The sequence below is a fragment of the Electrophorus electricus genome, chromosome 14 (assembly GCF_041902795.1).
Source record: "Electrophorus electricus isolate QZ-2024a chromosome 14, ASM4190279v1, whole genome shotgun sequence".
Taxonomy (NCBI): domain Eukaryota; kingdom Metazoa; phylum Chordata; class Actinopteri; order Gymnotiformes; family Gymnotidae; genus Electrophorus; species Electrophorus electricus.
The window spans coordinates 6,824,977-6,969,155 of NC_137510.1; the positions used below are offsets into that span (position 1 = coordinate 6,824,977).

Genomic DNA, 144,179 nt, shown 5'->3' on the forward strand with positions numbered 1-144,179 from the left:
ATCAAAACAGAGCAATTGCAGGAAGTCTAACGCATCAATAAAACGAGAACTGTACATCTGAAAGTAAATCTACTTAAATCCATCAAATGTAGTTCATTGTGACATAAAATCGGGCTTGGGATTGTGGCTCTGGAATAAACATCCTTTGAAAAGACATATTTATTCTACAAAAATGCATAAAGTTAATCAGACAGACATGTTTCACTGGCTTCGTCACACCTGTGAAAAGCAAGGAAATTTTAGTTAAAAGGTGAATACAAACTAAATGATCTTTTGGATTATCAAATGCAGAAACCAGTATTTATTTGGTATTGTGTCTGATCTTATGAGATATTCCTTTTTGTTACACTGTGGATTGCTGCAGCAAAACAGCTTTTTAAAATCATTTTGTCACCTTTGTGCATTTTAAGATATTGTGACAGATTCCAATTTAAGGTGTACAGTTTTTCTCCCCTGTGGATTTAGATCCAGATTCACACTGGGTCCCTACACTTAACTATCCAAATATATAGAGTATATATCTCCTCAAAGATTTATAGTCCATCTCAATTTAGTAAATACAACTGGCAGAATATTATCTAACAATTTAAAGCACCCGTGTGAGCCCCAGAAGTAGTGAATTCAGCAAAATACAATATACATTCACACTGCTTGCCCACGATAGCTTGTGTCAAAAGCCTGTGCGAATTTGTGTGCTGTTGTGTTCAGCTGACACATGCTTGCCCTGAAGAAAATCCCCCTATAAGAAAATTCATCCTGGTAACTGAAGACTGGAAGCATCAGCGTCCGCATGCATCCCACTCTCATAACTGACATAACTCTAAACTATGTGCAAGGTACTGAAATTAGGGATAAAGGTAAAACATTTGTAACAATTAAGATGTTATAAGAATCTATAGATGTGATGATAGGTGTAAAAAGGTCTTTGGGGGCTTCAGGGAAATCACAGTTGTGCCCATATTATTTTTCTAACTTTAAGCATGAGTTTGTTTTTGTAGAACACTTACTTATTATCTGCTTTCAGAAATTGGCGCAAAAGATCTTTGATCCTTAATGTGACAACATTTAATTATTATTAGTTATAACATGAATCAAATTTCAGATTTCAGATTATGATGTGTTTTCCTATTAGGACGATGCTGTGTGAAAGAAGTAAGGTGTGGGAAAGCAGCGTGCCATGATGTTGGGAACCATGGAAGATAGCAGAGCACGTATTCACACCATGACAGTTGTTGTGGTCGCCTGAACTCACAAGGAGAAAGGGGCCTTTGTTTTAGGTGACAACCAAATAGGTGCTTTATGCGCTTCCGTTTCAGCACATTTTCAGCCTGTAACCTACGACTTGTCTCTCAGGGAGAAAGTCCTGTCCTTTCTGCATTCTAGGCTAAGGAAGCATGAGTTTAAGCAATCTCGGATCTTCGGTGGCTCTGAGCAGCTTCACTATCTCATACTCTTCACGTCCCCTTAGTAAATCCTAACCTCCCGACAAACATCTGCAAGAGCAATTTAGTAAAATCTTCAAGGGGTTTATACCCCATTAAAAAACGCGCGCCTTTGTATCTTTGAAAATAAATTTAAACCTGAAGGGAAAAAGAAGGAAGATTTTAGAGCAGGCTAACTGGGGAGGGGAACCTTCGTCCTTGAAACATCTGTTTCATTTCCCGTAATATCGTCTTGCTCTGTGACAAGTTATAGATAATCACTCCAAATAGTTGAAAAGTCTGAAAATAGCTCGTGATTCAAAACGGAACCGAAGAGCGCGGCATTTCCCGGCTACGCCGCCTGTGCCGAAGGAATGACACCGGCTTTGATGGGCTCCGCGGCGTTCCGAGATGAGCCTCTTTATGCTGCGTGCAGTTCCATTATGGCTTTGTTGGAAAGCTTGTTTACCTGCTGATAACATACACTGGTGGATTGAGGAGCAGCGATCCAAAACGCGCTGCCAGAGTCACTCGAGTCTCATTGTACGGCAGGAGGAGAAGAATGCTCTGTTTATGCGAGGGGGGTGGGGTGAGGTGGGGGGGGCCGCAGAATGCTAAATGTGAAATCAAACTATGGGACCAATAAGAGATCCGCAGAACTTTTGCCAGTTTTTATTTTTAGACACTTGCTTGTGGAGCCAGTGGAGTAGAAATGGCTCGTGCTTGTGCTCCACACAGTGCCCTCATTTCAGAGCACTTGAGAAGGCCCGCTTTAGGAAATTTCTAGCCTTTCCAACTGTACAACAGGGAGGAACACCAGAAAGCAGCATTTTCACAAAAGGGGTTTGTAAGATTTTTTTTTTATGGGTTTCTTAGTTGTTTTCTGATGCAGCAGTATGATGAAAATCACTGTAGGGCTACCTGACCGTCTGTTTGTTGTGGAAGGGTTAGCATGCAGCCAAAGCATCAAATGTGTGTGTGCAGGCGCGCGCGCGCGTGCTAGCCCTGCCGTGTATGCGTGTGTGTGTGTGTGTGTGAGCGAGAGAGAGAGAGCGCGTGCGCGTGCATGTGTGCGTGTGTGTGTGTGCGCGCGCGCGTGAGAGAGTGTGAGTGTGGGGCTGTTGATGGCAGCTGTCAGTGATTTGGAAGGAGAAGCGGACAGATTGTGCGTTGTGTTGGTACCGCCAGTTCGCCACCTGGCAGACTCTTCCTTGTTAGAACTTCTTGCTGCTTCTGTTCTGATTGGAGAGGCATGGATCTGAACGCTGGTAACTTTCACTCACACGCTGACTTCAAGCCATCATCACAGCTTACACTCGCTACTAAAGACGTTATAATTAATCCAAGATTATTCAGCAACCTTAGACAATGGTTAATCATTTAATTATGCTTCTCGTGAAGATATTGTGCCGAATTTGTATCGCTTAATTTCCTCACCATCTTGTACATCTCAAAATGCCTAAATATGTGACCCCTGGTGGTGGGCAGACCATCCCAGGAGACGAGGCAACCGGCCTGCCTCTATACCATGTGTATTTATTATTCGCCTTGCCTCAGCATGTCATAATGAGTCAAAGAGCTGTGATCTTTGTGAAGACGATAATTGTTGGGACTGCTTTACCCGACTGTGTGATTGACGATGAAGAGTGCTAATACTTCTCCTCTAGCCGACTGGCGTCCTCTTCTTATTACTTAGTCATTCTCTCCTCACACCCGGAATCTGTCATTTCGCAATTTAGCCGTGCGCCGCATATGCACGGTTTACACCACCTCTCCGAGCAGCGCGGCCGTCTAACGTGCTAATACACCAGGCGGCCGTTTAGCCTCGCTCCATGTCTGCGGGCGGTGAAGACGATACGTCGGCGACAATTTTTGTCCCTCACGCTGCTGTGCCCAGCCTTAATGTAGCATCTCTTAGTCCGGGAGCTTTGGCGTGCATGCTTTTACTCCTTCTGCTCGGCTGCGTGCAAGCTGAGACAGCCTGAAGTGTACCGGTGACTCTCTGCAGCGATGGGTACCACTGTAGACTATGGCCGTAGGCACCGTAGGCACACATGAATACCCACTCAGTTCTGTGTTGCCGAAATCTAACACACGGGTGTGCTATACTTAAAAGATGGCTCTACCTAGGTAATGATTCCCATTAGCTTTGTAATTCCACTTAAACATTTTAGCCCGAAATGTCATTATGAATGACTTCCATACAGCAAAATTAAAGCGGATCCCAACTGGCATATTTCCCTATTTTCCCCTGTTTTCCTTTCCACTGAGCTGGCAGTAGGGCCCTGTATCCCTCATTTGCATAGTTCCTCTTGGTTTATTTTCTTTTTGGATGACCAAAAATGCTTCAAGTTTACATTTGCTTCTGATGGCAAGAACGGACATATCTTGCATTACAAGGTCTTCTAAAGTAATATAATAATACAGATTCCAGAGTTCAGGATATAACACAAATTTAGACACTCTGAAGTCTCATATGTGAAATAAAATTATTTGGTCTTCTTTTATCTGGACTATATCACAGCCGTAGGTCTTTACTGACCTGGTCCCTTTGTGCCACCTGCAACACTCTAACAGAACTGAACCTTGGGACACGGCTGTGTACTCCATTCATCCATTCAAGTCAAAAGCCTAACTGTAGAAGTTAAGAACTGTAGCAGGGGGTGGGGCAGAAACTTCTAAAAGATGACTCCCTTGGCACAAGAGTTGTTCTGTTAGGCAGTGTGAGCCCCGTGCCACCCTGTGCCATCGATGCCGTGCCCTCCGCGGCGTTGAACGGTGGGCACTGATGCCGGACACGAACCCCCTCTGTTCCCCACGCTGTCCAGCCTCTTTCTGAATGGACAGCGTTTTCCTTTGTGCTACAATCAAAACACACAGCAAAGTTAGTCAGCAAGTCGCTCAGCTTCCCTGCGGACGGATTCCTCAAGCTTCTTTTTGTTTGACAATGTTTTTCACTGTGCAGAACCTGATGGAGCTGCTGGAGGTACGTACTACAGATGCCTGCCAGGGTTTGGGTTTACTGCACCAAAATGCATGTACAACAGGTCGAGTAGTTTGACCATAGACGGGTGTTTCCAGGCAAAGTAGTTCATGTAGTATCTATCCAGCAACATGCCACATTCAAATAGTAGTCACAATATTGTACAGTATTCATAAACACTACAGTATTCAAATACTCATGCCATCCTGTGGCCAGAAAATTTTAGCAAGTAAATAATAAATGTGGATTTTATCTGATCTGTTTTCTAATGGCAGGAGAAACATTTGCCCATGAATAACGGGCACTTTTGATATTACCTGAAGGCAAATGGTACAGATTTATACAAGTTATTTACAACAGGAGCAGAGCCATAGCTTTGGAAACTAGGCTGGAGATCAAAGGATTGTTTTGATCTCTGCTTAGCATATTTGTTTAACCTAGCCAGTGATTCCACGAAGTGCGCGAGCTTTCTGGTGATACGCAGAGCATCCTTTATCCCTCTCTCTCTTGTGTTTTGCCTGGATTTAAGTACTTTCTGTATTTAGGAGACAACTGGATTTGCCAGCTTTTGAAATTTAGTTGCCCACTGCTCGCAGTCTTGGCACTCAGAAATAGATAACTAGGTGTGTAGCACCACTAATCCTGATCGGCCTTGTAATAGTATTTGTGGACTGCACGGCACCCAATTAGAACATAATGTGTTATTTTTGTTTCAGCTAAGTTGGATTAAAAATGAAAATGTGGTTTTTGCTCTTCTTCCCGAATGTTTACTTTTTAATCTGCATATTCGTTTGTTTTTAAAAAAAAAAAAAAATCTCTCCCCCCTCGCTCTGTTTTTCTCTCTCTCTTTCTTGCTGCCCAAAATTTAGGCAATCTGGATTCGCCTAACACTTAGCAGTGTCTGTCAATTGAGACAACGTGAAGGAGAAAAACTCCGCAAGAATAACCACAGCAATAAAAAGACAATTTTGCTGAGAAAGCCAGGCATGTGTTTGCCTGTCTGTTTGTGCATGTGTGTGTTTCTCTGTCTGTATGTGTGTGTGTGTGTGTGTGTGTGTGTGTGTGTGCATACGCTACCTTGTGCTGGCACGATGAGCGAAGGTTTAGTGGCAGCAGGGAGTGAAGGGGGTAGATGGCTCATGAGAGGGATAAACCTGGAAAGTCATGCTGTAAATGTGTTTTACAGAACACAATGAAAGCAGTGGACAAAGCGATTGTGGCAAAGTCCTTTGGAGAATGGCAAAGCAGCTCGCAGAGGTCCAGCCCAATGGAGAAGCTGGATGAGCCCTCCGATGCCAACTGGGAGGCAAGCCATTCCAACCGCACCTGTGAGTCGCCCGCAAAAGGCAAGAATCTAGCACCTCAGCCACTAGCTCTCATATTACTGCGGTTGCACAAAACTTCAAGGGCATTTTCTTACTCACCGGGCAGCGTTACTAACTGTGCTGGGTTGTTTTTCTTTTTTTGGATGCAATCAGGGGTCTGTGTCCCCATGGTAAATACACAAACAGCATTGTTAGTGGCAAGAATTCCTTTAGAAAGAAAGTGTTTCCCTAATGATAGAGCCCAGCCAAAAAAATAAAGAAAAGGGTAAAAAAAAACAACAGGCAAGAGACAAAGGGAGAAAAAATGAGAAACTAGAAAAAAAAAAACACTCACAGGTGCTTGGGAAAAGAGAGCTAGGAGTGAATGGTCACTGAAGTCCCCAGGAGCCCTTTTAGGTGCAGCCAGTGCAGTGGGGTGGACTTTGTGACAAGGCTGTTTATTTGGAGCCAAGTGGAGCGCTTTACTGAGCATGCTCCTGCTTGCCCTATTCACATGCTAATTCCACTCCAGTGTAACTTTTATTTGTCTCACCCTGGTGCCCAGGGACAACAATTATGGAGCATTTTATTCGGCATTAAGACCAGCAGCATCCACAAATCAACCAAATAATGTGGATAAGGATGTTGTAGCTATCACAGGGATAGAGTGCAGATTTGTTTCATGTTCAAAATATTGCTCAGTTTGTGTAGATATGAGACACTCCTGTACTGTCAGGGTGGCATTTGAAAATGCATGGTGCTTCATCTGATCCTTACTCTAAAATCACTTTGAAAGGAGTAGGTCCATGTTAGGAGTAGGTCCATGTTAGGAGTCGTTCCATGTCTGTGGGTTATATTCATTAATCACTATATGTGCTTTAATTTATAAACTCAGGCATAGCTTTTCACATACAGGATTAATGTATTTGCAGAACACTGTGTATGAGATGATTATCCCTGTATCCCTGGTTTACCACCTGATTTGTAAATTGACCAGATTCTGCTCTGTGTAGGACCTTCACCAACATTGTAGGATCTCAGTAATAGGACCCCATGAAATATGGAAATATTGCAAAAACAATGGAATTGTGAAATTAAAATATTTGTGTGAAACAGGCAGTGGACAACAGTTTTGCTTCATATAACAAAGAGTAATATGTTATGACCATCTCACTAACAATATATCCATATATATAAGCTGTAAAGGAAATCCTGCAAAAATAATGCACATATTCTGGCTCTATCTATGATTCTGTGTTTTCTGTCAGTTCCTTCCAGTTCTTGCTAAGATAAAAAGTCTTAATTGTTTGAAAATTGGGACTTTAAAGGAATATTTCCCGCAATTTTTATAATAATCTTTAACCATTTCTGAGTTGTGTGGTCAATTACCACAAACAATTTCGTTGACCCAGTTTACCCATACTTGAAAAGTTTGCTTATCAGAAACACCTATGGCAGCTAATGGAAACTTCAGTTGTTGAATTCAACCAAGAAATATTTGAAATACATAATGATATAACACAAGCACAAAACTACATCCATAACACTCTGAGGATGTCTTAGGATGAGACAGGCATGAGATATTGCCAAAGCTGCTTTTATGTAGTTAATTTTTGAACACTCAAGAAACACAGTATAAACTAACTCCTAACTACTTTTTTCCCTTAAGGTTTTGTGACATTCTTTGGCGATCATGAGGAACCCATGTTTACTCAACTCATCACTCAACGAACAAACTATACAGATTTACAACGTGATGTATAAATATCTTTGACTAGAAAGTAATTAAAGCATTCAAAAATACGTCTTTTGGTGTATTCCACTGCTCAACAGCTGCCCTTTGGCCTATGTTTTAAGTGTGTCTGAAGTCAATCAACACTATACTACAGAACCAATTGATAGAGATCAAGATTAAAAATACTACAGATGCAGTAGATGGAGATCAGGCTGAGATGCTATAGACACAATAGATAGAGATCAAGCTGTAATGTTACAGATATAGTAGACAGATCAAGTTGAAATACTTCAGACGCAATAGATAGAGATTAAATTGAAATGCTACTGACAGAGTAGATAAAGATCAAGTTGAAATGCTATAGATACAGTGGATTGAGATCAAGTTGAAAAACAATGTAATAGTTTCCGAAGCCTCAAGGGTTACGGAGTGATCCCTTTGTACAGATACACATTCAATACAGTGAGCTTGAACCCGGCCCACACAGTCAGTATGGATTCACCACTTGTGTAGACAAAGACTTAGGCCACCTTAACCTATGCTTGGATAACAGTAATGCTTATAAAGTCATCATAGACAGCATGCATAAAAAGATATCTGCATAACTGCCGGTTTACCATTCATTTTCTAGCACCTTCTTTAAGATGATTCCAACACTTCTTATTCATTTGACATCAGGGTTTTACAGTAGGTCTATGGTGTATTACCAGCATGATTATCTACTATGCTGCAGTGTTATGAGCCAAGCAGAACTCACAGAAGAGTAGGCGCTAGTCAGTTAGTTCTGCCCAATGTAAAGACTAAGCACAGAGATTGCAGTGTTTAGCTATTATGCTGTTTTTAAATGGAGCCAGTTCTCAACACAGTATTAAAAAAGTCCTGACATGGTTTTAACCTTCTTATTTGACCAGGCTTTCATCTTAGTTTAAGCAATTTCCTTAGCTCCTGTAGCACTGAACTTTTAACTTTTAATGTTCACTACTACAGTGCACTATTTCCCATTTAATTCTTAATTTATTCTCTTTATCTTTTATTTTAACACTTTACATGTTTAATTTGAACTCTTAACATTTAAATTTTTAACATTTCTTTTATTTACTAGTATATTTAGATCTATATTTGAAATTTGTTCTGTTTAAATCAGTTGATTTGAATTTTTAATAGTTTTATTTATCTATGTAGCAACTCTTTTATGTGAAACGCTTTGAATTGCCACTGTGTATGAAACGTGCTGTATAAATAAACCTGCTTTGCCTATTATATATTATAGCACTGTCCTCTCCTCTGTATCAGGATTAGTACAGGATTATTAACAGCATTACACTCCACCACTTAAGACATTCAAACCATTGTACACTTTTCCACTTCTAGTTTAACCTTTGTTGATGGTTTAAGAGTTTTCCTTGCTTAAGCGTTTGTCTTCCCCCCCACCTTCATGTGGGTCACTGCTTTGGCCTCGTTTCCCAAGTTACAGCAGTGTGTTCCATTGTAAACCCTCCCAGCCCCAGGCTTGTCCATTTCTCAGAGGTCACCGGAGCTCCGGAGGGGCTGCCTCCATGCCTGGCTATCTGCTCTGCATAAATAGCATCAAAGCCATTGTCATCTGCACCTTTTGGATTGCCTTTCCCAGCCTATTGAAATTGCCTGTCCCCAGGAGACAATGCTGCAGCGTGTGCCATAGGCCAGTATTACCCGCCGTTCACTACAGTCAGGACTGGGAGGGGTAGCCTGGCAGAGTAGAGGGAAGCTGAGAGCTGGGCAAAGCCTAGTTCCGCCTGTAAAGGACCGTTTCACCTATTCCTCTCAGAGGTTTGCAGCTGCTTTCTGAGAGTGTTTTGCCAGGCATGAGGAGCAGGTCATGTTGCCACCACCCTGGAGAAGCACAGTAGGCCAAGATGCAGCCTTATATTTAAGAGCATGTCCAGTGAACCTAAACGTCCAGTAATGGAGCATGTCCAGTAAACCTAAACCTAAACCTAAATGATTTATGAAGGCTGCAATGATCATCTAACAAAGTGGACTTCTATGTCTAAATATATATTTTATCTATCTATCTATCTATCTATCTATCTATCTATCTATCTATCTATCTATCTATCTATCTATCTATCTATCTATCTATCTATCTATCTATCTATCTATCTATCTATCTATCTATCTATCTATCTATCTATCTATCAGTGGTATTGATGAGGTGTTATGAGTAATTTCTACTTGAATCACATGTCAGAACATTGTCCAAGGAGCAGGTTGAATGCTGTTCTAATGAAGCCAGTGGAAACTTTCATTTCTCTCTCATCTCCCAGAGTTGAGTTTGTGCGCAGCAGGAGTTTATGTGCAGCCCTGCTCGTGTTACGGCAGCCCTGAGCCTGTTTGGGAGCTCCGATTGAGCCATCCGTCAGTGTGAAATCGTATCGGCTCCTGGCTCTTTGAGACTCTTGTTAAATGGTTTACTTGGCACTTTTGCCAGCATGTGCTGCGATAGCGAAGGCATAAAGAGTGCCCTTGATCGGATTAACTGTGCAACAGCATGATGTAACTCTTTGTCTTTGTTTGTGAGAAATGTGTTCTTTGGAATGGCACAAGTGCTGCTTAACTCCAAATTTAGGATACTTGTGACCAATGAGGAAAAAGGGTAAAAAAAAAACTCAGAAAAAGTTTCTAAAGTAACACAAAGTGTGGGTTGTCAGGTATGTGACTCTATGGTATTTGTTTCAATTTTTCCCCTTTTTTTGCCAAAGGATTACTGCCTTGTTCAAGAATACTAAGTTGTCACAGACAGTTAGTTGCCTGTGCCCACATACTCAGTGTCAACAGTTCCAACCCCAGAGAAACCAAAGGATAAAGCTCATTTAAAACACACACACACACACACACCAACACCAACTGCTGCAGTGGCGTTCTGAATACCTTTGAAGATGACTTTACAGAGAGTGGGAAGCACATCTTTCTGTTCCATAATTGATTTAAAATCCTGATGTATATAATCCATGCACTCTTGATTAGGCACACAACTAGTGCAAATGACTTCAAATTTCTTAACCTGTTTACTCCATCCAGCAGAGAATTATTGTGACGCCCTCTCAGAGGCTTCCACAGAAAACTGGGGCTTTGTAACCAAAATTGAACACAACTGTATTAATGTTCCAGATGTTATCATCTGTCCCACAATATTTAAGTCAATGTCGCTGTTCCTCTCCAGATGTGGCCATAGCAAACCCCCTTCCTCCTGTATGCTCAGAAGCAGAAAAAATGGCTGCGGTTTACTGGAGGTTTAGATGCTTGTTTATCACTTTTAAATACCATCATCTTTGCTGAAATCCTCTCTCAAAAGAACCTTTCACTTTCTGGAATAAATTCAAATTAAAATTTAAATCCTTCTTTGCATTCCCTCAGCCTCTTTTAAAATAGCTGGCTCCTTTTAGAAAGCTGTTTATGTAGTGATCTGCTCATAATCCAGTTTGTTTCTCAACAGCAAAAAAAAAAACAAACAAAAAAAACAAAACAAAAAAACTGAAATCGTATTATCACTATCTTGACGAGAGGAGTCAGAAAGAGTCAGGATCTGGGAGAACTTTTCAAAATGTAAAATCTGAGGAATGATGCAAATGCACTTTGATGAAACACTTTGACGGAACACAGGCATTTTACTTGCAAATACTAATAGAACACTGTAGTGCCACAACTATGATGTTGCTGATGCCTCGTCTTATGTTCTAGCAAAAACGAGACAATGGTCAGTCTAAGCGTGAGGATCTGAGTATCAGAGCACTTCTCTTTTCATACCGAGAGGGGAGAGGAAGGAGACTTTGACAGGTTATGTCAGATAGATGGCTCACATTTCTGAAGCATAGAAATCAGAACTTACTCCTTGTTAATTCCACGTGCGTGATCTGCAGTAACAGTGGCGACTTCAGAAGCGCGCTCATCTTGTCACTTTCTCAGTCCTGTATGCATAACACATCCTGTTGTGTTGTGCTGTGTTGTGGCAGCGACTTTGAAATAATCAAATCAACACTGGTTAGCGACTCACCTTTTTTTCCCTGTTTTCGTTTGTTTTTTTCCAGCAAATTCGGTTTGCTGTTCAAAGGACAAATCATACAGAAGACCTTATTAAGGTTTTTGTTCGAGTGCCCTAGATTGGAGTTATTGTTAGAGAACAAATTATAATTGTATCTCCTGAAAAGTTAGCAAAGATCTAAACAAAAGGAAATCAATGGCGGAGGGCCATTAATCACTCCAAGCGGGCTACTTGTGTCGAAGAAACTTACCTCATAATCAATGTCTTTGTTTTGCTGAAAGGGCATTTGCATGCTGATTCAGTGTGGTGTATTGGATGCAATCAAAACATTGTCATCCACATTAATAAGTGGGTTATTTGTACTCTCAAGAGTGCTGTGAATAGTACTGACAGACTGAAGCATTGAGGCGTCCTGGTTTTAAAGACCAGTCGCGATGCTGAAGACAGAGAATTGTCATAAGATTTTTTGAGATGTCCATGTTTTGTGATATGCTCTAGCACACACCTTTATGGTGAAGAGGCTTCTATATAAATGGGAATTCGTGACACCTCAGATACTTGTGGCACAAGCTTGTGTGCTGGATATGTTTTAACTATGTATTATGCTTGGACTTTAAAAGGAAATAACTTTTTCTTCCTAAATGGCAGATTAACCATATGATGTTAAAGTTCTATAATTCTCTTATCTTTTTTCCCTTTTTGGAAATCTTATTATATGAGATCAATAAAAATTAGGGTATCATTTTACATTTACCAATGACTTTGCACCAAGGCAAATGGAAGTGGCCATGTTAGGTGTCAGGTGACAGCTGTACATTTTACCTACAGCTATTTTCCATCACAAGCCTAATATTGGCACAAATCTTTATTTCTGACATCAGGTGAGGTCTGATGATTCTAATGTTTGAATAAATTAAAACATGGATTTGCATTGTCATTTTCTTTTCCACAAAGGGATACTGCCTATGAAAATGGAGTGCCTTTTGTATTGCTCAGCATCAAGTCATTTGCTTGAGGCTGGTTCAGTTTCATAGCTGTGCGTATCTGATATGTCATAGCCTGAGGTAAGTCGTGTTTCTGAGCACAACAGGAATGACTAGTTGCACTGTTTCTGTGTTTGAGGGTCTCCTTAGCATGATTCTAGGGAAATTTTGTTAGGGAAAAAACTGGACTTTGAAATTCTGAGATTCACAAAAATGTCAGATATTGAGAAATCATACATCTAGATGTAAGGAGTCTTTCAGAGGAATTGCATTGTTCATTCACCTCTTCCTTTCCCTGGGTTTAATGAAGCTGTTCATTAATGATGCTAGGCCATTTACCACTAAGAACTAATAAGCAAGCATCAGAAGTCAATCTTCATTAGCTGCCAACCTCTCCGGCAACCAACTTCTACCAAAAGATATTATGTTGAAATTATGTCTGAATTCATACATGATATGGAGAGAAAGATCACAGCAAACCTATAACTTTCTAGAGGGATCTTTTTATGAGTGACAGTTTGTTTTCGTTATCATGCCTGAGGTATTTTTGTTGTCTTAGTGTACGTTCCGTCAGCTCACTCCCTAAAGACTGTTCACACAGGTGTGTTCAAACCATTTGAAACACTATTAGTGGACACAGATGGAGGCCATCCTGCTTATTTTGTGGCTTGTTAAGGCAATTTGTTGCACTGGAGCTAACTGAGGTTTGCTATAGCTCAGCCACGACCATGACATTGTTATCGCAATTTTGGGTCCATTTCTTTTGAACTCAGTTGTACTTGCTTTATGTTGGTGGTGTGAAAAGATATAGATATAGCCTTGAAAGTGGTAATTTAGTTTGGCTGGGTAAAAAGGGTGTTTCTTATTGTCTTCACAAGACAAAGAAAGACATGTCTTCAGCACATGCTGGGTCAGCAAGCTAGAATTGAGCATTCAAAATGGCTGAGACAGTCTTTAATCAACTACAGAAAATACTGTGCAAGCACTTACCTTTAAAGTATAGAGTTGGGATTATTTGATATAATATATGTAGGTTTGAGAAAGGCACATAAACAATAGGGTGCAGAGACATTTAACTTTGCTTACATAATTGGCAGACTAATGCAAAAAGCTTTTAGACATTATGTGTGACCCACCGTGATACTTTTATAAATGCAATCAAACATTTTTTTTTTTGCAAACATGCCGTATACTTTGGAAAATGTGAACCTTTGTTTGACATGTCATTTTATCTCGCCCACTTTTGCTTCCATTTTACCTCTAATATGCACTATTGTTGGATTGTTTTTTCTTCATAAAACCCCAAATCAAACATGCAGAGACAGCTGCAGCTCTTCCCGCTGTAATGGACTCTGTTTTATGGATGGCAGCTTGAATGTGACCCAAAGATAACGCTGTGAATGTTAGAATATTGAAGTAGGAAAGATGGCTTTTGTTAGACATCTAATTTAATTTTACATTTGATCAAGATTGTTTTTCTGAAGTTGATCCCTTTGAGGGTTTTTATTTATTTCTTGTCTCCTCTTCACTTGATGATTATCTTACAATAGCTCATTTCATAAACTCACTAATGCCTTGAGTTTAACATATGTAAAACAAAAATGACAGCACTGAGGAGACATTTTCTGTTTGATAGGAAGATAGTTCCTTACTTGAGTAGTCAGGATTAAAGAGGGAAAAAAAACAAGCATGTAGTTTTATTTTGTAAGAACACTCAGCAGCCAACAAATCTGTCGCCTCTCACATATATACTTTATAAGTGACAAACCTCCAGAAAGCTGTTGTGAAATTAGACTTTCAAATGAAATCTCAAATGAGATCAACGGCCAAACCTTAAGCAAAGGCTCGGCCTTCTGTTACTGTTCCTGAAAAGCCAGGCGAGGCTGATGAAACCCCCCCACTCCGCGTTATGCTTTACATGTTATCCTCAGGAGAAAAGGAACAAAACACGAAAGAGATATGAGCCTTCTTTAGATGGAGAAGGGGAGGTGGCATTCACATACACACACATGCACACATCAGCTGGGAGTGTCTTCTAGTTCGGCACTCCCCCTCCCCCCATATATCTTTACTCATTTTGTAGACTTGGCCACAGTCACCTCCTGCCCTGTTAAAACCCCACCCACTCCTGGCCCCTCCCCCTGCTCTCTGTTCAGCTCCTCCCAGAAGTGTGGCACTCTTTGTCATTCTAATCTGGCCTCTATTTGTTAAACGCTCACACACTGTTTGCTCTTGTTAAAGGCTCTGCGTACATTTATGCATGTGTGTGTGTGTGTGTGTGTGTGTGTGTGTGTGTGTGTGTGTGTGTGTGTGTGTGTGTGTGTGTGTTTACAAAAGTCAGCAGGCTTCAGGGCTTCAGTGACGTCAGTACGATTAGGCCCTTTGTCACACATTGCATGCGTGATGCCCTAACCCCCCATGACTCACTCACACACACACACAAACACACACAATGCACACACACTCACTCTATTCCATATATGGATCCATCTACATGGCCTGTGATGCAGGAGAGGCTGTGTAGAGGTCTACTGGGAGGAATTACACCTAATTACTCTAATAATTACTGGGGCAGCAGTCTGTCTTAGTCACCAAACCACACCGCAGCCACGGCTCCCTGTACTTTAGTCAGATTTTTACCTAAGGTTGGCTTCCATACACCATCGAAATAAACCTGTAAATACACAAAGATGTAAATAAAATGTATTATGATTTGCTAAAAGTGAGATAGACAGTACATAGAGAGCAGAGAGGTTAAATAAGAAAGCTCGTGTGTGGCAGTGCTTTCATTACGTACACTTGTGCTTGTTGTTTCCGTGGCAATAAAGTGGCAGACATTGAAACTGGTCTGTTGAGCCATTGTTATCATCCCTGGCCATCTGCTGCAGAGGAGTGACATTCCGTCTCATTTGCATCCTGACTGATATGGGGAGGCGGGGTGAAAATGGGGGTGGGGGGTTGGAAGGGGCATATGCCCAAACACCCATGACAACAATGCAAGTGAAAGTTTTTTGAGACACACACACACATGCGCAAGGAGGAAAAAACAAGTTAAATCAGTGTACGTGTGGAGAGGGAGAGAGATCGAGGGAGCAAAAACCCCGTGCCTGTGTTCCTCCCCTCGGTGGGCCAGTTTGTATGTTTTTGCGGATGTGGGAGTGGTGTAAGGAGTGTGTGTGTGTGTGTGTGTGTGTGTGTGTGCGTGTGTGTGTGTGTGTGTGTGTGCGCAGCAGTAGCGATGGAGGACTGCTGCTGTTGATGTGTAAATGTGCATCATATTGAAGGCGCGTGAATAGGGAGGTGTGACGTGGAGGGGAGCAGAGCGCAGGTGCTTATCGGCGAGCTGTCACAGACACACTGTGTCATATTCCCGGGGACTACCTTTCAAAAGGCTACAGCCTGCACTGATCAGCGCATCAAGCAGCCTGGGACCACAGATGCGCTCCAACTTCCAACAGCACTGAAGTAGGTGTGTGTTATGGATTCTTTAGAAATAGCACGGCGAGACATGGTCACTTTCTGTCTGTGTGATGTGTCTGGGACCCTTCCTACAATTCACGATTTGTTTTGCTTTGTTTTTTGGGGAGGTTTTTTTCATACTAACAATCTGTAAAGTTTTCACTCAGTTGTAATATCAGTGGTGATCCATTCAAAAGTTGATGCCTGTAGTCCTCCATGATTTTTCAAAGTGCTTTTTGCAGTTGTCTTTACACTGTGTCTAAACTAATGTAGAAAGCGCATTATGCAAAAACAATGAAGTTTGACGGTCAGTCTTTCAAATGCTTCGATGTGGAGATACATTGCCCTGCTGCATGTTATAGCTTTTCCTGATTGTATGGCTAGAGAGTTGGTTATGGTTTTTGGCGTAAGACACTTTTGCTGGAGAGTCCATTGCCTGCGCTCTCTCTCCCGGTTTCAGATAAAAAGATGAAAAGATTAAAGGGCTCAAACTGTCATTTTTCTTTTCCTTCTTTCCCTATTTTTTCTTTTTTAAGAAGCATGACCTATTTTTGATCACGTGGATAACACTGGTTGTCGTCTTCCTAAATTAAACTTAAAGCTTTAGTGGTGGGGGTCTAAGCCCATCTTAGCCTTGCACACGTTAGCATTGTGTGTTAGCGTGGAGCTCGGACAGGCGGGGGGTTGGTGGGGGTGGGGGGATCAGTAAGGCAGCTGTACACACACAGCCGTAGATGTCTAACTTTCCCCACTCAATGGCAGCACTTTGATTACACACTTTTTCCAATTTTCATCCTTGGTTTGTTTACCTTTAAATGCAGGGTGATGTTTTATTCTATGTCTTTTTTTTCTGTCATTTTTTTTTTATTCTGTGTCATTTTTTTTGTCTGTATAAGCTAAACAGAAACAAAATTACATTATTTGTTTTGTTTTGTTTTTTGATCATTAAAAGAAACATAACAGTTACATATGGCATTTCCAGACCTGTTGGAGATTTTTTAATTGTTGGAAGTTTACTCACAAAAATGTCTCTCACTTGCAGATTAGATTGTAGATTCGATTGTAACCTGAATCCTGTGCAGGTGACAGCGAAACAAGCACTTTGTCCTGTTGTCATCAAACCTGCTGTATCCAGCTGGAGTACTGAAATAACTTCCAGTTTTATGAAGCTATAATGATACTATAATTGACACTGAGGTCCATTAACTTAATTTAAGGCTTAAATTGAATTAACAATTTTTCTCTCACTTCAACTGACCTATTTAATATTTATCCTCAAAACAATGTTTTTACAGTATTTGGTGCTTTGTAATATTAAGTAGACTGAAGCCTGACTTCAGATAAGTTCCTTAAAGGACTAAATAAACAAGTGAAATTGAAAAGATTTAAATTGGCATTCTGTGTATTTCTATGTGTATTGAGTTATTTTGCAATAAATTATTGCATAAAATTTTATCACTATATAAGGCAAGCGCTGTAACTGCTAGCTTCTCTAGAAATGCATTGACATGAATTTGTAGATACAGTGGAAAAACAGTAACTAGTATTTGTAGATACACTGAAATACAGTGAGCAGTATTGGTAGATACAGTGAAATACACTGATTAGTATTTTTATTGATATTTGACTAGTATATTTTGACTGAAATGGGCCTAGTCTTAGTACAGGTTGCAAAAGCCTGTTAAAAGATTTTGAACATGAGTCTTCCTTATGTCTCACTATATTTAGCAAGCGCAGCAGATGTAAAGAAGATATATGATGTGATTTTGGTGAGCCTCGATCTCTTATTCCTGTTTCTATAACAGTGAACTAATCAGACATGTGTGCTAATTCCGCAGTAAACCTGCAGAACACAACCCTGTGGGTCCTGTGGGTCCTGTGGGCTCTACCCACAGGAACTGTCCATGGTGCTGTTTGAATACATTTTAACTGAGTGTGGAACAATCCCCAGCCTAACAGTGGCAGTTTGGCACAGACTTGTAGCAGTATTCACAGTGTTGTCCACCTATTGAGTCTGTTTCAATTTAACGGCAGACAATGTTAGTTTTTGTCTGTCAAGACCTATTGACCTAATGTGACTGGCAGACACACTTTTGAGAACTCACCCAGAAGGGCACTTAAATGAATTTCTTTATCGCACTTATTTACCTGCAGATTCCCCACTGACTCTTTGTTACAAATTTCATATGCTACCTTTTCCAACCAAGTTATCATTTAAACGACGCACACTGACGTACTCTGTAATGATGTTCCAGTACATATCACTACTGAAGACAAAAACCACAGAACCATGAAAATATTGTCTGCTTAATTGTGTATCTGTGTAGCCATGTATCTTGTTACCTGTTTTTCCCCCCTCACTCATGCACAAACTTCACTTAGTTAATCCAGGAAAATGAATTATGTGGATTTAATTCAACAAGGTTTCAGAAATGTTCCATCTGTTGCAGAGCAGCTGCTGAAAGGATAAATGTAATTAATTACTTAACTTTTGAACAGTAGTCCAGAGAAACGGGGGCCTGGCAGAGGGGGATTGAGAAATGGAACTGAAATCGGACCACGGCAGAAAGACGGCGGCATCTTCTAAAGAATATTACATGAGCATTTCATTTTTTGTTTGGCCTGTTTGGAGAGGGATTTGATGCACAAGTTCTGGAAATATATTGTATGTACAAAAAAACAAATAAACATGCATACAAAAAAAACATACACACACGCATGCACTCACACACACGCACGCACACATACACACACACATGTACACACACGCCCTCCATGTATGGTTCATGATTGGAATTACCTCACAGACCCTTTTAAAAGCTACAGTGTGTTGTGTAGGACGTTTGTAGGATTTAGATCTACTTTGAAATGGCTTCTACCAAGAATGGGCAAGATACCACTCACCGAGTCGAATATGTTCATGTCGCAGGCTTCTATATCACTAGATTTGGGGGGGATGGAATCAAAATCTGCATTAGTGTGAAACCGCATCAAAGTCGAACCTCGTGAAGTCAATCCTGTGACTAAATCCTGTCTGAACATCAGTTCAGACACCAACCAAACACAAACAGACAGCACTGTAAAAAAAAAAAAGCCGCAACCAATCAAAAAAACAACCTTGAAACATTATAAACTAATGATATGTAAGTTTTCATTTCATGACGTGAAAAGGTGGGAAGCCATGTTTTGTTGCTAAAATTACATGGCTATTTTTCTTCCACTACAACCTCCCCTCTTTTGAATATATCTGTGCCTTTACCTTGATTGCAAATGTTACCTCATTGGCTATGGTTTGTTTGCTGGCCTAACTATAAAGGATCTGTCTGTACCCTTGTGGGCTGGGAAGAATTAGGATTTATGAATTTATTTCCTCTCTTGCATTGTTTAAACAGCTTTGGTTCAGTTTTGATCCCTTCCTCTTGGCTTTGAGGCAGTTCCATGGTGTCAGCTGTTGACTGATAGTAAGAGAACGGCCTCGCAGTAGGAATGAAAGAAAAGTAGCGGTTGGTAAACACTGATAAGGGATAAATAGAAAGCGGTCAGGCAGAGATAGTTCTGTGGGAGCCCAGATTGTGTGCGGTCTGGTAAAATGAGATTCGGAGCCTGTCCTTTTTGTTCATCTGCCTCCCCCTCCTCTGCTCTCCTCCACCCCCTCCTCTGGATTGTGGTTGTCTGGAAAATCTCCAGTGACCTCTCCAGGCAAGTCCCTGGCTTCAGGAGCCTTTTGTGTGCGTGTACGCGCGTTTTGTTTTTCCTAACGAGGGTCAACTTGGCCAATGGACATCTCCTGATGTTTATGCACTGCTGTCATGGCTGCAGGAACTCACAGTAATTTAGTGTGTAACAGGAAGACCAGAAGCCCAACATCAGAGAGCACAGAAGAGAAAGTACCACATTAACAGAAAATGTCCTTATCCTGATGTGTGAGTTTGGACTTATGTGCCACTCAGCTGTCACCATTTACAGCCTGAAGATTCTGATCTTTCGAAGGACTTTCTTGGGTCTTGGAAGATTTATCAGAAGATTTAGAAATATACTTTAGATATTATTTTCCCAAAATACTTGCAAAAGTTTTATCACGCAATTAATAACTTGACAATATCTTGAATTTAAATATAGCAAGCACACTGGCGAACGAACAATCATATTTTGTTCCTTTTTGTAAGTCATGGTTGTCCATAGTGCTAAGAAACTTTATACAGCTTCATAAAAAAAAAAAAAAAGATTATTTATGGTGAAAGTCTCAATTTCCATTTTATTATCAAAAATGCTTCCTCAGTATTCATTAACTAAACAATCAAGTACTACACATTTAATTTCAGTTCTTGAGTGTATATATATATATATATATATATATATATATATATATATATATATATGTTGATGATCAAAAAAGACCTTTAGAGGTCATACCTTTGGGGTTTCCATGTGGTATATTTACCCGGAAAATAATGCAGGCCATTGTGCATGCAGGGCTAATGAGCTTGGCCGTTAAGTGAATGACACAAAGGGCTGGCCCAGTGGGGGAGGGGGACTGGAAAGGGGTGAGAAGCTGGAGCGGCAGGATGGATGGCCGCAGTGTCCGGCACTCGCCTCGCCACGCGACACCACAGCGAGGCGCCGCACTCAGCCGCCCTGTCACCGCTCCCCCAGCACACCGCTGGGGCCCCTTTTATCCTGCAGTGAAAGGCTCGACAGAGGCCCGCACGGACACGGTAAGTCCGGGGCGCTGTGACAGTCTGCATTTGGCCCCTCAACGTTTGGTGGGAGAGAGAGATAGAGAAGGAGAGAGAGAAAAAGGGGACATGGGGAGTCATGATGAGATTTGTGATGTGAGAGAAGCGTATCTTTGGAGAGTAAGAGCGCAGTGACTTTGGTAAGCTGTCAATACAAGGCTTGTCTGGGAGAAGAAGTGAGGTCAGAAAGTGCAGCTAGGAGCTGAAACTGCCTACCTGAAGGTGACACATCACTTCTGCTTCACTAATGTAGGGGTATATCTCTGATATCTTTTTTACTTCACCACAACGTCTTCACTTCTTTTTGGTATTGGCTACAATATGTAACTTGATGGCTGGCTTTTTGCATTTTGAGTAATATATTGTATTTTTTCCTTGAAAATCTTTTGTCATATCTTTATTGAAGGAAACCTTTCTTTAACTGCCTGAAGAGATAAATATGAAGTTGAAAAAATGAGTTTTGTATGAGATATTTATGATTTATTTTGAGATGTACACTCTAAATGGTTTGATATAAGGATATTTCTGTCACCGCTAATATGTAAATCTGGACTTTTTGGTCTTGTTGGTCTAAGGTGGCAGTTTCACTATTGCCTAGCATTTTCTGTCTCACACTTATTGAAGGTGCAATGCAAAAAAGGTCAGTGGTCAATGAAAGAAAAATAGTTTGCAGATCAATTTCATATTATTTTAACTTCTGAAAAGTAAAAATTATACTGACTAATGGTGAAAAAGGTACCATAAATCTTTTGTCGAGACATGCCTCTTGGGGTTTAGGGGATTTAAGAGCAGTAAGACATATGGGTTAAATGAACATATGGATTAAATGTGTGCAGAAGTCCATCTTTTTAAAAATCCTAGTGCTAAGTTAAATTTACATTTTATTAAAGATTATTCATTTGATGCAAATAGTCATAATCACGGCCCATCTGCTGAGCTGGCGTTTGGTTCAAATTCATCGTACAGCCCTGGTAACCTTTTAAGTACAAAATAGTGTAGGCTTAATTCTGTCTGATAATTCTGTCTCAAACATGTCTGTCTGTCTCTCTCTCTCTCTCTCTCTCTCTCTCTCTCTCTCTCTCTCTCTCTCTCTCTCTCTCTCTCTCTGTGTCTGTGTGTGAGAGAGAGAGAGAGAGAGAGAGAGTGTGTGTGTGTGTGTGTGTGTGTGTGTGTGTGTGTGTGTGTGTGTGTGTGTGTGTGTGTGTGTGTGTGTGTGTGTATGTGTGCCTGAATGCAAGCACATGCTGGAGAATATCAGTGACATAGAGATTGTGATATCTGCTGGTTTGCAGTAAAAATATTCGTGTGTATATGCAAAAGAACTGGTCTGTGATTACATTTAAAAAGTGGTGAGATTTTGGTGGTTTAGTCCCATATTCTTCCCCTAGTTTTCAAGACCTCATCCATTTTGCTAGAAGAAAATTTACATTTGGGTGGAGAGAGAAGGCCCCTCAAAGAATTATCTATCTATATATAGTACTTTTCATTATTTAGCAAACAGAATACGTAGAATGTAGAAGCAAAGTAGAATGTAAAGAAGTTACAATGTAAGTTAACAAGTTCATGGTGTATGTATGCCTTTGGTTTATTAGAAGCTTACAGCTTCCAATCAACATCCAAATCCAAAATCCAGCACTATCCTCTCCACCCCCCCACATCAACAAGCCCCCACCCTCCATGATCCCACTTCCAACACCACCACCACCTCTCTCCTGCTGCAGTTTCAGCGAAATTGGGACTCACCATTAGTCCTCTCTTTAACGCGTAAAATACTTATGCGCAACTGATTCCAAACAAAGCTTACTCGGACTGGGACTTCATATGGCAGAGGTAAATCCGAGCTAACATGGATTTAGACTGGCATGAGTTAAAGGACTAGCGTTTGTAATCCAGGTGGCCAGGGGATTTTGCCACACACTGGCGAAAATCACTTCAAACTCCCTGAACGGTTGGCGCCCGACACTTCTTCCTGGGCTGGCGACGGTGTGGCCGCGGACGGTCTCTGTGTGCACTCGCTTGTGCGGGCGCCAAAGAGATTTTGTGGCGCATTAAGGAGCCATTGTTTGAGTTTGTGTAGGCTCTGTTTACCATTCACCTTCATTTGACCCAGAGTGGTGCGTTCTGCATTCGATCGCCACTGAAACGCACTATGTCGTCTGGGAGCTGCAGCAACATCATGCACTCTTTGCCCTACATGTTCCTTGCCCTGCCACAAAATAGCCCTGCTTTGACCACCAATCCAACAAAAACAGAAGTGTAATTAACCTCTGCTTGGATGAACATGCTGATTTAGGGTTAGATGGGGTGGTCAGGGCTCAGCGGTGGCATCGGCCGCCGCCTTCTAAGCATATGCCACAAAGGGGCGAACTTTTCTCTTTTTGCCCTGGTCTCCGTCTCTGGCTGGGAGGTACGGGCAGGAGGGAGGGGTCGGGGCGCCACTGAAGTGGACTTGTTTAATGACAGCGGCAGCTGACTCATTAGGCGAGCGCAGTGAAAGGTAATTAACCCTGGGAAAAGTACAGCTGCCATACGAGCTGTTCATTTCGGCGCAATCTGATTAGGAATCAGGAGTTTAAAGGGTGCACTCCTCGAACCCAGCTCCATGCTTCTTTTTTTTCTCCATCACTTTCTCTCTCTCCCTTCCGCCCTGTCTCTCCCTCTTCCTTTTTTTTCCGCCCAAGGGCACTCGGAGCGCTGGAGACCTGCCTTTTGTGCTCGAGGATTTAGCTCGAGCTGTAGCCAAGGTTCCTGCAAATTGCCGACCACCTGGTAGTACTCAAGCATGTGCTCTATAAAGCCGGCTTCCTCAGGCTGGGACAATGGGTCGGCTCGGTACGAGCTTGTAACGGAGAATGGGCGTGGACACTGCCTCCACTCACACCTGGCCATGATTGTAGCATCTTATTTTCACGTCAGCACCCAATTGTTCACCTGGCACATGGGTGTAAAACAATATGCCTGCTTCCCCCTAAAAGATCAGCTAAGTGTAAGGGTCACTGAGGGTTAGGAGTTTCATATAAGTGTAGATCCTATACCAGCTGGTAAAGTTCGTTTTTGCGAGTCAGTTTGTCGACACTGACAGCACTAATTGTGCATTTTTGATAGCTTTGATGTGTTTTAAACAATAGTTCTTTGACAAGATATTATGCAAGAAAATAATTATTCTATGTATCTAATTATTTTATACAACTGCTGATAATGAAATATATTATTAAAGATATGTTGAATACATTTCACCTCTAGTTTAAAAGGGCAAGGCAAAGGGAAGATTTTAGCATAGAGATTGCTAAAAGCACAATGTTGGGTTTTGGAGTTTGGCGACTATTTTAACACTTCCTTCTGTAATCTGTGAATCAGCTATGCTGCATGCCTGGATTCCAAAATGCTCTTCAGAGGATCCACCATCTCACGCTTTCATTGAGTTTGCCATCATCTCAAACTGTCATTGAGATTGAAATAGTAAGACAATGGCTATGTGTTCACCATTGTCTCAAGCCGTCATTGAGATAGCTATTGTCTAACTATTTCATTGAGTTCGCCATCATTTCAAGTTGTCAATAAGTTCTCAATCGTCTCAAACTGTCACTGAGTTTGCCATCATCTCTGACTGTCATTGAGGTAACAATTGTCTTACTATTTCATTACATTTGCTATCTTCCACAAACATGGAATCCTTCTTCTTGAGTTGGTCCAAAATTTAAACATTTTTCTTGGTGACTTCTGTTGGCCCCATTTTTTCTTAAAAATGATTAAACTATTCCTAACATTCCCTCTCTATATTTACATCTGCAGCAGAACAGGGATTATCTCTCTTGTGCCTTTAATTTAGTTCTATTTGCCTTTATTATCATAGGACTGCAAAACATGAGTTGTTATTATAGTTGTTTGAAATATACTATCCCAGTATTGAAAATTCTGTCATTGATATACATTTAAATCAGCATATTCTAAAAATTTAGCTTTTAACATACTAAGAGTAATGCCATGAGAACCCTTTCTCACTTGGTTAATTGATCAAATAAATTCTGATCAGATAAATTCTTTACATATCCTTAAAACATTCTTAGAAACGACTCCGTGTTTAAAGTTACTCTTACATTATGGACCAGAGGATAGGTGATGTTTTTTAGGGACACTGTGCTAAAACATATTAGAAAAGAAAATGGCTCATCTAGATGGGACTGAAGTTAGCAGCTGATTTTGTAGTTTTAGCTTTCACATATGAGTTGAACTCCTTCTCTCTCTACCTGTCTCTCTCTGCCCTCTCTCTCTCTCTCTCTCTCTCTCTCTCTCTCTCTCTCACACACACACACACACACACACACACACACATACATATGCTCTCTTGCTCAGTATTATACACACACACACACACACACACACACACACACACACACACACACACACACACACACACACACACAAACATACCTGCTCTTTATCTCATACTTTTTTTCTTTATATTTTCTACTGATCTGATTTTTGTGAAGCTGTTGCTTATTCAAAAAAATTCTTAGGTCCGCCCCCCACACACACACAGTTGACTTTTATAATTAAAAAAAATGCTTTTATTTATTTGATATATTTCATTATTTTTCATATTTTAAATGCTGACATTATGTGGTTTTGATTTACACAGAATTCATTTGCATTTCAATAAGCAGCACTAAAAGCACTGGTGGGTTCTATAACCTTGCATTCATGGCATATCCGACGTTCGACACTCGACTCCATTCAGTCTATCAACAGGAGGAGGTAATGTTGTGATAGGGGCACACATATTCTGTTTGTTTTACGCTCATGAGTTTTTAACCAAGCAGACCCCCTCCCCCCAGAAAACCCCTATTGTGTTTCATGTTCCATTATGATCAAGGATTTTTCTCCCTGCCATTACAAGGAGACGTTCATTTCAGGGCAAATATGAAAGTATGGTGCTGCTATCTCTTGCTGCTTTGCACTTTATTATGCCAAAATAGAAAACACTTAACATGTAAAATTAATGTGGAAATTATTCCTGGGGTAAACTACACAGGCTGAAGTTACCCCTGCTCCCTCACCCTTTCGCTTGCTTCCTCCTTCTGGCAGATCAGAGTGTAATTGCCAGTAATCAGGTCTGTTTGCAGCTGATAAAACCTCGGTGAATGCGTGGAACCCTCTTTGTGTGATGACTCAATTATGCCCGAAGAGTGCCTCATCAAACCTGGGCCATCAGACGCCTCAATAAATAAGGAGACACAAACTTGCTGCAGGCACATTGTAATTCCATTCATTCCATAATTACATTCAGGCCTGCCTTAACCCTTTCCCTCCACAAGCTTCTTGCGAGAGAGGACAAAGAGAGTGAGAGAGAGAGAGAGAGTGAGAGAGAGAGAGTGAGAGAGAGAGAGAGAGAGTGAGAGGGGGTAAGAAAAGGAGTGACCTTGCATTGGGCCCTTGGCTCCATAATTCAGAGAGCGATAGAGAATGATACAGCTCAAGGAAGGTTAGAAAGGAGAAGAGAGAGAGAAAGCGAGAGAGGGAGAGGGAGGGAGGAACATTGGTGGAGATAACGTTCAAGGTCTTTATTTATTCACTGCCTGGTAGCTCATGCAGTTTTATTCAGTAATTACACTCAGAGTGCAATCTAATCATAACAGTCATTCAGTACTAGCGTAGGCCAATGAAGCATTTTATACCTTTCTTTAAAAAAACACTTTATTTTTCTTAATCATCACTCTACCTGCTCTTTGTGATTGTACCATATTTAGACCAGTGTATTTCAAGCTTGGCTATTCCAGATTTGAACATTTGTTTTTTTAATTTAGTATAAATTTGCAATTTCTGAGTTGTCTTTAAAACTCTTTGTTCATGTTTTGTTCTGTTTTTGACTTTTTGCAACTGCAGTTTTCAACACTTGTTCTATGAATCAATATCAATGACACATTTGAACCCAGATTTTTCTTGGCTCATTTGGTTTATTTAAACTTCACCTCATGTCTGTCTCCCAGTTTAGCACTACACAGTAGATGACTTGCACATAGATGTTTGTGATATGTGCTTCAGGAGTTGTTCTGTTCACTTCTGCAGTGTAACCAGTGATGATTTGGATAGTTTCATCAAACGGAAATGAACATAAGAAAGTACTTCTTATTCTTATCATTAAGGTTATAATTAAATAACCTGAAATTATATAACACACACAGTGGGGCAATTATATAACACACACAGTTGATGTCATGAAGTCAGTGGCACGTGTATGTATTTGAGATGGGCAGTCAAATCATAGCTCATTCTATGAGCCTGATGATTATGCATTCTATGGTTCTTTTTTATATTTTAAACCAGTTTTAGTTTCCCCCTTACAACAGTAAAACTTCCCAGCCCAATTTTTCAAAACAAATTACATTTTAATTCATGTTTTGCTCACACTTGTTTCAGTCTTCACACACAGACACAGACACAGACACACACAGACACACACACACACACACACGAACACGCAAAACACTTTGAGACAGCTCAAACAAGACTGTGGGAAAAGTAGCAGATGGAATAGGGCAGAGATCACCGGCCACACTCACACACACAGACACACACACACACACACACACACACACGCACACGCACACGCACGCGCACGCTCACGCACACGCACGCACACACACACACACACACACACACACACACACACACACACACACACACACACATACACACACACACAGACACACACACACAGACACAGGGTTCTGGCTCCCTGGAGACCCTGAGGCCTTCCCGATGCCTGGACCATCTCTTTAGCCCTACAGCCATGAAGCCCTCTGAGGGTCTGCACTTGAGAGAAACCCCCAGAATTATGATTCAGCAGATGAGGAGATGCTTCCTAGTGGGTTGCCTTTTTCTTATGTTAATGAGAAGGCCCCTCCTCTTCCACACCCCTACACTCCTTGTTAGGCTTGAGACAAGCACTATCACTTTATAAAACTCTCTCTCTCTCTCTCTCTCTCTCTCTCTCACACACACACACACACACACATACACACTCACCCTAAATGGTAAAAACTTATATACATAAGTACACATAGTGATTATTTTCAATGAGCTAAATTTAATAAAAAGCTGTATGTGTGATATATTGGAGCATTTTAACTTTTAATCTAACTTTTTAAGTCAGTGACTTTCTCTCTCTCTCTCTCTCTCTCTCTCTCTCTCTCTCTCTCTCTCTCTCTCTCTCTCTCACTTTCTTCAATTTGGATTCATTGGCAGGAAATCTGAGGGGGCTTTTGATGTGCAGTACATCAATGTTTAATTTACAGTAGCAAATAAGCAAGTTATTTGATTTATGTTACAAAATTTGCATCTCGTCTAGAGTCACATGAGGTTCTTTGCATTTAAACAGCTCTGCTTTAAGTCCCCAGCCATATGTCAGCATTCATCCATGCTCTCCAGCATCTAATAGCAAAGCTAGTGTTTATAGAATGCATACGTACAGTGTGGAAACTCCATGGAACCAGGTTAAGCTTGCCATTACTATATAAAGAGTGTCCAATGGAGAATACAAATTTAAATTTCATTAGGAATTTGCCACAACACCCAAGCTTTGTAAGGCGGAAAGCAAAGCTTTGGCCCTCAAATGAATGGGTCCCCCAGAGGGACATGCTAACTACCGCTAGCTGCAATACCACACCTCCAAGATCATTTCATGCCAAACATATTATCTCGTCCCCATCTGCCAGGTGTTTCTTTCAGACATTTCACTAACATAAGATGACGTAAGGAGATGAGTTGCTGCTTCTATTAGCCTCAGCATGTTACGGAATCTGAGGGTACCAGTGTCCAGCAAGGTTATTTTCTCACATAGCCTCTTCCCACATGTCCCCAGAGGATGTCCTTCCCACTGAGGCCGTGACGAGCAGAGAGAGACGACAGAGCGGAGGGCAGAGGGGTGACCTAGGGCCTGGCAACACGCAGTCTTCACTGCTGTGCAAAGAGACAAAGGTAAAGATAAGCTTCTTTCCCCTCAAGCTGGGGCTGAGATGCCACTCTGTTTGCTGTGATTTCCCCCACACATCTGGAGGGTTTAGTGCATTCTATTTCACCATATATAATCATGAAGTTAAAAGAACATCACAATCTTATGATGTCAATTGAACCCAAATTTTCATATATAATCACATAAATGACACATGTTCATGTTTATTGTACATATTATACAGAAGATCATATGTAATGTGCCCACTAACCTACGATAGGCTATAAAAATAAACGTTGAAGATTTTTTTCTACCTAAGATAGGGATTTTTATATATGATATAAATAGTTTTATACTGTGCTTTTTCTTGTGTGTATCACATGACCCAGTTCAAGATCGGCTTTCCACATGTTTAAGCAACAAGTTGTCAGTGGTACATGGGAATAAGTCATTCGTCCAGCACAGGAGTCTTTATAGGCCGTGCCCAGCAACACAGGAAAGCGCAGTCGCCCTATGTAAAAACACAGCACTCTGATAGAATCCTGTCTTATTAGAGTTGTGCGAGCGAAAGCTTTTAGTGGGATAATGAAATGGCGAAGGCTGATGACGCTACCTAACCATGCCTACTGCAGTAGACAATAGCGCAACAATCAAACCAATCTAACCAAACATCCCTCACTACTTTTAGCAGTTTCATCTTTCAAGAGGTTTCCGACTCTGTGCCGGGTGGGGAAAGTGCAGAGTGCATGTGTGCATCTCCATAAGTGAATGTGTGTATGTGTGCAAAACAGAGAAGAGTGTAATGAACTAATCAGGTACATTAGTTATTACAGAATGTAATCTATAGTGTTTGGGAGTTGTTTGTCTCGATAGGGACCCCAGTAATCAAAAGTAATGAAGCTATTACGCTGTGGGAGCTCGGAGAGGGCTGGCATGGCATTAAGAGTGGACCACATAAAAGGTTTATTAAAGGAAATTAAGGCCCATCACTGCCACACCTGCTCCCCCTATTATAAATGTATGACAGGTCAGTGCCTTCAATCACAACAGCCAAGCTGAGAGAGGAGAGAGAGATAGAGAGAGAGAGCAGGAGGGGGGAGAGAGAGTGTGTGTGAGAGAGAGAGAGAGAGAGAGAGAGAGAGAGAGAGAGAGAGAGAGAGAGAGTGAGGGGGAGGAGAGGGGAGAGAGAGAGAGAGAGAGAGAGAGAGAGAGAGAGGAGTCATGTTTCCCATTATGCTTGGAGTAACAGTGCAGCCAGTGACTCAGAGAGCTCCCCACAGCTCCGCTGTCCACTATACCCCACCATCAGGCCAGAATAATTACATTTAATAGGTTTTATTTGGGATCGGCAAGGCGACACTGGTGCAAAGAGAGAGAGTCAGAGACAGAGGGTGTGTGTGTGTGTGTGTGTGTGTGTGTGTGTGTGTGTGTATGTGTGTGTATGTGTGTACATGTACAGAGAGAGAGTGGCATTAACAACTCTTTTTGTCTAAAAACACACCACAGTGATACTTTTTGTAGCATTATTTTACATCATTATATTTGGCCACCTCTGTCTCGCCTCTAAAGGAGGCCCCATCTCACTCACTCACCTCTGTCTGTCTGCCTGTTATGGCTTTTTCAGTGTAGTTTGCATCTATGCTGAACCAATTAGGTTTTCACATGGACACAACATTCAAAAGCCATGTGCAGTGGTGTTATTTTAGCAGCCATTCTACTGGTTCACAACGCTACAAAGTAAAAGTCCTGGCCACTCACCAACCCAGCCTTTTATTATGATGATAAATAATAAACACTCCTTTTCACATAATTTCCACATACCTGCATTCATGGTATAACTTTGCCTTTGTTTGGTGAGCTCAGGGGCTAGAGTTTGTGGGGGCTTTGCAACTCTTTATTGTTCTTTATCTTCTTGTGTGTACAGTGTACTTACATGTTCTATGTGCCTTGTGTGAATTCTATATCCTTAGAAACCAGTATTTCTGGACTCTCCCTTAGTAACTAAATATACATGCTGTGCTTTCTTATTCAAGAGTCAGGAGCTTTTTTTTAAAGCTCTATATTTAACTTTGACATTTCATGCTTTGCCAGAAAATACTACCCACTTCATTTTGAAGGAAAAGTCCCCTTTCTCATCTCTGTTTTCTTTAATCCACACAGTTATGTTACATTAGATCTCCAGGGGTTATCCAACCTATTTTGAGCTTAGCAGGGTTGACATTTGTTACCAGCATTGAGTGGACGAGTTAATATTACTTGTATATGTGATGGAGTTTAATATTAGATAGAATTGATTAGAATTAATAAATTACATACATACATACATGATTAGAAAAAAATATTTAGATCTAAATAAGTACATTTTATATATATATATATATATATATATATATATATATATATATATATATATATATATATATATATATATATTATATATATATATATGTGTGTGTGTGTGTGTGTGTGTGTGTGTGTGTGTGTGTGTGTGTAATTCATTAATTACTGTGCAATGCCAATGCAAATAAGTGCGATATATATATATATATATATATATATATATATATATATATATATATATATATATATATATATATATATATATATATATATATGTATATATAGTGTATAGTGCTTAGAATATCAGCATGAAAACGATAGAAATCATTTAACTTGATTTGATTGGAAAACAACATGGTATTATTTATGGCAAACTTTCCACCCCTTTTCACATTTACACATTCTCTTGAGTAACCTTTGGAAGGTTACTTTTATTACTACAAGCTCTGTTACTTGATTGCCTTCTGGACTCAAACACCTTTTAACTCTTTCAGTTAAATACGTGTTTCATTGGCTCTTCACGCTTTTCCCAACTTTGTTCTAGATGGATTCAGAATGTGAGGAGAATCGCGCTGGACTGTGCAACGGCAATGCAAGTAAGTGCGCTTGCGTAACAGCAATGACATGACCACATTTCCACTATAAATTCATTATGTTCTTGCTGCATTTTTAATTTTTTTTCTATCACACCCATTATACATTTAATGTGGCTGCAATTTCAAATTATAGAGCGAACAGGTAAAAAAACAAAAAACAAACGTCACCTCTTCAGCGCCCCCTAGTCTAACACTGCAGTTTCCTTTCCCGTGCTGCGGTGCTTCAACCGTTCTGGTACCACAGCTCCGCTCAGCAAACCCGCGTCACGGCTGTTCATTTTAATATTAATCGTATTCGCTTGGAGAGTAGTGTGCTGAGGGGATGCATTATTCACGGCTATGGCCTTGCTTCCATTGCGATATTGACTCAGGCGAGTTAAGGAGCGTGCCTGAATAGGCTGCTTGACTGGGACGTGCCGGTGAACCGCATTAGTCGGCCATTCCGAGCCCTGTGTTGGACTGCGTGCACTCGAGCAGCGTTTAACGTGACAGGGCACATTCAGAGTGCCTTTACCGAGTCTCCCTGGGACACGCGTGCTGGGAATGGGATTCCCCCATGCAGCTTGTGTATTTCTCTCTCTCCTGCTCTCTCTCTCTTCCTCTATCTGTCTGTCTATCTCCCTCTTTCTGTCTTCCTCTCGATCCTCTGCATGAAGAATTTCTCTCAATCAGTGTTCAAGAGAATCACTTTGTCTAAACTGTAATTATTATGCAGTGTATACAGTTATAAAGAGAACGAAAAAAAGAATTCCTTATTTAATACAGGGAAACACACGTTGTTTTCACCCCAGTGGAAATAAAACTAATATAAATACCCCTTCACTGTGCATTATACAACATAGAAACTAAACTAACTGATAACAAAAATCAATAAAAAATGCTAAAAATAAAAGCCAAAACAAAAAATAACATTTCCAATATAGACTATCTGAGATCTCGTGAGAATCTTTTTTTTTTTTTTTTTTTTTTTTTTTTTTTTTTTTTTTTTTTTTTTTTATTTTTTTTTTTTTTTTTTTTTTTTTTGTTTATTTTTTTGTAGTTTTGTTTTATGTTTTAATATAGATTTATTTTATTTTTATTGGTTTATTTAATTAGGTGGTTTGCACCATGCTGTCTTCTACCAGGAGCAGCCGTGGGGGGCGGGGGGGGGGGGGGGGGTGGATAGTAGGCAAGGGGAGATGTGGCTTTGCACATGCATCAGTGGAGCTCTAGAGCATGCACAGGTGCAGCTCTGAAGCATACACAGATGCAGTTCAAGAGCACAGATGCAGCTCTCGAGTATGCACAGGTGCAGCACAGTAACGTACACTGATGTGGCTGCAGTATGCACCAGCGCAGTTCTAGAGCACATATAAGTCTAGAGAATGCACAGGTACAGTTTAGGAGAATGCACACATGCAGTCCTAGAGCATATAGAGGTCTCCATGTACAGCTCTGGAGGATGCACAGGTCTGAAGTATGCACAGGTGTAGGTCTCCTTTGTGGAAATGCAAACATGTGTATTTACCCACCCCCAACCTCTTACCCTCCCCCTCTCTCTACCCCCCCATCTCTGTCTCTATTTGCAGTTCCAGCTGACTGCATTGCTGACACTCACAGGTAAGCCAGAGTTCATTGCTTCCCTATGAACGCAAACATGGAGCAGAGTGTGTATCCGCTTCCACCATGCAAACTACACTCAGACATGGTGACACTAACATACAAACACCTGCTGTTCTGCAGACACAAAGACCACACACATACTGTGAGGTAAACACAGACCACAAACGATAGACACAAATTGCACACATACACACACTGTGGAGTCAGCACACATGCTTTGCAGTAGAAATAAACCACAGACACACTCACACACACTGTGCGGTAGACACAAGGACACTTACACACACTGTGGGGTACACACACAGATACTCGAACACACTGTGCAGTAGAGAAAAAGGAAGAACAGAATTGATAACCTACTGCTCCTTCACGTTGCCCCTTGCTTTCGTGTGTGTGGGCGCCTGGATTTTTAATTAAACGTGATCTCTCCTGTGATCAGATGGCCCTCTAAGCCTTCCTGGCAATGGACACATCTAATAACAACGGCATAACCTATTGTATAGTGCAAGCAGGAGCACGTCCAGCCAAAAACACATCCTTCAGTGTTTTCTGAACTGTGAAAAGGGCTAGTGTTTCCCCCTCAAGTTGTGAGTTCTGGGGGATATTTATATTTCACCCTATTACATGTATAATAACTGTACTTTTGACTGGCAGGCGCAGGATTTGTGTGCCAGGTCTTAAAGCCTTAGGACATCCAGCTGAGGCCCATATGGGTGTTGGGCATGACTCTCAGCCTCCCTCTTGATAGTGAAGAATAACCAACGTATAAACAGACCTGTAATTTGACCGTACACAGATATGGTTCAAAGCACAAAAGAAGAAGGTCAGGTAAAGGCATGAGGCATTGTGTGCTTATGAGCAGCATTCTGTTCATGGACTTTAGCTTACTGAAATCATGTTCCTAAACACAAAGTAGCTCATTGGTGTATTTACATGTGATGATTGAAGTTTAACGGGAAGACACGTTTACATTTTTGTTGTTATTCGTTTTCTGTTTTCCTTCATGAGCACCGCTTTCTGTAAGCCCTTCGTGGCCATGGGGGAACTGAACTCTATCTGGACTCTAAACAATGTCTGATGAATAAGAGCTGTAGCAAAACCAGAGTTTGTCAGAACACTGATAGGCAGACAAGAGCCTGCTCTCCCCTTTTCATTCGTTTTTAATGAAAGATCCAGGCAACAGATCTTTGTGTTGTAACCACATCTCCTGTGGCCCCAAGCCACTGCTGCCCTCCACACATTTAAGATCCGCAGGCTCTGAATGAACCCTGTCGAAGTGGCCGACAGTATCTGTCGTGGCCGAGTGGGGTAGGTCGGGGCAGCGATTCAACTCCATCTCACCACGATGCCTCTCTTCCTCTCTTGCCCACAGCCCACCTCTCACAGCCGGGAGGAAGAGGAGTGGTGTCGAAGGGGCTCGCGGAGCGCCGGTTAACAAGAGGAAGTCTCTGCTGATGAAACCCCGCCACTACAGCCCCAGTTGCAGCGAGCGGGAGCAGGAGGGAGTGCTGGCAATGGCTCAGGACAGCACCGCGCCCAGGAACACTCACACTCCAGCAGGTAGACAGATGTCCCGTTGTTTTGTCTGTTTTGATGAACAATTGACGCTGAATTTTAAACTACCATCTGTTGCATTCATCCCCCCCTTCCGCCTCCTCCCCTCCCGCTCTCTCCATGCTTCCATCCATCCGTCCATCCAACCCTCCCCCCCCCGCAAACCGACCCAGACCAACCCCCCTCCCCCAACCCCCCAAACCCCATTAATTTTGGCCATGATTGAGGCCGGCAAGCGAAAGACTACACTGCTGGGGCCACTGTGTTTGTCTGTCACATCCTGGGATTGAAGTTTGTGACAGCTGATCTGTCATGAGATTCCTGGCAAGCCACCTTTTTGCTCCAAGCCCAGCCCTGCCCCTACCCCACCCACCGCTGTCCACACTGGTCCCCATCAGTGTCCGGACTGAAGAGCTATGGTTGATAGATAGATAAGACCCGGTCAAACGGGATCTGTGCTCACATATAGCCGGATGCCTTTTTGGAATCTGGATTATAACTAGGCTGTTGCAGCTCTTGCCCATTTGATTATGCAGGCCGGAAAAGTGCTTTTATTTCAGCTGCTTGCATAATTATGCAAATAGAGGACCTGAGAATAGAAGGCACCAAATTATATTGTGCCTCGTTGACAAAAGAAAGTGATCACACACTCAAGCAACAAAAACATTTTTGGCAACAGAAGCACGAAAACATAAAAGTTGATATTACATTTTAAAGCTTTGTCCTTTCTCAAAAACAAAAACATTGCCATTTCCTAATGAAACGAATTATGAACATTTTGGCAACAATGCCCGTACTTTATGTGTGTATCCACACTCCCCTATAATCTGCACTTATTTGGTATATTTTTAACGATGTAACCAAGCAACAAACGTAATTGTCCCTTTCGAAAAGCCTTTGTTAGGCCATCAAACACGGTCCAAATATACATAATTAGGCATAATGTCTACACCTCATTATTGGACACATGTGGGTAGTTAAATGGATAACAGAATAGCTCAATAAATTGAGCAGCATCACTGGAAATGGAATTTATTTGTATCCCCAAGTTCACATTACACCTCAATTATCATAACCTATATTTAATTATTTAATTATTTATTTAAGTATTTATTTAAATTATTTTTGCTCTTCCCAAGCCATGGAGTTATTATTTACTAAGTTTAAAAAAAGAAAGTGTTATGTTTCCCTGCTGTCTTGGGGCAACCTTTGTTTTATGCACAGACTCCAAATAGCAAAAAGCCTGATATCCCGCATGGAAAGGGCATGAAGAGCTCGCGCACGCACATCCTTACAATTAATGACCCTGTGTGTGACAAAGAGTGGAGTATCTGAATTTCATGCTGAAAAAAGGGAGAGGAGGGGTCCAGGGGGGGTGCTAGTCTTCCATTTGGTGGGGGTGTTGTGTGCACGATGGCGTTGCGTGTGTGAGCAACTTCGGCCAAGCTGTAGCTCACACGCTCACAACAGTAATGGCTGTTTTGGAGTACAAACCATTCACCTGTTCCAACACACAAACCACACTCAGCTTCCCAGCCCCTCCTACCCCACTCTACCCCCACCCCCTGCACTCTGTGTGTGTGTGTGTGTGTGTGTGTGTGTGTGTGTGTATACGTGTGCATGTGTGTTTGTGTGTCTGCGTGTGTGTGTGTCTGTGTCTGTCTGTCTGTATGTGAGTGTGTGTGTATTTGAGTGAGAGTGTGTGTGTGCACATGCTTTCCATGAAGGCTACGTGTCCATCTGGATAGCAGAATAGTCCTGGTTGCCCACTCTGCTAATTGTAACTTAGCATAACTGGCTAACTTTTCATCTGTGTTGGACAGGGCTGGATTATCACACCTCTGTCACAATTCAAATGGCCTAAAAGAAAAGAAAAGAGACAAGGGTTGCCAAAGTAGAAATGAGCCTCAGAAAATTGGTGTTGCTCTACAGATATGTATGACCATCTCTGCTGTCCATACTGCATCCCACACGCATGCATATTACACTGAAACACTCAAAACTAACACATATTTGTGGACCATAGTGTTGTATTAAGCAAACAGTACAAAAAAATCTACTGAACACTGACAATATATAACCTTTTATATTACCTTCAATATGGCTCGTTATTGTTAAAGCTCCAATCTTGGACACGCAGAATTTCTGAGGTGCTCCAGATAAATAATAAAGCAGATTGGACTCCTCTGTGCCCTGTGGTTTTTGTTTTTGTTTCTTTTGCTCTTCCGTTTTCTTTTGGCAGGAGAATGATGAAATGCCAACCATTCTGGTCCTGTTCAGTACTGAGCTCGGGGGGAGATTAGGATAGGGGGTTACTGGGCTCCCTCTTAAAGAGTAGGAGCAGTTGCTTTAATCGTTTTAGAAGGCCTCTGTCCAACTAAATGATGGTGTAATATCTAATGAACCTCATTGCATCACACTCATTCCACATCACTCTGTTTGCATCACTGTTTGCATCACTCTGTTCACATAACTCTCTGTTCGCATCACTCTCTATTTTAGTGGTTGGCTTAGTAAGGATGTAAACACTCTAAGAAGATAGATCTGTCATATACAATTTGGACTTAAAATGCAAAATAATTCCTCATGGACAAAAATCTTTTAAACTGCAAGTAAGTTTTGGAAATCAATAATGGATTCTAAATCAATCCAGCTGATAGGTTTTCCTTGTTGACACTGTCTTACTAAAATCAGCAATGTTTTGACTCTGTGACATTTAAAGATTTGTTTGGATTAGAGAAAAAACCCAACTACCGTTTATAAATAGGCCATGTCAACAATCACATCATGTACAGTTTATGGAATTACACACTGCTGTCCACACTGGTGTAACGATGAAGTGCTAAGCCATTCAATGTACATTTAGCATTATACACTTTGTAATATTTTGCATTTGTAGTATAATAAATTATAAATAACTATACTTTTGAGTACACACACACACACACACACACACACATACACACACACACACACACACACACACACACACACACACACATATATATATATATATATATATATATATATATATATATATATATATATATATATATATATATACACATACATATATAAAATACACATACATTTTAGCATGCAAATCTGAGCAATGTGTTTAACAAAGGTTTTACATACATTCATCCATTTTTTCTTGTTTCCTTTTGTTGCCTGGGAATTAATTGTGCATAGGCAAACCACTGCATTCTATTGTTTCATGAAAAATGCAGAAGATCCTCGTGTGTTGGTCAATTGGTTAGTTCTGTCCTAACAGACAGAATTGCAGGGGTGCACATGACAAGGAAACTCTAAATGAGATTGAAAGTGTCTGGCCACTTCTTAATGTTATTGAAGGGTCCAGGGGAGAATCAAAAGATTTATTTGCAGTGTTTGTAATATCAAGGGTGGACTTTTTTCTTCTCTGCAATCTTTCCCTCTTTTTTCTTTCTCTTAAATGGAAATTTGCTTATTTCCAAAAATATTTATTCTCATTTGTATTCTTTTTTTTTTTTTTTTACCCAAGAACATCATTAGTAACAAAACATAAATAATTTCATGTCCTGCATATTTTAAAATGTTTGTTCAGTGTCACTAGCAGTGTTGTCTCACTGATAATCCAAATCTTGATGAAATGGTCAAATTCAGTTTGGGAAATCTACAAAGCAGAAAAAAATACACTTGAGGTCTTGTACTTCTCTTCCAGATTACATATTTACATATTTCCTGTTTATTACAGATTACTGCTGGGGAATTTCAAGAAAATGTTTGAAAGAACTTAAGATGCATGATTGCAAAAAAAAATTAAGATATATATTCTTTGTTTTTTTATTGTCTTTCATTAGCATCTTAGAGAATATGGTTTTAGATTGCATGTCAGTCATGCAGTAAAAATGTACCCAAATTAAATTTAAGAAAGTTGTTTGAGCAGTATTGTTGTTACAGTAATTTTCAGCATATTTGGTTTATTTTGAAAATAAATTTCATCCAACTGTTGTACCAGTTTAACTCAGATTTGCAAATTTCAGCATGAAGTCTCTGGTCATTATCATGGGCTTTTGGTTGTGCATTGGTGTACAAAACATATTAGTAACTTCTGTGTCCGTTGTGCTCTGTTTGTTACCCTGTTGGTCTAATAACTGTTCTGGACTTTTGGTTTTCAGATGAAGAGCTCGACTGTAGCGATTGTGTTGTCAGCAGCTTCCATCCAGACATCAGAGCCATAACTCATAGCTCGTTGTCATGGACCGAGTGCACAAGTGAAGGCTCTCCCGAGTTGCCCACTCTGCTGTCAGAGGCGCACAATGACAGTGATGACAACCAGCTTGACCAAGACTCAGGCGGAAGAAGCCCAGACAGGCCTGTAGACTCCCGTGACCCGTCTCCTATCAGGGGCCCCAAGGTTGGCGGAGAGGATGCTAGGTGGAGCAGCCCACCACTCCTGCCCACACCCGATGGCGTCCGTCATAGCCCGAGCCCACCAGGTGATGCCCAAAGACCCCTGGGTATCCACCCACTGTCAGTGTACTTGGGCCGTGCTAGCGGCGGCCTCCTCGCTGAGGACAATGGCTACGCGCGTGCGCTGAGTGATGGCGAGGACGATCTGCCCACTTTGCGGCTGGGAGAAAGGCTGGACGCGTGGGGTCTGGGGCTGGCAGCCAGACCCCTGGAGCTGGAGCGTGCCCGGCTCAACCTCAGCCTGCTGGAGCAGGCCGCCGTCCTGCAGGCCGAGCGGCGGCAGGCCCTCCATGGCGCCTACAGGCATGTGGACCGCTTCCTCCTCGAGCAAGTCGAGCGTGAGCGCAGACACCACCGGCTGCTGGAGCTGGACACCCGTGCTCCCAGCCACAGCAGCAAAGGTTGGACGAGACACAATATATTCATTATATAATCAGTGTATCTCTTTGTTTTAGTAACTGGGAAGCTTCTTTACATTTTTTACATTCTTATTATTGGAAAAATCCTGTTTTGTTTTTTTGTTACAGTTATAAATATAAAAAGTATTGTGAAATAGTAGAATCAAGTATTTTCCCACAGAATAACTCAAAATGGGTTTTCAACAGAATGCAATACTCAAATACTCAAAGCTGTGTTCATTGGTTTCTGAATTTTTTGAATATGCTGCTGAATTTCAAACACCATGTCCCCAGGTTTACTCCATTTGTAATCTAATTAGGTTTGCTGCCAGTAATTTGCACTTCTAGTGGAAAAGAGGTTTTAACACTGTATCAAATATCCTCTTTGTCTCCCATAGTAATGAAACATGCCCAGACAATCGCAGTGGTACAGTTGTTTAAACTACTATTTTGCCCTATGTGCCAGTATGTTAAACACTAGTAAGTGCAAGAATGACCACTTACAGCTTCAGTACAGAGACAGTCAAGAGGAGCATTCTTACCCCTAAGGGAGAGATAAACAAAATCCTCTTAAATACTAAAACATTTGGCAGCCACCGAAGCAGTAAATAACTAGTGTGGGATCAGAGATGATTCTGGGAAGTCAAGTATTAAAAAAGAAGAAAATACTGAAAATGGAATTTCTGAGGTTTGTAATATTGCATTTTGATAGACAACAATTAGGTCTTTAACCAGGGTGAAGCCCAGGGTATCAGTCTTCCTACATCAGCCCTGGTGATGCTGGTTCTTGAGTGCTGTTTAATGGGTAATCCCTCAGGCTGGAGTTTCTATAACTCTGATCTAGAGGCCCGGCATGACCCCATCTTTTACTAATGTCACATTAATGCTAATTCTCTAACCCAACATACTTTTAGAGCAAATATAGCAGTACATGAGGTAGAAGTCTAGAGTGGGGGATGTTAGCTTGCCATAGATTTCCAAATTAGTCTTTTGCTATCAATTTTATATGTGGACTGTGGGTGGGTGTTTGTATGTGTATGTTTTACTGTGTGTTTATTGTTTTTGTAGACTCCCCACGCACAGATAAGAAAGACATCAAGTGTCCCACCCCAGGGTGTGATGGCACAGGTCATGTGACCGGACTGTACCCTCACCACAGGAGTTTGTCTGGATGTCCCCACAAAGTGCGAGTCCCTCCAGAGAGTAAGTTAGCACAAGGGTCTTCAGGATCACACCACAGCATCTACTTTCAGGACAAATAAAGATTACATGACAAATGAACTTGATCTCTTCAACAATTTGTTGTAATTATGACAAGAATAATAACTACTGTATGAACAAACATTACCACAGTATTATCTCTCATCTAATTTTAGATGCCTTTAGATCAATTCTGTAAAGAGAAATAACGTATTACTGTTTGTTTCCTAATTATTGAAGTATGTACCTGTTGGTATATAGACTTTCTATTGCACTAAATAGACATGTTTGAAATATACCTATACATAGCATCTGGTGTTATGACATACATTTAAGCTACACAAAGTTTATTTAAAGGAAGAGAATGTATGGAAGGCACTAAGTGAAAAAAACACATTCATCATTTCTGAAGTTCCACCTAGAATTTTCCCTATTGTGTTTGATTTACTGTGGTATGCAAATCAGCATCATGGTGTGGAAACATTTTTCCCCTCACTTGCTGGTTTATTTATTTATTTATTTATTTTTGGCCATTTGAAAACAACACAAACATTCACCATTAAACAGGAGTGCAACAAAAGGGAGCAGCAAATGTAATTAAGGGTTTTCTCTATGAAAGCATGCACCAGAACAGCAGCAGCCCAGCACAAATCAAAGCACAAGCGGATGGAGCATTCAGAAATAAACGCTCAGACACATCCTCCAACTAATTGAAAAATACATACAAAAGGGAAAGTTATTAAGGATACTGGATAGGACTTTAACTCCACTGGTGTCCCACCATATAAATTTTTATGCCAGGTCTGTTTTCTTGGTGATATTTGAAAGGGAAATTACACTTTCCAATAGCATAAAGGGAAACCTGTTGCCTGAAGATTGTTTTTGGTTAAGAGAATAACTCTTATTTCTCGGGCTAAAAGAGATAATCGACTATATTTTGCTTTCAGTGGTCTGCCCACATAAAGTAACCTCTAATCTCTAAACCTTGCATGGTAGTTTGAAACAACACAGGCCTCTGCCACCTACATAGAATATTTTATTTTTCAAAATGACAGAGTTAGAGGAGTTATTACCATATTTAAGTAATACTGTAGCTATAAGATATTATAACACTTTATTGATACCAAAGGAAATTCCACCATCACAGTACTGTAAAAATTACTGTAAAAAAGAAAAGACACACACACACACACACACACACACACACACACACACACACACACACACACACACACACACACACATATATATATATATATATATATATATATATATATCAGCCATCCAGTGGGTGGTCATATATTTTTCTGTGTGTATGTGTGTGCATATTTGCACATATAATGTTTACAGTATTTAGTGACATACTATAGCTAGAGTATTATTTAAATATGGTAATAACTAACTCAGGCATTTTGAAAAATAAAATACTTTATGTAGGTGGCAGAGGCCTGTACTGTTTCAATTTGCCATACCAAACTATCAGTAGATATATATTCAAAATTGTAGTGAAGTACAAAAGGTTGTAGTGAAGTACAAAACCTTGACGACATTGTAAATTAAAGTATGTCCTTCACTCCTTAGTCTTAGCCATGCATGAAAACGTACTAAAGTGCCCAACACCAGGCTGCACAGGAAGAGGTCATGTGAACAGTAACCGCAGCACACACAGAAGGTACGTTTGCCAGCTCCCAGCTCCACACAGCAGCACACTACTCTTCACAGCCACATACAGGTCTGGACAGGTCCACACAAGTCCACACCGCTCCACACAGGTCCACATAGCCCCACACAACTGCACACAGCTCCACATAGTTACACACAGCTGCATACAACTCCACACACTGCCACACATCTCCACACAACTCAACATATCTCCACATAGCTGAACACTGCTTCACACAGCTCTACACAGCTCCACACACATCCACACAGATCCACTCATCTCTGTACAGCTCCACAAAGCACACCCTTTCATCCTTGGCCAAATGGGATTTATGGCTATGTTGGAAATACTGTTGTAAACACATTGTATGAGGCGTATATGCATATAAGAAATAAATACATTTACATTTACGTTTTCTAATTATATATATATATTTCCATTCTAATATATAATTATATATACATCATGTGTCAAGTCCTGCTTTAAGATAAAGTTCATACTTTAAAAGTCAAGTCTTGCTTTAAGATAAAGTTCATACTTTAAAATAATGTGCAATTCATACTTTAAAATAATGTGATCTGATGTCTCAGTCTCTCAGGCTGCCCAATAGCTGCAGCAGAAAAAGTGTCAAAACCCCAAGATGATCCATCCAAATGCAGGCAGAATTCAGACAGGATGGCACGGTATGAAATCCCAGCAGGAATTTGCCCCTCAGGCGGGCTTTTGTATGTGGTATTGATGATTTTTTAAAGACTTCCCTCTCTACTGAGAAGCCATTTTGTCTATGGTTGGATAAACAACCAAAGGTTTCAGTGGTTAATCTGGATGCTCTGTAGGCACTGCTGAAAATGTGCTTTAAGGCTGATTAAAGTGGTTCTCTTTCCCTGCTTCGCAGGCCGTTGGTTCAGATGAAGAAGTTTGACTTTGGTCAGCTCTCATACCGCTTCACCCATCCCGTGACAGCCCTGCAGGTGGGCATGGCCAAAGACGTGGACAAGTACAGCAAGGGCCACTTTGACTATGCCAGTTTCGACGCTCAGGTGTTTGGGAAGCAGCATGCCCAAGATCAGGGCCAAGAAACCTTGAACCACCCTGACGGTGAGAGGGCAAAGTTTAAATGTCTGGGACAGATGACGACGGTGTTGATCATGATGATTGACTTTCTTTTCTGTCGATGTCCTCCATTTCCTTTTATTTTCCCAGCCATGTTTCAGTTCTATTTTTATTATTTCCCACTGACATTCACTTTTATTGCAGGCAATTAACTAAAGTACTGGTTAAACGTTATCACAGTTTACATCGAGACTGCAATGTCTGCAGCAGCCAAGAATGCTGAAGTGCTTCAATGTGCTATACATGTGTTTTCCTAAACCTGCTCTAATCTGTAGCCCTGTGTATGTGTGTGTGTGTGTGTGTGTATGTGTGTGTGTGTGTGTGTGTGTGTGTGCACGTGTGTGTGTGTGTATGTGTATTCCCCCAGCCTCCCCCCAGTTCCCGTGCTTCCTGGGTGCGGGTAGCCGCGTGGTCATGCCTGGGGGCCAGAGTCCCGGCAGTGCCATCAACCCCCGGAGCGCCCCACAGCCATGTACGGCCGCCGCCGCCATCCTCAACCTCTCCACACGTTACCGGGACAACAGCGAGGCCCTGCCTGTCACCACCCAGCCCCTGGCACAGTGCACAAAGGTAATCAAATTAGAGCACTCGCAGGGGGGAAAAAAGGTATTTAATGTGGTCATTCTGAGGCAACTGTGATTTGTGTATGAAAAAGGAGGGAGAGAACATCAAAAGACACTTTTTTGGCACCGAGAACTGTGTGTCTCTGGTGGCAGAACAACAAGAGAGTTTTTCTCCCCCTTTTTTGCTCCCCTCCATGGCCCTAAAGCTTTAATGTACACAAAGGAGAATTTGTGTAATCACATCAAAAGGACTAGAGGAGAATACAATCACGCCTTCTTTCTCAATTACAATTAGAAGGCTTTTTGTAAAACATGTGGAGAAGCATTTGATTTATACTTTTATGGTAATGCAGGGGTTCTCCTGGTTGTTGGAAAGTGTGTGTGTGTGTGTATGTGTGTGTGTGTGTGTGTGTGTGTGTGTGTGTGTGTGTGTGTGTGTGTGTGTGTGTGTGTGTGTGCGTGCGTGCGTGCGTGTGTGTGTGTGTGTGTGTGTGTGTGTGTGTGTGTGTGTGTATGCTTTCTCTCAGCTGCAGATGGCAGAAGATATTTTACTAAGTAAAATATTATCCTGGCTAAACCCACTCCGATCTACCCTTAACATCCATCTCCAACACTCCATACACAAAAGTTGGATTAAACCAATCAGATTGGGGATTTATCAACAGTGTTCTTTTATTCAAATTAAATAACGGAGGACTCTGTTTGTGCTATTTCAGTTTGGACTGCATCAGTCTTTGGCCTTGTACATGTGTGCTGTCACAGTCTGTGTATTACAGAAGGATCTTTGCATCTCAGCATTACATTCTTGTACAAGCCAATACATCAGTATATTGAAGCCACCCTGATATATACACATATGCCAAATTTAAAGAATGAACAATAGTGACAGAAGTATACTAAATTGGAAATAGCAGATATATTTAACTTTTCCTGCCGTGTCTGCTTCAGCCATCCATCAAAACTGGGCCTCGGCCTTTGCGAACAAGAGTTCGGCGAGTTGAAGCTTGGCGTTGGGGAGGGTATTAGAGGAAGTGTGGTGTGAAATGATACAGACACCTACACAGCAAGCAGCCCATGTTGGAGCCCCAGCTTTCAGTGGGCAGAGGGAGCAGGTACTGTACGAACTGAGTGCATGAATAAAACAGTGTGAGCGGCTCTGTCATCTGTGGACGTCTGCCTTGAGATGTCTGTATGCATTTTAAGTATCTCGACTGGCAGCGTTGTGTGCCAAGTCATTCGCTTTCTCTGAAGGCAGTACAGTTTCTCTCAAGCCTGTGTTGTTCCACCGAGGTGTTAGGGAGTGATGAGTGTAACTGTTTAAACTCAGGTGAAGCTTCTTGGTCTTTTAAAACATTTCTGCTAAAGATAATAAGTGTGTGGAGGTTTGGTTAGCAAAAAAGAGAAACACTTATAGAATTATTATTAATGATAATCCCCTTGTGTCTTTTTCACAGCAACAACACGATAAAATTCAACAACTCCTGGATAACTGGATTTTCCATTTCACTTTTTTATCAATGAATGTTAATTGACTAATGTTAATTCCTTTTGAATGTGTGAAACTCGAATTCTCCTCTGTTCCAACTCACCACATCAGCACTGACAGAGCTACTGATGAAAAACTTGAGACATTAAGCAACATTAAGCCTTTTAATTTGTATTAATGCCAATGACCTAAAAGCATCATGTGCAGCTGCCATCTTGGTAATGTGTCCTAGAAAACAGACAGTGCAGCTGTCCCTGGATAAAGTCTGGTGGAAAATCTCATTACATTGGTAGTATCAGTCCACTGATGTGGAATTCTGTAGGGAATGTTTTTAATATGATTATTTATATTTTACTTAGTGTGTTATATTTATTTGAAGATTTATATGGGAAATGAAGGTGATATAAGTAATACATTGATACAGACTAGTTTCTTTTTACCTTGCTTATTTGTGTAACTTGTATTCTTAAGTGCAACACACAGATGAATTGCATACAGGCGCACATTTACTATATACCATTGTGTAAATCAGGGTTTATTTTGCACTGTGAATTTAGTCATGTCTACAAGTTCAGCAGTTTGGTCAGTCAATGGTGAAGTGTTTTGTGTGCAAAAAATGACCTTATTGTGGTATTTAATCTTAGGGCTCAGATGAACAATTTAATTCAAATCAACCTAACCCAGCACCTTTATGGCTTAAAGGACTCTCTGATCGAGGTGGATGAGAACGGCACCCTGGACCTCAGCATGAAGAAGAAGAAGGAGAAGACAAGCGAGTCCCCCATCATGCCTGCGCTGGGTGAAGCCGTCTTTACCCCTACTGAGCCCTCCCTGGCAAAGGCAGCCGGCCTCCACCTCTCTCCACCCTTCTGTCGTTCTATCTACGACCACGAAGGCTGGGACACACCGCTTAACTTCAGCAAAGCACCGGTCCTGCAGGACAAAGAGGTACAGAGCTATTTATGAGCCAAGCAGCATGTTAAAATACTGTTTGGAGCAACACTGGAACTCAGAGATGAGTTTAAACTTCCAATTTGAATCTAAATATATATTTAGTCTGAAGATGCCTTAAAATGGGTGTTAGTCTTTAATTTCTAACATGATGGGAAAGTGTCATATTCAACACTATATAGCACAAGATGTGTACGATAATGCTACCTCTGGTTGTTAACTTAAACATTTCCAGATTTTTCTAAGCATTTTTTTTTTGTGGAGTTCTTAAATATGGATCCTAAGGTAAAATATTACTGAACAGGCATATTAACAATTAAACTTTTTTAACTGTATCTTTGCTTGAACCTGTGTGCATTCTGCAAAAGTCATCCAGTTCAAACCCAGACTCTTGTGTGGTGTACCAAATAACATGTCCCCACAATATTAAATCGAATATAAATAAAATTAGAGAAGAATGTTCCTTAAAAGCTGAACCTCTTTGTCATCAACTATTAAAGTCAGACATTGAAGAAACCTATCAATCAGCTGATTACCTGCTCAGATGTCTGATTTCCCTCCTAACGTCTGGTGTTCACGCATTTTCTTAGGAAATCAAACTTCAAACCAAAGCTCTACAGTATGTTACCAATTATACATACTACAAGGGAATAAAAGTGAGGTCAAATTGATAAATAGATGAGTAATAGAAATACTTTATAATCTGTAGTTTAGCAGTAACACTTCAGCAGTATCAGATGTCACTTGTACTGTTGGTCAGTGTGCTTTTTGAAGAGACCTCTGTAATTCTCTTTTGGATAATTGCCAAACATTTTCATCCTTTCCATGTGATGTTCATCATCTTGTAGATGGACCAGCTGGACAGGATGTCCCTCGAGGACAAAGTATTTTCAGGGGATGGAGGCATGACCGGCAAGAACAAGCTACTCATCAGAGAGACTAAGAAAGAACTGATGAGGTACACAGACCCTCCAATGCAGCGGTGGGCTGCTTAAATCTTTCTTAAATCTGCGCTCTGTACAAGGCTGTTCCTGATTCCCCTTTTGTAAGGTACTGTTAAGTTCACATATCTAACACACATTCTCCATGCCAGCTGTCCAACGCCAGGTTGCGACGGGAGTGGCCACGTAACAGGGAATTATGCCTCGCACAGAAGGTGAGGGAAATCTCAGTATGTCAGTATGAGGCGCTTCCATTCACACCTCGCCCCAGTCGATACATTGTAATAAAAAAGGGGGGCCTGCATTTCGTAACATCTAAAACTTTCAGACAAGATCAGTAAAGTTGACTCTGCACATGCAGTGAACCTGATTCATCTTCATGGGACTTCATGTAAAGTGGAGATGAACTGGCTAAACTTTTTTATTTTGTTTTGTTTTGTTTTTTCGATGATCTTCTTTTTATCAATCTTTTTTCTCCAGTCTATAGTCTTACTTGGTGCACTCGCTTTTGGGGAATTTATCCTAAGGCCACACCTCAAAAAAACAGAAGACTATTCATTGTCAAAGAAGCTGAAAGTCCCTGATATGGCCACACCCCTATTTTTACTCTGTCCTAGCAGGTCTCACCTGTGGCCCTACCACAGGTCTCTGTAAAAATGCTGGCTTACTGAAATTCTGTTCCTTACAGAAGTGATCATTCCACATCTCACTCATATTACACAAACAAAAAATGTGTAATTCTGAATCTTGGTGTATAAGATTATGACCAGTATAAGATTTTAACCTCTTAGTCTACCTAAACACATATATGCATCTTAATATTGTCGTTGCATGGTGGTTTTACACAAATATTTTTATGCAAGATTTAAGGCATTATATGAACAAATGGGGTATCGTTATTGTGTCTGATTAAACATTTTAGAAGAACAAGAGATGAGATCATTGCAACGTCATTAATTTTTTTAATTTATGTGTTTTTGTAGTGTGTCAGGATGTCCACTAGCTGACAAAACCCTCAAGTCACTGATGGCTGCCAATGCACAGGAACTAAAGTAAGCCTGATTTAATACTGCTGCACTTGGTAACCAAGTTTAACCAATATTGTATCTTAACCAATATACTAGCCATAGTGTGGTGTGTATGGAATGTGGTGTGCATGATATCCGAAGGCAGTGTCATACAAATCCATTCATTTATCGACTTCATAGTGGTCAGCATTTTTTCTAGCATCTTCCAATTTATCATTTTCTATTGCATAAACAGGTGCCCAACCCCTGGCTGTGATGGCTCTGGTCATGTGACAGGAAACTATGCGTCTCATAGGAGGTAAGTGTGGATAGAGATGCAATACCTGTTGCACTTACATGTTACTTGTTACAATGACTGTGCTCTCCCAATCTCACAATATATCAGCCATTTGTGATTATGTAACTACAGTTTGCCATTTTTAGATTTTCTAAACAATTCCTTAACTGTTTTCTTGAGTGATGAGTAATGTGAAAAAAACAACATCATATCATAATGGCTAATAAATGACATTTGAACAAATGCAAAGTGAAATAAAATACGGTGTGACATTTTTGGACTGACGCGATCACGGCCTCTGTTCGAGGAGACTGCAGCACACCGTAAATGTCTCGGAGTGACCGAGTGGTGGTATCTCCTCCATGCATGCATCTCCGCAGGTGAACTTGTCCAAGGTCTTACACGTTGTTTCCTTGTGCAGTTTGTCAGGATGCCCTCGGGCACGGAAAGGCAGCCTGAAGCTCACTCCTAGCAAAGAGGAGAGGGAGGAGACTGACATGAAGTAAGATGCATATTTAACATCATTTTCAATTTTAAATTACCTTTTAAAAAATGATTTGTGTATGGCTTTTTGCTGTTCATTTTTTTAATTTAGTACATTGCTGTACATTTAAGCAGAGGGTTGGCTCTAATGTTGCTTTAGAAATCGTTCATTAGATCTGAATTTACATGATAAAAACAAACAGTTCTGCAGATTCTTATGTGTGTGGTAAAGGTTTTGCGAGATCTGTCCTGGATCACACACACACACACACACACACACACACACACACACACACACACAAACAAATACACCACCCACTTAATTAGAAACATTTATTCATTAGAAACATCATGTAGGTGTATAGTTACATTATATGTTTTAATAACTAATGAGGTATATTAAAAGGATATACCTGGCAATCATCCCTTTATTAAAATGACATTTCTTAAAGACAGACAATTCAGAAGACTTACACATATTTACATTGCTACAGTTCTCTCTATGTGAAACACAATGCTTTGAAAGATATTATTGCATTTGAGTCCAGCCCCTGTTCCACACAGTCTCAGTACACAACTGACTTTGTACATAAGGATATTTAATTTTTAATTACTAATGCAAAGGCAAGCGCTTAAGACCAAAAGCAGGACTCATACACATTGTGAGACAGAGACAGAGAGGAGGGAGCAGAAAGGAGAGACCCAACACAATGCATCTACAATCTTCCTCAATGATTTTAAAGTGATGGCATGTGGTGTTATTCCCTTTTTCTGCTGTCTGCTGCACAGAAAGTACCTGCACTGTATGGATCTGAGTGTTGGAGTCGAGATGTTAGAGTCCCATTGCTCCATATTACATGGCAGATGGACTGAACAGCCTTTGCCCGGTGCAGCCCTGCGTCTGAGCAGCCGCGCATTCAGTCCCAGATAGCCTTTCACCTATTCCAATATTGGGGAAGGGGCCAGTGACCCCAAATCACAAGCTTTTCCCCTCCCCTGTGCAGGACACACAACAATTATCTGCAATTTATGTCATTCCATTACTGACCTCGGTGGATAGGGTGGGGGTGGAGGTTTGATAGAGACTAAATAAATTGGCCAGCACCTCACCAGTCCAGACCACAACTTGCAAGGGTTATGTGTTCCAATGAATTCTGAGATTATTCATCCAAGTATGTTTTTGACAAACATTTGTCAAATGTTATATATAAACTTAAGTCAGCCTGTTTGTTTTTTTTTTTACTTTGCATACAATTTTAATCACCATTTCACAGGATTAATCTTCTTAATGGCTTTTGAAAAATCTTCCTGCTCAGCAAGTGCAGGGGTATTTATGGATGTGCATGGCACTTACCAAAACAGTGAACACTGGGCCACAGCTCGAAGAGTTGCCTCCCGTCTATTAGCTCTACGCCAGCATGTGTTTGGCGGCATTTCTTCCCACCATGGTGATGAAACAACAGTGTAAGCAAGCTCATACTCTGTTTCAGTTTAGCCCCTACCAGCTCAGCTGCTATAACAAACACGTGCACGGCATGCTTATGCATGGTGGAAGAGAAAAAAGAGTATCGGTTTCCGTTTTGCTAGAGGTTTAATTTAAGTGGGCCAAAGGTCTGGCCACATGTACACACGTTCATGTGGGGTGACCCAGAAATCCATACAGCAATGTTCAGAAGAGGGCAGCTGCATGATCCTAGTGTGCACATGCAACCTGCCACATGACCTTGCTCCACAGAGCCGCTCAGTTACGTGTCTCAGCCTACATGTTTGGTCATGAAACTATTAAACCACAAACATGGTATACCACTAAAAAAATGGTAGCATTTACCTCAGAATATGTGCACATCTCATAGTATTCACAATAACTGTTATTTATGAACAGGCTTATTTATAGTTTTTGTTTATTTTAAAATAAATGGGTATATATGTTAATCACAGAAAATAACACTCAGGTTCACAAGGTTATATATGCGTTTCTCTATAGCTCAACACTGTGACTCACATGATTTACATGATTTACTGCAAGTTGTCAGATTAAAATGTTCTGTCAAAATGTGTCATCGATTTATCACTTCTAAAACATTAGCCTCAATAAAAGGTTAATCTTTTTATAGGAACATTTTATAACATTATTTTCTATCTATCTATCTATCTATCTATCTATCTATCTATCTATCTATCTATCTATCTATCTATCTATCTATCTATCTATCTATCTATCTATCTATCTATCTATCTATCTATCTATCTATCTATCTATCTATCTATCTATCTATCTATCTATCTATCTTTTTACTCAATGCTGTAGCTATTACAGGAGGTGCCATGCTCTGTTTCCTCTGCTGTGCCTCAGGTGCCCTGTAGCTGGCTGTGACGGACAGGGCCACGTGTCAGGGAAGTACACATCCCACCGTAGCGCAGGCAGCTGCCCCATTGCCGCCAAGCGGCAGAAGGAGAGCGCGCTAAATGGGATAGCCTTCCCCTGGAAGAGCTGCAAGCAGGAGCTACCCCACTGCCCCCTGCCCGGCTGCAATGGCCTCGGCCATGCCAACAACGTTTTCGCCACACACAGGAGGTGAGGGCATGCACATCCAGGCCCCTGGCTCCTTGCCCTTAACCCTAATTTATCCTTAAATCTAACCTTAAACCTTAACTTTAATCTTAAAAAGAAAGAAAGATAACAGGCAATATTGAGGATCATAGCCTAATATTTAATTACGAATTAAAGTTTAAACTAAGGGCAATATCATCACAACAAAAACAAGAACTGTTTGGCTAATGCAAGAAATTGTGATAATTCTTTTTAATGGCATATATGTCCCCAGTTTGTCGGGCTGTCCGCTAAATGCACAGAGCATCAAGAGGAAGCTTGCAGGAGAGGAGATGATGACCATCAAGCTCAAAGCCAGCAGTGGTATGGAACAATTCCACGTTTACCGAAGAAAAACAGGCCTTCTGATAGTTTCTTTGTTCTTGAAAAATATAGTCCCATGATTTACCACTGGCTAGCCAATTAATTATCTTAAAATCCCCAAAACTGCTTGTTGTGTGTGACACAGGCATTGAGAGCAGCGAGGATGTACAACATTTGGACCATGAAATAAAGGAGCTCAATGAATCCAATCTGAAAATAGAAGCAGACATGATGCAGCTTCAGACTCAGGTAAACAGTAAACAGGACAAAAGTAAACAAACACATTACAAAAAAATGTAATATGAAAATGCATTATTAACTTACATGGCTCGATCACCTGTTATGTTTTAATTTATGGATATTCATGTTACCCTCATTAACAGAGCATATTGTTTGAAGCGAGATTAATAGGCATGATGTTATTTTGGTGATCACTGATCTCAAGGGTCAGTAAGAAGTAATACATTTGGATGATCGTATTTCAAAAAGATGTAGAGCAAAATTTTTTTTTGTTTAATTAGGTTGAATTAAGTAGATAAAATAAAAACTATTGTCTGCTCCATGTTCAGTGTTCTTTTCCCAAGGTCATTGTTACAATGTCTAACACACTACCCATAATACATTGCAGAATCTGCAGTATCAGTTATAATGACCCTTGTTCTAGGTGTCTGTAACATAAGTGCATTAGCATTACAACGAGTGGGGGGGGGGGTGCAGACTCCTTCTATGACTGACCTTGTGCTCCATGCCCATACAGATCTCGTCCATGGAGTGTAACCTGAAGACCATCGAGGAGGAGAACAAGTTGATTGAGCAGCACAACGACAGCTTGCTGAAAGAGCTGGCACGCCTCACCCAGGCTCTCATCAACAGCCTCACCGACATCCAGCTGCCGCAAATGGTGAACGAGACCTCCTCTTTACGTCTCCCGCTGTGGTGGCAAACGGGCGGGAGAAAACAACACTTTCCGTTTGGCCGGCAGATGCCAGCAGATGTATGCTCTTTGCAACGTGCTGGAAGGAATGCAGCCATTCTTACAAGAGTTGTTATTAATCAAGAGTAAACCATGAGACCATATGTAAAGGGGCATCTAACGAACTCACTGTTGTTTGGATATGCTTATAATCCTTAGTTTATTCAGCAGGTCTGTTAAGCAAGGCACTATTTACTGCATAACAAATTCATTGATTTTCTACACATAGACCATGCTTCATCACAGAATAAAAGACATCAACAATGTACATTGTTGGCTTTGAAAATTTGTGAAAATTGGTCCATAATGGATTTTCAACTCAAGTTCAGGGACTTTGATCAGGTAGCAGTTATGTCATTTAAATTCATACACTCTGCTTGTCTTCCAGGGTCCAATAAACGAGCAGAATTTCGAAGCCTACGTCAAGACTTTGACGGATATGTACAACAGTTCGGAGCATGAGTACTCTCCTGAATGCAAGGCCCTCCTGGACAGCATCAGACAGGCCATCAAAGGGATCCACGTGGAAACCATCTATTCACCTTGAAGTACTGTACATCTACACAAGCAATAGCTCTGGACAGCTCGTCTCTATCCCTTCCCACAGTCTGTAAACTTTTTTTTTTTCATAACACATTTATTTTGGTGACATTTTAACCCCTTTGCACTTATCTATGGTTTGCTTGACTTAACTTTGTATTTGTTCTTCTATGTATTAATTCACTATTATTACTATTTATTGTTTTATTCATCAAAATAAATTAAACAATAATATATTTTACTATTTATTTTCTATTTAACATCAATGTTGGCTGTTTATAACCTTTTGTTCTGCACTTCAGCTCTATGTATTGGAAATTACTTAGGCTACAAGCACATTTGCATTTGCTGTCTTATTTGGTAGGGGTTTTTTTGTTGTTGTTTTTTTTGTCGTTAAAAAAAGAGGAAACGAAATGTTTACTTGCATTTGTGATACACCTTTACCGATGAACGATGTCAAATGTAATGATATTACTATTGCACCACCTAGTGGCGACAAGCTCTTACTGCTCCACAATGGTAGGCTCTTAATGGTCTTTTTGAATGTATTGTGTGCAACAAATGAGTTCCCAAATTAAAACACTGACTCACAAAAACAGTATTCCTAGCTACTGAGCTAAAATCAGTTTTTGGTTAAACCCTCTCTTGATTGTACGTTGCCGTTTTTCCTACCACAGCATCACATCAAGAAGAAAAAGAATCCAGGCATAAAAAAATCGCTACATGAAATAACTGATTTCTGTTTCAATTTATATGAACTGCCTTTCGTGTGCACACCACAGCGTGTGCATATATGTGCCTATATGTAAATGATTACATGGAATATACTATGTTTTGTGGTAGAACAGTATTATGTGAATGGTGATTCATTTTATTATACAGTATATTTATTTTCGGAAAGAAAGCTTCTAACTCGGTTTAGCTACTGTTTATACGCCATTTTAAGCATCTAATGATATTGCTGTAATATGGGGATCAAGTGTTTCACTGTTGCCATGCCTCCTTTTCCTCTAGGCTAAATCATACCGTTCAACCATTTTGAAAAAGCTTTATTTTATTTTTTAAAACTGCATAAATGACTGTAAGCAATTGACAACTGACAACTTCCCAAAAGCCTTTTCGTTTTATTCCGCTGGATAGTATTACTTGACTGAGGAGAATTAGGTCAAACTGAAATCTGAGCTACGAACATTTTCCCACTAAAACAGCTGCACTAAGTAGTAGCGCATCCTTCGTGGTTCAGTGTAGTTTTTCTGCAGCCTCCTCAAATTTCAGTATGGAGCAGGTTTGATGACTAATACAAAAAATAAATAAATAAATAAAAACAGCAGAGAATGATCTTACAAAAATAAATTTAGATTTCAGTGTCAGCCCTTATACTTTTCTAATTATAATTACTTTAATTAATTTATTTAGGAAAAACAAAGTGGCATGGGTCAGAAATACTACTGAACTTAGATGACACTGACATTACGAGTTTTTTCCGGATTTGTATGAGCAAACAGTCATCCTGTAAATCTAATTGTTTTCTGCCAGCAATGACTACAGAAAAAGTACAGCAAATTTACAGGTCAATGGGCTAGTAAAAGTGCTATATTTGACCAAATGACCATACTGAATTGTACTCTTAATCAATTGAATCAAATCTTTTCAAAAGAAATGTAATTTATAATTATGTTAAATGATTTGTAATTCCTTATATTTAATTTATAAACCACATTGTTTGCTCAGGAACTTTTGTGAGAACTATTTATTTTTTCTGTTTGTATTTGATGTTTTGTAATGTGAAATGAATTTTTTGTGTAATGATATTAGTATGGAACACTGTACTGTAAATTATTTTGTTTCTTTTTGATTAAAACAAACTGCTTTTTTTCAGTTAAAGTAGTTTCTATATTGACGTTTCTTTACACTTTTACTATTTCATAAGCAGTAATGCGCTGTGTTGTACAGTTTGTGTATGGTAGAAATAAACAATTTAATGATCTCTTGAATTGTCAGAATACACAATAAGCCCTTAAACTATTTTGATGAAAAACATTTTATATGCTCCAAATGCTGTACATACAGCATATGTTTTTTTTTTCCTACAAAATTGCACTTACCTGTGCTACAGCAGGAAAGACAATAACCATAGCTGTCTGAACAGAGTATTGTCACGGCAACCACCGGATGCTATGACCAGCATGATACTGCCCTTGGTGCACCAGTCTATAAGCACTTTGCCTTGCCCAACTCCAATGCTAATCACATCCATTATAGTGGAACCACATATCTGGTCTGAGGTCAGCAGCAAAAGACCAATTCTGACAATAATCACCACAAATCAGATTTTGAACAAATGGTGTGTTTCTCCTTTGCTTCTTTAAATTATATCTTCAAAAACAGAAAACACATTATGGGTGCCTATGATTTGTTTTGATTCATTCCAAATGAAACTTCATTTTTGGAGCAGTATGTTCATTTGATATTGAGTTTTTTTGTTTTGCTTCAATAGAAGGTACCATGACATTTAAATCCAAGCAACATTAAGTTTCAGATTCTCATCTTGCTGAAAGCATGAGTGAAGTGTAGTGGGTAGATGTGGTATCAGCACTAGAAAGAACCTTAACAGTAAAGCACATGTAAACCCCCCCCACCCCCACCCCCCGTTTACAAAATAGCACATCGATTTTATGGTCAGAGTAAATATCTTTGCAAATTATTAAATTATTCAAAAAGTTTTCTAATGTTTTAGAGGTATTTGACCTAATAGATAGTTGTTGTAGATGATGGTGAGGGTTCATATGGGTTTATTGGATTTTTACAGTTTCTGGTAGGTTAGCAGACTTTGAGGGCTTAAAACATAATGGCTATCCAATTCTGGTTTTAGAGAACTGTCATCCTGTTGATTAATTTTGATCAGGTTTTATAAATTATGAGCAGCATTGGCACGCTTGATTTAAGCAACACAGTATTAGTGAGTAAAGGTATAAAAATATCCATTCTCCATTCCCAGTTTCATGACTACTGTTGTATTTCGAAACAATGAACTGGAACATAATAGAATGTAATCTGAAAATATAAACTTTGTGTCATAGCATTAAAGCTAATGCCATATATATATATATATATATATATATATATATATATATATATATATATATATATATATATATATATATATTACTGTTAAGCAACATAACATTAGTTACTATTCTTTTAATGTACTATTCTGACTGATCACAGCATTAAGCATTAATGTAGTAACTCTTGGGAAGTGCCTCCCATAACCACAGAAAATGCCACACAACTTGTTTTAAGAATCAAGAAATAAAACTTATATGATAACTATGCTTTTGTAAGTACAGGGGCTAAATGTCAGCCGTTGTTATATTGCCATCTTATTTTTTTTTTTTGCACACACACACACACACACACACACAATATATATATATATATATATATATATATATATATATATATATATATATATATATATATATATATATATGTAGTTATTCCTGGAGCCGTGGATGAACAAATTAAAACCCTTTAGAGGATTTCTTCACATTCTTCAGTAAAGATAAGCGGTAGTGTTCGGGGAGTGTTATGGAGAGTTGGAACCCACGCAGAATTCTGGTACTTTGGTCCCGCGAAGACACGTCCACCTAGCGCCGTTTTACCATGTGATCAATGTTTACATCCTCTCAGCTGTTCCTGGAGAAAACACAAGGATAGTCGTTGTATCCACAAAAGTACTCTGGTGTATTTTAGTACTTTACCAAATGCCGACATTTATAACTCTGCTCAAGATTTATCAATGGGGAAAGGTGAGTGAAATGGCTACTTCTGAAGCTCTGATGTTGTTGGCGACATTTTTTTTGTTTTTCAGCTTGTTAGCGTTAGCTTGTCTGTCGTGCTTATCAAGTGTTGTACTTGCAGCTAATTGGTTAGCTTACGTTAGCTTGAAAGCTAGCTAGCTAGCTAGGAAGACACCGTTTGTTTGAGTTTCACAAAAATGTTTAAATTTATTTAAACAGTGAATTGCGTTTTGTTAGTTTCTATTATTGAACGTTTGTGTTCTGAATTGACACGGAGATTGTTGACGTCTAATGGGAACAGTGGCTATCTAGGTTAGCAATGTCGGTTATCCAATTCGGCATTTTAGCGCTGTTGTTTTTTTGTGAAAGTAGCTTGGCTTGGTGGCCAAGTAACGGAGAACTATCGTTACTAGCTGACTAGACAGACTAGCTCGCTAAATGAACCGACGTTAAATGTAGTGTTCGGTGACTTAGTGAAAAAGCAGCCCAGCTAACGTTAACTTGCCATCTTAACCACGATAAACACAGTACAGCTGGTTGTATTGTGTAATGACTAAATTAGCCAACCTAGCTTGCGCACAAAGCTGCCTTTAGTCGCATCACAGCCTTGTTTCGTTGTTATTGTTTCAGCGGATACATTATAAGCACTAGAAAGTTTCCAATGCAATAGCGATTAAATTCACAGGGCTCACCGTTTGAGACTTATTAATTTGACTGTAATGAAACCTGAGTGAGCCTTTATCTAGGTAGCTGGCTAGCTACTTTTCACGCAGTATTGGACGTGGTGGCTAACGAGTAACGCATGCAAGACTCCTGTTTTTGAGTTTATCATGTCAGTGCATAATGGCGGAAAAGCATCCCCAATGCTTACAGCCAGTACTCTTTTCTGCTCAAGTCATTCTGTCTCTATACATGCATTTATTCGGTCTGATGTCGTGTGTCCTCGAAATAGAAACGGTGACGGAACAACTGTACTGCAACGTCAAACTATTTTTCAATCATTAACGCAGTAACTTCAAAGAAACTACGCCGATAATTCTGCATACCAAGCAAAATACGAAAACGCACACTATATATATATATATATATATATATATATATATATATATATATATATATATATATATATATATATATAAAATATTGTGTGTGTGTGTGTATTAGTAGTAGTATAAGTATGGCGCATAAATACACACGCACGTATGTATGTATGTATGCGCCCTTCTTCTACTACAAAGTAGTAGTACTACTACAAAGAAAGTATTTTTATGCGCCCTACCTTTTTCTTAGTAGTTTAGCGTCAGTTGAGTCCTTGCATAGAAACCCGAATAAGACCACAGATTTGATTTAATAAATCATCCTACCTCAACACCGGCAGACCAACATGTAGGGTTTTAATCCATGTTGTCTAACAGTGTTGCCTATGCTGAGGTGTAGAAACTGTTACAAGCAACACTGGCCACTGAGTTCAGGACATTCTTGGTCACACACTAATATGTTCAATATCCTAGTCTACCGTTCCGAATATATCACGCAAACATAAAACTGCAAGATTATGAACGGCATACTTCTGTTTATTTTTTTAAACTGCGCATCAAAGGATAGAGGCAGTTTCTCGGACTAAGTAATCCAAAAGGGAAAATTAACACAAACCTAAACTCTTAACAGTGGTTCAAGGTTTTACTTAATAAACACAAATCAAGGCCACAATAAAAGGTTTTTACCAGTGGCCTACTGAAAATGTATTTTATTTCAGGCCAAAGCAAACATGTATTAATGGATACATGGACGTTTGTTCAAAAATCTCTACAGAAAATGTTAAACTAACAGAGTAACTCCATAAATATCCACTTCAGCTCTTTTTTTGTAATAATCTCGGTCAGTTGTATCTTAATGATCAGGTCTATTAGCCTGGTTTGCATAATTTAGTTCTTTTTTCCCTGGGTTGAACCATAACAAACCATACTGAATTTTACCATGTATGTTTCTTGTCTTAAGAAGTTGCTTAAAAAGGTGTAGGTAAATGATAATGTTATTGAGAAATGTCTTCGAGTCATTTTACCATGCCACAATTAAGCTCAGCTACAAATGCTTGCTTCTTTTTGACGTGGGTTGGTAAAAGCAGTTAGAAATTGCTTTTACATTCAATTGTATAGTGACACATGATTGCTCTTTTAAATTGGCTGGAAACAACTGGCTGTTGGTTTGCTCCTACTGTACATCAGGTTCACGTTTGACACCTTAGCCTAGGCCTTCGGACGTGGTGTCGCTTAGCTCTTGTGCCCCTTCCCCTGAATTACAGAAAAAGCAACTTCTCAACAAATCCAGTGTATGAATAAATACATTTTAGAAAGTGTAGGCAGGGCAAAGAGGGCAAGACCGCACAATCAGGTTTTCCTGGTAAAGTATTAGTGGGGAGTGACAGTGGTGCAATTGTGCAACCAACACCCTAATCATATAATCATGGATCAGCTTCCCTGGGAGCTCAGCATTATATCTCACAGGCCTTATAAAATGCCACTAAATGAATAGTTAGTCTTTTGATTACTGAATCTCCCACCATCACCAATCACATAAATCTTTCAGTGTGAATATTTGAGAAGATGTGATCTGAGTTTCATCTGAGAATGGGTTGGTTTTGGTGGTATAGGCGTTCACCCATGGTGAGTTGATGCTGCTGTGCAGAGGCAGGAAGAACAGAAGTGTGCACATCCAGTGCTGGGATTTATGAACACCATCCTACACCAACACATTCTAAAGTCACCTGCCCTGAATCATGCCTTGTTGCATTTTGTGAATGCATTTTTTTGCCTTTATATGCTATACCTATCCAGAATGGAGGGGCAGGGTGTCCTCCTATATTAGAATTTTTGTTTTGGGGAGAGGGGCATGACCCCCTTTTCAATAAGGTGCCATGTTTTTTGTTGCCCCCCCCCCCTTCTTTTCAGACCTGCCCCTGGAAGAGTCTGGACATGCCACAGCTCACTGTCACTGGCACACACTGCAGTCAGTCTTTCCAAAAAGTATTTTTTAAAATGAGAATTGAGGCACAGACAGTGCTGTGTTTACTGTAGACCTGTACTGGCTGGAGTCAATTGGCTGCTCTGAAGGATTTGGCTTGGTAGAAAACTGGAAAAGAGGATTAGCCAACTTCTTTTTTTCCTGCAGAAATCTCAAATGTTGGCATATCAGGCAAAAGTCAGAAAATATGACAAAGATTGCTTTGACACCCTGCATGCTGACTAAGGAAATGTGTGTATCTGTGTGTGTATATGTATATCTCAGCCATAACATTAAAACCACCTGCCTAACTATATTGTATAGGTCCTCCCTGCGCCATCAAAACCTCTTATGTGTCAAGGCATGGACTCCTCTAGACCTCTGAAAGTGTTGTGTGGTATCTGGCACCAAGACATTAGCAACAGATTCTTTACATCCTTTAAAGTGTGAGTTGCAGGTCTCCATGCAAGAAACTTGTTTTTCCAGCACATCCCACGGCTGCTTAATTGTATTGAGCTTCTGAGGGATTTGGAGGCCAATTTATCACATTGAACTCTTTGTCATGTTCCTCGAATCATTCCTGAACAATTTTTTCAGTGTTGCAGGGTGCATTTTCCTGCTGAAAGAAGCCACTGCCATTAGGGAATTCTGTTGTCATGAAAGGGTCTGCAACAATAACAACAAAAGGTAGTGATACGTGTCAGATTAACATGAATACGAGGACCTGAACTTCCTCAGCATAATATTGCCCATAGTATCACACCCCTGCCGGCTTATGTTCTTCCCATAGTCCATCCTGGTGCCATCTCTTCCCCAGGCAAGTGATGCACACACACAGCTGTCCACATGATGTAAAAGAAAACACAATTCATCAGACCAGGCCCCCTTCAATTTATCCATTGTTCAGTTCTGATACTCACATATGCATTGTAGGTACTTTCAGCAGTGGACATTGTCAGCATGGGCATGGTTACGCAGCCCCAGACTGCGATGCACAGAACAGAACTGTGTTGTGACACAGCATTAACCTTTTCAGCAATATGTACTTCAGTAGCTCTTTTGTGGGATTGGACCAGACAGGCTGTGCTTCGCTCCCCATACCCATTAGTGATGCCAGTGTCATATAATGCTAGTGTCATCTCTAGAAGCTAAGATCACAAGACTGAAAATGAAGTATTTGGTCACATCATGCATGTGTGTGTGTGTGTCTCTATCTCTGAGGAAGATTACAAGTGGGTAAATGCAGTGTACTGTAGTAAGAGATAGAGATACCCAAAATTGTAATGAAGTACACAGTTTCCATAAACTTGCACAGGTACATTTACATTTATGGTATTTAGAATTTTTGTTCTGGGGAGAGGGGCATGCCCCCTTTTTCAGTAAGGTAATGAAGAATCTCGTTCAGAAACTTTCTCTGGAAACTTCATGTACTTCACTACAACTTTGAATAATACGTATACATATTTTGAATTTTATATACATTAGCCTTTCTAGCATTTTTCTGCTGTACATTGGGTGTGCAGCCATCTGTGGACTATTAAATTATGTTTTGGGTTTAAAGTCAAAAAGAGTCAGAACATTGTTCCTGCATCGGAGGTTTGCCAGTGATAAGCAAATAAACTCCTGCTTCAGACACTTTTTTGATGTATCTTGATTTGTGATCATATGTTTGGAAACCTCAATGATGACCCACTAAAGCTGTAATCTAGTGTGTTTTGTGATAGTCTTGCAACTTTATGATAGTTCAGTTGGTAGAAGAGCACAAAGCAGAGCACAAATAACTGACATGTCCTCCATTCTAAAAATGCCACCAAAGTACACAGTGACTGTTGTAGAGCATTTGTTCTAAATATGAGATTACCTAATCCCGGGTACTGCTGTTCCTTTTCCCCCCAGATATGATGATGATCTGAAGTGACTGGAAGGTATAAATCATCTTTCCTATGCCAGAAGTGTGAACCCTTTGCTCCTGCATGTGAAGAGGGGTGTGGCCTGTGGCCTAGTTGCACCTCCACTTGGCCTTGCTTTTTTTCCCCTCCCTTTTTGTTTTCCTTTCTTTTCTGTTCTGGGGACAAGGGGACCATGGGCGGAGCTGTGAGCGCAGGGGAAGACAATGACGATTTGATTGACAACCTGAAGGAGGCGCAGTATATTCGCACAAGCACAGTTGAGCAGGTTTTCAGGGCAATAGATCGTGGAGACTACTACTTAGAGGGCTACAGGGACAATGCTTACAAAGACTTGGCCTGGAAGCATGGGAATATCCACCTTTCGGCCCCTTGCATCTATTCTGAGGTCATGGAGGCATTGAATCTCCAGCAAGGACTGTCTTTCCTCAACCTGGGCAGTGGCACAGGTTACCTGAGCACAATGGTGGGCCTGATAATCGGTGAGAAACTAACCTTGAATGGTTTTTTCTATTTAGTTGAATACTAGAGTGTATAAAGTTAGAGTGGTTTGTTCCTGTGATGAATCAATAATTTGAAACACTGAAAGCTGGTCATGTAAACAGCACAGTCTGATTGTCATTGTCTGTCTGAGGTGTTAGTTGATCTAAATTTACTCCAGACTGATTTCAAATGGATTGTTCAAGGTAGATTATTGTAAACACTTAAGTTTGAACACTGACTCTTGCACTCTTGTGACATTTTGTGCCGGCTAAAACAAAAGTTTTGTTTAAAAAGCCTGTGTTGATCTCACTGGTAGACTCCACAGTACTGCAGGTTTAATGTTTGTGAAAATGCATGTAAGAATTGCTCCATAAGTATATTTTTCTTTGACAAATTGATCTCTGCAAGATATTAAATTAAAATAAATTCTTCAGTCACATTATTTAAAGAAGCCAAACCTGTGTTTGTTTATTTCGACTTTACAGCTATATTTTGGCTTGTGTTTTTATTTATTTACCACTATTCTGCTGTGGAACAGTATGCGATGTATCTAAATGACTGTGATCTTTTTTGCATCAGGTCCTTTTGGGGTCAACCATGGTGTGGAGCTCCACAAGGATGTGGTGGAATATGCAACAGAAAGACTTGAGGACTTCATTAAAAACAGTGACAGCTTTGACAAGTGAGCTGAGCTGCTTCATTATTTTAAAAAAATATTATGAACTTGTGACATTACAAGTATAACTGTGCCAGGATATGGATCTTTTAGCTTTTATGAATTCTTTCAGATTCTTTGTACTTTTAAAAAAAAAACTTTTTTGCACATTTTTTAAATCACTACTAATAAGAGCATCTGCCACATGACTACGCTTAACACCCACTTTATTAGAACTTTTTATGCATTCCAAACACCTTGTAGATGTACGGTTCAGAACTGCAGCCTGTCTGTTACCATGCAGTATGTTAGCCATCCTCCATGAGCCAGGATGCACACTCAACTCAGCAATGAAACTGACCCATGCAAACGAAAAAAATAATTAGCCATGCAGTGGCAGATACATTAATTCTAGCACAGCACCCATTACCATGTCGAGGTCGTTTCTGTGTAGAGAATGCTCCAACACCTAAGTAATATATCTTCTCAGCAAGGGTTCAACATTCAGAAACTGACCGGTGATGAACGGTTAGAGTATGGCTGATAAATTGTAAATGTATACAAATTACAATTACAGTTTGTAATTTTAAGCCTATAAAATACATTTACAGGACAGGTGTAATAAAGTAGCCAGTGAGTGTAGCTGTAAGCTAGTTCTTTATTTATGTGTGTTGAGTGTAAATTTATGTGTAACTTGGCATATACATGATTTGTTTCAGATTTGAGTTCTGTGAACCCCATTTTGTAGTGGGGAACTGTTTAGAGATCTCATCAGACTGTCAACAGTACGATCGCATCTACTGTGGTGCAGGCGTTCAGAAAGACCATGAGAACTATATGAAGATCATGTTGAATGTGGGAGGCATTCTTGTCATGCCTATTGAAGACCAGGTAAATTATTCCCTCTTTCAGCTCTCTATACTGTTTTATTACAAAATAAAATGTCAACTCATGAAAGATAAAAATGGACCAGTCCTGACCATTCTGTGTGACTGGTAAATGTACATTGGATAGAACAAATTCCTGTGCAGAAATTCAGAGCCCTTCAGGCAAGATTTACATTCATTCATTATTAATGGAATATTTGTGAACAAAAAGTTATGTTCAGTTAATATTAACACTGCTGTAGGTTGAAGTATAGTAACTGATGCAGTCTACACTGCCATTGCTGGATTAGATGAACATATATTTAGTTAATACAGTTTATGCTGCTACTGGCTCAGGTAGTTAATACAGTCCTATACTGTTACAGTTACTTTTCCCAGTGCGGTTTCTGGGCTTGTCTGTTGCAGTTGACTCAGATAACCCGAACTGGCCAGAGCTCATGGGAGAGTAAAAACATCCTGGCAGTGTCCTTCGCACCTCTGGTCCAGCAGAGCCGATCTGACTGTAGCAAGCCTGAAGGGGTGGTGCTGCGTGAGTCGTTCACTGGCACATGCACACATCACGTCTACATGTGTGCACACGCGCGCGCACACACACACACACACACACACACAGAACATTGTCCCACAGGTGAAGTGGTATGATTACTAAATGAAGGGTTTAACCATAAACCAACAAAGCCAGGTAAACTTACTTAAATTTAAGTAAGTTGTTAACGGTGTGTTAAAAATTTCACATTTTTTTCTTATTGATACTTCCCCCGATCTCTTCCAAGGGGCTCATGTAACTCTGTAAGGGTTTATATGAGGTAGGTCAGGATTTTGTATATTTTGTATATTTATAATTAAATTACTTATATATTTATAATTGAATAACTTAATTGAATTGTTTTATAAGGTCACTTTGCACAAGCACATGCTTTGCAGTCCTTTGTTTTGAAATTTGAGCCAAAAGTCTGTGTAGAGTATATAATGGATTAATTTATTTGTTTTAACAAAATGTTCGAAATCAAATTGAGTCTTCAAAAAAATTCAAAATGTGTGCTTTGGTTAGCACATTACACAAAGCAGTAAGTAGTTAGAGTACAGAATAAAATACCAACTTATCCACTAGCCATCTGCAGGTTAAGTGTTTGTGATGGAGCTGTTTATAATTATTAGTGAAGTGCTTAAGTATTTAAGTATGAATTAGAAATAACTTATATAATTGGTCCTGGATGCAGTATAGGAAATTTTGTATCGGCTCAGTCAAATATTTCTTAATTCCATCTTTTTTCAGAGGTCAAGAGTTATTTTGACTGTCACATATTGAATGTGATTTTCCTTCACCACATTCCATGAACATTCCAAAACCTATGGTATGGTAAAATCAAATCTCTTAAGCTTTCAATTTACACATTGCTCCCCCTTGTGAAGAGAATGTGTAGCTGTGTCTGTGTCATCACTGCCTTGTGACTGCTCATAGACTAGCCAAACCACCACAGATCCAATTAAAGGAGAGTGCATCAGCCCGTGCTCCAGTAGTAGTAACAAACCTAAGGTGGAAGTGGTTTGACTGTGGTTCAGAAACTACACTGATTATAATAAATATACCTCCATCATCAGTCTTGGTAATTTTTCTCGGTCATAAACAAGGACCTCCTGCCCTGTGTTGCTCAGCTCCAGTGACTGCGAGGAGTCTGCAGGACCTGGCGCGTATCTACATTCGCCGCACGCTGCGGTGCCTGGCCGACGAGGAGAGCCCGGCCAGAGGCCCCACCCATCGGGTGGCGCAGAAACGCAAGCGTCGGCGCTGCCGTCGACATCACCGCGTCAGCACCTATGTGTTCATGGGCAACCAACTGATCCCGCAGGCCATGGAGAGCGAGGAGGACGAGAGCAAGGAGGACGAGAGCAAGGATGAGGAGCAGGAAAAATACAGTGTGGAGCCCTCCAAGCCCGAGGAGCCACAGGTTAATCTGCTGAGAGACAAGATCCTGAGCCTGCCCCTGCCTGAGGCTCTGAAGACCTTCCTATTGTACTACCGTGAGAAATAGTGATGTGTCCAGGGTACCTGGCTGGCTTTGAGGGCATTTTCACTGCGGGTCTCTTCTAGGGCAACTTTTCCCTTTCTTTAATAATGTAGCATAATTTAAGATTTTTCAGAATGGCAAATCTGAATCTGGAATCTATATCACTATACTTTCCAGTATACTGTTCTAATGGTTTATAATCCTGACTTTGAATCTGATATTGGAAATCTTTTTAGCACTGAGGACCTAAGGGGGCTCTCCAGAACATTTCTAGTTCTCTATGTTTATACTCAGAGTTTGCTAAATTTGCTAAGATATCCCTTAAATATTATAACAGAAGCTTTGATGTTCCCTCTAACCCACTATAGAGAATTTTGTCTTTTGATCAAATCTGAGTAGCAGTTTTTCCATCATCAGTGTGTTGGGGATGGATATTTACTTTTTGAGAATCTGAACCTGGGTATGTTTCTACGTTTTTGTGATGTTTGTCAGTGCTGTGGATGCCTCACTCTGGATCTGTTTGGTAAAGTTTCATTCTGCACCTTGTTCTCTGGATGCACAACCCTGTGTATGAGGGGTTTTTTTTTTTTTTTTTTTTTAAACACTTTGTAATGCTTTGTACCTCATGGCTGGTCAGCCTCAGAGGTATATTATGAAGCTGGCTTCATGACTTAAGACAATCTTAATTAAGGTAGCCCTCAACTGAGATGACACATGACTTCTAGAACTTTAGAGCTGTGTGCTAGATTGAGTTAAGCCACTGACTAAATTGCACTGATGGCAATTTTTCCTTTGGTAACACATTTTAGTCTACACTTAATCTGTGTCCAAAAACATCTGTTTGGGCTCATCACAACTCTGGCTAACTGTGTGTAATGACTTTCCATTCCTTCTCTCCCCTTTGTTATTTCCCTCCTAAGGCTTTCTTGCAGCTCTCAGTCATGCTTGCTGTGTTAAAGTAGAAAGTCATGATTTGTTGTCATGTGTGTTACAGTGTACATTAAGTACAGAGTTTGAAAATTAACGTGTCTGACTTATTTGGGGAAAAATAATATCCCTACATCTGTCTCATTATCTCTCTAGGTCTGTCCCCCTGCCCCCCCCAATCATAGGCAGAGTGTAACATAGCAGCAAATGACCGCTTATAACAGTTGGCCTTTCAGTTGAGAAAATGTCTTTCACATGTGAAAACTCTGTACAACTTGTGTACCTGTACATACACTGTCATAAAATTTGTAGTTTTTAATCACAATCGTTGGGTTGAGGCTTCTTGGTGTTCTTTTGGTAACAAATAATTTAGGAGCACTGAACATAAATATATTCTTGGAGACACATTCTATGTAGGTACAGTGTATATCATTCACTTCTTGACTGATGCAGCACTGGTGAGGAATGTTTTTATTGTTCTACACACACACACACACGTACGTACGTATGTATATGTGGCCAAGGTGTCATTATGTCTTCTCCCCAGCATTACACAAGGATATCTCTTCAGGGTAAAGGTCTGTTACCTGCTGTACAAATGTACAGAATCACACAACTAGACTTTGACAACTTTGGAAGCTCTGAGCCTTGTAAAGTTACATTGCTTAAAGTTCGTTTACCACATCTGACTGTTCTTCATATGCCGCTGTCTTCACTGTCGATAAAAGGGACGCTAGCTGTGTATACATACTCAACTCACAGAATACAGCATACATGCAGGCAGAGACCATTAATTCTGATGGTTTCTAAATTCACATTTAACCCTACTATTACCTTACATAATTGAAATGTGTTGTTTAGCAAAATAGTTTAGTATAACCTCTTCATAATACCTCAAATAGTGGCTGGAATTCTTAACTTCTTCATAGCATTATGACAGAAAACCTCTCCAAACAGGCAATACTGATTATGTAGTCCAGAATATCTAAGAATTAACAATTATCCTGAAATACACTAATAAAATCTAGAGGAAAACTTTGATCTGATGTGCTATTATTCTAGAATATGGTTCTGGTTCAGCTGGTTTGTTGGTGTTCAGGTGTGTTGAGAGAAATCTCTGGCTCGTCTAGTGTGTTTGGAGCCACTGGCCTGGGAGGACCACTGAGTCTGCACTCTATGAAACTTCTGCTGGCTATCTGTTAGGACAAGTCTTCATAATCCACTTATCAAAATAATTTTTTAAAGCATTTTCTAAACTGTAATAATCTTTAAAGGTATGGAATGGGTTGTTTGTGGGACTGTTTTTTTTTTTGTTTTTGTTTCCCCCCCCCCATACTTGAACTTCATTTAGAAGAGGTTACTTTTTGCTAAAGTGTGGTTTCACCAGCTTTTCAGATTTCACCACAATGTAAGCACAGTGCTGATGGCTTTGAGAGTCCTTGGGCTGCATCCAACACAAATTAAAGAGAAGCAGTTGAGAAATGCACTTTTCAGGCACTATGATATAATTCTAGTTGTACTGTTTTTTTTTAATGGTGCCATTTAATTGTCTAGTTTCACAACACTCCACAATGATTTGAGTTGTACTCTTTAACACCTTAGTTATGTTACTTACAGTGGGTGTTTGGTTAGGCAAGCCATCTATTTGGAGAGAAATCAGATTTGTCTTGATGTTTAAATGTAATCACAGTCTTTAAAGAAGTAAAGGCCATTTAACGTTTAAACAACCATTTTACTTGCCACTAAGCTCATTAGAGAATTTCAGCCAGCACTCCAGGACAAAAAATGAGTCAGTGGTCGCATGACTTTTGACAGTACAATTGTGACTAAGAAATGGACAAATGAGTCTATGTACTTAGTTTCAAACTTCTGCAGACACATTTCCCTCCCAACATGTGTACTCACTTTACAGAATTACAAAACCAATACTTCTCCCCTAACTTGCGATACAGAGTACTGGTCGATTTGCTCCAAACTTCTTTTGCTACAAAAATCAAAGATTGTGTATTATGTGTGGAAACCTTTATTCGGTCACAAGGTAAGAAAATTGATTGTATCTAGTGGGCTTTACCTATACAGTTTCAGGATTTGGCGTGCTATAAAAGTCCTCTCAGAATTTCAGATTTCCTATGGATGGTCTCTTTTAAAGCTGTGTATATGTGTGATTTTTTAAAAATGCATAACTGACTAATTTGACGCTCTATTCGCAACTTTTCATTAAACACTCCCAGCACTCTCATTTTTTTGCACTGTTTACTTTGATATTTCTTAGGTATATTTATTCACAGGCTACATCATGTAGCTTATTATCTAAAAAAGTCAAATTTATTATGTTGCTACCTTCCAACTTTAAATCCATCTAGAAATGCTTCTGGTTATAAAATATGTATGATGTTTAACTACCCTGACAGTTGTTTTTTGTTTTTTAATTAGAATAATTACAAATAACACTCTTTGAATTAATATAAAATTCAGTCAACTATTTTGTACATTATAAAACGTTTATTTTAGTAAGTACACTATACATCTTTATTAAAACAAGTTGCGAAAAATAAAAGGCTCCTTTTCAAACTCCTTGTTATAGAAGATTGGAACTATTCCAGCGGCACATCAAAAGATCTCCTCACAGAGCAAATACAGCCCAAAAGTCGTTCTATTGCATAGTCTTTAACAAACACCTCTCATTCTGTATTGGGATATAAAGCAGTTCAACTATGAAGTCATTAAAGTGCTACAGCACTCCAAAGGGTCATAGTTATTGCAAACCAATTGCACCTTATGCATTGTTCAGTTTTGAACCTTTCATGTAACAGTTAATGGGTAGTCCAAAAGATTTAATATTCCATGAAAGACTAAAGGAAAATGAAAAAAAAAAAGAAATTCTACTGGGTAAACTACTCATTAGAAATGCAATGTACTGGTGACTATAGGGTATCAGATTGTATATTTAATTTTTCATAATAGAGTTCTTGTCTTCTAAGCATCTTAATTATCAAACAAATTTGTAAACTGACAGGAGTGATCTTACAACACACAAATACAAAAAAAAGAGAAACCCTCTATGTTGACTCTGCTACACTCATCCTGCAGACCTGGCTAATTTAAAGCACGATGGGGAGAAAAAATAGCACAGGAATTCACAGTTCCAGCTCCAACTGTCAGGACCGTGGCACTACATACACCCTTCGCCTCTGTTTGCTGGGAGGGCCTGCTTTTGTCTCATCATAGTAGCATCCCTTATGTGGCAACATTATGAGGAGATTCCTTCTGTACAGAGTTTTACTGTAAAATTGGATGGTGTTACAACACTGCTTGATCTGTATTAAGGTAATGGGTAGAAAATTAAAGGGCAGCAACTATTTAAAGTGTAAGAATAAGACTACACTTACACATCTTCCACAAAGCTTGAGAAGCAGCATATTAGAATAAAGATGGTACAGAGCCCCTTTTTCCTTGCAGTTCAAACCTGAACTCAGTAGTCATATCTGTAGTTCACATCAATCTGAGGCAAATGGCTAAAGTAACAAAAATAATACATCATCATCTTTACAGTATCCACATAGCTCTGCATCCTCGAGTTTCTTTAGTTCATCATGGTACTGAGGAAGGTATTTGTCCCTGTTGTGTAAGTCACTTGGAAACAGATTCAGGTTTGTCTCCGTTTTATATATGATATTGCAGGGAATGTGACCAAGATATTCAACTCTTGCTAAAACCGATTTATTTACTGATGGTCTAGTATTTGAAATTTGTATTTGGGTAACTCAGTAACCATCCTTCAATCTTGGGTCACTGAATTACGAGGACTCCAACATCCTTTTCAGTCAATTATCTGATCTAAAGAAAGGATTAAGACTACACACAATTAGGAATGCTATCATTAAAGGAAAAATATTTACTGCAATATCAAAGGGGAAGAACTAATTAATGTTCTAATTGTTTTGTATCCATGACAACTAAGCATCCTGATGACTACAAAACATTTTCCTGCAACTAGTATGAGTGACATAATTAAAAATTTCCACTGGTTCTATGTACTTGTATCTGTTGAGGTATCCAAAACATGACATCACATCACCTTGGCTTGTGTTCAAGTCTGTACCAATGCAAGCAGGCCTGGTTGTTTTCACATTGCCCAAATGGGTAAAAAGGTCAAGGCTCATCGGTGCTGTTAAAACTCATCTGATATCTTCGCTGGTTTAGTCCACTGTCTCCATTTTTTAATCGTGCAATCTTAAAATGCCCCTCTCCAGGAAAGCCAATGTGAAATGTTTTTTCAAGGGCAAAGAGTCAGTGACGGTGGGGGTTGCAGATGGTGTGTCAACTCGAGTACTTCAGCTTGGAGGCCTGCACAACAGAAGTGACAGCAGTGGGTGTGGGCAACACTGTAGACGTGGCAACGCTCCGGCTGCCCACAAACACGGGGTCCAGGCATGCCACTTTGGCGGCAAAGAATGCATGAATGCAGTGCAGCACCGCAAAAAGGTTGGAGAACTCCAGTTCCTACAAGGCAGCAACAAACAGGAAGCAAAACAGATTTTAGCTACCAGGAAACCTTAGTTGGAGGCAAGTCCCACCCCTGGGTCAAGTCTAATCAGCAGATAAAGGTCTTGAGAAATACAAGCCATTACAAAGACTCTCCTATAATTCACCCAACAGCCTAGTGCTGTTTCTGCCCTGTCCTCTTTATGAACATAATATATTTAAATCACTTTTTTAAAAAACTAGCTTTCTAAGACTGGAAATTCATATATTTGCATTTTAATATCAGTATATTTTTTCCAGTTCAAACAACACCCTTTTCAGATATAGCCTCAGAGAATGGATAGTAACCACTGTAATTCACAGCACACCTTCATCCAATTTTAGGATCAAAGTTTTATACTAGTCTGGCTGGTTGGAAACCTGAGGGAAAGCTTGATTTCAGAAGAAAATCACTCACTTCAGTAAGAGAACATCAGTGATCTCACCTTTGCCTCGATGAGTTTCGTATCTTGACTCTGGAAGAGAAACTTGATCTTGCTCTTGCCATCATCTGAAGATCCTTTTAACTGGGAGAATTTATACCGCCACAGTACTGCCTAAAGGGAGCAAGATCCTTAACAATTTAAATTTTGCACATCCAATTAACATAGTAGGACATATTACAACACAATACATGCTGTAAGTTAATAAGTCAATAGTAAGTTATTGTTATATATTTTTATTATATATTAATATATTCTATATAATTGTATTTATATTTGATACAGGAAATTAAGTACAAAGTGTTTTATTTCAACCTGCAAAACAGCTTTGCATCAGTTTGTCTAGTTTTGCAAATAATGGACTTTGCATGGAGATAAACTGCAGCAACAGCATGCCTCCAGTTATGCTCTGGTGCTAAAATAAATTACCTGCACGTGCACTGCAGGTTCAACACTGTGAAATCAACACACACCGCTCGATGTATGCTTATGTAGTATAGCTGGATTGAAAATACCTCAGTAGGATCTCGTGTCCAGTCATACTGTGAAAGGCCATTAAGGCAAAGGATTATGATTTACATTTAACTCACTTTTGATGCTGCGTCAAAGCACACAAAGCCCATGCTGAAGTCTATGGTGAGTCCCATGAGATGGCTCTCCATGATACACGCGTATGTTTTACACTGTAAAATAAGACATTTGGCAACGTTAGCCTCAGTAGACGACCGCTGGCAAATGCACAACTCCGTCCCCAGTGTCTAAAGTGTTTAATTAGATCGGTAAGTGTTGTACATCATTGTTTGGGGAGTAAAATAAACTTGGCTGCTAGCGGCATTAGGTTTATGCATGAAGTCGGTTCCTATCGAATGCGACTGGTAACGACAAACGCCTCTCGGGTGACAGATATATTTTTGCTTTTTGATAGCACAGAACATAATTCTTAATAGGACTTTTTGGTCATATTTTGCTCAACACATTTTGGACCAAAGACTTTCATACAGTACTGAAAATGTAAATATGCTCACTGATTGGAGCGTATAAAGTATGTCAACACTGTAGTCGTCTCGACAAGTCACATATGCAATGACGTCGGTATTTGGCGCAATTTCACTATGAAATTGTTTGTGCCAGTCGGAGCAAAGTGAGAGGGCAAGTAAATGTTGGATCACCGCGGATATTCGATAGACGTAGTAGAAATCGATAGGCTTGTATTTCAAACACAAGCATTCAAGCCCTTAACGTTTATTCCTTGGGATGTCTAAAGTGCCTGCTAGAGTGTGATTATTAATTTATGAGCAAGACTAATTTCCTAACACATTCCTGTGAACAATTGACAATTAAATTAAAATACAGTAATGTATGTGTCACATTCTTACATAGAGTGTAGTATTTTTACTTGAAATGTTGTAAACTGCGTTAGAGGTTACATCCAGAAATAAACAAGTCCACGCAAGTTATATATGCAAAGTAGTGAACACGCTTTAAGCTATACAAATAACTCAACTCTAAATGGCACCGAAGAAAGTCGACTTTCACTCCGACTCTCATTAATTTATATGGAGAGAGGTTGTACGGAAAGCCAAAGTGGTCAAAATTTGCCACAAACGAAACGCGTTTTATTTGTAAACCGGAGGGGGTGGAGCGGCGTTTTGGACGTTTTTACGCCGCAATAATACCGCAAAATATGATGATTTTTCACTACGCTGTAAAATCTGTCACAAAAACCATCAAAAATGCCGTATTTTACAGAATTTATGTCAGTTTAAAACTCTGTAAAAACGCCACTTTAATTGCTCTAAAACGGGGTATTTTAATCCGCTTTTGCATACCTCCAATGGCGTTAAAAGCGTCGCTTTATAGTAAGCTGATGAGCTCCACCTACCAGTTTTTGACAGCCAATACAATTGAACTTTCTTCACCTAATTGCTCATGAACAAGGTCAGACCAGTTTACTATAGCTCTTATCAGCTGATAAACCAGTGCTCAAGTTTGTTTATTTTGGGAATTCACATGTGTTAATTTGCTCAATAATTTATTCATACAGCCAGGTTGTATAGCTAGCTATAAGTTTAGTAGACCTAGCAGCAGTGACCCTGGTTAGGTACTTTAGATTACTTTAAACAGGCAATTAGCTAAGTAGTAAGCTAGCTAGCACCATTTCCTACAGCTGGAAGATGGTGAGGAGGAACTTCACCATCCCCCCCCAATCTCAGCAATATGCCAAGTTTGGGCTGCATGTGTCCATTCCTGTTACCTCAGAAAGATGGGCAGGAGTTACCTGTATCCTCTCTACCTCGAGAAAGGTGGCCATCTGAAAAGCCTTCTCCCAGAGCAGGAGCTCACTCTCTAGCTCCACGCTGAATGCTACGTCCTCGCCCATATCCGTCTGCAGGCTGAAGCACTGTCTTCGCTTGTCCGGCAGGTCATTGTCCTAGAACACACAGAGAGGACATAACATTCTCACTTTGTTCTGATAACAAAGACCCGAGTGCCCGTTTTTCTGTTCAAGTGAAAAGGGAAGGTGTATGCGCATTTATGGACGGCATGTTAAAGATTTATCATTAACTTCAAATGTGACCAGTTTCTCTGTTCAAACTTGAGACTAATCTTTCGTGCCAAGCTTTTTACAGTACAGTCTATAGGTATTTTGGTAAACTTTTTTTTTTTTTTTAAATGGACTTATATCAGTCACCAGAACTTGAACTTGAATTCATGAAGCTTGAAAGAAAACCATGAAAAATTTGGTGTTAATCAACTATTTGCACTACAAAATCATAGACTACTTTAAATTTCAGTTTTGAAAATTAAGGTTTTAAAAATATGGATGTAAATTCTATTATTGATTTTTTTCAGTTTAAAATAAAATCAGATAGTTTCGGGTTCAAATAACTTATGTATTTGAGAATAAAATAAAAAAATAAAAGTGAATTCAAAACATGTCAGAGAGGTTACGCTGCTTCTTGTTTTTGAAATTGTTTTGTGCCAACAACACTGCTTCGGTGTACTAGCCCTTACTGCTCTCTAGCTGTTTATCAATTTTTTCCTTGGACTTAACTACATTCTACCTGGAAAACGGCAACTTCCATCAGACATCGAAAACTCCTTTTCATCACAAACTACATCCAAATAATGACCAAAAATGTAAGTAACGTCAACCTTTTGCTTTTCCATCATGGCTTATGTTCTCCTTCGGTGCGCAGAGTGCAACATCTTTAGTTATTCTTCCTCTCTCGTTAGTGATGGTGATCTGTGAGATAGTGAGCTGTGAGATGTGTAGATTAATTACTAGTCTAACATAGAAAATTCTAGCACTAGAAGTGCGCATCCAGACCTTAGAAAGTGTTAGACTTATCAAGGAACTAGAAGTACAAGCTATGGATGCCTTAGGGGACGTTAGCAAGCCCTCAACTTTGACACTACAGCCCTCGCAGCGGGGCGAATAGGTGACGTTAGGGCAAAATAGTCGAGCTTCGACTTGCCCATGGGAGCACTACACATCTCCAACTTGTCCAACAGGTTTGCCCCACTCAGTGAGGCACCCTTTGAGAAGCCTGTTGAAATAGATCTGGTTAAAGGGGACTCTATATTGCGACACGTGAAATTAGCTAAGCCTTTAGGGATGCCAGCAGCAGTAGTTGACAGACATTGCAGGTAATCTTAAAATGGTTATTCACATAGGAGCTAACTATATATGCCTTCATCAGAGATTACTAAAAATAATATTGAAGAGGTGTGTCAGTTAGCAAAGGTGATGTCCAATGCTGTAGTATGCTCCCATTCCAATGCGCTGTGGCAATATAACATACAACCGGTTATCTTCGCTGAACTGCTCGATGTCCAAGTGATACTCACAAAACAATGTGGGGTTCATAAATAATTGGAATACATTTGATGGCAAGCCTGGCCTTTTAGGGCAGGATGGTATCCATCCTACTAGGTAGGGCACTGCTCTCCTTTCCTGTAACATAAGCCATAGTCTCATGACAGACCTAGTTAATCTATGACAATCCAGAGCAGAGGCCAGGCAGCAGACAAAGAAGCTACATGATGTCCCCCAAGGTTCATCATACTGACACTGTGTCTGTTCCATGAGCTAAGCAGAAATGCAGAAAACAAAGAAAAATATGCCTTAATAACATAATTAATATTAAAGTGTCTGATTCAAAGAACACTGCCTACACCTTTTATCTAAAGCTGGGTTTACTAAATGTTAGATCCCTAAAATCTAAAGTGCCCATGATAAATGAAATAATAACAGATCATAGATTTAATGTACTTTGCCTAACAAAACCTGGATCAAGCTAAACGAGTACATAGCATTAACTGAAGCGTGTCCTTCAGGCTACGCCACCCTCGTCTAACGGGCCGTGCAGTTATTTATACTGACACATTAGGCATAAACCAGAAAGCTGGTTATGATTTTGAGTCCTTTTGTAATTATTTACTAGCATAAATGATGTAGCTAGCAATAAGAAGCCCACCTAGCCTCCACTAATTGGCATCTACATGCCACCAGGACCCAACTCAGAATTTATTAAGGAATTTGCAGATTCCCTTTCTAATCTTGTCACTCTAGTAGTAAGAGCCATTATTGTTGGTGATTTCAATGTTCACTTTAATAGTGCCCAAGACCCTCTCAGATCATATCAGCCCATGTCAGCTGTCAAACTACCGACCGATCTCAAACCTTCCATTTATTTCCCAGATCCTAGAAAAAGCTGTAGCTCAGCAGCTAAGCTCATATCTGAATTGGATCCAGATACATTAAGTCTTTCATTCAGGGTTTAGGCCTAATCACAGTACAGAAACAGTGCTAATTAAAGTAGGTAATGAAATTGTAGGCTTCTGACCAGAGTGATGTCTCTTTGCTTATCTTGCTTGATCTGAGTGCAGCATTTGACACTATACATCACATTTTACTAGACAGATTCAAAAAAGTTGGAATTGGGGGAAAAGACCTTTCCTGGTTTAAATCATACCTAGCTGGTTGCTACCAGTTTCTTAACATAAATGGAGACTTCTCAGCATACAGCAAGGTTAGCTAGGGTGTCAAAAAAAGATCTGTTCTAGGGCCTCTAAACAAGCTCCAACTAGTTCAAAATGCAGCAACCAGAGTTAATAGAACTAGAAAATTTGATCATATCACTCCCGTCTTAGCTACTTTACATTGGCTCCCAGTAAAATTTTGGATTGATTATAAAATACTTCTAATAACCTACAAAGCATTGAATGGTCTTGACCCACAGTACCTTAGAGAACTTGGTGCATTACAATCCACCAAATCAAAAGATGCAGGCTTTTTACTAGTACCAAGAATAACAAAATCTACTGCAGGGGGCAGAGCCTTTTGCTATAAAGCTCCCACACTATAGAATAACCTTTCTGTAAATGTTTTGAGAGTCAGACATAGTCTCAATATTTTAAGGCTAGGCTGAAAACCTATCTGTACAGTCAGGCATTTTATTAACTACTTCCCATCTTGGTTATAGGTGTAGATCTGGGGGTCCATGGGCATTGAGAGTTATGGTAAACTGGAATGTTATGATACTGTCACTTCACCTCTCTTTTTGCCACTTAAGTGATTCCTTGAATTCTTTCTGGCTCTTTCCTTTTAGCTGTGCTGCCATAGCTAGATCTGCAAGAGTCCATCATTGCACATTTATAGTTCCCTAATTTGCACACCCTCATACCTGGACATGCCTAATCTAGTCTCACTTTCTGCCCAGATACACCTACCCCTGATATCATGATGTTACTGAGCCTCATCCCATCTCAGCTGCCCTGGCAACTCCTGCAACTCCCTGATGTCCCCTGCTATAGCCCACCACACCTCCACCTCCACCCCAACTCCAGATGTTCTCTTGCAGGATGTCTTGATGTTACTGAGCCTCTACCTGTCTCAGTCATAAAATCATTATGAGCTAACATCATTATAGAACATTACAGAGTTCTGGACCTCTGTGTCCTATTATGTAATTTAATAATTACTTAATATTACATTAATCAGTCTTGCAATTTGATTCAATAATACCCTAATTTTAAAAACTCACTAGTTTGTCCAAATATTGTTTTAAAGATCTTTGAGTTTTATTTCTGATTGGTATGCTTGTTGTTTGGACTTCTTATTTTCAGACAAGGTATTTTGATATCTGGCTGTATTGAGGGTTTCTCACAGATGGTAGGTCCCAACTTTGACTTTTTTGCTGCTATAAGTGATGAGGTTATTTATATCTTTGATAGTCATAATTAACTGTTTTAATAAGTAATGTATTTCAATGCTGCTTCAAACAACAGCGCTTCAGTGATGTACAAGTTGTTCTTAGCTGGTGTGAGGAGGTTTGGGTGGCCTTAAAAGTGATTATGCTTCTGGTGTCTGGTCACATGCATTATTTTTACCCGAGAATGCTTTAATCTGGGCATCATTCCCACATCTCAATTTTCTGCCGCCAACCACCCAGTGAGGGCAGGATAGGGTGTGGAGAATGTGAAAGTTGCTCAGACAGCTTTCAGTGTATGAGGGACTGGATGTGGAAGCTTTATATCTGACAAATGTCCACAACTAGAGGTATGAACTGGTGTTGGAGAATTCATGTTATAGCAGTAATGACATAACAGTAGATTTTATTACTTTGTCTTCATTTCTGTAATGACAATACACAACTATCTATTTCAGATTTAAAGCAATCTGAGTTCTAAATGAAGTATATGACAGAGGACACCAGAAGCTTCACTCACTTGTAAACACCTCAAACCTTACAAGAAACTGCACACCATGGAAGGTCTATTTGAAGCATCAAGATACATGATCTCTTAACATTATTACAGGTAATTATTCCAGGGGAAAAAAGGTGTAGTGACCACCAAAGACACAAGCTGTCAGTAATGTCAAGAAGTAAGAGGATCTGTTTACAGGTGGCTGGGATGATCGTCCTAACCGAACTGAACAAAATATGACACCAAATCAGCTGTGGCACCTTGGCCTTATCCAGAATCTGGTCAGAGAACCAGAAAAGGCAGAGGTAACTTAGAACACTTTGAGTACTTGTGTGATTGTTGAAAACAGGTAACATTATTGATGGGCTCAGTGGTTAAGGTACTTCATTAATAATCATAAGGTTGCCAGTTCAAGCCCCGCCTTTGCAGAGTTGCCACTGTAGGGCCCCTGTACAAGGCCCTTAACCTTCAATTGTTCAAGTTGTGTTCAGTCAGATTTGTAAATTGCTCTGGCTAAAAGGATCAGCTTTGTTTACCCGTGTTATGTTTCTGAGCCTTTTGTCATTGTGTTTGTTTCTCTGGTTTATTGGCTCTTTGCCTGTTCCCTGTCTGTTTTGTTTACTTCATTGACAGAATTTTGGATTTCAACCCTGACCAGTACTTTGGATTATGACTGCGGAATTGCTGTGTTCTCTATTTAAGATGTATTCACCTTACTGCATGCAACTCCATCGCTGAACATGCTCAGAAAGTTACAGCACAAGTTAAACTATGCAGTGTCTCAGGGGATAGTAGTACACATTCCCTTCAAAGCAATAATGAGAAAGTTGTTTGATGGATTACCAAGATTTTTTTTTTAACTGTACTTTCAAATTTGACAACTTGAGATTGTCCAAGAAGAATAAGGAAGAGTCATCAAAGAAGTATAACCAGCGAGTCGGGTTTAATCACTCCTCCTGAACTGCAACTTTTCTAAGATATCTATTCTATTTTTCTGTTGTCTTTTTTTGGAGGGAAAAATCATATGTGCCTTATATATGCCTAATATCTTACTGTATATGGATATATAACTAATTTACACTTGGTTCATTTTCAACAAACAAGTCACTGAACATGTACAATGTATGACAAATATTAAAAAACATAAGATATGTTTGTTTTCCTCTTATCAGGCACAATACCTTTCCCTGATTACTATTACATGTAATGACAAGAAATGAACAATGTTCATTGGTAAAAGACTTTGATGGACAAAAAATAACACAGATTATGTTCTTTTATGTATATTATGAATTAAAACCCTGGTTTAAATAACTTGAACCAAAAGCCCTTTGACCAGTGTTCTGCTGAAGGTGAGGATTTTCTGTCTGAAGGGCTAACTGACTTGAAAAGTATTACATCTCAACTTGTAACCAGCTGATCTTATAGCAAAGGTATTTTTCACTTGCAACAAAAAAAGCCTTGAACCTCTGGCCAAAGCAGATTGAAAAGCAGTCATTAAAATATGAAGGTAAGACAACAGGAGTGTTTTGCAAAAAAAAAACCAAAACAAAAAAAAACCAACAACAACACTAGATAAGCCCAAACAGCGTCATATGTACCAATGCATGACCACATTTTGAAAAATTCATAGTCATTGTAGTAGCCAGGCATCTTGAGCACCTCGAAGCAGGTGGAGGCTGTTGAGAGTTGTAAGTTTCAAATGTGAGATCCCCAAGAATAACCTCACACCCTGCCTAGAACTTCAAATGGCTTTTGAGCTCAACAGGAGATGCTGTAGATGAAATTAATGGTTAATTCACTGAAAATACAGCCGTGTTTTAAAGAAAAAACAGACACTTAACACATATTCAAAGCAAGACCAATGCCTTAACCAAGTTTCAATGAACTGCCGGATGTATCCAGAGATGCAGCATAAGCTATTGGGTACTTAAGAGTCTGAATCATCTCCCTGTTGATTAGGCAATTAATTGAAGAATTAGCTACACAGAAAACAAAGTAAATAAGGATTTTTAATAAACTCAAGGTCACATTTACACAGATGAGCATTTTCTTGACTAGTTAAGAAAGACAAATATACTTTTGAAAAATACTAGTTACAGATAGTAATTAATATAAAATATATAGGTAAAATAATGCAGAAAAGGTTTTCATTTTTATGCCATATAAAGAACATTTGGCCAACCTCAGGGATATACTCCAGTGATTTTCTTGGAAACATCAGTGGTGCTGGGTCTGGATGTTGGGCCCCAATGTCCACATTGTGGTTTGCTTTAGCCCATGTCTTATTTGTTTGATTTGCCTTGATATTTGTTCAAGTACCTGTTAATAAAATTAGACAGAGTTGAAATGTTATATACAAGTGTAAAAAACACAAGTATGGATAAAATCTCACAGCATAGATGAGCATCATCTCATAAATCCATCTTTTATTGCTTACACCAGGGACATCCCAGACATAAGCCACATCCTATACTATATTCCTTACTTGCTCTAACAGTTCAGACTTCTCCTCAAACTGTAAGACACAAGAAATTAAATGTGAGGTATGACATGTTGAACGACAGTGGGTATTATTATACAGTCAAGTGAAGAAGTACATCTCATGTATGTCTAAACATATTTGGACTTACAGCTATCCAGTGTTCATTTAAGCAGTTTTGATAATGGATAAAACACCAGTTGATTTTTTTAAGACAAACAATTGCAAGATCATGTTTAAATTATTACTATTTTACCATAGTTATATTAAATAACATTTATCAATACAGATTGCATAACTGAGGATCAAATTCCGATGTGTTGACATGCCAAAAAAGAAACATTTCATGAGGTGTACTTGCTTTTTCACATGACTGCATAGGTAATAACACTTAATAGGCATATTTCATTAATTCAAAGACACTTACAAAATGACAGATAAATCACAAAAACACAAAGCCAGTAAAAACATAAGGGGATAGAAGGGCAAGAACAGGGTAAAAGCAACAAACCGAGTAGATGAACTGAGGAGAGAAGTGAAAGAAACAGAATAAACGCAAGGTTGCTTATTGAAAAAAAAAAAGTATTTTGAGGTTGGTTTTAATGTAGAATGGGATCTTGACTATCTGAATTATGATGAGGTGGGAAATTTCATAGGCTTGTTCAACAGAACTGGATGTTGGAGAATGGGAGCAAAGGAGCACCTGGGAGTGCAGGTGGGTATAAGGGTGAAGGAGAGCAGGAAGATAAGAGGGAGCAAGATTGCTAAGGGCCTTGAATATGAGGAGGGGAATTTTCAAATGAATATGATATTTAATCGGAAGCCAATGGAGATTATGGAAAATGGGTGTGATATACTGAGATGAGTATGGGTTTAAAGATGGGCAGCACAATTCTGAACCAGAATTCTAAAATTAATACCGGAGAGAAGAGAGTTGCAATAATCAAAGCAGCTAAAAATGAAGGCATGAATAAGTGTCTCAATGGCAGACAGAGAGGGATGGTCTAATCTTTGCAATGTTGTGCAAATGGAAGAAAGAAACTTTAACAACAGCATTAATGTGAGCTATCAGTGAGAGCTGAATCAAGGAAGACAACCAGATTACAAACCAGGTTGGAAGGGGAAATGGTTACATTGTCAATTAAGTTAAACAATTAACCAATTAACAATTTATTTAGAGCCAATAAGATTATCTCTGTTTATCATGGGAAAATAGTTTCAGCCAGCATTTAATTTCTGATAGACAGGATCCCAGTTGTGTGAAACATGGCTTATTAATGTATTTCATCCTTAAGTAAATCCGAGGGTCAGGCCCATATAAAATCCAGTTTAAAAACTTCAGGTTCAAGTGATGAAATATATTAACAAGCGGAAGGATATAGATAATAAATAGGAGGGGTTCTTGCACAAAACCTTTATGGACCTCATAAGAAAGAAGAGGTACAAGAGGTATGACCTGACCTGAGGAATGACACGAGAGGGTAATGAACTGTTTTCCGTCTGTGATAAGAAGTAAACCAATCAAAAGCAGAACCACTGATACCTATCTCATACCTAGAGAAAGAGAATGAGAAATCACATCAAACACAGCACCAGTATTAGCAGTTAAGAAGTCTTAGTAACTACAGAGGGCAGTTTTGGTACTGTGGAAATGGCAAAAAGCTCATTGAAATGATTCAAAAAGCTTATTGTTGTCTATGTTGAATGGTTATTAAGAAAAGAGAGAAAAACTGAGGGGGAGTGTGTGTGAGCCTGCCTGTGTGGGCTGCTAGAGAACTACAGATGTTGGAGATTTTTTGTTTTCAAAGAAATGTAGAATATCAGCTCTCAAAATATGTAGCCACATTCATTTTAGAGGGTTCAAATAGCTTGGCAGCTTTTGAAAAGTCCCTTTCCACAAGACAGGGACGGGATGATGGACCTAATTGATTTGGCTCTCCCTCAGAAAGTCTGGGGATGCCAGTGTTTACTGAAATACAAGAAGAAATTGTCTAAGACTACACACACACACACACACACACACACACACACACACACACACACACAGTGCAAAAACATCATGAAGAGTGTTAGCTGTAATGTCATTGTCATTAAAGTGTTGTATGGAGTAAATTAAGAACTAAAATCATTATTTGCAGTACTTAGTTAATCAATGACATTCCAGAACAGAGACTAGGCAACAGACAAGGAGACTAAACCGACTGTCTACAGATCACTTTTAAGTGTCATCCCAGGTTCACCATATTGACAACGTGTCTGTTCCCCAGGCTAAGAAGAAATATAGACAACCCAATTAGTTTTAAGGTAGATTATACACAGAACACTGCCAACACTTTTGATCTAAATCTAGGCTTAGTATACATTAAATCCCTAGAGCGCTTATGATAAATTATACCATCACTGATTTAATGTACTCTAACAGAAACGTAGCCAAATGAGTACATGGATTTAAATGAAGTGAGTCCTTATGGCTATAACTATGTACACCACCCTCATATAACTGATTGTTAACTTCAGTAATTTAAAATGACACATTCGGCATAAACTAGAAGGCTGATTATGACTGCAAATCGTTTGAAATTCTTTTTTTATTAAGATAAACAATGTAGCCAGCGAAAATAAGTCTACCCTGCCTTATTCACCAATTAGTATTTGCAGGCTTTAAAGTCCTTTACTCCTATCCAACAGCCTGAACTAACATCATTAATCTCCTCAACATTTTCTAGTTGCTTACTAGATTCATTGCTCACACACTTTCTTAAAGAAATCCTACCTGAAGTAATCAAACCTCTATTAAATACAAAAAATTCCTTCCTGAACATTGGCTATGTGCCAGATCAAATTAGCGAAGCAATGATAAAGAAAGCTAATCTTGACCCATGCCGGTTGTGAAACTATAGACTGATTTCAAAGCTTCCTTTTATTTTTAAGAGCCCAGAAAAAATGCTGTAACTTCGCAGTTAAGCTCATCCCTGCCTCAGAACCAAATACATTAAGTCTTTCAATCAGGGTTTAGGCCTCATCATAGTACCGAGACAGATTAAAGTAGTTAATGACCTGTTGTTGGCTTCTGGCCAGGGTTGTGCGTCTTCACTTATATTGCTTGACATCAGTGCATGCTTTTGCAGAAAAGCATGCATTTATCACTTCCAGATTGGACTACTGTATCTGGAAGTGATAAATGTCTTACTATCTGGTTGTACCACTAAGTGCATAAACAATCTGCAGCAGCCAGGGAAAGTTTGATAATATGAAGAGTTTTTCTTCTACATTTTTTAATAGGACACCTACCATTCATATATATATATATATATATATATATATATATATATATATATATATATATATATATATATATATATAGAGAGAGAGAGAGAGAGAGAGAGAGAGAGAGAGAGAGAGAGAAAATATTCTCATACATAAAAAAAAGCATGAATACCTTTTACCACATGAACTCGCATGCATTTCAATGGCATCAGAAATGAATTTTTCCAGACATATCAAACAGGTGCTGAGAAACAGAGGAACAGCAAATAAAATTACATTGATTAATATTTCAGTACTACCATTAATCATGCCAGTAACAGCACTTCAAATGCCATACACATCCAAAATACTTACTTTCCTTCTATCTTGCTCAGTAATGTTGTCCATGTTGTCAGATTTAACTGACGGAACATATCAAGTCATGTGAAGCCACACTTGTGGAAAAGGATCTGGAGCAGATAAGCTGGTGCACATTTCTGGAACACTTTGGCATGTTGTTAAACATTTCAGAAGTAGGGAGCAATAAACTAGTGTCCAGCTCTTTGAAGTGAAACAACATAAATAGGCCCTTCACTAGCTTTCTGGTACCACAAGAGTGTTTCCTGCTACCCAATTCTCCTAGAGTGAAATAAACAATTAAATGAATCTATATTTGTACAGCTAATGAAGATATAAACGTTTACTTAAAAATGCTTAGTCAGTGCCGGATACTTTATAAACACGCTGACCTCCTGCGATCATCTTCAGCTTTGGACCTTTTCAGATAACTAGAAGAAAACTCAAATATACACATTCTATGACAGACGACATGATTTGTTACTATAACAACCCCCCACGCTGTCCGGACGTTTACTAAATGAACGTAGTGCCAGTACTTTTTTTCCCCCAGAGAGGTCAAACAAACATTACATCACGCATAAAAGTATAGGTCACGAATCAGTATGGCAAAGATTTTTTACACAGAAAATAAAAATGACTTCATCACATGTACATTTCTCTCTGTGTGTTGTACTTTCATCAAGAGTAGCAGTCCTATGACCTAACCCAGCTGCAAATGCACCAACTGCTCAGCATCTTTTGGTGTCTTTTCATACGGAGTTGGCAAGAGTTAGAAAGTGACACTTATTCAGTTGTTAGCAAGGGACTGCCTGCTGGAAACTTGCTCCTATGAAATGCTTAGCTTTCCCTTTGGAACAGAGTCGTGAAAAGGTCCTGAAAGAAAGAAACAAATAAATAAACAAACAGTAAATAAATAAATAAATGAAACAAAGTTTTACTTTTCTTGAGATTAACACCTTGTCATTTCTGTCTAAACAGAAGGTCAAAGGGCCTGTTTCCCTTGCCTCTCTGTTGCCTGCAAAAGTGTAACCATTCAAACAATTACTCTGCAGTGTGCAAATGAATTATACCCTGATGCAATTAACAATTTAAATTATATGGATACAGAGACTACACACTGGACCTCCCATTTACCTCCATGGGACCGTGTTCAGCACAGGCTGCACCCCTTTGTCTCTCACAGAATGTAAGCAGAGACATTATGTGACTTGCATAGTGCAATACTTCAACATGACTACCCTGTCAATAAATATGTGCATCAGAAATGTAGTGATAAACAAAATAACAAACCTTCTTATTTGTCCCTTAAATAACACAGAATTTAAAAATAAATACATGCCACATGTAGGTGGTAAATTGTCAGGCAATGTGGCATCTTTAATTTCTTGAATTGTTTATTTTACATTTATTTTAGATGGTAGTGGTATCATTTGTTAATAATCTGTCTTCCCTGTTCTGCTCTACTGTGATCAATTAATGAAGATGTTGCTGTCAATGGGTAGTCTCGCATACATGTGCGGACAGTCATGATATATTTTATATATCATATAGATATGTGTTGCATGTGGAGAAAAAATATTACATGCAGTAAAAATAAAGAAAAATAATTACCTCTGGCCAGATCAAAAAATTCTTGGATCATTGCAGACAAGCTCTACAAAACAGCAAACTGGAATCTTGTTATATGTAACGCATCAGGTTATAGATCTTCATTTAATCAATCCGCTTCAAACCTTCAGGCACAAATGAAAAATTAACAAAGAGCATAGACCAATTTTAGGCAAAGGCTGCAAATTATATAACAGAATAAAACATAGCACTGGACTGCAGTAAAACCCTAATGAGTCTATGATTATTTTTACCATCTCAACAAACAATTGAAACATATTTAAAGGTTATTACCTTCTAGATAAAATGGGAAAAAAATGAGTAAATAGCTTTTAGTTGTCGAGCATATAAGAAATTTGTATTTTCATGTGGTTATTTAATGAAATATTTATTTCTTGAATTTGCAGAACATGTGCTATATCAGGCTGTTTTTCATCTGAATATGAAATGACTTATATCGGGAATGGGATTTTACTGATAAATATGTAAGACTGCCAGATGCTGGAAATTTAAAATGTAAATCTAGCTAAGGAAAACATGAATAAGCTAGTTATCTAGCTAGCTAACATTAGTATTTGAAATGGCATGACTGGCTTCGACGACTAATATATCTCCTAGAATTCAAACAACTTAATATAGCACAGATAGTTAGTTATGTGATAAATAGTATCTTAAACTGTTATGAGCTTACATGCGAAGAAAAACAATTAACTTACAAGTTGAAAAGATCCACCATCTTCAGCCACGATTCTTTTGCATTGGCAAGAAACGAGATAAAGAAGTCCCTCCAAAGACCTCGGAGGTCTGTTGTGATTGGCCAGTATTGAGTTTAATTGATTGTGTCTTGTTTGCTCTTCCTAAGTAGCCCAGATTTTCCACGACCTGAATTTTTACTACTTCAATTCCCATCCCTTGAATTTTCTCAATATAGTGTGCTGAATATTTTTAAAAATCAGGTTTAAAACTACCAAAATCTTTAAAACCAAAGTTTTTTAAGACAAATTTTAAAAATAAAAATTTATAGTGAAAATTTTCAATAACAAAGAATATCTCATCCTTTTCGTCAAGCATCATGAATTCAAGTTTAGTTTCTGGTTACTCCGATATATTTCCATGGTTTAGATTCTGCACCACATTGTATGAGATCAGAGTGCAGAATGTTAGCTTATCTGTAAAGTATTTACTTCTATCAATAACAGGCATATTAGAGAGGTGGGCTGACTAAATACAGTATTTTGCAGGATCTTTGCAGTTTTTAAGACCGTTTGGACAGGCACCGTAGCAAGCTGTTATATAAATGTTTTCAGGGTACACTTTCAAAATGTGGTTTTTATACAGTCACCAGGGAGAGCAGAGTCAAAAAAACTGTCACTCTATATACCATTGTATAATTATACACAGGTAAATCAAACAAACTTTTTTTTTCAATATGTCACAGCATTACATTAACAACCAAAATGACAAAATATAAATGTATCATAAACAAATCTAAGCTTTAGATGTATGTAAAGTGTAATAATCTTTCAAATGCAAGTGCACTGTCCTTTTAGTAAAAGTGCTTAATTATCTGTGCCTTTACCTTAAGGATCTTGAACATAAGCTCATAGACAGTGGAGCTTTGTTCTGCTCTGGTCCAGTCCCACGTCGTTACCTACAACATTTCAAAATACCTTCTTAGCCACTACCTACAATGGTGCTGGGCAGTTTGTGAACCATTTAGAATTTCCTATATTTCTGCATAAATATGATCATAAATATGCTGTGAAATTCATGAAATTTCACAGCACAATGTTTGTGGAAGAGTATCATGGCATGAAAAAAGGACATTACTGATGACCTCAGAAAAAATAGTTATTGGGGCTCATTAGGCTGGCAGAGGTTATAAAACCGCCTCTAAAGAGTGTAGACTCCTCCAATACACGATCAGACAGATTGTCTACAGATGGAGTAACTTAAAAACAATTGTTGCCCTCCTTATGACTAGTTAACCAGCAAAAATCACTCTAAGAGCAAGGTATGTAATGGTCTACATGGTCACAGGAAGGGTACCCAAAAAGACCAAGAGACCAAAATGGAACATTTTGGTTTAAATGTGAAGTGTTGTTAGGACAAAGGAAAACACTTCATTCCAGCTCAAGAATCTTATCCCATTTATGAAATACGGTGGTGGTAGTATCATGGTTTGAGCCTGTTTTGCTGCATCTCATCCAGGATGGCTTGCCATCATTAATGGAATAGCAAATTCTGAATTATACCAGCAAACTGTAAAGGAAAAATGTCAAGACATCTGTCCATGAAATGAATAAAGAGGAAGTGGGTCATGCAGCAAGACAATGACCCTAAGTACACAAGTTGTTCTACCAATGTATTGTTAAAGAAGAATAAAGTGAATGTTTTGGCCAAGCCAAAGTCCTTACCTTAATCCAATAGAAATGTTGTGGAAGGACCTGACGTGAACCTTACCAACATTCCAGAGTTGAGATTGTTCTTTATGGAGGAATAGGCTAAAATTCCTCCAAGACGATGTGCAAGGCTGATCAACATTCACCTGAAATAAGGTGTTGCCTCCCAGCTCTGCAGCCCCATATTCCATTGTCCATCATCCACAGGCTCGACAGGTGGAAAATGCACCACGTATCTCCACCAAATGGCTAGCACTTCCTGGATTATCATTCCTGGATTTCTGAATGTTTGCACCTGTTGTCAGTTTCACCTAGTGTATTTATTTCCATCTTCCCCATGACTCGCTTGCGAAGTATTGCCAAGGTTTAGCCTGAGTTTACTGAGCATTTTCCCCTGTGCCTGTTCTGATTCCTTATGATCCTACCTTCTCACTACTATGTTTTTTTTTGGATTTGCCCTTTTATACCTTCACCTTTGCTCCTGTTTCTCTGCTTTGACCTGGCTGTTGGATTGTTTTTTCTTGGTTTTGACATGGATTTGTACTACCCTTATACAAGATTTATTACATAATTTTATCCAAAAGTGCCTGCCTGTTTCTGTCCGATTACAAATGTTTAGTTGCAGTTATTGCTCCACAAGGGGGTCACACCAGATACTGAAAGCAAAGGTTAACATAATTTGCCACTCACAGATGTGTAAATTTGAATCAACTTCCTCCAATAAGTATATAATCAAGTATAATAATTTTATCTAATTTGTTTAATTGGGTTGTCTTTATATACTTCATATGCTTGTATGAAAATTGGATGTTTTATGCAGAAATATGGAAAATTCTAAAGAATTGACAAACTCTAAAGTACCACTGTAGGTGAATGGTTCCTGATCCAGTCCTTTGAGACTTCCAAATGGTCCATATTATTGCTCCATCCTAGATTCTAGTACACCTCAACCAAGAAATCAGGAACACTGGTAGATTTTTCTGGGAGCTAGTACAGACCAAAATTTGTTCTGTCTGGGAATCCCAGTGCACTGTGTTGATAAACACTTGCCTGGAACATTGTTTCTCCACCCTGCATCTGCAATACCACTGCACTATGCAGCTTAGCATTGCTTTGGTACACCAACTTCAGTGTAGAAATGGGCTCAGTGTTAATGGGCTGCTGCTGAACTGAGATGGGTGTAGTTGGTGGAAGGAAAGCACTAAAAGGTGGGAGGGGTGGGAAGTGTGGTACTCCAAGGGTAGGGTTGGTGAACATTACCATGAATCATTTCAAAGTTCCAGCTACATCTGAGAAATCCTTTATACTGGCCCTTTTCTAGAAATGAGGTCATATGATTGTCACTGGCAGTGCAGCCTGAGGGGTAAATATAAGACCCACAAGGGGAGGCAGAGAGAAGAAACTATAAAAACACTGTGTGAGTAATGCTGAGGTGGTCAGCAAAAAATAAATAAACATAAATAAATAAATAAATAAAAACAAAAAAGAAAATGAAGAAAGATTCTCAGGGCATGCAAGCATATTCTGACCAGCTGTGAGAACACTTTCCAATATTGGTCATCATTCATAGTGTAATTGCTGTACATGAATGAAACATTCCCACGTACTGTAACCTTTTGAGATATTACACAGTGTATTTTGGAATGTAAAATGATTAGAAAAAAGACTGCAAATGCATGGAAAGTGTGTGCATCAGACTCTTATAGGGAACATCTTATAAGGAGATTTATAAAATACATGTGAAATACCTTGGATTGTTAAACGATTGTTACATTTTCCTCTTAAGCCGGCTGGTCTTAGAACAGAGTCTAGTTGTATATCGTTTCATCTTTCTCCCAGTCTTTAGTGAAATGGCTTTGTTAATGCTCTTAGATGTCTCACCCACTAAAAAATTAATTGAGTGCATACCCCTTGAAGACAAAGGTAACGCATTTGCTAATTGTCACGATTGGCCACCCTCCTGGCGTCTGTTTCCATGGTTTCCCTCTCTGTTTTCCTCTACTTCCTTGTTGCTCCATTCCTTAGTTTCGTTTTCTCCACGCCTGTCATTGCATTTACCTGTTCCCTTTTCCAGTCCTTGTTTTGGTTTCGTTCTGTTCCACCCCCTGGTCTGTATCCCCACCTGTAATTATGTTCACCTGTCTCTGGTTAGTTTTCATCAGTCATGGTTATTTAAGACCAGTTTATCGGTTATTTTCGGTATGTTCGTTCATGTTTAGAGTTGTTGTCATCGCTATCAAGAGGCACTGTCCTTGTTTTGCTTAGTTTGTGTGTTAATTTGCCTCAGTGTTTTCCCTGTGTCTTTGTTTGTAGCCTCCTGTGTTTTGGTTCCCTCGCTCATTAAAATAACTCCTGCACTTGCATTCTGCCTCTTGCCTTGTCCCTGATGGAAACGTTATACTAATTTGTTCAGTTCTGGCTCTCACTGTGATTTCTAGAACTACACTTTAATCTGAAACCTTTGCCTTTTTTAATGTTATGCTCTAAATAATCTCACTGGATTGTGGCCTGTGTCTTTAAAAGGTAATTTCTGATTGTGTAGAGATTAAATTTGATTAAATGGGATCTTGAGAGCAAACGATATGAAATTGAATTATATGATGTTAGTCTTATTCCATGGGAACAAAACAACGAGCAGTAGAAAAAAGTGCTTGCACACAAATGAAGTGCAGAGATAAATATCTGATACGTAGCAAGAAATAAATTTAGCACTATCACCACTCGGTGGATGTTTCCCCCAAAGGCAGCTCAAGCTATTATTGAGATAATTATGTTATGATAAAAAAAAAAAATGATGGTGGGAATTAGTGGGCTATATGAGAAACAGTAGCACTCCTAGTTTATGGAAAGCATTCTGATACCACACAGCAGAGAGCTGTTCCAGGACAAGGTTATTCTGGCAGATCTGTGGGCTCAACTTTGATAAAGGGAATGAGACAAACAGCTTACATGACAGTTTTCCCTGCTCCAAAGTGATTAAATAATGAGTGACTGCTGATGAACAAGGCACACCCACATGCCTAGAAAGGTACTCACCGGAGGTGCTGAAAACTTGAATAGAGACGAACCTCTCAAGGCAAGGAACCTTGGTGTGTACATTCGGTCCTGCACAGAGTCCAGCTCTCTTTCCTCCACCCAGCCCATATAAATGATCTGAAAAAGAGAATCACTCACATTTACACATTTCTATATTAATCACTTATGCTATTACTTTAGAGACATTGGACCCCTAGATTAATAAGGACTAGAAAATGTAATTTAATATCTTCCATTTACCTATATTATTAAACATCTGGTTTTATAAAGGAAACATAACCAGACAAACTGCTGAAAACAATCCAAGAGGATATGTAAATATGCACTAAGACTGCCAATTCAACTTGCCAAAAATGCTATGCTGCAAAGTCAAAGGTATACTTTTTATGGTTCTGATCTAAAGTTTATATATTGTCAGTTTTATAGCAGTTCTTGCTCTCTTGGTTGAGGCACAACGTGGACTGTACACCATCTCTGCTCTGACACACACCTCTAGGATGCAGCGCTTTAAATGTTGAATGACACAAATGGATACAGTGCCAGCCTAGCACTGGATTACGACAACCACTGTGACAGAAGCAATGTCAGAACCATTCAAACCTGTTGTACTACATACTGGAACACGAAGCCCATTCAACTTCTTGCAGCGTATTGTAACAACAGCAATGCATCTCTGTGCATCATCTCATACACGAGAGGCCCTCAAGATTTCCCTCCAAACAACAAATCATTGCATCACAGCAAAATGGGTTCAGCAGGACCTTAATAAGATGACTTGTGGCTTTAACAATACCTTTGTTTCCACATCTGTGACTGGTATTCTGAAGACAGGTAAAATATACTGTAGTTAACAGAGCTATTTTAAAACTATAACTAAGCAACTAAACTAGGTGTGTAGACAATGGACTGTAGCATTTCTAGTGTAAGGTTGTGACAGAGCTTCCAGAGCATCAACTCAGTCCGTGCCATATCTGATTACAATCACAGCTAAAGTGAATTATGTTGATGATGATGTCGATGACAATGATGTCAGAAGAGTGGGAAAGGTACAGTGCTTTAGCCTGCTACTTTGACATGCATTTGTTACACATTACCGAGGAACGATGTTAAGGTGTCAAATTGCATTTCTGTCATTCTAATTTCCATAAACAGAATTACTTTTAGCATTTGATTTTTCACCAGTAAAGAGAAAAGATACAATTAGTTTCAATTTTTTTTAGAGGGAACTCATTTACAAGGTTCAAAATCTTTTTTTATTAAGCTGCACAAGAAACTGCATCTAAGGATGACTTTATATCAATTGTATTTGGATGCAAGATCAAGGTGTTGTTTTGTTTTTGGGATGGTGATGCTTGGCAGACTCTGTTTACACTTTGTGCAGTTGTTAAATCACCTGCTGATTTACAGGGAAATTTCTGTTGATCTTCTTTACCTGCAACAGAGAGCATTCAGTTTTTAGCATGATGAATTCAATGCACAGACATTTGCAATATGTGCTGAGGCAGCAGTACTACACAGCACTTAAGACAAAAAAAAGATAGAAAGAGTAATTTTTCTTTTGTCATTGTTCATGTTAAAATGATTTTTAAAAGGTGGTGAGTTCATGTTGTTTTCCACAGATCTTTAAGAAAATCTACTGCAGGGGGCAGAGCCTTTTCCTATAAAGCTCCCACACTATAAAAAAACCTTCCTGTAAATGTTCGAGATTCAGACATAGTCTCAATATTTAAGGCTAGGCTGAAAAACCTATCTGTACAGTCAGGCATTTTATTAACTACTTCCCATGTTGGGTAGAGATGTACATCTGGAGGTCCATGGACATTCAAAGTTATGCTAAACTGGGATGTTATGATGCTGTCACTTCACCTCTCTTTTGCCACTCATGTTTGTTGTCTGAGAGTGGCGGAGTGCTGATGTCGCAAGATGCCCTCATGCTTGTGTTTCATTCTGGCTCTATCCTTTTAGCTGTGCGGAGTCAATCTTTGCACATTATAGTTCACCAATTTATATACCCTCGTACATGGGCATGCTTAATAATCTATACTCTCCTTTTGCCGAGGTACATCTACCCCTGATGTCGTGATGTTACTTAACCTCGAGCCGGCTAAGCTGTATGGCTCCTACCACCACCCCCTGATGCTCCCTGCTGTAGCCCACCAGAGCTCGACCGCAGCCAACTACATCTCCGTTGCCCTGATGGACGTTCTTGTGTGGGATGGGTTTCGGTCAGGTGCACACCATCAGGACTAGACTAGGACCTTTAGAAAACTGGACTAGACATTGATTGCTTATTTTTTCATTTTTTATTATTATTTACTTATTTTTCTTTAAATATTATTCTGCTCCTTATTGTTTACATTTCAGTGTCTGTTGTTGGCCAGAGGAGGATGGGCCCCCCCTTTGAGTCTTGGTTCCTCTGAAGGTTTCTTCCTCATGCTCTAGGGAGTTTTTCCTTGTCACTGTCACCCTTGGCTTGCTCACTGGGGGCTTAGACTCGGACATTTGTAAAGCTGCTTTGAGACAAGTGTTGTAAAAAGTGCTATATAAATAAATTTGACTTGACTTTAACACTGATTTTTCACATTACCCTCTTAGGTAATGGTCTTCATTGTCTTTTTTTAAAGATTCAAGTCCATGTACTGGGCTTATGTCCCAATACATCACTTATCCAATTATGTTTCATAGTTTAAAATTATCACCATCATGTTTTATTAACACACAACATCTGAACTGGTCCCGTGATTGTTATGGACCTGTGTCCATTGGCAGCCTCACTGAATTTAGGCCTTGTTATGCAAGATTGCTGACAGGAGTTTGAAGACTTCATTACTGAAAAATGTATTGAACAACTTGAATTTTCATTGCAAGGTGCAGTTACAACCATATTAAATAAATACATGAGTAAATAAATAAGTAAATAAATAAATAGATCCTCAAGGAGCCTCTTGGGAGAGGCCACGGGTTGACTGATGAACAGTTCATCTTAATGCTTCACCTCTGATGAACTCTAACCACTAAAAGTAGAACAGCTGAGATCTAATATATCAGCTGGAATTAAAAGGCAGATCCAAGTCCAGTTGTCGCAGCAGCGATGACTCAGTGCGTAGCAAACACTGGCTTTTGCAGAATGACCTTTGTAACACCTCCCCAATTATGTGGAAAACAAGCCTTCCTCCCATCCCGATATCCTCCTGCACTCATCTGGGTCGCAGACACCCATATGTAGGGTTGTAGATCCGCCTCTAATCATCTTCACCATTTTATTTTATTTTTTTCCTTCATTACTCCAATCACTCAATAACTTCTCAGAAATGGCTCAGACATCTTTGTTTGAATTTTTTTTGTTTCCCTCCTGGATGTCTTGATCAGCCAGCCAGTTTTGCTGAGTATAAGAATTGGGCATCACTGTAACTTGGGCAGAAGAGTAGCACCTTGCACAGGAGCACAAGACACTGAAAATAGATTGCTGGTGGAAATTCAGAAGCCTCAGTATAAACAAACTAAATCAGATTCATAAGATGGAACTGTGCTGAGTGTGGAAATGGTTGAGTCCATTATAGTTTTACCTGTTAATTATTAATTATAATTATTCGCCTAAAGTTCTAATTCAGATAAAAGACTTAAATATTTTAAATATTTAAATATTTCTGTTGATCAGTGCTTGGTTCCATGACTTGGTGTTCTATCCATTTCAGTGTTTTGTAAGATCTAACACAGAATTCATTATCTAATGATTATTCCCTTCATGGGAAAAACAATATGGAGCACACAAGAGTCCACAGGACCTGAAATGAGAACCACTACTACAAACTCATATTGATTATTTGTAGTTCAATAGATTAGAGATGTAATTAGTCATATTATTCTAAATTAGATGGAGGCTTTGGCCTCTGTAATTAGTTAAATGAAAAAAGCACTAGCTAATGTGCTTCAGCAGAACCAAACATTTCTAGTGACAAAAAGCTCAACTCATCAGGTGAGTGCTGGACTGAAATTTATGAATTTTCAATGTGTGCCCTTTGACTGTGCTGTCAGTTTTCATGTGCTTTCCTGGAACACAGTTGCACATTGACAAATCACCAGTGTCATGTAACCTGATATATTACAGCCCTTTCTGAGGGGTGTAGTTTGAATATGCAGTAATTAATAATTTCTCAGGGTCATGTAGTCTTAAGATACTGTATAGCAGAAAACATGATAAAATATCTTGCATGTGTGAGACAGTGCTCCTGCTCAAAATATTCAGGGAAGCACACAGCTCCAAGAGTGCATTTTTAATTGACATGCCACTCCCTGTCATTGGAACTACATAATGCATGACATTGAATAAAAGATCATCCCAAGACTGTGATTTCAAATGGTGAAGAAACTGTGATTGCAAGAGTCTGCACATCATACAGTAAGATCTAGATATAAGCACAATAAGCACACATTTACCTAGTCTGTCAGTCCAGTCAGACAAATTAAGAGAAGTGGGTGCATTTGCCTTTAACAATATGCTTGTTCTCAAGTTTCTGTTAGGCCCAATTATGGCCAAACAACTGACAAAATACCCTGATTAATGTCCTTGTCTACTGCTGAAACTAGCTAAATACTGCTTAATACTGTATGACCTGAGGCAACTCTCACAGCACCGTGATTCACAAAGTAATAAAGCAGAACAATTTGTATGCAGTTGAAGTTACTGGAGTTATCAGGCATTATGAAATTATGCAAATAAATGGAAGGAATGATACTGTTTTTCTTAATCAGTAAATTCTTGAAATTGTGGATGTTATAAAAAAAACATCTGTGAGTTTACAGAAGTTCATTTGCTTCAGTTGGTGTATGAGAGTTCAGTACTCTTATTTTAATTGTCTTTAAGATTTAGCCTTAAAGATGTTTCTCCTTTATGATTTTGCCAGTTAAAATATACTCACATTGTGCTTTGTGAGGGCAGATATATTCGATGCTATTGCTTGGAGCCAGTCAGTACATTCTTCCACATTGGAGCACTGAATTACCCCACTGCAAACCCCATCCACAGCAATGACTTGAAAGGCATTTTGCCTTGGGAGATAAAAATACATCCACTCATTAGAGTTCAGGACAAACTTAAATGGTATCATTTACCATGTTTAATTCTTTACAGTCTAGTTTAATTTAAGTTTTTTCAGTTAACTTTTTAATTTAACTACAAAGATTTTATTGCCCAAGTCTTATGTTTTGTAAGCTTCATCAAGAAAATAAATGCATTTGGCTTCAAAGGTACAGTATTATTGAATACAAAATGAAACAGAGCCAACTTACTTTATTATACTTAATCAAGTAAAAACACTACTATGATGTGATAAGGCACTATGGTTTGATCACTTGAGTTTCCAAACTCGATGTTAAATATAATATAGCATAATATAATAGGTACATTAGTTTCCAAGACTACATCAAACCCAGTCGGACACCAAGGCAGGACTCTGCTGTTGGATATATGCTTGTCTCACCTGCATACGTCAGAGCCGGGGAGATGCTGGGAGAGGCGAGCATGGAGGAGGGGAATCAGACGCAGGTCCACCCAGCGCTTCTCCCAGCGTAGGGCCGGGGACGCCGGCCATGATGAGCAGGACATGCTGTCCTGGGGGAGCAGGGGACAAACACACGTCAGGGTCCATTTGCCCACAGCAGTCCTAGAGTGCCACAGTACCATGGGGGCCCCTGCTCCAACATGCCTGAATCAACTCCTCAGCTAGCCGGCCTCCCTCGATCCAAGCATGTTAGAGCAGTAAAATCTGCAGTACTGAGGCCCTCAGGAACATGAGTGTGTCAACACTGCATTTGGGATGTCTAAAAGAGATGCTAAGAAGGAATCAAAAATCAAAGTTCTGTAACTAATAAACTGGTTTTTAAATATTTTTAGGACTTTTATCTTTTCAAGATATCTCTTTCAGTAATCTTGTTCAAAGCATCTTCTCATTTACCCTCTCTCTTACTACGCTTTGATGAGCTGTCTTTCTGATCATGCAGCATTTCTAGATGCACTTGGAATTGCAAAACAGTTACTTGTATAAATGCTTTCTGTGGATTTAAAACGATGCAGTGAATATTTATTAAATGACATTGACCTGTTTCTGAGCCTTTCAATTTACAAATCAAAATCACTTGAGAGTAAACAGTTTACTTAGTACTTTAAAGCTACTATATATTACTCTAATCGCATGTTATAAATGCTATATATAACTTAATGACATGTTATGCACCGTGTTGTTAGGATGATAGTTGAGATGTAAACCACTGTCACATAATGGAGATGAAGTCCCACTACTCTGGTCACTTGGTACACCTGGGAGACAATCACAGATCATGTAACATGTAAATCATGTCTCATAATGTCACAGTTCTCATAAACTGATGTTATCGGCGAGCAAGCAACTTTACTGTGTTGCAATTGTCATGACAGTAATCATGGAAACCCAGAATGTCTGGAGTTCTATGTATTGGAGTCTTATGGCTGCGAGCAGGCCGGGCTTGTGGAAATGTTGACGTACATGTGCAGTCCTCAGAGAACGGCAGCTTTAGAAACGCAGGCATCCTCTTCAGGAATGACACTGTGAGGGTAACTTCTTCCCCTGCATTGCGCAGAACTTGAACCTGGATGAGGAAGTCCTGACTGGATTCACACTTAAATCAGCAATTATATTCATATCAGAACACTTTTAACCCTTAAGCTTTAAGACTATTGAAGTTTACTGACACATTATAAAGTTAAAATGTTTGCATTCTGTTTGTTTGTTTAGGGTTTTGCGTTGTTTTTTTTTGGTAACACATACCACTTCTTCATGGCGATAACTCCTCACATTGATCCCATTTATCTAGAGGCAATATTACAGTAGTGTAGGATGACTCACATAGCCAGTATTCCCAGTTCCTATTGCACTTTAGACTGAAATATTAGAAAAATATTAACAGAGACAGTGACTGACAGCCGAGCCCTCACCTGCAGAATTCCATCTCCGATGAAGAGGAGACCAGAGAGCTCAGCTGTGGGATAGGGACAGAGCAAACAGCAGTGAGACCCACATAAAGCAGACGTGAACAAACAGCCACTGAAAGCAGACAGAGGAGATGAACCAAATAACTTACCCTTTTGTTCTTTTGATATTTTCGATATAACAACAGGGATTTTATGTTCTGCACCACCCTACAAAAATTGAAAATAGATGCCAGATATAATCCATATACATGGACATATTCACATAAATGGATATCTATCTATCTATCTATCTATCTATCTATCTATCTATCTATCTATCTATCTATCTATCTATCTATCTATCTATCTATCTATCTATCTATCTATCTATCTATTTTGTGAGTGTGTGTATAGAGAGAGAGAGAGAGAGAGAGAGAGAGAGAGAGAGAGATAGAGAGAGAGAGAGAGAGAATGTGTTTATGATGAATTTCTGGAATTTCTCTGGAAACAGCATACCACGCATGCAAATTACCTTTATACTCAAGCCAAAACCTCCTATTGTCTGCCGGCGTATTGTTACAGTTCTTTCCTATAAAAGAGTAATGTAAGTTATTTTTAGGGTATGAAAGATTAACAAGCATGTCAGGGATGTCATTACAGGCTAGATGCCATAAGTTTATGAGGTTTCTGTGTGTTTGTTGACATTAAAAAAATGTGAATAATATAATAAGTTTAATTGTAATATCTATATTATAATTGTAATCTGTATTACTGTATTGGTCACTGTGCATTACTGAGTAGTCATTTGGACTTTAAGGAAAATGGAAACAATACAGTTGTTACAAATGCTGGTACAAGATCCACCGTTAAAGCTACAGGCCAGTCAATATTAAAATTTTTGCATACAAGATTTTAAACATGGCTGTGGGCTTTTCAGTCCTGTCTTGGTTTATGAAGGATTAGACAGAACACACACTGATTATTAGATGCAATTATAAATTACCATTATAAGTCGGTATACATATCTTTATTTATGTATTGATTTGTTCCCCCACCAGTGACCCTTAAAAAGGTCAATAAATTTTACATTCATATATTCTAGAATGGAATTCCAAATATCACTGTTCTTATGTTGTGAGTGGCAGTCTGCACAAAGGTGAGATTTATTTATTATTTTCAAGCACAAGATAGCACCTGTCATATATAATACATGACATGTGGGGCTTTGGACATATATTTAGAACCTCTGTACCATGAAAATGAATCTGATTCACTGAGACAAAATAAGTAAAACCTAATGGATAAAACTAGAGTGTCTGTGGTATGAAAAGATGACTCTAGATTTGCAAAAGAACCTACACTCGAGTAGAATGGTTCTCCAGACACGCAAATAACATCTTGTTCTTGTAAGGTCAGGATGTCTTTGGCCAAGTGCAGTCGGATATTGAAGGGCTCTTCATTGCCATCCTGCAGCAGATAAATCCCCGTCTTTGTCTGCGAGAGATCAGGACACACAGACCATGAAATGGAAAGTGGTGAACTTTCACGTCTTGTCAAAGTGAAGAGGTCTGTTTTAAAAGTCACATTCACAATTTCTGCTGCTGCTACTCTATCTCTCAATTAGACAATGATTTGATTTGAGTAGACCACTTGAAAAATGCGCATTAAAAGTGTTTGAAATTATATTTGACTAAATTTAAAATTTGTCAGGCAATTCCTCATGCTTGCACCTTTGCACACGCATATAAATCACTCAGTGCTCTAGTTTAGTTTAACTGAACTGATTACAAAAAGAGTCTCTAAAATTAAGAGTTAAAACTAGGCCTGCTCAAAATGAAGGTATTGTATTTTGTGTTGTTTTACACAGAAATGTTGTACAAGCTTCTAAAATGTTTTAACACTTAATAGGGCTTTGAGTCTTACAATTTGCTTGACTTCTGCAGTACTTTTCAAAGAGAATTTTCAAATGTTGACAGTTATTAATCTTAGTGTTATTTAGTGCAGCTATAACTTGAATTAATATTAACTAAGCAATAAATACAAAGTTCTACAGTGTTCTTATTACATTTTGGGCAACTTACTAGAGTTACTTGCAGTAGTTGGCAAGAATGTAACCAAGATGTTTGAGAAGCAAATATAGCTCACTATACTGTGGTAAAATATAATGTGATATATTTCTAACCTTTTATATATGGGATAGAGTTTTATGGCATATATTTTTGCAGATGTTTCCATTTCTAGTGCATTGTTTGGTTGATGCTTTTGCAGCATAAATTAGTCCAGAGGTCTGAAATGTTGATGACAACAACATGAAATTAGTTCAGAAAAGTATTTTTAAGGACATCATTCTTCAAAATTATTTTATATAGCTGTCTATGGCCATAGGTTTTTATGGAACTGGTGTGTTTCCTACTGGGGAGGGATTGCTTCACAATCCCTCCATTGGTTTTAGAATTCATCAAAATGATTATGGTTCTCCTAAAAGCATGGTGAAGCGATATTGTGTTTGCACAGTTATTCAGAAAGATGATGGAACTGTAGGAAATGTCTGCATACATCTGTGTAAATGCAGAACAGAACCCTTTAAATGGAAGATGACTACACTGGATAGATAAACTGGGTGACCACACTGGATAGATAAACTGGATGACTACACTGAATGGATAACCAATTAAATAAATTGGAACAAACATCTGCTCCTCTGTGTTCTTAAAAATCGGACATGCTTTACAATTGCAGTCTATGCCACCTCTTCTGAGGCAGGCTGAGAATAAATTGCCCCCTCCACACTGATCTTGGCACTAATTTGCATGCCAGTCTTGTCCTCTAAATGTCACCAAATTTTAAACAATTGGAGCATCTGTGTTTGGGGAGACTGTAAAAGAGATATGTTCTGACATCAGGAATCTCTAGATCAACATACAACAGGGCTAGTCATAAAGGGTCCTGGGAGGTGAAGAATTTATGGACTTTTGTCTATTTAAGGTGTCAGTTGCACTCTTTGTTAACCTGACATTTGTTCATACAAAGCACTAGGAGAAGGGATTTGCTTGAATCATTGTAGTTCATTTTCCTGTAAAAGAGTGACATGGCTGTTTTCTTATGGTGTTTTCTGAAAAAAAAAGACATTTTCTTGACAATTATCATTATTATTCAACCTGAAATAATGAAGCTCTGGCTATAGGTGGGTTTATATAACCATGATACACCACACCTTGACATTAGTATATATAAAGAGTAAAAACACTTACTTCTTCATTTGAAGTCTTGAAATCCATGTGCTAATGTCAGGGGGAAATATCCTTAGGAAAACAACAGAATTCGTACATTATAAAAGCAAGTAGCACACTGACCTGCAAGATGGGAAGTATACAGGTATTTTTAAGCATTTCTTTCCTGCTGGGATTCAGTTTTGATCTCAGGACCTCTGAAGATGAGAGTAGGTTCATGGGAGATCTCAGAGCAGTGAAACAGTAACAGATTAAGCAGTCTCTAGATCTCCAGTTGGCATCATTACTGACATCACCATTCTTCAAAAGAATATTTTATAATTTAATGGAGGGCACTGTATTCCTACAAGAAACCATCCCTTCAGTACAAAAATGCATAAAAACTTGATACTTGACTCACATTATATTTCCATGATATTGCTTGTTACCTGAATAATACTTATATATAGATCATAAAAAACATGCAATTGTGACTATGTAGCACATAGGTTAATTAAAACTACAGTGAAGATTATTGCTTAATTTATTCATAAATTAAATTGAGCAATTAACTCAATTTAAAATGTCAAAATGTCAAGCAGATACATTTTTTTTTACATTTTGGCATGATCAGTCCCGTCCATGTTCCGTGTTTTCCATGTCTTGTGTTTTGTTCCGTTCCATAGTTTCGTTTTGTGTACACCTGTCCCTCATTTCTAGTTCATGTATTTAAACCCTGCTGTGTGCCTTGGTCGTTGCTGTTCATTGTTTGTTTGTTTCGCTGTTTCATTGTTTCATGGTTTGAATTAATGTTTGAGAGTTGTTTCTTTGTGCTCCGTGTCTTTGTGTTTATCTTAGCCTTCGTCTTTCCTAGTCCTGAGTGTTCCCTAGCCTTAGTTCCTAGCCTTCTTCCCTAGTTAGCCTTCGTGTGTTTTTGTTTTGTAATGTTTCCTCATACTCTCCATGTTGGCCCTGTGACCCTGGACTGCCTTCATGACCCTGATTTTGGATTTGCCCCTATTAAATCTAGCTCCTCTCAGCACATGCGTCCGTCTCCTTACCACTCATCGTTACACATTTATTCATATAATTATCTAGATTTGTTAGTATCTCTCTTCCTCCCCCTCAACAATGTTTTTCATGTGTGACATTAGATGGCTTTATTAGCACCAGTGAGTATTTTATTTAGAAGAAGAGCAGAGATATTGTTACTGTACTGTAGAAGTGCTTTTCTCAGAGTCTCAGTTAACTCAGTTAAAGTTGTGTAGCTCATATGAGAAAGAGATTCAGTGTTGCAGTTGAGCATAACTCCATCTGGTTTGTGTCTGGCTCCCAGAAAGCCTTCCACTCTACCATGGTACTCTTCATTTCAGACATTAAGACACTTGTAACCATAAGAGGACACCATTCGTTCTAATGTCTTCATATGCCAATAGAACCTCTAGCACTGTAATGGAACCGCTGTCAAATTCACATATTGTCAGCTGGTTGCTCACAATGGAGTTCACACTACATTTGCTGTAATTTAAATTTCTGTATCTCTTACAATGCTGTGAATCAAAATCTCAGTCTGTACTAATATAGTCACAGTGTGGGCTGTGGGCATGATGAGGACTCCCAGAATGCTGTGCACCTTTCTGCAGGTTTATCTAGTTGAACATTTTATCTAGTGTATCTAGTTTGTTTTAGTGTTGTTAAAAGTAGCCTTTTTGTGTGTGTGTTTTGTTTAGCTTTCTATATACACAGCAGGTTCATACAGAATGTATACTTCTTCTGTGCTAATGCTACATTTGTGTCTGAAGTTGGATGTTGCTGCTGATTATGAGGTGAGTGACTGACGCATCTATGAACTCAAAGAAGGGCAGCAAAGAAAATGGAATCTTGTGGAAAGGGACACTGAGCATTATGGCTGCCCCCTCTCACTTGGTTTCAGCCAGCTGAGAGTGAGGCAGCTGGCTAGGGAACATGGTGAAGAAATCAGCACTGTGAGGCTCAGTAATGGGGCATGTCAGGTCCTGGAGAAATGATGGCTTTCAGGGCATAGCATGTTGTCTGTGAAGCCGAAAACACTGGATCGGCAGGTGTATCTGGCATCTGAGAAGGTTGCACAGGAGGAGTTAGCACTGGAACACTTCCTGAACTCATTGTTGCCAGGAGAGCATATATAACTCACTGTACCAGCCAGATGCCGCACAGGCAGAGAGATCAGGGAGTCCTTGGCACAAAGGCACCACGGTGAGCAGCACAGTGCTACATGGTTGAGGAGTTTGAGGAACAACCACTGTGCTGAGCAGCTCCTGAGTGAAAGAGGGCGGCATGAATAATGTGTTGATGGTGCAGGAAAAGTGGACACCATGCTTGCCAATGCTGTGATCCAGAGCCTATGGAGAATGGCTCCAGTAATGAGAATCTTCAGCATCAGCACTACACCGAGGAAGACTGCTGCAGACTTTGGGTCAGCTGGACCCAAAGGCTCCCTCAAAACATGAATGGCAAAATGGGGGGCTGAGAAGCAACAACCAACAAACTCAAATTTATCACTGCTAGCTGAATAGACAAGACAGGGATGTCTGAGCCTAGTGCATGTGTTCTGGCTTGTGCCTATGCACGGTGCATGTATACTCAAGTTTAAATATTCTTGTAGTTCCCTCAGAAGGGTTTAAAGAGGAGATAAGTGAAGTTGTTGTTGTTGTTGTTAGCTAGTGGTGGAACAGAGGAAGAGTTGGGGCTCCCTGACAGCACAGATTTTGTGGTTGAACCCGTTGGCTCTTGCAGAGCTGAACGTGCAGCATTAGAGTTGGTTGGTGGACCTGCAGGGATGCTGACAGGTCATATGCACCACAGTTTTCATGGGTGAAACCCCAAGTGCTGGAGAAGCTGAAAACGTGGCGGCAGTGTTGATTGGCGGATCCCTGAAGGCTGTGGACAGCAGTGAGTAAAGAGGTTTGTGAGACACTGGAGTGCATGATCTGTGGCAGCACAACAGGTCAGGCTTAACAGAAGGGCAGAAACGGCAGCTGTGGGAGCTTCTGCATCATTATAGCGACATCTTCATGGCCACGAAGAAAAACCGATTTAGTGCAGCACATCATTAACACTGGCATCACTGCACCAATTGCGCTCTGTCCTGTCAGCTTCCATTGGAAATGAAAGAGGTTGCAAAGCAGAAAATGAGAGAGATGGCAGTTGCGGGAATTGAGCCAGCAAACAGCCCCTGGGCAGTGCTGGTGGCCCTGGCAAAGAGAAAAGATAAGGATAGCTGGTGTGTCTGTGTGTACTATCAGCAGCTAACTGCAATTACTTAGCCTGACTTGAATCTGCACCCATACCTTAGCTAATGCTCACTGGGTCAGGGTGGCTCAGCATGCTGGAACTGCAGTGCGAGTATTAGCAATAGCAGTCACTCCAGATGCCAAAGAGAAGATGGAATTCACTCTAAGTGCTGTAATCTGGCAGTTTAAAGTTATGGCTTTCGGACTGTGTAATGCACTGGCCACATTTGAACATTTAATGGACTGATAGCCCTGATCTTTGGGGATGCCTGCAAGCTATGTCTACCTGGATGCTCCCAGCTTCGATGACACAGTCATCGACCTGTTTCAGCTATCAAGCAAACTTCTGGCTGCATCCAAAGGAGTGCAACGTCCGTCAGTTTCCTGGGTCACATTGTGAGCAGAGCTGGAGTGGAAATTGACCCTGGAAAGGTGGATACTGTGCAGAAGTGGCCCACACCAGGGAGTGTCAGTGAGCTGCAGAGATTCCTAGGTTTGCTTTTGTACTGCCAGCACTTTATTTGGTTTTGCTGATATAGCCACACCACAAAAATACTCACAGCAAAAGGAGTGGCATTTAAGTGGGACAAGGAGGCTGAGCTTGTGTTCATTATGTGCTATTTGCTAGCAATTCCCAGGTGGTGAGCTCATTTTGAACACAGATGTCAGTGATTAGGGCATTGGTGCCACCCTCTCACAGGTACAGGTTGGGGTTGAGAGCATGTTTGAGCAAGCTGGAGCTATTGCACAATGAGAACAGAGCTGTCAGCTGTAGTGACAGGGCTACAACATTTCCACCTTTAACTTTATGGCATCCACTGTTAATTTGCCCTGTGTACTGATCACAGTTTGCCTGAGGGCCAGGTTGTGAGGTGGATTACAGTGCTACAAGGAATACCACTTCACCATGCAACACCACACTAGATGCCTGCATGGTAATGCTGATGCCCTGTCTCACTGGCCATGTGCTACTGAGGAGTGCTGCCGAGGAGAGAGCGGAGGTGGCTCAGAATAGTGCTACCACTTCTGCCATTGCCCCATGGAACACCAAGCTTGACACTATCAACTGTGAGGAATTCCTCCATGCCCAGGAGGAGGATGTGGAGCTCTCCTGACATCACATGGGCCCACAGTTAAGGTGCTTCAATGTTGGCGGGGCAACAGGTGCATGATAGTTTGCCATATCATGTGTAGGACAATTTGGTGCCTGTGCAGTCCGAAAAAAAATGCGCTGGGTGCAGTGCATGGGCCGGTTGGTGTGGGGCACTTCACTGTGGGGAAGAAACTATAGTAGCAGATATTCTATTGGCTGGGCTGTTGCTCACTGTCACCATGGACATCCAAGGCCCCTTTCCCACCACTGATGCTGGGAACCATTACGTATTCCTGGTGTCATGATACGGTGCAGAGGCAGAGGACTGGTATAATGATTTCCAGTCCTCGGAGTTGGACTCCGTGGACATCAATTATCCCACGGAGAGGCCGTCACTCATCCTGGCCTCACTTCAAGGATCCTCGATGAGGGAGGAACCCACTGGATAATTTTGGGCGGGCCCTGTATATGGTCCAGGTTCGGACGCGGCTGAGTCCTATGAAGACCAGCTGGACTACGATAACCAGCAATCGGAGATGGACTCCACTGGGTCCTATGACCCCTGCATGGACTATTCAGAGGGCTGCACTGAGTATGGAGAGACAGGGGAGTGAAGTCAGAAATAGGGTCCGATCGTGAGGAGGACCCTTCGATGGAGGTGGAGGAGGTCCCTCATGGGGATCCTTCCTTGCAGAGCGAAGTTACGGGCTCCGAGGACGAAGAACCCCCAGCATCCAAGGCTCCACCTAAGGCTCTGCCCAGGGCATGCCGCCCTGGAGCAAGCTAGCTGCCCTGGGTGACTGGCAGAGAAGCAGCATCGTCTTCAGAGGAGGACACTCCTCTCTCTAAGGCGAGAGCTCCCAAAGCGCATGCGCCTACGCCTAAGCCTCGTGGAGGCAAAAAGGCAGCGACACCAGTGCCTGCACCAGAACCAGGCAACATGGCTAGTACGCTTCCCGGTGCGCATGCGCCAAAATCGGGACAGTGCCCGCTACCCAAGCCAGCGAAGGACATTCCTCCCCAGGCTGATCAGCCTCCAAACCAGCTGATGACTGGGGGACTGGCTGGGGCGCCTTCTCCTTTCCCCAGACTCTTGAATATGTGTGGTGTTGTTCATGAGTCTGTCCCTGTCCTCGTGCCAGTCCCCTGTTACCTTAAATGTACCAATCACTTTGTTCCCCTCTTTGTCTGTGTCAGTGCCCATTAGTTTGGGCGTTCCTGTATCTGTCTTTGTCCTAATTCCGGTATTCCCCCCCATGCTCCTGCTCGCGCTGGCCTATGGCAGACTGCCTGGTCCTCTGGTGTGTGTGTGTGTTAGTCGGTAGTGTCACGCCCTCTTGTGTCGTCCACCTGATCCTTGTTGTGTGTAATCGTCTTGAGTGTGTGTATATATGTTTGTCCGTGTTTGATGTAATGTAGCATGTGTGATAAGTGTAGGTGTTTTATGTTATATAAAACATTTGTCCCAACGTGCCTCATCCCTGCATCCTGCTTAAGCCTCGTTCCATCACACCTGGTCATGGATTACTTTACAAAGTGGTCCGAGGCATGTGCAGTCTTGGACTAGAGTGTGGCAACAATGGTAGAGCAGCTAGTGAAGGAGTTCTTCTGTTGCTTTCAAGTGCCTTAGGACCTCCACAGTGACCAAGGGTGCAACTTTCAGTTGGTGGTCTTGGTGTCTGGAAGCCTTGGACCTTGGCTCATGGGGCACTTCATTTACATTTACAATTTCGGCATTTAGCAGACGCTCTCATCCAAAGTGACTTACAAAAGTGCCATGTGAAAATACTCATAGAATGTATCCTAGCCAGTACAGTAGGTTAGAGTTCAAGATACCATTGAACTAGAATACTTCTGAAATACAGGATTCAGTACTGATACCTAGAAGTGCAAAATAAGCATAAGCTCTATATCATATCAATAACAAACAATAACAAACAGAGTTTGTACTAGAGTTTCAGTTACTCAACAAAGGTGCAGGATTAATGGTCATTCTAAATATTCCACAAATTGATAAGTCTTCAGTCTGCATTTGAAAACTGCAATGGACTCTGCTCTCCAGACAGCCAGTTGTCGCACCATATGGGAGCCAGGACAGAGAATAGTCTCGATGCATGTCTTCCTTGAGACCTAAAGCATGGTGTTTCAAGCCGGGCCAAAATTGAGGTTTGAAGAGGCTTCTCTCAGTTTACTCCAGCTCTCCTGATGTTTGGCTATGTGGTCAGGGAACTCACAGAGCTGGGGTTTGGTTGTCTGCCGAGGACCGAGGAGGACAGCGTGCCCAAAGCACGGTGTGCCTGCATGTCTCAGACACTATGTTCAGCCTGTTGGGGTCAGCAGTATGGAACAGCCTTGAGAGTTCTGTGTGGTATCATCATAGAATTTGGGTTGTCAGGTGAAGTGGAAAGGGGCACAGCAACAACTCTCATAATATAGTGAACCTCATCGCAGGATTATTTAGTTAAAATTGTAATGTGTTTTTTTTATGACAACTCTATTTTGTTTTAAAGTTCAGGAGTACTTCCACCATGTTTGTGATACAGTTGTCCTTTTAATTCTAGTCATTTCCCTGTTATTGTGCATAAATAAACAGTGTGTTCATTTTGAATAATGATGGCATTCTCTGGGTTTTCATCCTCTTAAAGCTACAATACTATACCATTATATCATGTTATAGCAGATAATATCAATAATCATACAGCAACCTACAAGCACCTAGCTGCTATAAAGGGTTTTATGTAATGTAAATACAGCATTATAGCCAATCCTATATTTTGCAATAAAACACTACAGAAATTATACACACAGCAAAATACCTGATCTGAACGTTCTGAATGGAGGACTGGATTCATATCATCTAGCAGCAGTGGTGTTCGTTATAATTGTACTAACACCACTAACCCAAACAATATAACATTTAAGGGTTGACATTTATTTCGCTGTACTCTTAATTTAAACAGTACTCTTAAATGTAAGCTTTGTAAAACTACTACTGTAAACAACAAATATGCAGAAATTCACTAACAACTCATGGTCTACTAGCTTTAAATCCTGTTTTATAAATCTGCATCTGCCTTGCTGTCATATCAATGACGTACAAGTTAAAGCCACTGATTTATAAATAGGAATACAAAATGGGAGCAACTGGAAGGAATTTCTATTGAAAGAGTGGCAACAGAAGCCAAATCACTCAATTATTTAGTTATACCCATAATAGCCAACACACAAAAAAAACTGTTGTCATGCAGGAAAAGTTAAAGCGTACAACTGTACTCCTAAATTATTTTTGAGTTGGTGTTTAATTCTTGTTCAGGCACATTAAAGCACTATCTCTGTAAAGGCATCATTGACCAGTAATCCTATATATATCATATGTGTGTCACATTACTCTATCCATTCACAGCTTTTTATACTTGTAATTTGGTAATTTACAATGTGAGAATGTTTGCAATATGGGCAGTCTGAGGACTGAAAAAACTGTTGTCTATTTGAATAAAAAATGGGAAACGTAGTGCCTTTTTAAATATCAACCTAGATTAATACAACACAGCTACACTGAGCTACCTTTACTCAGAATGACTTTATCAAAATGTGCGTGAATGTAAAATTAAGTTGTTATCATTAAAAGAAATGTGATTATATGGATTGGTGTCTAGTGTTTCAGGATGGGCATTCTTGGAGTCTTGACTTAACAGGATGCTGCTGGTTTTGAAGGGGGCTGTGATGCTGCATTTGTTGCATATTTGCTGAATTAAACCAGAGGTACACTATACCCTTGAAACTGCATAATAACTAGTAAAAGCTGTGTGAAGCAACCACCTTCTCTCCTGGATGTTTGTTATGGACATGTTTTCTTACAAATCTAAGACACACAGCAGAATAGAGGTACAGAATACCTCTGCCAAATGCCACACCACCAACAGGTGTGGCTTAGGACACTGCCAGGCAGCCCAAACCTAGACAGAAGCAACTGAGGGTAAAGGGCCTTGCTCAGGGGTCCAACAGCAGCAACTCAGCGGTGGTAGGGCTCGAACGAGGAACCTCCCAATCAGAAGCCAAGCACCTTAACCACTGAGCCTCCACTGCCAATACAAATGTAACTTAGGGACTCCATGCCTAAGGCCCTGATACTGAGGACTATAACTGCTAACTCTGAATCAGTCACTGAATCAGAACTATAGTCTGCTTATAAAAGGGGAGGGAGTCAAGGGTACTGCCTGAACAGCACTGTTCTTCTTTTCTGTCTACCTGGGTATAACCTGTGTTGCCATCCGAGACAACAAGCGAAGAGACGAAGGGCAGGTGTGGAGAACTGCACAAGCGTAAGTAATCTAAAGATAATGAAAGCTCTCTTTCTCTTTAGTTGGATCAGGTGGTGATGGACAAAGCAGTCAGTGAATTCATATCTTTTTTAAAATTTCATTATACTGGCATTAAAAACCTTTAAATATGAAGTTTCTATAAAAGTGGTCTAGAGCCAGCCATAGCAATTTATCATTACATTTTCATAAAAAAGTTTTGCATTAATTCCATTAATTATCTAAAATACTCGCACATAAACTTTCTAAAAACATTCTATTGTTTTATGTAGATTTTAATCCCCCCAACCATTGTAATAAAAAGGCATCTGTCTAGAACATTTTCAGCTCCCAACTGCACGATTCACATGTAGTGAGCCTGGGAGACATTATTGTCTCTCTGAGCAAGAGCTCTCACTGTCCTTAGCCCCCTGCTGGGTGTTTACGTTCTACTCAACATTTGAGGGCTGGATTTTCTATGGTGAGAAAATTATATGTGATTTGCACATTAAAATGAGCGCTGCCTGTCATTTTCTTATATGCATTGCTGATTTAATACAGGTATAGGGTGTCTTACATATTCAGTCTTCTCTTTTCTGTCCGAAAATGTGTCTCTAATAGCAGTCAGAGTGTTTTTGCTTGTGCCTAAACTCAGAACATAAAAAATACATTACAACAAAGTCGTATCTCAGGTTAAATCCTCAGGTACAACTGCATCACTGAATCATTTCACACATAAGCAAATCAGTATGTTATTTTTGACAAGCTATGTTAATTTTGAACTTTAAGCTATTCATTCTGGCCATACACTCTCTTACCATGGGAAATTTTAGTTTGTTAGGTTTACCTGCACAGAAAGATCCACAGCACGGTAAGTGTGGCGGTCAAGCCATAAGGTCTGTGGGGACCCAGGGATGCCAGCTGCTCCTCACGCTGGGACAGGAGGTGAACTTAGCTGTGTCTGGAGGTCCCTTCACCCCTGCCAACACCACCTGCTGAGTACACAAGAAATGCTGAGCCACAGTAATTACTATCCCCTGTGACTGGAGGCCCCTTTTTGTTACTGCAGATATGTTCAGACAACAGTGCTACCAATGCAACAACAGTATACTTGCTATACATACAGTAAAGTGACCATGGGTACTTTTACCATATTCTGCAAGTACATAGATAGCACTGTTTCAGCATCTCCTCATTACCATTTTCATTTATGCTATCAATTCCTTTGATTCTGAGATTTGTCTAATGCATAATACATGTTGTACGAGTGACATTAATACCTCACTGGCAAATACAATTCAGAATTCAGACAGACTGCTGTGTTTTGCTCCAAACTCCCATTTGTAAATCTTTTCTAAATATGAAAATATTACACTACAAAAATCAGCATATTCTATTATGTGCAGATAATGTACAGAGCATGGTTATTACTGACCCGACCTGCAACTCTGGAATGACTACAAGACTGTAAAACATTTAGTGCCTCCAAATATCAGCATATCTGGGTAAATAACTTCAGAATTTACAATTTGACATTTGAATAATTAATAAGGAAAACAACCCCTAAATCATTTTTATCTCGTATAGATCTAGGTGTGTGTAGTTCTTCATGTGATTTATAATTCAAACCGCAAGATATTTGCAGACATAGGGCCAGAAAGGATCCTCACAATGACAAAACAAGGCCATTTTAAAGGGCCAGAAACAAGTACTTATCCAGAAAGGTTGATGCAAGTGGTTCATGAGGTGTACATGTACCACCACCCCCTGACACTTACACACACACAAAGGTCATATAATTCAAAGTCCCCTTTTTCTACTACAGTGCTATCTGTCTCACTCACCCACTCTCTGTGGCTCACCTACCTGCTGGACCTGAGCATTTCACAACTCTTTTTAGAACAGGTGAGTGAGCACATTCCCACAAGCTACAGAAGACCTGCGTATTCTACTATGTGTTTTTTCTCAGCCAGTGATTCAGACAAAATAAATATCTTCCCTGTTTACTACAGAGCTGACTGGGGTCCCCACCCTTCATAGCCAAGCTGACACTGCATGCGCTCTGGGAAATTTTCTCCAAGACACCATAATACAAATTTTTGCCATTCTGTTTAACCTCTAGGGCTTCTACACTGTGTCTAATGAGTCTCCACCTGCATTACATTTATATATATATATATATATATATATATATATATATATATATATATATATATATATATATATATATATAAAATGCAAAACAAAACAAGAAAAATTGCATAATACTAAACTTTTTAAGGTCTCATCATCAAATAATTAAAGTGTATGTTAATTGTATGGCTGCAGAACTGCAATGATTTATAAAACCTCAGAGTAATTGTTTCCAAACTACCACAGTACCAATTCAGGAAAATAAAACACCTTCCCTCGCATTTGTTTTTGAAGAGAATTTCAAACATACAAATATAGCCAAATGAAATAGATTTGCAAATAAATGCTTTGTATTTGCCAATTAAAACTGTTTAGGAAATAAATATAACTGCAGATGGTTCTACCTAAAATAGTTGGCACTGTTGTATGTTTACAGTTTTCTCATCAACACCAGTGCACTTAAGGTTGAGCACTTAATGTAGGAAGGGATGTGGAAATCTATATTCTTTTAGAATTATTAGAACCCTTCAAAATGGGTTTTTGAAGGGTACAGACATTGGATAAGCCTTTTATTGATTATATGTGTGCTGTCTGAAGGCATGAGTATCTTCATTGTAAAGATCACTATTTAACATTCGTTTGCCATGTTGATGGCTGCTCTGGCTTGGCTAATCCATGGCAATGGAAGTCACATCTTTTTCTATAGCAATAGGTAGGTGTTTTAAGATACATCACACTTCTGAATGTGTTCAGTACCCATTCATCATGAATTGCGCAATGCCATCTGGGTGCAGTATAATTCTGTGGTGGAAATAAAGAAAACGAGTCTAATCAGATTCTTGCACCATGTCTTACAAAAAAAATTGACAGGAAATGTCCACTCATGATGTCTCTGTCATTCACTAAATAAATATGACTATGTAGCATTTACAGGAGGGGGTTATCCCCCGAATGGGAAAACTGACATAATTTCTCTGTCCCAGCTTGGCAAGGCTGAGCTGTGAATAACTATGACTTTAATATTATTGTACTCACCTGTATCATGTTAGTCCTCATTAGTCTCTGTATTTAAACCCAGTGTTTGTATTCAGTCGTTGCAGTCTCGTCATTGTTTGATATCTTTCTGAGCCATTGTTTATCGTTGTCTGTTTCTCTGGTTTATTGGATCTCCACCTGTTTTTGGATTACCCTCCTTGCCTGTTCCCCTTCTCTTTTGTTTACTTTGTTGACTGCGTTTTTGGATTGTTGACCCTGGCTTATGTTCTCTGGATTATGACTGTGGAATACCTGTATTCTACAATAAATTGCATTCATCTTACTGCAAGCGACTCCATCTCTGCTCATGTTCAGAGCACTGAAACACACTGAAACACAGTAGTGGACAAGTTATTATTTTAATTTAATGTCATCATAAAACCCTTTTCAGTAGGTGAATTCACTCTGGAAGCTATGCTTGAAGGCACCAGAGACTGCAATAAAGAGTAAACACAAGTATAACCTAAAAAACAAACCATTGCAAAGAAAAGAAAGCCATATGGAGCACATACTCCATATTACTATACTCCAACTCAGTACATACTTCAATTCAGTGACCACTATTGTAATTACCCACTGATTACCCACAAATTTAAAACAGTCCCCTTAATTTTTGTTTTCTTTGTCCCTGAACTCTGCTCGCATTTGTTCTTAAACTTTTATGTGTGCTAAAACTATAAAAACTGATTAAAATAGTGAAAAAAAGAGAAATGTCACATTAAAGTTGGCAAGAAAACATTAAAAAGCCTACCAAGTTCCTGTGAGGTTAAATGCTTCAAATTTCAGCAGGAGAATGCCCCAAAATAACCAGCTATAGTTTTTCAAGAATAAAAAATTAAAATGTTATTGATTGGCCAATGAGTCACCTGACCTCCAAGCCTTACACAGAACTCCTCTACCCAAGTGGTTATTGCAGTAGCTTATAATTACTAAACAGACAAAAGTGTGACTCATCACTACTCGTGTGCCTATGGGTCAAAAGGATTGACCCTCCAATGCAAGCCTTTTATGTGATTATAATCCACTGACAGTGCCAATGCCAGGCCACCTGAATCTCTGCATTTGGTTCCTCATTAATTAATAAATCAGAAACATCCAGTGGTCTACCACAAGTCTAGGGTATTTAAGAGCAACAAGGTAACAGAGGAAGAGGAAATAAGAGAGCAGGGTGTTTATGACTTGGGGCTTGACCTAGTGCACTGTGATGGATGGCTATTGGACAGGAACAGCTCCAGAATACTTGGGAGTTGCCAGGGCCAATCTAACACAACTATTTCCCCCACTGAGGCTCATTATACCAAAGAAGGCACATAATTACTACCGCTAGCCAGAAGGAGGACTCCAAACCATGTGGCACTGCTACAGAAAAACTAAGGGGAAGCTCCATTCTGATTTATTTGCCTCTTACCAGCTAGTACCCTCGACACCTAGTGTTAAACGAGGACACCCCATTAAAAATGGAATAAATTGAGTCGTGTTGACAAGAGACTAACTGGCACATATTAGCAGACATAATGAGAAGCAGTGAAGCAGCAAACGCCTGTCTTTGATGAGTATCGTTATGAATATTTATATGAACAAGATCTCCTGTCTTGGATGAATGTATGCTTAATGAAGTCATAGAGCAAACAATGGTAGTACCTGCCACACCAATCAAATCCATGTCTACAAAAAACCCTTGTTGCAAAATAATATTCTGCTTTTGGGAGACACAGACCAGAGCCAAACTGTGGCCAAGAAAACATGTAAAGTGAATTGTGATTTCCATTACCTAGTACAAAATTCCCAATGATAGAGTAATATAGTCAAATATTACACATTTGCAAGAAAAGCAGCCGCTAGAGCTGTTGCCGTTCAGAAAGTATCTGACTGTGATCTGCTTTAAGAGTGTAACTTCACCCAATGAAGTTATTTCCTTACTTAAATAAGAAATAAGCTATGTGCTCATGAGATCATGAACAATATTAAAACATTTAGCAAAATTCACTAAATCAGTTCTCATCTACTACTAATAATAATGTCACATTCTGAAATATATGAAAGTTCAAGACTTGTTTTAAAAACCTGTGAAAGAATCTTAAAATCAATTTTAAAACAGGCCGACAGTGCAATTATGCTAAATAGGTGTAAGGTGCTCTCTCTTTCTTGTATGTGTTAATACTCTGGCTGCAGCATTCTAAACAAGATGCTGTCAATCCAGTATGCAATGCATTGCAGTAGTAATAGAAAAACAAATGCATAGGCCAGTTTCTTAGCATCTCACAGTGTAAGAAAGCATGTAACCCATACTATTTTTTTCATTTAAAGAAAGCTGGATTAGGGTTATGAGAAAAATATTGATGTCAGATCAGAAATTACTGTTTGTCTTCTGTTTGCTAAAATAAATAACAACAGACAAAGATGAGTCCCTGTCACAGACTGCGTCTCTGCTTTGTGACGTACTAGTGTTTTTTTGGACCAGGGAAATATATCGTGTTTTAAAACTTCCAGTGAAAATGTCAATGCTATATCTTTTCAGATGAAAATTGATGTTTCAACAAGCATCTTTTGCTTGTTGAAAAAAATCTTTGTCAAAAATTTGACAAAAGATTCATTTTTCATTATGTCTTATTGTTGTGGTAAATAATGTGATATTTAAGCAATTTTCTGCATTGAATCCTTCAGTTTGGAGCCTAACTAACTGAAGTTACACCATATTGCTCTGAATTTTAGTTACAAAGGCTACCCATCTATCCTTTTAGCATATAAGGTGAGCATGTGTGTTTGCCAGTTTGTGTGGCATTTTGTAAACTCCACACTGCTGATTTCTCCTGATGATTGTAAGGTTCAGAACAACACTCTGGGCCTGACCCCTTAGCCAGTGCTCAGCTGACCTTAACACTGGCTCTCAGCCCAGTCAGAGAGCTGTGCAGCACTCATGCTTGTTATGCTGCACATCTGGGGGCATAATGGAGTGAGCTCAACAGGTGAGAGCAAGAGAGGCTCACTGCAGGGGCCTGGAAGTGACGCATCGCTCAAGAAACAGCCATGCACACTGCACACAATTCAGGGCAGGCCATCCCACACATCACACTACAAACCCTTCACATCAAAAGGAAGACAGCTTTGGTGGGCTCTTTAAGGGATCAGCCTGGATTTCTATAAAGGTGCTGGGTGAGGAATAGAATCTGTTCCCAGAAAAACAGATAAATGACACAATAGTCTATCACTTGAACAGTCTGAACAGTCCATCTATTCTAATCATTATTCAAGACTTGTGAATAATCACTATGATAATCTTTTATAAAATATTAATGAGATACATAACATTCTGTGTGACTTGAGAATACATAATTAAGCAAAACTGTGGTGCTTCCTAGCTTCCAGTTTTACAATATAGACATGCGCAGAGTTCTCTCCCCTCATACATATTTGAATCTGAATTCATTTTGTACAATAATTCTAATACTCTAAAGGTATTATTCACTAATTACTGTGCTGAGCTAGGGATACATACCCCATAAAAGTGTTCCAGAGTTAAACCTTCCATCAACTCATGATTGTGCTAAAAATCAAACATTTGCAAATCAAAGAAAGTGCCCTGAAAAACATGTCTGGTTGGTAGTTCCTCACACTTTCTCTAACTTAAAACCCTAATTAAGAGGTGAAGATGTTTTCATGAACATGACCAACCTACCAGCCTGTACCTCTGGTCTCTGCCTCAGGAACAGTACACACAGCGGGTTGCTACTTTGAGGTGAATCACCAGTACCCAGGACCGCAGGCCCTCAGTATTCTCTGGGAAAAGCTGCCAGGAACTTTGCCTTCACAGACTAATGATCTGATTATACTGAGAGCAGAAAGCGGATGTTTTCTCTCCATGGTCCACAGACCTCATCCATCTACTGTAGTGGCAGACATAGTGACAGCTGGCTCAGTGACACACCACTGTCAGTGAATTTCACATGATGAAACACAAGCCCCAAACAAGCAAAGTACCCTAGTTAGGGGTACAACAACTGATTGACATTAGTGACAAGATTAGTGACAAATCGACAGTAAGACTGTTGGTTAAAATATTATTCACCGATGAATTATGATAAAGCATAGCTATACCTCACGCTGAGCGAGGGAAAGGATTTGAAAAATGACACAGAAGCATGGACGGAAGCCTTCTAAAGTACGTGAGTCAATACCGTTTATGCCTTTTGGGAAGAGAGCTATAAAATCCTGACCTTACACACCACACCAGCGCTACAGTCATGCATTACCGCCCAAAGAAAAAGTAGCTCGTAGAAGGAACGTATTAGATGTTTATGCTTCTCATTTTCTTAGTTGTTAGAAACTAGTAACAACTGGGGAAGATTCCATGACGATTTTTTTTACACTGGACTCGTTAACGCGTTTTTTTTAATGTATTGTCAATATCGTCGTCGTATAGTGGAGTTTTTTCCACTGTAATGGGTCCAGCATCAACACAGGGTAATTTCGTCTGCTGTTCTCTGTATAGTCCGGTGATGACGAGAAGCTACTGAACCGTTCACTGATTTTGCATATATATTTCACTAGATATTTATAGAAGAAATACTTAAATACGTTAAAAATATATTTTTATATATATTTAAGTTTTGTGCAAGATGATCAAATCCAGAGTTTATGAAGATGAAAAGAAATCTTTTAATCGGTTAATCAATGCAGCAACCGACAGAATAGTTGCTAGTTGTGTTCTTTATCCTAGTGCTTGAATAACTGGTTTGTCGTTCAACTCAGTCATGCAGCAAGCACAGTCGTGGCCTGTTCGTATTGAAGAAAAACTTACATTAACCGCACGGATTGGACAGCCCATTAGACAAGCTAAAAAAAAATGTATGACGCACATGTCCTATTTTATTTCAGTTCTGGAGAGCATACATTCCCCGACAACACGAAATAACTGAAATTTTAAACATCAGATTTTGCATGAGGTTTTGTTAAATTGTGTAACATCCATCATTAAACGGGACAGACCCATTCCACAGAGCCATGCATGTATAAAGGCGCGTATCTGGTATTTTAAGGTTTAATTTTCCTGTTAGTAGGCCTATCAGATCAACGAGGTTTTCGGTGTAGTTTTGGGTCGTGTATATCATTTCACCTGAAATTGTTGCCAAGTAAAGGTTGAGGAAGACTATCTGACACAGCAGTCTGTCCATCCACCTGCTATTTGGTCAGCATTCAAAAGTAAGCGTGGCAGGTCAGTTCTCAGTCGCTTCTATAGGCGGGCTTTGTGCAGTCTTTTTTCAGGTTTTCAACTGGAGGTTTTACTTTCGTAATAAAATGACACCATACCTAATACGATTCTCAGGCAATACGCTTAGCCAAAATCCCGCTTCTTTCCTTTTACACAAATCTATGCACAGTTTTCAATATGACTGTCCCTCGCAGCTGTATCAAGCTCGCCTGCAAATTGAATTTGCGCACCAATTGTGCTGCGTTAGGTTCCAGCTCAACCTTATGGCATATTTTAGACACTCTGGTGCAAAGCTTACCTATTCTGTTAACAGGTGGTGATTTGCTATTGGTTCCAGTTGGGCGCTTTCTTTTATCCCTCTTGAATTCTCGATTTGATCATTTCAGCCCATGGCATACACTACGTTCCGGATCAAAACCGACTCAGTAGTCGCTCCCCCGCTAACTGGCAATGGACCAAGAGAATCGTCAAATTCTCTCCATCAGTACGATAAGCATGTTCTTGTGTTGTATTCCCAGTGCAGGAACGGCACGTCGGCTGTCCTGTTCGCCAACATCCTCCGCAATCCACGCAGTGCACGGCTCTACATTTTCTTGCTCACTGCTGCTGTCTGCTCCATGGTGCTGTAATAATGACTGTCTGAAAAATTAGAAGCGCCCCCCTCGCCGACAGCCTCAGTGACTCGTTATATTAAACGAATTCTCTCCTTCAGCCAACTGACCAAGGTTTCTGAGTATTCAACACCAAAATTTTAATTTCTTGGACACAAAAGGTATATGCCGTTCACTCTTAGACGGGCGGCTTTGAAACTAGACAGATTTTGTTGCATCTGCTCAATGCGGTAGAATTTGGTGAAGACGTACAGGCTTTAGTAATCACGGGCTGCTTCCTGGCGCTACAGCGCTAGAACGTTACATACAATTGACGATTGACGGTGTTTAATCAATTTGAGTGTTTTCCTGATAATATTAATACCTAATCTGACCTAAAACGTTAGGCTTACACATTCCAGTACAAATTATTCACACAATAAACTATTTTCCTTCGTTTACATGGAATGATAATAATTAGTCATAGAAAACAGCCACCTGAACAGCTATTGCAAAAAACGGCTTTTTGCATATTATATTAACCGGCGTTTTGAGTAATAAGTCGACACCACGGTATGTCATGACACACCACTCGTCCCCAGCAGTGAATACAGTGACTGTTTCTGCTGTAACAGTTGGTGCATCTCAGCAGATGTTCTTCTATCGTGCGGATGACAAGATACTAAATGAATGGCAAAAAGGTCCAACACCATATCAGTTTCGCCAAACGAGTTTACTTCATTGGGTTGTCTTATTCATTTACAAACATTCGTCGGTTGGCAGAAAGGTCGTCTTAAGTCAAGATAAAGGTTTTCTTTTCTTTTTTCTTTGCTCTCCCCATCTTAAAAACTGTCACTTCATAATTGGTTCTAATAGGTGTTTTTTAAATTACCCATGACGACCTGACAGAAATAAAGTGAACACACCAATGACTAAAAATTCCACACCTCTAATTTGTTTGCACGGAACAACATCCGACATATCAAGGAACGGACATAGTTGCCAGGTGGGATAGTTTCCTGTGTGAAGTGATTTCCCCTGTGAACAAGAACAAAACAAAACAAAAAAAACACAAACACTGTGCTCTTGCTGCTCACGAGTCATCTTTGGCGAGATAACATGAGGTCTCAAGCAAGTCTCAACAAACAGTGCCAACCAAGACTGTTATAATACGTTCCAAGTCTGCTTCCCAAGCAACCTGCTATCACCGAGTGCTGATCTCGGCATTTGTGTTTAGAAACTTTATGAGCAGTAAAGTTAAAAATACTTTATACAGTATTCGAGAAGCTGCTTCCACAGCAGAATACGGGATTATCCTCTGATACATGATGAAATGTGGCTTAAAGGACATATTCCCTATATTTATGCCAGACTAAAAATCAATTAATTAAATTTAATTTGATTTAAATTGTTCTTTCCTATAATTTATTAATATTGACAGTTTTACTATGCCTATCGAATCAAACTGAACATAGCACAACCAATAGCTTTAGCACCGAGCGCACTTCTCTACCATTTCTCAAACATATTATAATGAGGCAGTTGTTTAAATTTTCAAAAACCATACTAAAGCTCCTTTCTGACAATGCGAAACACAATATGTTGTCAATATGAATAACAACAAATCTGATTATCACACTGGATTTTGGAACCACAACTACTGTAGTATATCTTAACCACTTGTAATCCTCCACAAAAAAAAAAAACAACCAAAGAAAGAAAAACATCTATTTGTGCAAATGTGTGACTATGCAGTAAGTTTTTAAAATGAAAATCTAGGTTTTTGTATGCCTAAATGACTGTAGTAACAAAGAGTGACACATAGTATAATGTTATTGTTCAAAACTGGCTATTGTTCATTAAAATGAAAGACAAAGAGCAGCTACATTTTTCAAAAGCACAAAATTGTAAAGGTTTTCTTTAAAAACAAACAAACCTTAAGTTATTGGAAAACCAAAAGTAAGAAACTTCAGAAAAATGTATCAACATTTGAAACTGTATTTTCAATAATTCAGTCAATAGCTCTTTCTCAGGGTCTCATGACCTTTAAGGATTTCTATTGACTATTGAGAAAAATGAGCTTAGTTGCACTGCTTTAAAAGATCAGTTTAGTGCCCAAGGCCATACTACTTTGCATCACAAACACACACACACACACACACACACACACACACACACACACATACATACATACATACATACATACATATACATATATATATATATATATATATATATATATATATATATATATATATATATATATATATATATATATATATATATATATATATATATATATATATATATTGTTCTGAGGTGGGAGGCACCACTGAAGGTGGTGGAGAATGACCAAACTAAGATCCAGATTGACCAATCATAAGTGATAGCAACATCAAGACCAAGGAACAAGAAAAGTTCAAGAAATACCAAGGGCTGAGAGAAGAGCCGAAAAGTTGTGGAAAGTGAAGGCAACTGTGGTTCCAGTAGTTATCAGAACACTAGGGGCTATGACCCCCAAACTGGGAGAATGGTTCCAGCAGATCCCAGGAACAACATCCAAGATCTCCATGCACAAGACTGCAGTCCTGGGAACAGCTAAGATACAATGCAGGACCCTCAAGCTTCCAAGCTTCTGGTAGAGGACAAAGGCTCTTTATCAGCTTTATCAGCTGAAAAGTAGATGTTTAAATCATAACAATAATTCCATGGAATTTTAAAGTTCAGAGAGTGTAGATCTTTGAACTTCATTGCTAGCATAGCAAAAACTGGCAATGCAAACAGATGTCATAAATACAATGTCCAATAGTATTAAACTGCCATGTGACTAGAAATGAAAAATCTTAAACTCTGCGTGTGTGTGTGTGTGTGTGTGTGTGTGTGTGTGTGTGTGTGTGTGTGTGTGTGTGTGTGATAGTAGATAGGATGAACAGTACTGTTAACAGATGTGGCAGTCCCAAGTGATGGAAACATGAATATGAAGATATGAAAAGTAGAAATATGAAAAAGAAATGAAATATAGCATGTAGAAGGTTACCACCAAAGTTATCTTAGGGCACTTGAGGTTGTGATAAGGGCACTTGAGGTTGTGACCCCTAAACTCAAGGAGTGGCTCCAACAGATCCCAGGAAAGTGCTTCTGAATCCCAGGAAAGTGCTTCTGACATCAATCTCAGTCCAGAAGAGTATAATGCTAGGAACAGTGAAAATATCACAAAACACCCTCAAATTCCCAGGCCTCTGGTAGAAGGCTTTCCTTGCACAGCCAATGAAGGCCCTCTCTCCAAAACATTCTGTTTCTCTGGAAACATTGTGTACTACTCTACCCATAAAATATCAAAAATCAAGGCTTGTTCTTAGATCTGTCAATCAAGTCAAGTAAAATGTATTTATATAGCAATTTTTACAACAGTTGTTGTCACAAAGCAGCTTTACAAATGTCCGAGTCCAAGACCCCAGTGAGCAAACCAAGAGTGACAGTGGCAAACAAAAACTTGCTAGAGCATGAGGAAGAAACCTTGAGAGGAACCAAGATTCAAAGGGGAGACCCATCCTCCTCTGGCTGTCAACGGACACTACTATAGCAACAATATAAACAATAAGGAGCAGAAAAGTAGTGAAAAAGAGAGAAAAAAAAATCACATTGAACATGAGAATATATGTTCTTACACCCCTACAAATCTAATGTCAACATGTTTCCAAAAAAACTAAATTAAAAAGGCTTATTTAAGGCGGTTTATCTAAGCTAGCTGTGGCCTGAAAACCCCCAAATTTTGTCATGTTTTAGTTACTGGTAGGACAGCCTGCAGTGACATTTAGCAGACATAGCCCACATGTCTTCACAATGAAGTCCTTACACTGTTTTCATAAAAAGATGCACATGTATTTTTGCACCCACCCACACACTTGCAAACAAGATGCAAAACATTTTAAACAGTTGTAGGACATTGTCACTGCACAATGGAAGTAAAATGCTCTTGCTTTAATGCAGTGTAGAACAATGTATGTAATCCCCCCCGCCCCCTTCGGTAATTGGGTTTGGTAGATAAGAAATCAAGCTCTCACTGAACAACTTCCTACTGTGGCAAGATAGAAAATGTGCTTAGTGTGTGTCATTTTAATTACAGAGAGTTCAAAGGCAAGAACTGCCATTAGGTGCATCCTTCACATCGTGATTAATTCTGTTCTGTTCTGTTCAGTATTATGCACTATGTTCAGTATTATGTTTAATTCATGGAATGCACTATTTAAAGGTTGTTTGATTGGGCTTGTGTGGTTCTGGGTGCAACTATTAAACCCTGAGATCCATTCTAGAGTAAGAGTTGTAGGAATGGTCTACTGCTAAACCCAGAGGGAAAGACCCAGAAATGACTATGCACCCTTGAAATAGTGCAACTCTGTGTCATTCTTTTTGGCTGTTATGAAACATTATTTCAGCACCTGGAAACACCATGCATTTCATGAATATATGGTTTACAGTCCATTTCTATACCATTAAGAGAAAGAGACAGATCTATTTTGCTAGCAGTAGAGTGCTCAAGGCATTATTATTTTCTAGCTAATCAAAAACCACTTTAAACATTTAACCTGACTATCTTTATTCAGGTTAGTTAGGTATTTATACAAAACAACTTACACACAATGCTAAAGTGACATTATATGTAAGAGTGTAGGTTGGCTTGCCTTTACAAAAGACCAATGAGTCAATAATACAAACCTGGGTCTAGTATCTTTGCCACTGAATTAAATGTTGTGATTCCACAAATTGGAAAGATCTGCCTTCCGTTCATGATAAAATTACAGAAATACATCATGTAGGGTTTGAGGAGCTACTATAATCTCCTGCACTGCACTGTGTGCAATGCACTCCTTCTGCTGCTCCCATCACTTTTTAAAGTCAAATCTCTTTTCTGTCATATGCATAAAGTCACTCAAGTTCTTACTTTCATGTTATTCCTAAAGGCTTCACGAAAATAGTGCAGTGACAGTGAAATACATAAATGCCATTACTAAATAGGATTAACACAAGACAAGACCACTGTATACAGTATATACTTACAAAGAGTGTGAACACAGCACCCATAGCATATTTGTTTAACATAGCAAGCATAATCACTAAAGTGACAAAAGCTATTAAAGTGAGCATATTGAGAATGAAACAATATATGCAATATTAAATGTATGATAGATCTGTGCAGCAGAGTATAGTAGTACACTGACACATTAGTGCACATTATTGCACATTAGTGCACAATAGTGCCTGTTGTGTATGACTTTGTATGACAGCGCAAGCTTCCAACATGTTACACGTTTGAGTGAACAAGTAAAAATTTTTTTACAGTCTTACAGACTTACAAGATTAACTTAAATTCCAAGCTAGGTCATCAAAATGCTCTGTCTCTTGGTAATGTTACAGGGATGTTGATAGACAAACGAAAAAGACGTTTGTTGTTGCCGTTGTGAACACAAGAGGGCGCAAGTGGACTTTAACTGTCTCCCACACTGACCTCAAAAGTCAAGAGATCCTAGAATATTTATTTGCTCCATTCTTTTTTAACCTACAAAATACCATTTTTATAAGGTCAAAATAGGCAGTATGTAAATGTAAAGTTCTAAAGTATTAACTGTTTTGGCAAAGGATGTTCTTAGGTTGGTTTCAGGATCACTTTAGGTTTTAAAGATTTCATTCTAAAATATAAATCAAATAAATAAAAAAAAATTAAATGTACATTTTTCTTTCAGTTTTTCTTTCACAACATAGCTCATATCTTCTGAAAAAGGTACACACATGTCCAACGCTTCCAGCAACGATATGATTTTACAGGGACAGGCACCGTCGACAGCTTTGTGACAACAATGAACCTTGAACATAATGGTTTTGGGTTTTTTTTCAAAACACCTGTCTCCTTCTTCGTGGCTGTCTGAGTTCCGCCCACAAAAGCAATGGGCCTATAGTAGGACCGAGGGCCACGATTATGTAAATACTAAGTTAAACCCCGCCTCTTTTGCACCTGATTGGAAGTATTTACTCGTGCTAGCAGTTAGGTGCTATCTGTAGAGTTAGCCGCTCTGGAAGATGACGCACTGTTGGAATACGCAATAAGGATTACTCCGTTGCAGTGATTTGTCATTCTAGGACAGTGTCGAGGACCGTTATATTTGTCTTCTTTTCACAGACTTTTTCAAGATGCCTCGTTCATTTCTTGTGAAAAAACATTTCAACTCTACCAAGAAACCTAATTACAGTGAACTGGAAAGTCCAACAGGTAATATCATGTTTTGATAATGTGACATATTGAGAGAAAATAAATACGATTAATTAAATTGTTTAAACTAACTATGCTTTAGTTAGCTACATATGATGGTATAAAACGTGTGGCCTTTATGTCTTACACTTGGGTTAAAATCTGGTAGCTGCTTACTCGAAGCCAGTATTTAAAGCTGGGTTAGTTTGTTTATAGTTGAGGATTAAATGTAATGTTTTGTTTGCAGTATTTTTATCGCCATACCTGCTGAAAAGCCTTCCAGTGCCTGTAATACCTCAACCAGAAGTTCTTAGCCCGGTGGCATACAATCCAATCACCGTGTGGACTACAAGCAACTTGCCGCTTTCGCCCCTTCCCAGCGATCTATCTCCTGTGTCCGGTTACCCGTCGCCGCTTTCTGACACCTCTTCTAAGGGCCATAGCGGCTCAGAAAGTCCGAGGAGCGATGATGATGAACGGATGTCTTCCAAACTGTCTGACTCGCACACTTCGGACGCAGAGAAGTTTCAATGCAGTTTGTGTAACAAATCGTACTCCACGTACTCGGGACTGATGAAACACAAACAATTGCACTGCGACGCACAGACGAGGAAATCTTTTAGTTGCAAATACTGCGAAAAGGAGTATGTCAGTCTTGGGGCCTTAAAGATGCATATACGGACACATACACTGCCTTGCGTTTGTAAAATGTGCGGAAAAGCCTTCTCCAGACCGTGGTTGCTTCAGGGACACATCAGAACGCATACCGGTGAGTAGATTCAGCCAGTTGGTTACCAGCTTGTATGTGCATAATTTGACAAATGGTTTTTAGATGGGGAAAGTTTTTCTTTTAATCTGTGAATCTCATAGCAGATTTAGAGTATCATGTTTCATTGTGATACATGATGGTAGCTTTTGTAGGCTTCAAACTAATAAAAAAAAAAAAAGAAATTTAATTTCTAGTGTTTGAAGTTACATTAACTATTTTGGACCTTGTATTGTTCAGCCATTCTCCTGTTGGCCCTGCTGATGACTTACAGCCCAAATGCACTCTTACCGGAGCAATGACGTGTTTATTTGGTGTCCCTGTTGTGGCAGGTGAGAAACCGTTCTCCTGCCCTCACTGCAGCCGAGCGTTTGCAGACAGGTCCAACCTCAGGGCCCACCTGCAGACTCACTCAGACGTGAAGAAATACCAGTGCAAAAACTGCTCCAAAACCTTCTCCAGGATGTCCCTTCTGCACAAACATGAGGAGTCAGGCTGCTGCCTAGCCCACTGACAGGTCCACATAAAGAAAGAGCTCTCTGACCTTAAGGTGCCTTACGATTTAAGCCACTTTTCCCTCTCTGTGCAGGGGGAAAAAGCATGTTCAGTGAACACCCAGTAGCCTTAACTCCACTTGTGCCTTTGACTTACTTTTCTGTTCCTTTCAGTTAAAAAATATCAGTTTATCATATGCTCTGTCATGTGCTTCCTATTTTAACAGTATTCTTACTGTTTTCATCAGTGTTGGGCTTTTGCCCTGTGTACTGTCTTATTGTTTACTGTTATGTGCTTTTTGAGAGGGCATAATAAGAACTACATATGCCCTCACTTGAGTAGTAATCTTTGCCCATTATTTTACATTACTGGATGTCTAAGGGTATGACAACTGCTCTCTTGTTATTGCTGTTGTTGTATTTCATGGCAGGTGTTTGGTGATCAAGCCAAAGAATTGCGAAGCAAAAAAAAAAAGAGACCAAAGCCATTGTTACAGCGGGAACAAGTGCAAAGCATATTTTTGTTTGTTTGTTTGTTTGTTTGTTTTAATTGAAAATATTTAAACTGTTTCATGAACAGCCAGGAGAGCACACCAGCATTCAGACTCATAATGTTCTGTCAAGTGCCTTTTAAAGTTTTGGCATCTTGCCAGAGATATTGCCCAAGACTTTGTGTTCAATATTTTTATATGTTTGAATGTATGTGTGACTGAAATGATTGTATTTTGATAGTATGCATTTTAAAAGTGGAATGGGTGGTATTTTTGTATTTCTTTTTTATACCTTATGAATAAAGTTTCCTGATTATTTTAATGTTCCTGTTTTAATGTTCAGAGCGTGAGCTGCTATCATACCTTACAGTGACAAGTTTGAAAGATTTGAAAGTCTTGTTGAATGACTCATGCAGTAACAATTAGCGTGATTTTTTTACATTAGTAATTCACTTGATGAAATGGAATGCTATCTCAAAGGCAGCAGCAACTGGCAGCTATAGTTAAATTAAATTGTAGTTGTACATTTTTATAAGCCTGCTTTGTTTGGCATCATAAATGGTAGTGGTTGTGACAGAGGTCTGACTAACACTCCTTTATTACTTGATTCATTAGGTGGAGATGTTCTTTTAATCTTTCCATGACTTGTGGCCTTGTATGATTAAGTGAGCTGTGCTGAGAGTTGTGTGTGAATGGACTACAAGCACCGACTGGCTCCAGGAGGTGTTCACGCATATCAATGCTATGAATCAAAGTGAAATCGGTTGGTGTTTGGTCTAGTTTATATTATAGATCAGCTGTTAGTAAGACAATTCTCAAAAACTCACACACTAAAAATCTTATTTTCTAAAAATGAAGTTTATAGACATTTTGACATTGTGGACATTTGTGGGTTGTTTTTAGACTTTCATATTTGAATCAGTCATTGTGGCCAAAAGTACATGTACTAAAGATTAAAAGGTAAAATACTATAGTAAAGGGTACAGTACAAAAGAATAGAGTAATAGGATAAAGGCTAGAATATTAGAATACAGGGAGAGTACTATAATAAAGGCTGGAGTACTAAAATAAATGGTGAGTACTAGAGTAATGAGTAGCATAGCCTAGAGTGCATTAAAGGGTGAGCAATTTTTTCCAAACAGAATCAATGGGCCACTTGAGCCTACTCTTTGTGAACCTGTTCAAGTCCCAAACAAACCCCAAATGTCACACTTCCTCCCTATGTTCATCTCACTTCCCTGCCATTTTCTTTGAAAGTCCCAGACTTCTGTGCCAGTAAGGATGTTATTGTCAAACAGCAAGGAAAAATCAAGATAAGTCAGGACACTAACAGAATGTGTTCAGTATAATTCCGACATTCTCAGTGTAGACTCAAGATTTCAAATTAACTACTTAGTAAGGTTTCATTGAATGTTTAGTGAATTAATTTATAAACTAGGGCAGTTTTATTTGTAAAGTACCTTCGATATTAAAACAAACCCTTCACAGATACATGAATACCACAAAAATGAATTTCTACCGAAATTCTTGTGTGCTGTCAACAAAATTGTAAACTATGGGTTGAGTGTTTTGGACTGCTTGACTACTGGTGTGGTGAGCACTTGTTTCCCCTTGTTTCCCCTGTGGGTTCCTGTGTCTTTAGTTTTTTTTTAACCTTTATTTCTTAACCTTTTTGGGTCCCCTTTTTTACCGCATTGAGACATGCACAAGGAACACGCATCATCCAGAACATCCAGCTTCTGTATTCAGCCAGAGTTCAAGGACATATTCCACAAGGCCACAGAGGAACAGGCAGTACACATTCTATCCCTCTTTTACCCTCTCTCTCTGTCTCTCTCTCTCTCTGTCTGTCTCTCTATTATACTCTCTCTCTCTCTCTCTCTGTGTATTTATATATCCCTCTCTCTCTCACTCTCTGTCTCTCTCCCTCACTCCCCTCTTTTTCTCTCCTAACCTTAACTCTTAAGCAGATGTGCTAGGAAAGACAGGACCATTCTCTCTCTGTTTCACACAGCACACTGTTTTTTTCTTTTTCTCACTGTCCTGTTGGCTGTCAGCAGTATAGACTTTTATATATTTGGCATTAGTGGCAACAATTAAGCCCAGCAATTAAGCAATTAAGTAGGATTTTTCCATATCAGCCACTTCAACTATTTGCCGGTGTTACATATCATGCAGAGGTTTATCCTCTCATGATGGTTTCTGCTCCCCCTTGTTCCCATCTTCCTTGAGTTTCTGCTGACTGTTTCTTACAAATGTTCGGCACCTTAATTCCATACCAATTTAGCCAACTTAATCTTAACCCAGACAAAAAGAAAACTGAGATGGGATAGGTCAAAAGGTCAAGATGTAAAATAATATTGTTTACTGTTAACATCTTAATGAGATATTCCCACAAATAAATTTAAAAATTCCATGGCAGCAGAGTATTTTGCATTTTGGAGAATTTTTTTCTTTCAGAAATAATAAAAAATAATATGAAGAAGAAGAACAATTATGGTAATTTACCTAAATTTTGCTGATGAGCCAGGAGAAACAGTGGAAATCAATAAACTTTATGTCACTCACAAAATCAACAAGTAAACCATATGACATTGCTAATAAAAAAGATGAACCTGTTCTGGAGCAGGCTCTGATCCTGTCCAGGCCCATGAAGCTTGATTCAGCATGTGACAGAGGTAGCAGGAATCACATTCCCTGAAGTGAATTACTATCATGTTCACTGCTATCTCTTCCAATGCTTCCTGTGCATCCTCACACAGCCCCTGATACTGTCATAGCCAAGATCATTTAATACGTTACTGATATTTGTTCCAGATTATGCTAACACTCAGAAAACAGGCAATCCTGTAATCGGCAATCCTGTAATGACCAAATTTCCACATGAAATCATCATAATATTAAAGTATGCTAATGAATTTTTCCCAATTTTAATTTCATATAACACTTGTTCTGTGTGTTTCATGTGAACAATTAGAGCTAAATCCAAACACATATGACCAGTTTTTGCCCAGAGAAAATTTTGCTTCATGCAGTTCTCCCACTTTACTGCAAATTTCGGTCCAGGTGGCCTGAGGCAAAGTGGATGCCTCTATGTGATAATTAGGAGAGTGTTTACACTACTCATCCAGTCTGGCCAATCCATCAGTTTGCAACCTTGTTTTTTGCATTTGACAGGATTTGGTTTATTCCTTAAACAGCTTTGCAGGCACTGAGATCTTGCCCTCAGTGTGTGCTGACATGTGATGTGTGCAGAATGTGCTGATGTCTGCTGAGGGCCTCCCCAGAGTAGAGCCCCAGATCAAAGGGCAAAATGGTCATAATGAATAAACAAGGTGAGAAGTCCCCAATGAGTCTAAGGCGCCCAGACAGAAGTTCTGTGTTGATCTAAAATCACTTAAACAAAGGGTTCTAATCTGTGAATAGGGGAAATTCTTAGACTTTTTTTAAGTACGGCTCGCAAAAGGTAAATCTCAAAAAGAATAGTGGGACTATAACTGTAATTTGCAGAATGCATCAAACCTAAGTGCTGCTTTCACAGAACTACATCATGCTTACATGGTAATTATAGTGGATTACTTTTTCCAAAGAAGTGTATTTTTGAAACCAGGGAAAGGATGAGCTTCGAGCAACCCTATAGGAAATATCCTCAATGCACTTTTAGCTCAGCGAAAAATAATCAGCGATAACTCTTCAATATCTGCTTTCTGAAAAATCTGGCTTAAACGAAGGACTTTAGTTTGGGCTGAACATAAAATATTGTGTAAATAAACAATGTCAGTGCTGAAAAACCCCTCACAATGAGTCACGGCCTTAAATGAGGCGTTGGCCCTTGCCATGCTATGACAATGTCAAGTCTCTCATGAAATAGAACTAGGAAGTGATCGATTTACATCACAGCCTGATCAAGTCAGTGCCTGCATTTAGCTGCATGGGCTTCATCAAAAGAGACAAAAGGTTCTTGAACAAACACCCAGGTTCCTGAAAGCATTGCCTCCAGCTTGGCATTGTAGTGAAACAAACATGCCTCAGCAGGACTCATGCCAGTATGCGATCCTCAGGACATCGCAAGATATCAGGTGTGTGTGCCCTATTAGAATTAAGAGAATTAAGAATTAGCAGTTAAGCCCAGCTACAGGCTTGGGGCAATTTGTAATTGAAAGCTATAATTGTATACATAGCACAAGTGAAATTTGAATTTTGAATTTGAATAATTATTTTATAATTGGTTAATGATTATGTGCTTGATCAAGATAAATGATCTTCCCATCCTCATATGTTTGTGTGGTTGTGTTTGGTTAGTATCAACAGATATCAATGCATCTGGCAGTAACCTAGCTACTTGGGCCCCTCCTGTCAGTCCGTGGGACCTTGATAAGGCAGTCTTTGTAGAGCTCTGGAGGTGTCTGGGACCCAGGCACCACTGGCAGTGTTAGTAAGGTTTTGGACCATTAAGTTTGAAATCACACTAAAAACTAAACAAATATATATATATATATATATATATAAAACTCTGTATACTTTACTACGATTTTGAATATCTCTACATCGCTTACTACAGAGATTTTTTTCCTATTTGTTTTTGTTTGTTTGTTTGTTTTTGCTTTTACATTTTTTTTAAATGTTATTATTATTATTATTATTATTAGTAGTAGTAGTAGTAGCAGCAGCAGCAGTAGCAGTAGTAGCAGTAGTAGTAGTAGCGGTGAATTAACTTGCCCTTATAATGAATAGAGTTCGGCGTCTCATCTTACTCTACACCTCAGCATCAGAGGCTTCGTCAGTTTAATTCATTTTAATAATATTTAGAGGACATACATAATTTGTGTCCATTGTTCATGTCTTGGCACTGCCAACGAACTACTCACCTTTTTTGCCAAATAGCTCCACACCACATTAGCAGAGGAGCAGTGTTTATTTAAGAAAACCTCCATCTTTATTTTAGAAAAAGTCCATCGCTTCTCTATGGCACATGAAGCATTTTTGTACTTGCCCACAGCACAAAGGAATGTACCGTTAGTGCTTCAGGGTGGCATCAGGCTGTCCTCTTTCACCTTTGACCCAGCACAAAAAAACACACATGCTGTGCTTTTGCTGCCATTATGGGTTCCTGAGTTATGCAGCACTGGGTCTACACCTAACCAGGGCTTGAAGTACAGCTCAGTCCTACTCAAGTAGAAGTATCATTACTTAAGATTCAGTGTACTCTGAGCAAAGGAATAAAGTTTTAAAAGCAGCCCATTTAAATGTACTCAGAGCAGAATAACTTGCATTGCTGTTTATTTGTTTCGCTTTACATTTTTGTTAGAAGTGGCTTTTCTGTTCTTTTCTAAGTGGAGGTAAATTGTCAAAATTATTGTATGTTGTCAAAGACAGACAGAAACATAGATTAAGCTCAAATACTTAAGTATTCTTTTAACATTATTATGAATGCAAACCTATTTGATTTCAGTTTAAGAGATTACCTAAATCTACAGATTAAACTTGTTACTTAGTTTCATATTAAATTGATTTGTAGGTTACTGTCCAGACATTTTGACATTAAAAGCATCAATTTGTCAGTGGGGTGATTTCATTGGCTCTATAGAATGGGTAGACAAATCATAAGATAATAGTTAAAAGGATGAAAAAATCATGTTTATTAAAACCAAGTAGTGCTTGTAGTGAGAATAAAATTGTACAGAAATTTCATTTAAAATACATTCAAATAAAGGTAAATTTGCTGCTGCATAATATTTAGTTATAGTAATGAGAGAATTGCGCTTGAATTTGATACTTTACACCCCAGCACCTCACCCTAACTCTGATTTTAGCTTTTGCAACCAAAAGGAAAACTTATAACTCTTTCAGAATTTTCCAAGCTGCAGTTGCTTAAAAAAAAGCAAAAATGTTCCCACAAAATTAGAATTTTCACATTCTTCCTATTACCACATAACATTTTTGTTCACTCACATGCACACACACAGGCATGAATGCACACATGCTCTAGACACACACACGCGCACACACACACACACACGTGCGCGCAGTGACCCGGAATGTCTTGCTAAACCCCTTGAATTACACTTTGGTCTGTGAGGTTTGTGAAGATAAATCCAAGGTTGCCTGTGAAACAGCAGGTGCTGCTCTGTCCTCTCCCTTTCATCTCTCTCTCTCTCTCTCTCTCTCTCTCTTTCTGACTTTTTCCCTATGTTTCATATGTCTCTCTGTCTCTCCCTCTCTCTCTCCAGACAGATCCAGGCTGCCCTGTCTTTTTTTTTTTTTAGTTTAATCTGGGTTGTGCTGATGAGTGTGTATGTGTGTGTGTGTGTGAGTAGAGTACACCGTGGTGAGTAAAACCAGAGGAGCTCTTACTCACTAGGATGTGGTACAGACGTTGCTCCTGTCTGGGGGTGCTCCTGTACAGACATGATGACAAGGCCCCTCCCCTCCTCAGGATTTCCACTCTATGCCTGAGTCAACAAGAGTTAATTGATTCTGAATCATCTAAGATTGAAAGCTAAAAAAGTCATCATGGACTACTAAGATTTTCCTCAGGGAGAGACATCTAGAAATGCACTAATACTTAAATACATTAATACTTAAATCTTTACCACCGGGTTAACTGAAAAAGTCAGATAATGTTAATTACTCAAGATTTCACTGATATATTGGATTTTCAACATCTTTTTTTTTTTTCAAATTTCAAATTCTGCTAATTCTACATACGACTACTGATTTTACCATTAGCACTGATCTCAAGTATCCTAATTTTTCAGTTGACTGGGCTTTATAGCTTATGGCTGTACCTGCAGGCTACTAATCCTTCAATAGTGTATCCTTTTATGTTCTAATAGGAAATGTACACGTTCTCCACATGAACATGCAATTTTTGTTTGGCACTAATATTGGCCATAAGAACATTTGTCTGAGAACTATATACAAGAAATCCCTGTTAGTTATTGTATGTTAGTTATTGTAAGGCTTACTCCTTACCCTCAGAGTAAGGAGTGTGAAGAAGGTGATGATATAGCAGTAAAATTCTATGGCATTTTTGGGACCTCTGTATACTATAGATAAATGAGTCAGCTGAATGTTTCATGTGTCTCCAACCTTGTGTTTCTCATCTGAGTCGATCTTCCATCACCAGAGTGGTGGCGGAGGACTTATCGAACACTCTGTGTACTCTGTGGTGCAATACCACGGACTTTCCATTGCTCATGAAAATTCCACTCCACAAAAGATGTCCCAGTAGAAGCAATTGCTGTTGCTATTGTTGAAGAAATGATTTCTGAATGGCTTTAAAGAGATTAAAGGGCAGATCCTGTTGTGGTGGGGTCATTTTATTAAGCTGCTCACTGAAGGATGTTCAGTATCATTTACCTTCAGTCATGTCTGTGATGTGATGACCTGGGAGTTCAGACACATATGCACACACAGATTAATGCAAGATGCAGATAAAGTCAGCCTTGTCTGTGATGACGCCATCTACTCACTCAAGCAGGGGGTTAGAGATCCGCCAGTGACTTATCTCCAGTCAATCTGTGCAGGAACCTCCTCCACATGGACGACCTAGTCAGAAATACAGACAGGGAAAATCCACTGCAGAAGGCTCATCATGCAGATTCCCATTACAGCATTTAGGTGGTCCATGTAACCCATACTGGTCAGGTACAATCTTACATCCATTTAAGGAATAGATCTCCAATATGAACTCATTATAAACTAGATATGGTAGAGTGGTTGTGCTATTTAGAGAAACAGAGCATAAATAAATAAAACATTTCTACTAATCATCAAATGTTAGCAAATGTCCCTGTATTTTATCTCTGTAATTTTATAGCGCACTTTGGGGATCATCATGTGGAATACAGAAAATCCAATTAAATAATATTGTGTTACACTTTGGAGCTAGACCTGTCTTGAATATTCTGTTGACAGTAGGGAGCAGAACTATAGTCTTCTGTCTTGCCCTGATGGAAGATCTAAGATGCACTTGTTGGTTGGGGTGTTGCCAACATGTATTGCCTTGCCAGAGCAAGCAGATTTGTTAAGATCCTGGATGTCTCCATCCACTTCCTGGCCAGGTAACATTCACAGGAGACTTAGCTCATCATTCACAGGTGAAATTCTACACCTTCTGAGATCAGTAAATGGCATATCTTAGAAGGATATATGTACATCCACACACTGTGATAAATTTATCTATACATTTTAACATATGCTATAATAAAAATGTAACCATACATTGTAACATACACTGTGTTAATAGCCAATTGGTGAAATGCAGTTACATTTTTCTGTTTTAATTGGTCAGTGTCAAAGGAAGTGGGATGTCCTCGCTATATAATTTTAGTTTGCTTCTATAATCTCTCCCTACATTGTTCAAAAGTCAATTTCCTGATAAAATCTGAAAAATTGCAAAATCTCTACTGCCTTGTACCTACCTTTGGAGTAGATTAAAGTGATGAAGGCCAACTTCTGTAGTACTGATAAAACAATATCATCTGGATAACGTTTCCAAACCATTTGACAATATATAAAGTATTTATAGCATCACTAAACCAGAGCCCTTAATGCTAAAATGATGCCATTCCTAAACCCGGAGAGAACACAGATACTTTCAAAGACGTCTGATGTGTTGTGAGGTGTTTGGTTGAAAAGAAGTTTATTGGAGATCAAAGTCGAGTGTGGCAGAGGAGCATCTTGAGGTTGCCTCTTCCATCTGATAGCAGCAGCAGTGTGTCTCCATCATAATCTCTGTTCCTGGAGCTCTGAGCTGGTCTTATCATGCTCAGCCATGGCTGGAATTCAGACTTCTGATAATTCTTGCCAAACACAAGGATCGTTTGTAAAGAAAATGTTAAAAGACAGAAGGCTGTGAGAAACTGCAAATTAGACACCATTAAGCAGCATTAGCCAAGGTTACAAAATCAGGAGGCTACACTACTGGGACTGGAATAAATTCCTCATGATATTGTGTTGTCCTATGTTTAGACATTCTGTTGTTTTGCCTTTTTTAATGCTTATCAACATTTCTCATCATTTCTCAAATGACAACTAAGAGAATAGGGGGCACAATTCTTCACTTTCCTAACATCAGTCTTTACTACTAGCACGGATTTGCCATTATGCTAAGCAATGATGTGTATGGCTCCACTGCTGGAGCAGAAAGGACCAAAAGGGAGAGGAGATGAGAAGAGAGGAGAGGAGAAGAGGGGATATGAGTAGAAAGGAGAGGAGAGGAGAGGGAAAGAGGGGAAATGAGTAGAGGGGAGAGGAGTGCATGAGGGGAGCACAGGGGAGAAAAGTAGAAGGAAGAGGAGCAGAGGCCTAAGCGAACTCTCGAGTGCTGACCTTGTGCTACTCGCTGTGGGTCTGTGGGATCTGGGTGGGGGACAGGAACTCCCAGCACAGACACTGTGTCTGCACGCCCGTGGCTCCTTCCACAGTAGAATACTTTGTTCGCGGCCACCAAGGAAAACTTAAGACAACAAAAACACACACATTCTGGAAAAATGAACATTTGAGAAGGGCCCCCTCGACTTTTTTTCTTTCCTTTAAATCTTGCGCTTGGCCTGGGATGGTAAATAATATCCCCGTCCTCTCCAAAGGGGTAACATTAACATAGCTTTAGTGAAAAGTGGCTCCAGATAACAGAGAGGCAGAGAGCAATAATTCATAAATTATGAGTGAATGAGTCCTCATGCCTTTTTAATCAGCACGGTCAGAGCTAAGGACCATGCCTTTAGGAAATTAATTTGTTGCACTTATTGGTGTTGGTGATCAGCTTTTTTCAGAAGATAAGATGCTTTCGAGTTTTAGTGAAAGAGAGATGAAATGTAAGGTAATTGCGAAAGCAGCATATTCACTGTAAGCTTCTGTTACTGCATGGTAATTGCTTTTTCCTGGTCTGAACAAAAACACAAAAACTGTGTGGAGGGTAACAAGCTACAGAAATGTTCTCTAGTTCTGTGAAGTGATATAAAAGGGAATCAAATAAATCTCAAGGCATGTTTATACACAGAGAGAGACTGAAAGAGAGAGATACAGAGACAGAGAGAGAGAGAGAGAAATATTTTCATTCCCTCAGGCTACACTTATCCAACCCCACCCTTTTGTTAGTGTAGGTTATGCCACAATGCTTTAATAAAATATATTTCTCTAATCTTCACATCAATTTTTCCAAACTAAACACTTTAAGTGAAATGCTACATCTTATTGTAGCTCAGATTCCATGTAGTTTTTTTTTTTTGTCAGCGTCTCCATCAAATCCATTTCTGTGAAGCAGCTCAGCACATGGCACAGTGAGTCATGTGATAAGGTGGTTCAGCGACAAGGCTGGTTCGCTCCCTGCAGCATGCTGCCACGCGTCCTGCTGCACCTGAGCACCTCCACACCGCATGCTTCATGTGTGAGAAAGGATGAGAGGGAGGGAGGGAGGGAGAGAGAGAGCATGGGCAGGTCTGAGCATGGCCTACCCAGACACTCATACACTTGTTCTGAGGGCTACAGGTGTAGTTCAATTGCGTGATTTACTGTGGCTTGTGGGCGGGTGGCATCAAAAAAAAGAGGCAAATCGGCAAAAAGGTCAATAAAAGCGACAGAGCAGGGATGGGTGGAAAGATGGACAGAGTGAGATCATACAGAGAGAAAGAGGAACAGATAGATGAGTGAGGGAGATATGAGAGAGAGAGAGAGAGAGAGAGAGAGAGAGAGAGAGAGAGATGCTAATGGAGGGATTATTTGTGAATGAGACAAGTTGAGTTTGCAGATATTCCACGTTTTTAGATAGACAAGCATCATAAAACTTATATTAAAAAGAGTGTTCAGGCAAGCCATGTAATAATGCACAGATTTAGGTTTGGATTCCCAAAAGCATTATGGTATAAGCATTGCTATAATAATGATGTATTATGATGTGTCCAACTCCTTTTCATATATTCAGGAAGAGCTATACATCTGCATAACATTCATAAACACCTCTTCATGTGTAGTTGAAAGTAATTATCTGAAAACCAATGCCAAGTGACCCCTGACCCATTGTGCGTTCATCTCCAACAGATCCTGAAGCAAGGCCTTGGCCTATTTCTGTCGGCTTTGTGAAAAGAATTCCGAAAAAAACCTTAAAACCAAAGTACATCTTACATCACTGACTCCGGACAATAGCTACAAATAACACAGCCTGCAGGCTAAAGTGACGAGGGATTATGGAGAAGGCGGGGGCTGTTGTTCTGGCAGGTTCAGACCTGTGTGTATGAGTGTGTGTGAGTGTACGTGTGTGTGCATGCATGTAGGTGTGTGTAAGAGGGGAAGCACTTGCTGTGGCAGGTGCATAGAGCAGACCTGTATAGTCTTTCTCTCTTGTTGTGGAGGCAAAAGGAATCCAGACCTTGTGAACAGCACCAGGGCAAGTCAGAACTGCCCTATTCAGATACCTCACCTTTGGGTAGACACCCTCCCTCCAACAAATTCATACATGCTTACACTTTTCAGTAACTTTTGGATTGGCTTTTGAACTTCAGTCCAATAGTAAATTGACTAGTTGTCACAGCTATGTGTCTAATATATGTGGTTATACTATACTTAATTATATACTCTGTATTTTAGGAATGAAGTGGCATACAATTGCATCAGATGTATTTTTATCAAATGAAATTTTAAGGAGTTACTACTGTCCAAACCACCCATAGGCCAAATGTGGACCATTTGTAATTTCTAAGAACAACTCTGTGTTGTGAGGTGTGTGTGTGTGTGTGTGTGTGTGTGTGTGTGTGTGTGTGTGTGTGTGTGTGTGTGTGTGTGTGTGTGTGTGTGTGTGTGTGTGTGCATTTGTATGTGTGTGTATGTACACGTAGCCTCAAAGCTCATAGGTATGTGAGTGTGCATGTCTGGTCTTGCATTGGCAGACCCCTGTAATCACTCTTTGCTGAAAATCACCTGTGTGTGAAAGCCAATCAGAGCCATAAAAGAAGAGTTTCAACCCAGCATGGCAGTGTTGGAGAAATAAAACTACTTATGCCACCATTCATTTGTTTGGGAGAAGTGAACTACACAATACAGAATTCCATAGAAGATCCTTCATGACTGTTCCTGTTTGCTATAATTCCAGTGAATTCTTGGTGAGGTCAGGAATAGCGTCAACTTTGCCACCACATAGATCTCAGAATGTCATTTCTTTTGGCTCCAGATTACTGAGTGTTATATATAAAATAAAATAAAAAATACATGAACTCTACAGATTGAACTCTACAGCTATATAGAAGGGGTGCAAAGAAAAAGAAAAAAGAACAGCAACTCCATTTACAACTAAATATATTATTTAAAAATATATTCACCTAATTTTCAAAAAGACCAAAATAAATTTGTAAAAACATGGAAAGACCTTGCTTCCCTCTGACAAAATCTACTAGAAACAGCTAATAGCAGATTGTAGCTCAGCATATTCCATGACAATTCCTCTCTCTCTCTCTATTTCTCCCCTCTCTGTATTTGCAATAAGACGTGGGGCCAAATTAATTGCATCATAGTTTTGTATGCTGAGGAATCTATGCCTTTTTCAATCCAAACATCATTAAACAATGCCAAGTGAGTACAGGTGGCAGAACACCTAACTACAAACTACACCTAATCATGTCTACAAACGTCAGGTGAATCCACCTATGCAGATCCCACTGAAAAAGCCTGTTTGGACCTGCCATGTTTCCAGTACAGCAGAGTGATAGCAGACACATATGATGGCAGATTATAACATGCATAGATAAAGGATGATAAAAAACCAGTGCAGTGTCTTGACAGACATGGTGCCAAGAATGCTCAAATCCTGGGTTGCCAGATTTACTTGACTTTAGTAAAATGTAGGTTTGCGAAGACAATTTGCTCATGTTGGTACCATGTATTTGCAAATGGTGATGGGGTTTGCTAAAACTACTCCAAAAAAGTTAGGTCTTCAAAGAAAACATCAAACCAAAGTCCATACAAAACCAAGCAAGGTGTCAGCACTGTGGCGACTCTACCTCTGTTGCATTCGCCTCCACACCTCCCAGCATTCTTGTCAGTGTCAGGATGGATGAGCCACGGTCTGTCTCTCCTGTATTTAAAACAACACAGCAGGCTTAAAACAGAGAGATGTCACTCAGTCCTGGCGACATGTACCTGCATGGAAGCGGTCAAGCACAGACAGCTGGAAGCAACTTGTACAAACAAAGGACATTGGAGCTCAGACTGAGAAGTTGTCAGACAGGCCATTTTATTCAATGTGACACTTTTAGTGCCACACTATTGATTTGTCTGTAAAGATGTTTTACTTCAACTTTATTTTATTCATTTCTTTGCCATTTTCTTGAACATTATGAGACAATTGGTGCAAACATTGTTTAAACAACTGTTGAAATTGGACTATGTATTTACCTTGAGAATTCTTGAAAATCACATATAGTGTGACCCAATATGGGTGTAGAGATGAACATCAGAGATTTTCATAGTCAATTACTTTCTGCTCTAACAAAATAAAATTGCTTTCTGAACAAAAGTTGAGCAGTTGTCATGAAAGCCACAATCAAAATGCAAATGCATAACTTTTCTCGCCTTGCACAACCAACAATCATTCTCTGTCATGTTACCATGTTACCAATGGATTCGGCCATTTCTTTCCATCGAAGCCACATATGCTTGGCCAGTCTCTCAAGACTGGACTGCAGCAGCTCACTCCTGGCAGGCTTCCCTACAAACGCCTAGTGACAGATATTCAATTATATAGCCTACTCAATCCCCTGTCCATTTAATCTCAGTTAATAGTGTGCTTAAATGGAATATAAAATGCTCTACACAAAACGCCAAAGTTAAATTAATCAAGGGGCAGGTACCAGTTGGTTGTGTGTCCGTAAATTTACAAGAGATGTTTTAAAATACTACTCCGATGACACCTTGATGCTAGTTCTTTTGGCAAACATTTTCCCCTGACGCTTCCCGCTTTCAGCTGATCCATTCTGTCACAGAGAGACTAATATATCACTTTTATTGGTTATGTATGTGACAGTAAAGAAACATTTACATTTTAAAAGCAACACGATATGATACCTAAATCAAGACAATGCAACTGGAGAATGTATGTTTATCGAAAACTGCCAAAACTTTGTATTATTAAAGTTAGTAATGTTCCCAAATCTTTCCTGACTAGCTAGCTAAGCTAATCACAGTCTAGCGTCTGTCCTTTTTCAAACGTCCTCAGCTCTTGCCAAAACAGACCTGCTGCCCTATCCTACCTTAACCCATCAAGAGGCCAGAAAAACATGCCTCAAGACACTTCTGTACTAGGTGATGGAATGAACTACCTGTCTGTACAACAGAGTCTTTTTCTGTCTTCTAACATGAACTGAAGACTCAACTCTTCAAGAAGCAGTTAAATGTTGATTATTCACCAATACTTCAATTATTTGTAAACATAAAATATGTGTGTATTCTCTTGTGTGTATGCCCTCTGACAGGGTATCCTCTGACAGTATCCTTACACTCTGGCCTAATATTCATTTTAGGAGTTCTTCAATGGACACAACAGAGCACCATGTAATGTAAATGTGAATGTAAAAACATCAACAAACAGACAACTTCCAGAAAGGAAATACTAATGACACCTTTGCATGTTTTGGTAGATGATCAAACAAACATTTGCACTCAACTTAATGTTAATATGAATGTATATGTTTCCAAACATGGTCTGGAGTTATTTATTTTAGGCTATCAAGTGGATACTTCAGATTATAATTCAGATAGTAAAGCATCTCCTGAGTCTTTGGATCGATCTGTGTGGCTTCACTTGTTAGCTCAAATCTGCATGTTGAATTAATTAGTGAAATCAACTTTTTAAATATGAACCTGTATTCCTCTGGTTTTATTCAATAATTAAAACAAATTCATTAATAAAAACTAATAACCTGAAAACAGAGTAAAGTGTATGCATTCGGAGTGTGTGTAGTTTGTGTAGTATTAGAACAGGTAGGTTACAGCAGCATGCTTATCTATATGCATCATGACCTGCAGCTGTCTCCGCACAACACAAGCTAACAAAATATGTTCTTTTGTTTTTCCAGAATCACTTAAATCCTTCACCCTTAAACAGAAGAGGTCATCACAAAGATCTTCCTTCCTCTCAGATTACTACATGTGACTTAAACCATGAACAACCCAACACAACATTTACCATTCTTACCCAAGCTATACTTTTTGGGCTTTATGTTTCCTTTAAAATCATTTGCTTTAAGAAACAAAAGAATCCTGTCTTTGACCTCAATGAGATTTCAGTCCCTTGGCATTTCTGTCAAACTGTGGATACTCTATTAGCAGAAAGTTACAAGAAAATCTAAACCTGAAACATAATTGCAGCTTGATGAAGATGTCTGCTGAACTCCACATGAGCACAGCTGGAAAGCCAGCCTCTGCCACTCTTACAGCACCATAAACATGAGTTTTAGCAAAACTCATGTTTTACTACTGATGAAACTTCCCTTTGATGGGAACAAGAGTCTACCTGTCTGTGCTGGCCCAGGCTGGACCATGACTCATCTACAGGCTGAAGTGCTAATGTCGATTTTTTAGGTCATCTCTGTATCACTGTGAACAGTGCCCTTTGTGACATCATAATACTTCTGACAACAAGCAATGACCTTTGCAATCTGCTTTCATTTGGTCATATGATGTCATCGGTAAACAGCATACAGTTAGTGTGCATACACACAATTTTGAGGGGGGAAAAATCTTTTGTTGGATATATAAACTAGATAAATGGTGTTTAGCCAGAGCATAAACCACAAGACAAACAATCATCACTAATGATCATCACAGTGCAAACAGATGAAACCCTCCATTTAGATGCTGTGGTCCTATCTCACTGAGCACAACCAGGGTGGGTCTTCACACCACCGTGTGAGCACTCTTCTCTAATGACAGAGGAAGGCGAGGTAAAGCTAGACACACATGTGCACACATACACCATCCTCTGACAAGCCCTGCATTCCAAAGCTCCCAGCAGCAAACCCTTGGCAGACCACAAGTTCAAACATGTCGTTGTCAGTCATGTCATTCTGGCAGAGCGGTGTGGTATTGCAGCCCTGAGGCTTCTGGGTGCACTGAATGGTTTCGTCAGCTCAGCTGACTACAAAACACTTTTCATCTCCAACACAAACTGGGAAATCATGAAGCATATGCACCTGTAAAGTTGACTCAGGGAACGGAGAAATCATAGAGGTTAAACATATGGCATTGCAGA

General features: G+C 39.5%; 5 protein-coding genes and 2 long non-coding RNA genes across 18 annotated transcripts; 5 read left to right on the top strand and 2 right to left on the bottom strand.

Moving 5' to 3' along the window:
• The first annotated feature begins 4,260 nt into the window (after positions 1 to 4,260).
• Positions 4,261 to 8,710, top strand: LOC145651253 (uncharacterized). Of its 2 annotated transcripts, none has more exons than XM_081697019.1 (3): positions 4,261 to 4,407; positions 5,591 to 5,750; positions 7,378 to 8,710. In XM_081697019.1, exons 1-3 carry the CDS (start codon positions 4,261 to 4,263, stop codon positions 7,470 to 7,472), a joined length of 402 nt encoding a protein of 133 aa, XP_081553145.1. In that variant the 3' UTR covers positions 7,473 to 8,710. The 2 variants fall into 2 exon arrangements, with proteins under 2 accessions (XP_081553145.1, XP_081553146.1); XM_081697020.1 differs by having other exon boundaries at positions 5,591 to 5,732.
• Positions 8,711 to 15,426: 6,716 nt separating this feature from the next.
• Positions 15,427 to 55,740, top strand: st18 (ST18 C2H2C-type zinc finger transcription factor). 3 transcript variants are annotated; one of them, XM_027016932.3, is made up of 22 exons: positions 15,427 to 15,916; positions 28,504 to 28,619; positions 31,478 to 31,529; positions 33,098 to 33,128; positions 34,504 to 34,691; positions 38,846 to 39,541; positions 40,607 to 40,741; positions 42,320 to 42,410; positions 42,992 to 43,084; positions 43,297 to 43,499; positions 43,882 to 44,084; positions 46,266 to 46,511; positions 47,363 to 47,472; positions 47,608 to 47,670; positions 48,439 to 48,507; positions 48,719 to 48,781; positions 49,182 to 49,262; positions 51,597 to 51,818; positions 52,069 to 52,157; positions 52,303 to 52,406; positions 52,915 to 53,058; positions 53,519 to 55,740. In XM_027016932.3, exons 3-22 carry the CDS (start codon positions 31,478 to 31,480, stop codon positions 53,675 to 53,677), a joined length of 3,042 nt encoding a protein of 1,013 aa, XP_026872733.3. In that variant the 5' UTR covers positions 15,427 to 15,916; positions 28,504 to 28,619; the 3' UTR covers positions 53,678 to 55,740. The 3 variants fall into 3 exon arrangements, with proteins under 3 accessions (XP_026872733.3, XP_035386942.2, XP_081553137.1); XM_035531049.2 differs by having other exon boundaries at positions 15,427 to 15,912; XM_081697011.1 differs by lacking the exon at positions 47,608 to 47,670.
• LOC145651254 (uncharacterized) lies at positions 52,238 to 59,269 on the bottom strand. Its single transcript, XR_014117091.1, has 4 exons — positions 58,753 to 59,269; positions 57,281 to 57,369; positions 52,893 to 53,088; positions 52,238 to 52,367 (listed from the first exon to the last, which is right to left on the bottom strand). It is a non-coding gene; the product is annotated as an uncharacterized LOC145651254 (long non-coding RNA).
• Positions 57,289 to 67,666, top strand: pcmtd1 (protein-L-isoaspartate (D-aspartate) O-methyltransferase domain containing 1). Of its 3 annotated transcripts, XM_081697018.1 has the most exons (7): positions 57,289 to 57,482; positions 62,370 to 62,862; positions 63,443 to 63,545; positions 64,238 to 64,409; positions 64,811 to 64,934; positions 65,682 to 65,760; positions 66,062 to 66,200. In XM_081697018.1, exons 2-6 carry the CDS (start codon positions 62,556 to 62,558, stop codon positions 65,741 to 65,743), a joined length of 768 nt encoding a protein of 255 aa, XP_081553144.1. In that variant the 5' UTR covers positions 57,289 to 57,482; positions 62,370 to 62,555; the 3' UTR covers positions 65,744 to 65,760; positions 66,062 to 66,200. The 3 variants fall into 3 exon arrangements, with proteins under 3 accessions (XP_081553144.1, XP_081553143.1, XP_026872750.2); XM_081697017.1 differs by lacking the exon at positions 66,062 to 66,200 and having other exon boundaries at positions 65,682 to 65,981; XM_027016949.3 differs by lacking the exon at positions 65,682 to 65,760 and having other exon boundaries at positions 57,294 to 57,482; positions 66,062 to 67,666.
• Positions 67,667 to 69,726: 2,060 nt separating this feature from the next.
• On the bottom strand, positions 69,727 to 120,125 carry sntg1 (syntrophin, gamma 1). 6 transcript variants are annotated; one of them, XM_081697013.1, is made up of 20 exons: positions 119,650 to 120,125; positions 111,822 to 111,969; positions 111,552 to 111,619; positions 102,354 to 102,404; positions 100,462 to 100,596; positions 99,635 to 99,691; positions 99,273 to 99,330; positions 99,127 to 99,170; positions 98,960 to 99,001; positions 98,678 to 98,810; positions 98,390 to 98,472; positions 97,637 to 97,767; positions 97,076 to 97,205; positions 93,550 to 93,588; positions 92,157 to 92,273; positions 88,298 to 88,369; positions 74,587 to 74,739; positions 72,899 to 72,991; positions 72,312 to 72,422; positions 69,727 to 71,844 (listed from the first exon to the last, which is right to left on the bottom strand). In XM_081697013.1, exons 4-20 carry the CDS (start codon positions 102,378 to 102,380, stop codon positions 71,662 to 71,664), a joined length of 1,608 nt encoding a protein of 535 aa, XP_081553139.1. In that variant the 5' UTR covers positions 102,381 to 102,404; positions 111,552 to 111,619; positions 111,822 to 111,969; positions 119,650 to 120,125; the 3' UTR covers positions 69,727 to 71,661. The 6 variants fall into 6 exon arrangements, with proteins under 6 accessions (XP_081553139.1, XP_081553140.1, XP_026872760.2 ...); XM_081697014.1 differs by lacking the exon at positions 111,552 to 111,619 and having other exon boundaries at positions 111,822 to 111,966; XM_027016959.3 differs by lacking the exon at positions 111,552 to 111,619 and having other exon boundaries at positions 98,678 to 98,780.
• Positions 74,765 to 80,795, top strand: LOC145651255 (uncharacterized). 2 transcript variants are annotated; one of them, XR_014117093.1, is made up of 4 exons: positions 74,765 to 75,449; positions 78,035 to 79,133; positions 79,221 to 79,327; positions 79,656 to 80,795. It is a non-coding gene; the product is annotated as an uncharacterized LOC145651255 (long non-coding RNA). The 2 variants fall into 2 exon arrangements; XR_014117092.1 differs by having other exon boundaries at positions 78,035 to 79,327.
• Positions 120,126 to 125,978: 5,853 nt separating the features above from the next.
• On the top strand, positions 125,979 to 128,258 carry snai2 (snail family zinc finger 2). Its single transcript, XM_027016929.3, has 3 exons — positions 125,979 to 126,206; positions 126,433 to 126,954; positions 127,284 to 128,258. Exons 1-3 carry the CDS (start codon positions 126,128 to 126,130, stop codon positions 127,463 to 127,465), a joined length of 783 nt encoding a protein of 260 aa, XP_026872730.1. The 5' UTR covers positions 125,979 to 126,127; the 3' UTR covers positions 127,466 to 128,258.
• The last annotated feature ends 15,921 nt before the right edge of the window (positions 128,259 to 144,179 follow it).

Coding starts and splice junctions, on each gene's coding strand:
- LOC145651253 (XM_081697019.1), top strand. CDS start 4,261: ATGGACAGCGTTTTCCTTTGTGCTACAATCAAAACACACAGCAAAGTT. Junction 4,408..5,590: donor ACCTGATGGAGCTGCTGGAG/GTACGTACTACA, acceptor TGTGTTTTACAG/AACACAATGAAAGCAGTGGA. Junction 5,751..7,377: donor CTGTGAGTCGCCCGCAAAAG/GCAAGAATCTAG, acceptor TTTTCCCTTAAG/GTTTTGTGACATTCTTTGGC.
- snai2 (XM_027016929.3), top strand. CDS start 126,128: ATGCCTCGTTCATTTCTTGTGAAAAAACATTTCAACTCTACCAAGAAA. Junction 126,207..126,432: donor TGAACTGGAAAGTCCAACAG/GTAATATCATGT, acceptor TTTTGTTTGCAG/TATTTTTATCGCCATACCTG. Junction 126,955..127,283: donor ACACATCAGAACGCATACCG/GTGAGTAGATTC, acceptor CTGTTGTGGCAG/GTGAGAAACCGTTCTCCTGC.
- pcmtd1 (XM_027016949.3), top strand. CDS start 62,556: ATGGGCGGAGCTGTGAGCGCAGGGGAAGACAATGACGATTTGATTGAC. Junction 63,546..64,237: donor AACAGTGACAGCTTTGACAA/GTGAGCTGAGCT, acceptor GATTTGTTTCAG/ATTTGAGTTCTGTGAACCCC. Junction 64,935..66,061: donor GCCTGAAGGGGTGGTGCTGC/GTGAGTCGTTCA, acceptor TGTGTTGCTCAG/CTCCAGTGACTGCGAGGAGT.
- st18 (XM_027016932.3), top strand. CDS start 31,478: ATGGATTCAGAATGTGAGGAGAATCGCGCTGGACTGTGCAACGGCAAT. Junction 33,129..34,503: donor TGCATTGCTGACACTCACAG/GTAAGCCAGAGT, acceptor TCTTGCCCACAG/CCCACCTCTCACAGCCGGGA. Junction 49,263..51,596: donor AGGGAGGAGACTGACATGAA/GTAAGATGCATA, acceptor GCTGTGCCTCAG/GTGCCCTGTAGCTGGCTGTG.
- sntg1 (XM_081697014.1), bottom strand. CDS start 102,380: ATGGATTTCAAGACTTCAAATGAAGAA. Junction 99,331..99,634: donor GTTTTGGCTTGAGTATAAAG/GTAATTTGCATG, acceptor CAATTTTTGTAG/GGTGGTGCAGAACATAAAAT. Junction 88,370..92,156: donor TCAAGTTTTCAGCACCTCCG/GTGAGTACCTTT, acceptor GAAATGTTGTAG/GTAACGACGTGGGACTGGAC.